The 140,413-nt window shown below is 42.8% G+C and overlaps 1 protein-coding gene, 1 long non-coding RNA gene and 1 other non-coding gene across 4 annotated transcripts; 2 read left to right on the forward strand and 1 right to left on the reverse strand.

Moving 5' to 3' along the window:
• The first annotated feature begins 4,948 nt into the window (after positions 1-4,948).
• SPPL3 (signal peptide peptidase like 3) lies at positions 4,949-101,590 on the forward strand. 2 transcript variants are annotated; one of them, XM_070386011.1, is made up of 12 exons: positions 4,951-5,503; positions 7,016-7,295; positions 70,747-70,824; positions 86,175-86,263; positions 88,306-88,425; positions 89,240-89,318; positions 90,207-90,319; positions 96,653-96,759; positions 97,240-97,403; positions 98,128-98,327; positions 99,557-99,666; positions 100,354-101,590. In XM_070386011.1, exons 4-12 carry the CDS (start codon positions 86,185-86,187, stop codon positions 100,423-100,425), a joined length of 1,044 nt encoding a protein of 347 aa, XP_070242112.1. In that variant the 5' UTR covers positions 4,951-5,503; positions 7,016-7,295; positions 70,747-70,824; positions 86,175-86,184; the 3' UTR covers positions 100,426-101,590. The 2 variants fall into 2 exon arrangements, with proteins under 2 accessions (XP_070242110.1, XP_070242112.1); XM_070386009.1 differs by lacking the exon at positions 7,016-7,295 and having other exon boundaries at positions 4,949-5,503.
• On the reverse strand, positions 60,295-68,156 carry LOC138991473 (uncharacterized). The gene is made up of 2 exons (XR_011467425.1): positions 67,965-68,156; positions 60,295-62,351 (listed from the first exon to the last, which is right to left on the reverse strand). It is a non-coding gene; the product is annotated as an uncharacterized lncRNA (long non-coding RNA).
• A 27,144-nt stretch (positions 101,591-128,734) lies between the features above and the next one.
• TRNAG-UCC (transfer RNA glycine (anticodon UCC)) lies at positions 128,735-128,806 on the forward strand. The gene has a single exon. It is a non-coding gene; the product is annotated as a tRNA-Gly (tRNA).
• Positions 128,807-140,413: the final 11,607 nt, after the last annotated feature.

A 140,413-nucleotide genomic window follows, 5' to 3' on the forward strand; every position in this document is an offset into this window, starting at 1 on the left:
GTGGAAAGAAAAAAAAAAGGCCCAACTGAAAAGTTTACATACTGTATGATTCCAACTATATGACATTCTAGAAAAGGCAAGTCTATGGAGACAATGAAAAGATTGGTGGTTGCCAAGGATTTAGTGAGTGGGGGGCGGGGGGAGTGGGAGGGTGGGAGAGAGGGAGAGAAGGATGAACACAAGGGAATTTTAGGGCAATGAAAGTATTCTCTATAATGGTGAATACATATTATACATTTGTCAAAACAGAATCTACAACACTGAGAGTGAACCCTAATGTAAACTATGGACTTTAGTTAATAAGGATGTACCGTTAGTGGTTCATCAACTGTACTGAATGTACCACGCTAATGCAAGATATAAATCATAAGGGAAAACTTGTTGGGGAAGAAGGGGTGTGTGGGAACTCTGAACTTTCCCATCAATTTTTCTGTAAACCTAAAATTGGTCTTAAAAAGTTAAAAAAAATTTTTTTAAAGGAACTCATGATCAAAGACTGAAAGTGACCTGACACCTAATAAGATCAGCATGATGTCCCTTCCCTCCAATCCTCTGTCTTACCCATGTCCCTAAGAGAGATTTCTCTTCCCTTAAGGCTTCTCTTTCTCAGTCAAAGAGGAGGTCGTGGGGAACAGGGAGGGATGCTGAATTCGAGATCATGGGAGTCATGGGACTATCAGGTAGGACCAGTTGTTTTGAAACCTGGTTTGCCTTTTCGCTCACTCAAGCATTCATTCCATGAACTTTGAGCTTCTTTGCGCTGAGTTCTGCACCGGGATCTGAAGGTGAAACTGGCCACAGTCCCTTCCCATAAGGCGTGCACAGCCCAAGGGAGAGGATGACAAGTCAACAGGCAGTGACAGTTCACTGTGCTAAGTTAAAGGACACGGGGGCAACTCAGGGGTCTGTGGGAAGGCGGGAGAGGAGTGTTTAACTCAGCCTGGATTTGCTCAAGTGAGACTTTCTGAAGGAGGGGACATAGAACTTAGTCATTTCTGACTCTTACAACCCCACGACTGCAGCTTCCAGGCTCCTTTGTCTGTAGGATTCTCCAGGCAAAAATACTGGAGTGGATTGCCATTTCCTCCTCCATGGGATCCAGGGATTGAACCTGTGTCTCCTGCATGCGCAGGCGGATTCGTTACCACTGAGCCACCAGGGAATCCCAGGGAGATAGAAACCAAACCTCAAGTTTACGAGCAGCTGTTAAGAAGCAGAAAGCACAGCCCATTGGAAGCTGCAAGCGGTTCACTCTGTGTGTGTGTGTGTGTGTGTGTGTGCGCGCGCGCGCGTCTGTGTGTGTGTGTATGTGTGTATTGGAAGGGAGTGTTGGAAAGAGGTGATAAGGTGATAAGTGGGCTGGAGAGGCAGGCAGGGACTGGTCAGACCTGAGCCCTTAACCCTCTCAGAAGCAGCGCCTACGCAGCCCAGTCAAACCTGGCAACGCCTGCTCCCTGGAGTCTGCACCTGAGGCGGGTGACGCGTCATGGGGAGACTCACCAAGTCTCTTTTGAACACACTGGGTAGGAGGAGCAACCCTATAATTACTGTGGTGATAATTAGAGGAACTTCCCTTGCCTCTTTCAACATAAATTTCACAAGCTGTGGCCCTCTCACCTGTGCAGCGGTGGAGGGTGGGGTGTGGGGAGCCGGGCACCCCTCCTGTGGGGAGCCAGTGCCTGCGTCTCCTGCCAGGCACACCTGACTCCCCGGCTGAGGCCCAGAGGTGCCACGGATACCACCTGGGACCGCTCCAGCTTGGAGCTGAGTGCTGCTGGCAGAAGGACTGAAAGTGACTCCCCAGGTGCCCCAGGCTGGGCAGCCTCCAGCTGATGCACAGACTTGAGATTTACTCTGGCCTGGCCTTCTCCGGGAGGCTTCAAGCCTGCAGCAGTCCTGACCGGCACCTGGAGGTGCCTTCTCCATCTGGGCAACCTTAGCCTGACATACTCCAGCTACCAGTTTTTGGGCGCACACTCTATCTGCCGGGACCACATACACAGGCTTCCATGGCCTGGGTGTCCTCTGGCCCTGCCCAGTGCTATTTGGCTTCCTATAATGGTTCGCGTTCACGTGTTTTCCCAAGAGACACTTGGAGGGGCCTCTAGTTTACATGGAAGAGAAGGAAACCTTTCTTCTCATTTCTCACCCCATACTTTCTCCCAGAACCCTTCTCGCCCCTTTCTTTCAGTGGAATCCAGGGCCCAAGATTCTCAGGGTCCAGAAGGGTCCCTTTGCTTCTGGGAAGGCCTTGACCTTCTTTCATCAGCACCTCCTGTTCCATTCCTCCAAAACTTGAGTTTTCTCTTGGCTTTGCGTCCTGTGACTCACCGGGAATGAAAGCCCAGGTGAACTGCCCAGGGGTGCAGTGTGTCTTTTTGTTTTGTTAGTGACATGTCTGATCTGTTTTGTTCTCAGTTCTCCAGGGAAGGAGCTTCCTCACCTCCCAAAGCCATTTGTGCCAGTAGCTTCTAGCCTTTTCCAGGGCCCCGATGTTTCACGTTTTGGAGACTCAGAATGACTACGTGTCACATTCAAGGGTACACTTGGCATTCTGTAAGAGCATCTGGAAAAGTAGTAAGGGCTAAATGAACATCAAAAATTTAGGCTCTTTGCTTTTCCATCTCCCCATTATATCCCCACATCCAGCGCCATTTAGAGCTGGGTAGGTATTTGCAGGGAGAAGGCAATGGCAACCCACTCCAGTACTCTTGCCTGGAAAATCCCATGGGCGGAGGAGCCTGGTGGGCCGCAGTCCATGGGGTCGCAAAGAGTCGGAGACAACTGAGCGACTTCACTTTCACTTTTCACTTTCATGCATTGGAGAAGGAAATGGCAACCCACTCCAGTGTTCTTGGCTGGAGAATCCCAGGGACGGGGGAGCCTGGTGGGCTGCCATCTATGGCGTTTCGCAGAGTCGGACATGACTGAAGCGACTTAGCAGCAGCAGCAGCAGGTATTTGCAGGTTGGTATCTTTCTGTGAAAGGTCAGAGGAAGGGCCCTTGGTGGTCTGGTATATTCTTGGGGTCCTGCCTCCAAATGTCTGGGGTGAACCTGATCTTATCATCTGGCCCTCTCCCAAGACTCACTAGTGGAGCTTCAGGAAACACATTGAACCCAACTGGTCCTGGTCGCCAGCAGTGGGGGAAGGAGGAAGGAGAGATTGCTTCTGAAGGAAAAGTACATTTGGCTTTCTCATGAAAGGGTTCCCCTTGGGGAACAGGCAAGCAGCAGATGTATGGGCAATGGCCAACTGATCCATTTGAAGATAGATTCAGGGCGTGGTGTTCCCCCGTAAGGCTGGGCAGGCCCTGGGAAACTGGAGCAGCGCTTGATCCCGGCCTGAAATTGGGCCAGCTACAGAGGATCTTGAGAATACTGGTTTTGGGTGTGCCAGCTCCGCTCCCTGTGGAGACTACGGGTCTGAGAAGTCTACTGTGTCTGTTGCCCAGGCATGCTTCTAAAGCCTGGAGCTGCACTGATCATTTTCATTCATGAACATAGTAAGTGGCCAGGAGGCTTAGCTAGGCCCTTCACAGTTTAGCCTCAGAGCAGTTTTTCAGTCTTTTCTCTGAACGCTCTGAAGCAGGAATCATCCATCTCACTCCTGGATCCAAGCTCACTCCAAGCCTTCACATCGTTGGGACTTGCCTCATGTCATTCTCTTTCTAAAGAGTGTCTTTTCTCCTAGTAACAGGCTCACTCTTTCAGACTGTTTCATCAACTCCTGGCAAAGCATTCCCCAGTGCCCCGGGGTTCAGTTCATCTCTCCCTTCTCTCTCCTCCTAAGCCCCAGATTCACTCTGTGAATCTGGTCTGCTGCTGCTGCTAAGTCGCTTCAGTCGTGTCCGACTCTGTGAGACCCCATAGACAGCAACCCACCAGGATCCCCCGTTCCTGGGATTCTCCAGGCAAGAACACTGGAGTGGGTTGCCATTTCCTTCTCCGATGTGCCAAAGTGAAAAGTGAAAGTGAAGTTGCTCAATCGTGTCCGACTGTTAAGCGACCTATGGACTGCAGCCTTCCAGGCTCCTCCGTCCATGGGATTTTCCAGGCACGAATACTGGAGTGGGTTGCCATTGCCTTCTCCGTGAATCTGGTCTAGCCCCATTAAATTTACTTCTATGTCTGCCTCCAGATGGACTGTTCCCTGAGCTTTGCTCTTGCGTGGTCAGCTCCTTCTCATCCTTCAGGTGTCGGCTGTCATCTTCTCTGCCAGGCCTTTCTTCACCATGGAAACTAGGCTGCACCTACTCACGCTGTGTCCCATTACTTTGTGTTATCATCTTCATAAAACTTAGCAGCATCTGCAAGCACCTTCACTTATTTGTCGGCTTGGGCTACCTGTAAGTCTTTTCCTCTAGAATGTAAGCGCTCAGAGGGCAGACCCAGCAGAATGAATTGATACATGGTTGGCACCCAATAAATATCTGTTGATGGATCACATGAAGGCCAGTACGGGGTATTCGACTTGGCCCCTCGAGGACTTGGCACAGAGCCTGGGCGCAATAAAAGCTGGCTGCGTGGAGTTATTTGCTAAACGAATGAACGAAACAACGAGCAGACCAACTAAGCGAAGCAGCGTCCCGCCTGCTGACTGACGGGTTGACTGACACTTGGGAGCCCGTGGCCAGAAGACTCTTGATGGATGGGTGACAGCTGAGCGGCAGTCAACAGACGCGCACGGGGTTCCTGACTGGCTGGCCGCAGCAGCCCTCGGAAAGGGTAAGGGAAGAGGGACCCCCCGAGGCGACCGCCCCGCGTGGGGAGGGGGCGGCACCAAGCGGCGGGAGGCGGTGCAACCGCCAGAAGCCGAGCAAGCAACAGACGCCTCGAACCGAGGAACCGACGTCTCCGCGCATGGGCCCGGCGCGAGGGGCGGGGCGCGCGCGTCACGTGAGCGTGTTTTGGGCACGTGACCCGCGCAGGGCCAAGGCTCGCCCCCCCGCCCCCTCCTCGCCTCCCCTTGGCGGCTGTGAGCCGAGCGGCCTCGCCTCACCGCCTAGCGCCCCCCTCAGTCGCCGCCGCCTCCGCCTCCGCCCGCCGGCCATGTCCCCGGGCCGCCGCCGCCGCCGCACGAGCGCGGCGCCCCTGCGGCCCAGCGCGCAGTGAGCGCGGGGCCCTCTTGCCGTTCGCCCGCCCCGGGGCCCCCTTGTTCTCAGTGCCGCCGCCGCCGCCGCCATGTTGGGTTTAGAGCCGCAGCGGAGCCGCCGCCGCCGCCGCCGGTGAGGGAGGCCGAGAGCGGAGCCCGCCCCGCCCCGGGGCCCAGGGAGCGGGTCCGCCTCGGAGCCGGCCTCTCCCCGCCAGTCACTTTCCCGGCCCGCCCGCCCGCGGTGTGAGCGAGCGAGCGAGCGAGCGAGCGCCGGGCCGCGGCCGCGCCTTCCGCTCCCGGCCCGAGCGAGCCCGCCGCGCGTTTGTTCCCCTGCCGCCGGGCCCGGCCCGGCCCGAGCCTGCAGCAGAGCCCTCGAGAGTCAGCGCCATGGCGGAGCAGACCTACTCCTGGTGAGTGCGGGGCTCGGGGAGGCCGGGGCGCGGCGAGGGTGGGGGTCGGGACGCCGGCGGGGCCGGCCGGGGAGGAAGAGGAGGAACAGGTGCGCTTCGGGGGTGGAGGGGGGCTGGGGACCGCGGCATAGGGGTGCACGCCCCCCTCGCCCCCTGCCGGAGGGGGCGGCTGGCGCTCGCGGAAGGCGGTGAGCGGCCGGGGGCCCGGCGTCCGAGGAGTGGCTTGGAGGAGGCGGCGGCCGCGGCGGATGTCATCTGGTCATGGGCGGAGCAGGTGATGGAGAAAGGGGAGCTTGACCCCGAGGTGGGAAGCCCACGCGAGGGAAATGGATTCCCACGAGCACTCCGGAACCGACCCGAGGCGGGAGGCTGCTGGAAAAGAGGAATGGACACGGTGGAGAGGGGCGGGTCGGGGCAAAGGCGGGGTCCACCGGGCCGAGAGGCATCTTCTGGGAACAGGTGATACGTGGTCGAACTTGGAAGTTGTCAGGGAGGAGGAGCCACCTCCACTGGGGCTGCCCCTTACCCCTGGGATGGGGAGTGAAGGGAAGAGTTGGTGCGGTGGGCAGAGGCCCAGACGTGAGCAGAGGAAAGCCGCGGAAGGGGAGAGTCCAAGGAACCCTGGAGGCTACCCCCTGCTGAAGAGGTTGGAAAGGGAGCCTGTTTGGATAACTAGATTTTGGAGAGGAAGTCGCTGATGACAGTGGGGCCTGGCAGAAATCTTTGTGAGGGTTGGTACCCTGTTCTGTAGAATAGGACGTAGCCTGGTGCCCGGGGGCAAGTATAGGGATGAAGGAGCTACAAGTCGTGTCCATTGTAAAGAGACTTTTTAAAAGTTGTAAAATAGCTTGCTAAGGGCTGAGAAGCGTACTGTGTAGTTCATGGAGTGAGAACTATACCTGTCCTGAGAAGGGAGGGCTGAGCTTTGGGGCGAGGGGGATGCACCTCCCTTTAGCAGGCTGAGGTGGAATATATGCTGGAGGGGGTTGAAGGAGTGACGATAATATCCATGAGGAGTGGAGTGAAGAGGAAGCGAGAAATGGGATGATGGTAGGTGCAGAGATGGGAAATCTGGTTGCAATCTAGAGTGATTGTTCGAAGATCGTTTTCTCTTGGAAGCAAATGTGGTTTTTGATAGAACTGTAGGCTTTCCCTTCTTAGAAAAGAGCATAATAGAGTGGGAAGAGCTTGGCGTTTAGAGTTGGTTTGGACGTCGGGTTCACCTCTTAACTTGCTTTATAACTCGACAAGATAGTTCTCCATTCTTTTCCTCTTACCTACAAAATAGAATTATCTTTCTCATAAGCTGTAAGGAGTAAATGAATTAAGTTTACAAACTACAGGGTAAACTGTAAGGTGCTATACCTCACTACATTATAATTATCTTAGGGGAACAGCAAAGAAATGAGTAATACCTGAAAAGAATGGCTTTGGATGAAGGCTTTAACCCAGGGGATGATTTGTGGTGGATGGGGTTATGATAAGTGAGGAACGCATTATGTCTTCTCATAGGGAAAGAGGATTGGTGATTGAAGAAGATAATTCAAAAGAGAACTTCAGTTACGTACATACAAAAAAGAAAAAAAAGAAGATAACTTAGAGAAAGCAATGCTAAAGGAAGAATGAAAATCCTAATGAACAGTTGTGACAACATATGTATTTTTTAAAAGCTGTTTAAACTTCCTTGATGATTTTGAGCAACGGTGAATTATTTTGAGCAACGGTCAACTGCCTCTCCATAGCACGTGATTCGGAACACCGGGATTAGAATTCGCACTTTCTCGTGGACAGAGTAAGAAAGCAAGTGCAGATGCCCTTGCATGCCTCATCTTGAGCTTCTTAACACGCTGGCCCCGCTCAGTGTCCTGATGGCCGCCCTGCTGTCTGTAGCGCGCTGTAGAGGGGCTGTGGATGGCTCAGAGAGTAAGCGCAGCGGCTGAGAAGTGGGGATAGTGGGAGTGTTTTACTAGGTAGGCCACACTCTTGTGTGATGTTGGACGGCTCTGCTGGGGGGAGGCGGGGAGTGTTGTAAGGCGGAGGTGTTTTGTGAAGTTTGATACTCTGTAAGATTTATCCTCCTGAATACTTGCTTCAAGCTCAGGTCCCTGAATTTGCTTTAAGGTGAAGAAAGAAGCTCCTTGAAATCAGAACGCTTAGCTCCTCATCTTTAGCACGTTTTGAGATGGAGAAAGTTTTTACATTATCTTGAGAGAGAGAGTTCGGAAACCAGGCATCATCCTGAGAAAGGGGAGAGAGGATTGGGAAACGAGGCAGCTTTCTTCCTGACTAGTTCTTCCCAAGTCAGTCGGGGGGTGATATAAAGAGCCAACCATGTGGCATTTAACATATACACTCAGTTGATTCTCACAAGTACCTGAGGCAGGTGATCTTTCTCTGTTTTATAGAGGAGGAAACTTAGGCTCAGGAGCCCGAATGATTTGTCCAAGATACTTCACCTGTGATGCTTTTTTTTTAGGACATGAATTCTCCATCATTTTATTCATGTTCATTGAACTATTAAGTTCAATGAGAACTTAATAGTCAATGAGAACTTAACTGTTGAACATATTAAGTATGGAAAAGGTAATCTCAAAGTACATGCAAACCTCTTTGGATTGTCTTGTCATATTGGAATAACTTTGTCACTGTTCCGTTGGTTTGTGTAGACAATCAAGAGTTGATTTTTTTGAAAATAGTCTTGCGGTTTATTTGTATGTGGCCTTTAGGAAAGTCAGCCTTGTGGAGACTACTGTGGTATGGATTTGTCTGAAGATGGAGTCAGTGAAAAATGTAGGAACATTCGAAAATAGGTTCCTTTAGGGTTTTTGTGAGGCAGACATGTAAATTATAAGAAAAAATTGACCTTGAGTTGATGATTGTTGAAGCTCAGTGGTGAGTGCATTTATCCTGTGTACATTTTACATGTTGAAATTTTTCATGATAGGTTTTTTTTTTTTTTTCATAAAGCCCCTACACATATGTTCATGCTGTTCTCTGGTTTCTTGTGCCTGCTTTTTTTCTAACAGATTTGGTCAGTTCTGTTACCCAGCTGTGATACTTTTCTGACCACCCCTACTGAAAGTGAGCTCTTTGTTTTTGACACTTGTTCTGTCTGCCTTACTTCTTCTTTTCACGTGTGAATACCTAGTCTCCTCACTGGATGGTAAGCTTTTTGATCAGCAAGGTGTTTTCACCTGCTCCATTTCCGACCTGGGCAGGTTCACCCCTCCTTAGGTAGCTTGGTGGTCCCCCACTCCTGAGAGGTCACCATATTGATGCCAAACTTAGTGCAGACACCTGATCAGCATAGTACATAACAGCCCAGAATTCCCGGGCTCAAGCCATTCTCCAGCCTCAGCCTCCGAGTAGCTGGGACTACAGGTGCACGCCACCGAGCCCAGCTAAGCTTTTTGAAGGTCTGTTGTTTAGTTGCTAAGTCTTGTCTGATTGTCTGCGACCCCTTGGACTGTAGTCCGCCAGGCTCCTCTGGCTGTGGGATTTCCCAGGCAAGGATACTGGAGTGCATTGCTATGCCCTCTTCCAGGGGATCTTCCAGATCCAGGGATCTCCATTGGCAGGCGGATTCTCTACCACTGAGCCACCAGGGAAACCCAAGCTTTTTGAGGGTTAGGATGCAATTGCACTAACTTTTGTCCTCCTCTAGCGCCCAGCACTTTGTCTTGCCTATAGCTCGTGCTTAGTAATTACTGAATGATTGAATATATAGGTTTTCAAAGGGTAGTTCATCCTTTGTTGAAAGGATAAGTGTCGGGGCAGATCCAGAACCTTTATACCAGGGTGTTTATAGGTGTTGTCCCTGAGAGAGCTTGAATTTGGATCTCAGTACTGCCACTTCCTTCCTGGGCTGAATGTCATAAAGTATCTACCTCGCTGCTCAGTTTTCCACCTTCCCTTTATCATGCAGCCAAGCCTCAGATCGTTTTTAAAATCAAAACCCAGAAAATAATCCTCTCCTGTGCACAGGTTTCCCGACTACATTCTAGAGAGAGTAGAATACATTTTCTTAATATCAGTTCAAGCCTAAACTTACATTAATCTAGCTTCCTCAACCAAAATACCAAACAGGTTATTTTGTTAATGTCACCAGTATCCTATTAACTGCCAACTTCAATAAAAATTTTTTCACACTGAAAAAAGAAAAAAATGTAAGGGGAAGCTGCAGACAGCTGAATGTTTGTGAACTTATAGTTGCAGAAGAAAGCTTCTGGTAACTTAGTTCCCTGGTGTTTCAGTGCTGTCAGAGTGAGGGTACCGTCCCTTAATAGTTTTAAATAAAAACGATTGACAGAAGTTAAAATAATTGGTAGTAACACCACAGTCTTTATCACGATCAACCGCAAGTTTCTCCTTGTCTCGTTTTTATTCATAAACACTGAGGAAATAAAATAATGCATGTGAAAACACACATTGAAGGTGCAAACTAGAGTTTCGTTAATTTGAGAAAAACACCTTGCTAATCTATATATATGAGCAGTTGTTTTAGCGTAAGGTGGGTGAGAAACATCCTTCTCTCTTGATGGAGTCACTGCAGTGCTTGTGTATAATTGCTCTTGGTAAAAATTACTTACGTTAGGGTTCATTTTGATGTAAGCAAGGGTTGGGGGGAGGAAGTGAGCCCATGTGAACCTCATTCAGATGAATTTGTTATTGAAGAATTGATAGTATATCATAATTTGTTGTGTTTTCTGTGTGCTGCGGCTTTAGAAGCATTGATCGATAAGGAAACCAAGGCTCAAGGGTATAAGTAACTTGCCCAAGTATATAAATGGAAAAATGGTTCTAAGTCTAGACTATTGGACACCAAAATTCTAACATTGACTGTGTGCTGCTTTGTCCGTAGTCACTACCCTCAGCCAACCCTCTTCTGCTTGAATCTCTTTTTAGTCTCCGCACTGGTTCCCTCCGTTCTCTGCACAATCACCATCCATTCTCCTGAGTGGTCTTCTGACAGCCTGATTCAGATCACCTCAGTCCTCTGTTCAAAACTCTTCAATGGCTTTTGGCCACATTAGAATAGAATCCAAATTCCTTAATGGGGCTCCTCACATTTTGTGTGTTTTTGAAGGATGTCAGTAAACCACAAGTTACACAGATGAAAGTCTTTCTCTTTTGGTGCTCTGTCCAGTGCCTGGCATACAATAGGTGGTTTGGCAAATATTAATATTTACCGAACCAATGAATGTGCATACCTCCCCCTGGGCTGCCTGTCTGAAGATCTGCTCTGAGGACTGCATTATATTGGGGTGATATGTTGTTGTGATAAAGGACATCGTTATGTCAGATGCTTATGAATAATGCTAAAACTGGAGAGTGAAAAACAAGGTGGATCTCTGGAGCAAATGGGAGTTACATCTGTTTTTGGATTTCTGTTATGTATCACTGTATCTGTTGTGATCATATCTGATTGTGCATTGTGATCATTGCATCTGCTGAAAGTTTTTCAGAGAGAAACTATTTACTTGAAGATGTGTGAGCAGCATTGTAGACTTTAGATTTGCTTTTATTTTTAAAACATATTTTGCCTATAGTTACAGTGCTGTAGTAGTAATGTTTTGGTGATACATGATTCAAGCTAAAATTAGCCGAAGCTAAGACTATGAATTTGTATTGAAATAATTTTCCTCAGTGTTTCTTATAAAGCCTTGGGGAGGGGGAGAGCTGAAGAGTTGGTAACCATGTCAGCCTGTAATTTATCAAGTAGTACTATGAATTAAAATGCCTATTGTTCAAGCATTTCTCAAAATACATTTCAGTAATCATTTATTTTAGAGATATAAATGCCACTGCATCGAGGTATTACGTAGTTCTCTATAATTGTATTTTACTTTAACATTAGTAACTTAGTTTTCATCATTCTTACCTGTTTCATTAAGCCATCCTGTGCAAAATCAAGGATGTCCTGAGAGCGTCTCATGAGGTACTGTTTTAGTTGGCTATGTTTAGCACCTGAAACTTTTATGTGATTGCTGTCCCTGACAGTAGAGCCATAAGTATAATTTGATTTTTCAGAATTCTGTATTTTCTGGAGTTTAACGATTCCTTCTTAGGATTTAAAGGAAAGTAGTGATTTTATTTGTTGTATGTATAAATCAAGAAACGTTAGCAACTTTGAGTTTCTATGGGTTATTTCCTAATCCTCACTTAAAGAATTAGAGGCAGAGTGCGCATCTTCTGGAATTTTTAACCCCTTGGGTATCTAGAGGAGCTCCAGGTGATCAAATTCAATTTTACAGGGAAAATCTACAGTTAGTTCCCATGATGCTCACAATGAATTACCTCTCAGATTTTGTTAATAGGTCTCATTAGAGCCGAAGCTTAAAATAAAGCAGATGCACTCATTTGCCATGATAAGACTAGATTGAGCTCCTCTGAAAAAGGTAGGTTTTTAAATACTTTTAAGGCATTAGTCTGATGAATATGCATTAGTCTAATAGAGACCTAATAGAAAATCCTATTTCTTGGTTTGTTCAGTTTACTCTATCTTGGAAAGAAAACTTGATAATCTCTGTTTTGGAGTTCCAGGTTTGGTATGATGAAGAACTGCTAAAGGATTTTTTTGAAAGGCACTAAAGTAGAGGTGTGTCTTGATTGTTTTTTACATGTTTGTAAATTATACTGAATATAAGTGATTACTCATTAAATTTTATTTGAAACCCTAAGATAGGGTCTAATTCTGTTCTGTTTTTTTTAAATTGATAAATCTTTAGTTGGAGGGTGATTTTCATCTCTGATTCAGTTCAGTTCAGTTGCTCAGTTATGTCTGACTCTTTGTGACCCCATGAACTGCAGCACACCAGGCCTCCCTGTCCATCACCAATTCCCAGAGTTAACTCAAACATGTCCATTGAGTCGGTGATGCCATCCAACCATCTCATCCTCTGTCATCCCTTTCTCCACCTGCCTTCAATCTTTCCTAGCATCAGGGTCTTTTCAAATGAGTCAGTTCTTAGCATCAGGTGGCCAAAGTATTGGGAGTTTCAGCTTCAACATCAGTCCTTCCAATGAACATTCAGGACTGATTTCCTTTAGGATGAACTGGTTGGATCTCCTTGCAGTCCGCGGGACTCTCAAGAGTCTTCCAACACCACAGTTCAAAAGCATCAATTCTTCTGTGCTCAGCTTTCTTTATAGTCCAACTCTCACATCCATACATGACTACTGGAGAAACCATAGCCTTGACTAGACGGACCTTTGTTGGCAAAGTAATGTCTCTGCTTCTTAATAAGCTGTCTAGGTTGGTCATTGGAGAAGGCAATGGCACCCCACTTCAGTACTCTTGCCTGGAAAATCCCATGGACGTGGGAGCCTGGTGGGCTGCCGTCTATCGCGTCACACGGAGTCGGACTCGACTGAGCACCTTCACTTTCATGCGTTGGAGAAGGAAATGGCAACCCACTCCAGTGTTCTTGCCTGGAGAATCCCAGGGACGGGGGAGCCTGGTGGGCTGTCGTCTATGGGGTCGCACAGAGTCGGACACGACTGAAGCGACTTAGCAGCAGCAGCAGGTTGGTCATAACTTCCCTTCCAAGAAGTCTTTTAATTTCATGGCTGCAGTCACCATCTGCAGTGATTTTGGAGCCCCCCAAAATAAAGTCTGCCACTGTTCCCATCTAGTTGCCGTGAAGTGATGGGACTGGATGCCGTGATCTTAGTTTTTTGAATGTTGAGCTTTAAGCCAACTTTTTCACTCTTCTCTTTCACTTTCATCTCTGATTAACTGGTTCAGTCCCTGGGTCAGGAAGATTCCTTGGAGGGAGGGCATGGCAACCCATTCTAGTATTCTTGCCTGGAGAATGTATGGACTGAGGAGCCAGGCAGGCTACAAATACAGTCCATAGGGTCGCATAGAGTCAGAGATGACTGAAGTGACTTGGATCAGCACACATGCACAGTCTTGTGTTAGTCCCAGGGTTGAATTTTGTACAGTGGTTATTAATGCCTGTCCTACTCCACAGGGTTATTGCCAGTATTCAGTGAGATAATACATGTGAAAAGGCTTTGAGAATTGCTGCATGCAATATAAAAGCAAGTTATTTGTTCTCTACGTTTATAGACCCAAATTGGCTCTAGGTAGAGTTCCTCACTGCAGAAAAGATTTTTTTTTTCTAAAAACCTTAAAAAAAACCAAAAAACCATGTTTTAAAATTGAAGTATAGTTGATTTACAACGTTATTGGTTTCAGCTGTACAACATAGTGATTTAATGATTTAATATTTGTATAGATTATACTCCATGTAAAGTTGTTATAAAATATTGGCTGTATTCCTTGTGCTGTACTATATATCCTTGTAGGTTATTTGTTTTATGCATTGGGCTTGTCCTTCTTCATCCCCTATCCCTTTCTTGTCCCTCCCCACAGGAAAAGATTTTTCTTGTTTCACAATTTAACCAACATTGAAACTTTGAGATGTTTATTCTGGTGAGAATTCTGTGGAGATGTTTGAATAATGCTGCATAAAAAGAACTAGAAATGTTAGTTTGTAAGTTGTCATTGATTTCAGTTGTTGCCTTTGAAATGTGTTATAAGTGAAACGCTAGCTCGTTAGTTTCTGACTCTTTGAGACACCATGGACCGTAACCCTGCCAGGCTCCTCTGTCCATGGAATTCTTCAGGCAAGAATACTGGAGTGGGTTGCCGTTTCCTTCTCCAAGGGATCTTCCCAACCCAGGGATTGAACCCAGATCTGCATTGCAGGCGGACTCTTTACCATCTAAGCCACAAGGGAGGTCTTGGTGTTACAAGGTCATCTTTTAGTAACAAGTTTCACAGTCCACTGCTACTTAACCAGAAAACAAGAAAAACTGTGACTTGAGTTTAAAGTTAAATTTTTTTGTAAGTTTAGTTTATTTTGATCTTTTTTTTTTTTTTTCAGTGTTACAGCTCTATTTTATTTAGAAGATAGCAGGAGAGAGAGAGAGACAGACAGACAGAGACAGACAGACAGACAGAGAGAGAGAGAGCCCACGCACGCGGGAGAGAGAGTCAGTCTATTTTGATCTTTTGAAGGTAGTTTTCTTCATAATCGTGGATAATCCTCTTCTTTGCCTATTTTTTTGTTTTTGTTTGAAGTGCACAGGAAATTTTTCTACCTTAAAGTGCCTGAGGAGGGTCTGTGAGTGGTGGGTTATCTGTTTTCCTCACTCTTCAAGTCTGCCAGGCACACCCACTTCCCTCTGAAGGCCTCAGGCTTCGGCTTCACTCTTGACCTAAATAGGACATGTGTAGCCAAGTTTTGTTAATTGTTTCTTCAACCTGGTTATACACATTTGACCTAAGTATAGTGCATGACTTTTTGTTTCCTTATCTTAATTTTTGCCCAGAATAGTCTGGCTTGGCTTTCCAAACTTGACTAAATCTTCAGGCCTTGCCTGACAGTCTTAACTTTTAAACCTTTGACTGTATGCTCTGGTTTTGTAAATGCCCAGAAATTTACATTCATTTCTCAGAAGTGCTTGCAAAAATACTCCTGTTAGAAGTAAAAGCTAGTTTTAGAGAATGAATTCTCTTACCTATGCCATTGAGTAGAACAAGCACTAATATCTTAAAAATATTAAGGTTTAATACCTTAAAAACATTTTCAAGTCTGACTTCATAGGGCTCAGTTGAGTCTTACTACAGGAATACTTCCTGGGACCACAGGTGGGAGAGCTGAAGGGAGAGTACAGAGAGGAAGAATGAAAGACTCGAGTTGAGCCCTGGGATACTCAGTTGAGAAATGGAGGAAAGAGGAGTAGCCAAGGGATGCTTCATCAGAGTTAGAATAATTAGCAAAGTGTGATGGTGACAAAAGAAAAGGCTCAGAGAACCTTTAGGGGCAGTAGTGTAAAAAGCTTCCAGGTGAGCAGTTTCAAATCCTGAAAGATGATGCTGTGAAAGTGCTGCACTCAATATGCCAGCAAATTTGGAAAACTCAGCAGTGGCCACAGGACTGGAAAAGGTCAGTTTTCATTCCAATCCCAAACAAAAGCAATGCCAAAGAATGCTCAAACTACCGCACAATTGCACTCATTTCACATGCTAGTAAAGTAATGCTTAAAATTCTCCAAGCCAGGCTTCAGCAATATGTGAACCGTGAACTTCCTGATGTTCAAGCTGGTTTTAGAAAAGGCAGAGGAACCAGAGATCAAATTGCCAACATCTGCTGAATCATGGAAAAAGCAAGAGAGTTCCAGAAAAACATCTATTTCTGCTTTATTGACTATGCCAAAGCCTTTGACTGTGTGGATCACAATAAACCGTGGAAAATTCTGAAAGAGATGGGAATACCAGACCACCTGATCTGCCTCTTGAGAAATTTGTATGCAGGTCAGGAAGCAACAGTTAGAACTGAACATGGAACAACAGACTGTTTCCAAATAGGAAAAGGAGTACATCAAGGCTGTATATTGTCACCCTGCTTATTTAACTTCTATGCAGAGTAAATCATGAGAAACGCTGGACTAGAAGAAACACAAACTGGAATCAAGGTTGCCGGGAGAAATATCAATAACCTCAGATATGCAGATGACACCACCCTTATGGCAGAAAGTGAAGAGGAACTATAAAAAGCCTCTTGATGAAGGTGAAAGTCAAGAGTGAAAAAGTTGGCTTAAAGCTCAACATTCAGAAAACGAAGATCATGGCATCCGGTCCCATCACTTCATGGGAAATAGATGGAGAAACGGTGGAAACAGTATCAGACTTTATTTTTCTGGGCTCCAAAATCACTGCAGATGGTGACTGCAGCCATGAAATTAAAAGACGCTCACTCCTTGGAAGGAAAGTTATGACCAACCTAGATAGCATATTCAAAAGCAGAGACATTACTTTGCCAACAAAGGTCTGTCTAGTCAAGGCTATGGTTTTTCCAGTGGTCACGTATGGATGTGAGAGTTGGACTGTGAAGAAGGCTGAGTGCCGAAGAATTGATGCCTTTGAACTGTGGTGTTGGAGAAGACTCTTGAGAGTCCCTTGGACTGCAAGGAGATCCAACCAGTCCATTCTGAAGGAGATCAGCCCTGGGATTTCTTTGGAAGGAATGATGCTGAAGCTGAAACTCCAGTACTTTGGCCACCTCATGTGAAGAGTTGACTCATTGGAAAAGACTGATGCTGGGAGGGATTGGGGGCAGGAGGAGAAGGGGACGACAGAGGATGAGATGGCTGGATGGCATCACTGACTCGATGGACATGGGTCTGAGTGAACTCCGGGAGTTGGTGATGGACAGGGAAGCCTGGCATGCTGCAGTTCATGGGGTTGCAAAGAGTCGGACACGACTGAGCGACTGATCTGATCTGAGTGTAAAAAGCTTCAGGATTCAAAGAGAATGAAGAAAAAACGGGCTATGGAATTTGCAAAGGACGTCATTCCTGAAAGTGCACTAATAAAGATCAGAGTAGAGGGAGTGAAAACCAAATTAGGGGTGGATAATGAAGAAATAAAGGCATCCTTTGGGTACTGGCCATTTGTTTGAGAGATGAGATGTGAAAGACACAAGGAAGGATGGTTGATAGAGACAGCAGAGTCATTAGGGTCTTTTGTTTTTATTTTATGTAAGGGAGAGAATTGTGTATTTGAAGCCAAGGAGGAGAAATTGATCTTGAAAAAATTTTTTTTTTTTTTTTTACTGTAGTTTAGAGTTTTTTTTTTAACTCATGGATTTCAGTTAGGAGTTGTGCAGAGGACTCAGTGGAGAATGAATGCTGTGTAATGTACATACAGTCTTTGTTTCTTTTGATCTTTACTTGTCAGTTGTTTGGACTGTATTGCATTTGAATTCTTAGGGTTTTTTTTAATTGCCTACAGAGTAAAATCCAGTCTTCGGTCTGATTGTCAAAATAACCTGGCTTTTTAACCCTACTGTCCTATATCTTCTTTAAAAATTTGTTGTTTCTGCCAGGCTGGATTACTCACTGTTCCCTTTTTCTTTAAGCTGGCTGGTATACCTGGTTAGCCTTTCTCTGTCTTTCAAGGTCCAGCTGAAATGCTGTCCTCTTTACAGCCTTCTGATTGGCCCAGGAGAAATATTTTTCTGATGCCTGTACTTCTTTATCTGATCTTGTCAGATGGCTTTTACGATTTTCTGACCTTGTATTGAATGTATTTATGTGGCTCTCTTCCCACCTTGGCAGTGAACTCTGGAAAGGTAGGATCAGAGTCATTAATTTCGCGGTTTAAGGATCTGTAATACATAATAGATGATCAGGTTTTTTTTATTTTCCTCCAAAGAATGATTCCTTTAGCGGTGAAGTTTGTCAGGTGCAGGATTTTAGAATAGAATGTGTCCTTAAAAATAAAATGACAGAGCACACAGAAGAGAGAAAGTGATACTTGCCTGATGTCTCATTACTCTGAAGAAAATACAAGAGTAGAATTGTTACTGTGAAGTTGGGTCACCTGTTGTGGCCAGATGTACCTGACTTCCTAATATCCATTCAGCACGTAGAGAATGAAAGTGGCTCAGCCTGGGAACTGAACTCCTAAGGGAGACATTTACAAAGGACCACAGGCCCTTTAGAGTAGTCATCTTCGTTTATCTCCAGTCCTCAACGCCTGCACACTGACTGCTAACTATTTGTTTATAATTCTCCCAAATCAGCACTTGTTAAATATGTGACATATAGGACATGTATGACACTTATACAAGTAGAGGAGCTCTGGTATTTTGTTTTTGCAGTTAGCGAAACAGTTTTGGGGAAATTTTTTTCAAATGAAGATAGTTTGCAGGAAACTTCCTTTGAGAGCTCAAAGCTATATGGAAACTACTTTCTGAACAATTTAACATTTTCTCTCTCGTTACTATTTCAGAAATTAATATTTTTTGTGTTTAAGCTTCTGTTTTAAAAGTTAATGTTTTTAAAAATAGAAACTTACATTTCATCTTTTTCCTATTTCTAAAAGACTATTAACTTTTTTTGTTGTTTAATAATTCTTCAGAATGGCAATTAGAGTTGTAATTTTAATTTTTAAAATTTATTGGAGTATTGTTGATTTAAAATTTTGTGTTTCTGCTGTACAGCAGAGTGAATCAGTTATACATATATCCACTCTTTTGGGGGATTCTTTTCCCATATAGGTCATTACAGAGTTTTGAGAAGTTCCCTGTGCTATACAGTAGATCCTTATTGGTTATCTATTTTATATAAAATAGTGTGTCAATCCCAGTCTCCTAATTTATCCCCTCCGCCCTGATAGCCGTAAGTTTTCTATTTCTGTGACTAATTTTGTTTTGTAAATAAGTTCATTTGTACCATTTTTTTAGATTCCTTATATAATCGATATCATATGATATTTGTCAGAAAGGGCAATTTTAAAAAATCTCCTGAATTGGTGTGTGCATGTTTTAAATTTCATAGATAACAGTAGTGAGTCAATCTTAGGTCAGAATTAATTAACCTAGTCGTATGGAATAGGCATAAACCTGAAGCTGGGGAACTAGGAGCTTGTTTTTGAACCTTTGCCTTCTGTGCAATGGTGAAAAATAACCTGCGGGCCTAAGGATGATGTATTAGCTTGGCTAGCAAGTTCTGGCTTTCGTGAATAGCAGAAGTTCTAAAAGCTGAACTACAGGTTATCACGAACTTAGAAAGGAATTACAGGTAGAGAAGTTCATAGCAGTGGACAGCAGTGAATAACAGACATGATTGGACAGTGGAAGCAAAGGCAAAGGCTAGAGACTCAGGAAGCTTCCAGTAGTGAGACCAGATGGTCCAGTGCCTGCTACTAGAGGATAGGAAACTAAACCAGAGTCATTGTATACAAAGGTACACAAGGCTTCATGGAGCTCTGGAAATTCAGCTCTGTGCCTCAGTTTAGCCTTAAGTTTATAATGAGTCCGCATCTTTCATCCTGTCCCATAGCTGTTGAAAGCATCTGGTTTGAGCGTCACAGCCAGAAACCTTGAAGACATTCTTGATTTTCATCAAGCATGTCAGTAAGTCCTGATGATGGAGACATCTTTGTGCATGCGTGCCAAGTTGCTTCAGTCATGTCTGACTCTTTGCGACTCCATGGACTGTATCCCACCAGACTCCTCTGTCCATGGGATTTTCCAGGCAAGAATACTGGAGTGAGTTGCGATGCCCTCCTCCAGGGGATCTTCCCAACCCAGGAATCAAACCCTCGTCTCTCAGGTCTCCTGCATTGGCAAGTGGGTTCTTTACCGATAGTGCCACCTGGGAAGCCCTTTATAATTATATATTACATGTATATAATTTTAAACATTTGCCTCCTCTTCATTATCTTTGCTCCTGGATGACCCTTCGTGCTCTCTTAGAACACTTCATTGCCTCTTTCAGCTGTTGTTTGTTTCCTTGTTTATATCCCTGTAAAGTTTTGAGGATGTGGGTTATACTTTGTTCATATGTTTATCCCTAGTGGTTTAGTACATAGTTTATTTAAATTAGTATTATTCCATCTTTCATTTTTTTAAAATAAAAATCCTAAAATAATAAAATTAGTAAGATGAAAGAGTGTATAATATCTTAAGTTCTCAACCTTTAGTTTAAGAGGTTAAAGGGACAAGCATTAAAATTTGAGATGCATAGATCCTTCTCTTAAGCTGAGTAAATTAAACTATTTTTATTCACGGTGTTAAGCTGGACCTACCTTGATAATCACTTTCTTTCATGGAACTTCTTCAAAATACAGTGGGAGAATTGGTTACTGTGTTAGTTTAATATCACCACCATAATACCGCATACCAAAGTGCCCCAGAACTCAGTGCTTAAAATAGCCATCGATCTGCACGTTGACTTGGGCAACTTTGCCCTTGGCTTCAGATCTGTCAGTCAGCCGGGTGACTCTGCTCCGTGTGTGTTCAGTTCGGAGCTCAGGCTGCATGGGCAGCAGCTGCCCAAGGGAAGTTCTCATGACGGTGGCAGAAGCTCAGCAGGGCACATGGAAACGTGCAAGACTTCTTGACGTTCAGGAGTGGCACACTGCCATCTGTCCTTCATTCTTTCAGCCAGAACAAGTCATGTGGTGGAACCCAGAGACAAGGAGCCACAAAACTCAATCTTGACTGTTTGGTGGGAGGAGCTGCAAAATCACAGGGCTGAGGAGTAGATTTGGGAAGGAGTGAGGCATTTGGGCCGGTAATGGCAGTCGGTCATAATTGAAATTTTCTCTTTCTTTTCGTATGGCTAGCTATCATTTGTTCTCTCTATTCTAAAATGAAGCATTTCATATAGGTCCCTTTCTGGAGCATTATGGTTTTCATTCTAATGTTTTATATTTTATAATGGGTTTATTGAGATAAAATTCACGTACTATTGTTGTTCAGTCAGTAAATCGTGCCTGCAGCACACCAGGCTTCCCTGTTCTTCACCATCTCCCGGAGCTTGCTCAAACTCATGTCCATTGAGTCGCTGATGCCATCCAACCATCTCATCCTCTGTCACCATCTTCTCCTCCTGCCCCCAATCTTTCCCAGCATCAGGGTCTTTTCCAAAGAGTCAGTTCTTCACATCAGGTGGCCAAAATATTGGAGCTTCAGTATCAGTTCTTCCAACGAATACTCAGGGTTGATTTCCTTTAGGATTGACTGGTTTACTCGTCTTGCTATCCAAGGGATTCTGAAGAGTCTTCTCCAGCGCCACAATCAAGAAGGCATCAGTTCTTCGGTGCTCAGCCTTCTTTATGGTCCAACTCTCTCATCCATAACATGACTACTGGAAAAACCATAGCTTTGACTATACAGACTTTTGCTTTCAAAGTGATGTCTCTACTTTTTAATACAGTGTCTAGGTTTGTCATAGCTTTTCTTCCAAGGAGCAGGTGTCTTTTAATTTCATGGCTGCAGTCACATACTATGCTATACAATTCATTAGTTTAACGTGTACAACCCAGTGGTTTTTCGTACATTCACAGAGTTGTGCAACCATGATTACAATCAATTTTAGAGCGTTTTTTTCACCCCCAAAGAGACTCTGTACCTGTTAGCAACTCCTTCCTTCCCTTTTCCCCAGCCCTGGCAGCCTCTGACATGCTTTTGGTTTCTGTGGACTTGTCTATTTCATATAATTATGGAATAATAAAATAATGTCTTCTGACTAATTTTGCTTAGCGTAATGTCTTCAGAGTCCATTATGTTGTAGCGTGTGTTAGTGCTTCATTCTTTTTTATTGCCAAATAGCATTCAGTTGTATGTATATGCCACATTCTGTTTATACACATTATAATTGTTTGGGTTGTTTTCACCTTTTGGCTATTATGTACAATAATGTTGTTGTGAAGACACATGTTTCCGTTTCTCTTGGGTAGAATCCTAGGAGTGGAATTGCTGGCTCTTAGGGTTTGGGGGTTTTAACGTTTTGAGGAACTGCTAAACAGTTTTCCAAAATGGCTGCACCATTTTTTATTCCCTTTGCAGTGTATGTGGGTTCTGATCTCCACAATCCTCACCAGTTCTTGTCATTGTCCGTCTTTTTTTTTTTTTCAGTATTTATTTATTTGGCTGCATCAGGTCTCAGCTGTGGCATGTGGAATGTTTGTTGCATCATGCAGGAACTTTTGTTGTGGCTCTTGGGCTTAGTTAGCCTGTGTCCTGTGGGATCTTAGTTCCCTGGCCAGAGGTGAACCTGAGTCTTCTGCATAACAAGGTGGATTCTTGAGCACTGGACCACCAGGGAGGTCCCTCACTGTCCATCTTTAATTACAGACATCCTAGTGGGTGTGAAGTGGTTTTGTGTAATTTATGTTTAAGGATTTATAGAAGAGGAAGGAAATGGTGGTTTTAGAATGTTACATCTGTTTGTTCTTAACAGTTTAGTACCAAAATTGAACCTTAGTTTTAGTCACCTAAAAATCTAGCATTGAGGGGAAAAAAAAACCATCTTTTGACTCACAGGTTTTTCTTCCCACTCCTTGTTTCTTTTACATGCTAGAATCATTTAGGAAGAAAGTAGCCTCAGGTGATTGTTAAACTAGTGACCTACCTCTGGGTTTGTGAGGGACCAGATTACTCTGGCAACCGGCTGCATTGTCAGTAGTCCTGGGACTGGTTTAATGACTGAAGTTGTTGTTGTTTGTATGGGTGGGGGTGAGGCTCCAGATCTCTTTTTGCCAGGAAAGTAATCATTGGAGGAGTTAGTTGTAAAATTCTAGGGCAGCACTGTCCAGTAGAAATATGAGGAACATATATGATTTAAACTTCAGTTGTAGCCACATTAAAAAGTAACAATCAATAGATGAAATTAACTTTAATAATATCATTTATTTATTTAATATTGTATATATCAATATATAGGACTTCCCAGGTGGCTTCAGTGTTAAAGAACCTGCCTGCCAATGAAGGAGAAGTAAGAGATGCAGGTTTGATCCCGGGGTCGAAAATTTGCTGTGGAGAAGGAAATGGCACTCCACTGCAGTATTTTTGCCTGAAAAATCCCATGGACTGAGGAGCCTGGTGGGCTACAGTCCATACATGGTTGCAGAGTCAGACATGACTAAAGCAATTTAGCACGCATAACAATATATGGTTCCTCCCTGTAGCTCAGATAATAAAGAATCTGCCTGCAATGTGGGAGACCTGAGTTCAGTCCCTGGGTTGGGAAGATCCCCTGGAGAAGGGAATGGCAACCCACTCCAGTATTCTTGCCTGGAGAATTCTATGGACAGAGGAGCCTGCTGGGCTACAGTCCATGGGATCATAGAGAGTCAGACAGGACTGAGCGACCAACACTTACTTACTTATAAATATATCAAAAGTATTTATCGAATCATTTATTGTATGTAACCAGTACAAAATTATTAGCAAGATACTTTATATTTTTAGTACAAGGTCTTTTCAATTCAGACTAGCCCCATTTCAAGAGCTCAGTAGCTACACGTGGTTAGCAGCTACCATACTGTACAACACAGTCCTGAAGGTCTAAGAGCTTTGATCTAGATTTTCTGCTCACGTGTATGATGATTGTGTATCTCTGGAGAAACAGATGAGTGCTGATCAGCCTGTATTTCTGGTTCTTAAATTTTAGTTGTTACATAAAATTTCTAACAACACATTTCAGTTTAAATTTATGTTATTTTATGCCTGACTTTTTTTGTTGTTCTATTTTAATGGGGAAGACAGTCTTTAAAGGGGTACAGAGAAGCAAACTCCTTACAGGTCAATTTTTTTATTGTGAGTAAAGATTAGCAAGAGGAAAAAACAGTTTGTCTCCTTCATTAAGGGTGTTTGAGTTTCCATTGTTCTTAGCAAATGAAAGAAATCTGTTAGATCTGCTATTGTTTGGTCCTGATTATAATTGTTCTGTATGTTTAGGGTCTGCTTTGGCCTGTTCTTTATCACTTACGCACTACTTGTACTGTTTGACCGAATAACTCACTTGGTTAGACATTAAAAGTTGTAGGTTTGATCTCTATAATTAATTAATGACTTTATGCCTGCTGGGACTCTCTCTCCTATGAGTTTGCAGTGTTGTTAGAGACTGTTTGGCATTTGCTGGGTCAAATGCCAGCAAATGTGATTAAGACAGCTTTGAGAGAAAGGAGGTGTCAAGAGTAGGTTGTGTGTCCCAATCACTTGATTACTAGGACTAAATTTGGTCAAGTGTCTTAATATTTGAGTGTCTTTACTCATAGTGTACATTTTCTGATTTGCCTCAGTCCCTAGCACTTTCTGTTCCTGTACACTGAGTCTCTACATCACTGGTTTGTGTTATTTATTTAGCCCTGAAGGCAGGTTGTGGCCTCCTGGTGTCTGATCAATTCATTGCCTCAAGGATGGGTTAAGGGGACTTCCCTGGTGGTCCGGTGGCTAAGACCCTATGCTCCCCTTGTAGGGGACCTAAGTTCAATCCCTGGTCAGAGAACTAGATCCCACATGTTGAAACGAAGATTGAAGATCTTGCATGTCACAGCTAAGACCCGGAGCAGCCAAATAAACAAAGATAAATAAAATAAATATTTTTTAAAAAAAGGATGGGGAGATAACAGATCAGTGCCCCAGTGACACTGGATATAGACACTTGCATATTGAAGGCACAAATCCTGTCACCAAATGTGACCACTGCATTCAGCATCACTCACTGACTCTTGGGTACCTTAATGTTCTAACAAATGTTCTATCAGCCGTTGTGATTTTCTGAGTGCTAAAATGCCGTTACTCTCAATGAGATTCACATGCCTTTGGACTGGGGTCCGTGAGTGGTGTCCTGACCGAGAAAACAAAGATCACGAGTTAATGCACACATGTACGTGGCACAGCCTACTGCACTCATCTTTGTGCTCTTGGCATTTTTGATAATGTGGCCCCAGGACCCGTTTTTGAGTTCATGGATTTGAAGGCCATGTGAAACCCTGTGTACTGCAGGTGCTTAGTGCACAGTTGTGGGATCAAGGAATACTATGAGTGGTACTGTGGGTTTTTTTTGGGGGGGGGTCAACAGTTTCTTTGGCTATGTTGTGTTTTTGGCACACGTTATGATTTTGATAATTTCCAAATAAAGTCTGACTCTTCGTTAACGTTTTGAAATGGGCTTGCAAGCATTCGCCTAACAGAAAAATAATGATGCTTTTTAGTGTTGAGTTTTAAATGCTTTGGTTTGTTGGTATGATGAAATATTAATTTAAGGGCTGTTTTATTAATGCCTGTTCTCAGCTGAGTGCACAGTCTGCAAGTGGCTAAGCTTAGAGTTGGTTGGGCCAGTGGAGCAGAATTGGAAGCCTTACTTCTTCTCTTGTCTTGTAAGCTAAATAATTCCATTCCTCTGGTAGTAAAATATAATTTAGAGCTCTTCTGTAGTAAAAACACAAGACTTGAACTGATGTGAAGTTAGTTATGTGACCTGTTTATTCCACTTAGTGTAACTCTTCACTTTGCTTGCAGGAATGTTTGTGGGGCTTTTTGTTTTGGTTTTTCTGCTGCAAAACTTGCAGGGTCTTAGCTCCCCAACCAGGGATTGAACCCAGGTCCCGGCAGTGAAAGTGCCAAGTCCTAACCACTGGACTGCCAGAGAATTCCCTAGAAGTTTGTTTTTAATTGCTCTGTGGATATATCTCAATATGTTTACCATTCACCAGTCAGTTGATGGACACTTTCTCCTATTTTTTTTGGTTATTATAAATAAAACTGCTATGAATATCTAAATACAAGTCTTTTTGTGGACACATGATTTTATTTCTCTTGCGTAAAACCCAAGAGCAGGAATGGGTCATGTTGTAAGTATATGTTGAATCTTAAAGAAACTGTCAAACTGTCAACTGACTGTCAGTTGAGTTAGTTGTTCTGTCTCAGTTGGTGAACTGTGAGACTGTTCTCACATAGTCTCCAAAAAGACTGTAGCATTTTGCATTCCCACCTGCAGAGTGTAAGGTCCAGTTTCTCCAGTCTCCTAGCAGACAGTTTTAGTTGCTTCATTCTGTAGCATTCTAGGTGTATAATGGCATCTCACTATTGGCTTAAATTTGTGTTTCCGTGGTGACTGATGATGTTGAGCATCTTTACACGTGTTTAGTCGAAACTAGTCTGTCTTCTTTGTTAATGTCTACTGAAATCTTTTACCCATTTTTTCCATTGGTTTTTTGTTTTATTGAGTCATAAGAATTCTAAGTATATTCTGGATACAAGTTCTTTGTCAGATATATTCTTTGCATGTTCTTAACTTGCCTTTTCATTTTCTGAACGGCATTTTTGAAGAACAGAGTTTTTTTAAATTTTGATGGTCTAATTTATCCCCCCCACTTCATTATGCATACTTTTCATGCACTAGGTGAGAAATCTTTGCCTAACCTAAGGTCATACTAGTTTTTCCCTGGGGTTTCTTCCAAAAAGTTCATGTCCTTTGTTCAGGTCTTTGATCCATTTTGTGTTAAATTTTGTGTATGGTGTGAGAGGTAAGATACTGCTTGTTTTTTATTCCCATTTCCATGTGAATATACAATTGATCCAGCACCATTTTTTAAAAACACTGTCCTTTTCACATTGAATTAGTTGCACCTTTGTCAAACAATTGACTATAAACACATGTATTTATTCGTGGTTTCTCTGTTCTGTGGATCTGTGCTTTTATCTTCACATCACTGTTACATTGTCTTAATGACTGTATCACTATAGCGGTATAGCAAGTCTTAAAATCAGAGAGCGAGGATCTTTCAGTTTTCTTCTGTTTTAAAATTGTTTGACCTATTCTGGGTCCTTCCTATTTTAGAGTCAACTTGTGGATTTCTAGTTTAAAAGTCAGATGGGATTTTGACTAGGATCCTGTTGAGTCTCAAGCTCAATTTGGGAGATTAACATCTTAAGGATATTGAGTCTTAACAGTATCTCTGCTTAGACTTTAAATTTGTCTTTAAATTTGTTACAGCAGTGCTTTGTAGTTTGCAGTACATAGTTCTTCCTCATACTTTGTTAAATGTATCTCTTTTCATATTTTTGATGCAATTGCAAATAGTGTTTGTGTTGAAATTTTAATTTTCAATTTTTCATTGATAGTATATAAAAATATAACTGTTCTAACTGCTCTTGTAGTTTGCAACCTTGCTAAATACACATTTTATAGTAATTTTTGGTGGGTTCCTTAGGATTTTGTACTTGCACAGTTATATCATTGCAAATAGAGGTACTTCTGTGTAATCCTTTTTAATTCAGATGCCTCTTCTTTTTCTTGCCTCATTGCACTGACTAGGACTTCCATCAGAATGTTGAGTTGAAATAACAAGAGTGGACATCTTGATCTTGTTGTTGATCTTAGGTAGAAAAGATTGAGCCTGTTACATTCTCTGTGATCTAGGTTTTTCTTAGATACCATTTATGTATTTGGCTGCACTGCTTGGCTTGTGGGCTTTTAGTTCCTAGACCAGGGATTGAAGCTGGACCCTTGCCACTTGAGAGCATGAAGTCCTAACCTCTGGACCATCAAGCAGTTCTTCTAGATGCCTTTTATAAGGATGAAGTTTCCTTTTATTCCAAGCTTGTCATGAGGTTTTATCAGAATGGATGTTGGATTTTGTCAGATGTTTTGTATGTGTCTGTTGAGATGATCTTATATATATATTTTTTTCTTGATATGGCAAATTACACTGATTTTAGAATGTTAAACCAATCATGCATTCCTGGGATTATGATGTATTTGTGGCAAGGTTTGGTTTGCTGAAGTTTTGTTATAGACTTTTGCATCTATATTCTTAAGATGTATTGATCTACTATTTTCTTGTAACATCTTTGGTTTTGGTAGTGCTGGCCTCATAAAATGAGTGAGAAAATGTTTCCTCCTCTTCTGCAAGAGGTTTGTGTAGACTTGGTATTATTATTGCTTCCTTTAAATGGTTGGTAGATCACCAGTGAAGCCAGCTGGGCCTGAAGTTTTCTTTATAGAAAGATTTTTTAACTATAAATTCAATTTTGTTACCAGAAACTAGGCTATTTAGGTTTTCTTACTTCTGGAGGTTGATTTAGGGTTTATGGTATATATCTTTATCGCTGTTAGTATTGCAATTGATAGTTTGTCTTCTCAGTTATTCCAGGTTATTCCAGGTTGTCTTAATTTGTTGGCATAAATTTATAATATTTTCTTAATTCTCATAATATTAGTTCTTATTTTCTCATTACCTTTTATTTTTGTGCTGTGTGTTACGATACCCCTTCTTTCATTTCTGGTATTGGTAATTTGTGTCTTCTTTTTCCTGATCAGTCTAGCTAGTTTACTAATTTTATCTTTTCAGAGTCGCTTTTGTTTTTTATTGCGGACTCTTCAGTGGGCTTTTTTAAATTTTACTTTAAATGTCTGGCCTTATGTTTATTATTTCCTTTCTTCTTATGTGGTATATTATTTGCTTTTCTTTTTCTGGTTTCTCAAGGTGAGAGCTTAGGTCATTGATTTGAAATCTTTCTTCTTTTTCAAAATAAGCATTTAAAGTGATAAATTTACCCCTCAGCACTTCTTTACCTCTAGTGCATAAACTTTAATCTGTTTTCTTTTCATTCAAATCAAAATATTTTCTATTTCTCTGACAGTCTCCTTGGACCCATGGCTTATATATTTAGAAGTATGTCTTTCTATTAATTTATAGTTTCTCTTCTAGTTAGAGAATGTGCTTTTTATTAGTTCAGTTGCTCAGTCGTGTCCGACTCTTTTCGACCCCATGGGCTGCAGCATGCCAGGCCTCCCTGTCCCTCACCAATTTTTGTTTTTCTGATTGCAAAATTTTAACTTTAAAATTCATTTATTTATTTTAAAATTTATTTTTAATTGCAGGAAGATTGCTTTACAGCGTTGTGTTGGTTTCTGAATCAGCCATAGGCATACACACGTCCCCTCCTTGACACCCTCCCGTCTCCCACGCCACCCATCTTGGCTGTCACAGGGCAGCAGGCTGAGCTCCCTGCCAGTACAGCAGCTTCCCGGTAGCTATCTGTTTGACACACGTAATGTACATATTTCACTGTTGCTCTCAGTTCCTCCCACCCTCTCCTTCCCCTGCTGTCCACAGGTCTGGTCTCTGTGTCTGAGTCTCTGTTCCTGCCCTGCAAATCGCTTCATCAGTACCATTTTTCCAGATTCCATATATATGGATTCAGTCAGTTCAGTCGCTCAGTCGTGTCCGACTCTTTGCGACCCCATGGATTGCAGCATGCTAGGCCTCCCCATCCATCACCAGCTCCTGGAGTTTACCCAAACTCATGTCCATTGAGTCAGTGATGCATCCAACCGTCTCATCCTCTGTCGTCCCCATATATGGATTAATATACAATATTTGTTTTTCTCGTTCTGACTTACTTCACTCTGTTTAACAGGCTTTAGGTCCATCTACCTCACTAGAACCTACTCAAATTCGTTCCTTTTTATGGCTGAATAATATTTCATTGTATATGTGTACTTTTTTTTTTTTTAGTGGTCCAAAATATGTTCATGTTTTAGGTAAGAACGTGATTTTGCTGTTTTTGGGTAAAACATATAAATATCTATTAGGTCAGGTTAATTGATAGTGTTCAAATCCTTGCTGATTTTTTAAAATTTTGTCAATTACTGAGAAAGATGTGTTGAAGTGTCCAATGTTAATTGCTTTGCCTGCTTCTTCTTTCAGTTCACTGAATGTTGAATTTCTGTTCAGGATGCGTGTTTAGGATTGGTATGTCCTTTTGATGATTAACCCTTCCTTTGTTATGTAATATCCCCTATTATTTCTTGTTCCACAGTCTATTTTGCTGATGTTTGTGCCACTCCAGATTAGTGCCTGCATAGTGTATATATATATTTCCATCCTTTTACGTTTAATCTAGTTGTGTCTTTGTTTTTACACTGGGTTAGTTAGCATAGGTTGGGTCTTGCTTTTCCAATCCAGTCCAATCTTTGGCTTTTAATTAGTTAATTTCATTCACATTTACTGTAAGTTGATATTCTTGTATTAAGATATTTTCTTTCTTGCTTTTTGCTTTCTATTTGTTCCATCTTTTCTTCCTCCTTTCTCATTTTTGCTGCCCCTTCTTAACATTAGCCGAGTATTTTTATGATTCCATTTTGGCTTTCTTGGCTTACTAACTTAACTTAATGTCTTTTGTTTTATAATTTTAGTGGTTGATACAAGATTTACAGTGTACATCTTTAATTTATCACCATTGCTCTTGAAATAATGTTATGCAGTTTCACCCAAAATTTAAGGAGTTTACAATGGTATACTTTACTTTTTCCTGTTTCAGTTACGTTCATGGAATAAGAAGCCACCAGTAACTTAGTACCTTAAAACTATGCTATTAGTTTTGCAAACCTTGAATGGGGCACAGTGTGGATGATTTGTGTCCGTTCTGTGATGTCTGTGGCCTCTCCTGAGGCAGCTCAGAGCTGGGGACTGAAGGTAAAATCTTATTTTTATACTCTTAGTAATACATACCACCAGCAGAGCTTTGTACTTCCTAGGCACAAAAACTATTTTATTTTATTTATTTATTTATTTTTTTACAAAAACTATTTTAAAACACGAATACTGAGGGACAGGACTAATCTGTTAGGAGATTGGATTGTTTTTTATATGTTATTTGAAGAATGTGATGTTTTAAAAATCTACCAGAGATTTGATTGTAAGTGTAATGTCAGACAGTGTTGTCCCCTGCCAGTTACACTACGATTCAGTCCTTTGCTAAAAAGTATATAAACAAGGATATTTTATCTGTGTAGTGTCATCTTAGGGCACTGAAGTTTGTTTATTATAACGAAGCAGAAGTCCACCACAGTCTGGTTCACGAATGACGAGAAACATGGCTGATGGATAGCTAAAGGAAATCTAGATCATGTGGGTAGCAGTCTCTTCAGGATTGGTTTCCAGAAATCATACTCTTTTCCAAAACCCTTCCCAAGGTTCTTTCCTTTCAGAATATTTTGTGCTTTGTCTCCTTCCTTAGCCTATTTTTCTTTAATGTTACGCTACGGGAGTCAGCAAACTATGACCTGCAAGCCGAATCTGACCCACCGCCTGTTTCTGTAGCTCAAGTCTTGTTGCAACACGACCAGACCTGTTTTGTTTGCCTGTCATCTGTGGCTTCTTTGATGCTGTAAGAGCAGAATTGAGTAGTTGCAGTAGAGACTGTATGGCTTGTAAAGCCTGAAATATTTACCATCTGGCCCTTTACTGAAGAAGTTTGCTGGCTTCTGCTTCTTAAACTATTTCTGATAAAATACCAGTTCCTCCTTCCTTCCTCCCCCCAGTTTGTCACAAACAGATTTTTGGATAAAATACACTAAACATAAATTACCAGATTAAAAAAAACCTTCCAAAATGCATGTCCCCAATTTTCATTCTCAGGGTCAACAGACATAAAATTACCAAATTGTGTAAATGCTTTTGCAACATTTATTCTTTGTTTTTAACCGTACTTTTAAATGGATCAGTAACGAATGGTTTGTGGACCAGTACCAGTGCCGAACCACACTTTGAATAGTCCTGCTCTAGTAGTCAGTGTTTGATGAGAAAACTTTGACGTTTATACAGTTTACTCATCCCTTTCTAGCCAGTATTTTGTAGACCAGGTATACTATACACTTGTGGTTAAGTGTGCCAGAAGAGGATGGAGCGCCATCCTGAAAGTGATGTGACTCTTCCGGTGGTGAGCCGCGCCCTTCCTGGATCACATGATCAGCAACTGAGGGGACTTCTGGACTCTATATATTTTCTATTGAAATTTAACAGAGCTTTCTTATTAATGGGGACAGTATGACTGTAGGCAGAAGTGTTCAAAAAATTCTTTTAAATCAGTAATTCTTTAAAAATTTCTGTTTCACGTACTGCAGTTGTTTTGGTAGGAGGGTGAAGTAACACACCACACTACTGTGTGTAGTCTGGGCACTGTACTGCCACAATTCTAACCTCAGTTACTGCTCGATAAAAGCATGCAGATTTGGCATTCTTTGTTTTATTTAGGAGGACATGTTAGCACTTAGCCTTATATTTTGTGTATAGCACACTATAAATTTACTGCATATATAAAATCTTCCTATTGGAAAATTGTTGTACTCTGCCTCCAAGAGACATAATGAGACAAAATTTAAAAAATGAAAATAAAACACTGTTCAGTTAGTAAGTAAAGGAAACACTAATAGTTTCTAAAAAGGAACTGGCTCTTAAAAAGTTAAGCAAATTTGCCATATGACTCTGCAGTTTCACTCCTCCTAGTTTGACTGCTTGTAAATTCTTGACTTATATTTGGTTTCCTCAGTGCCATGTAACATTGCTGTCAAAGACTAACAATATTCTGATAGTCTTAACATTGCAAGTGACTTTGACTTTTTGCCAGCATGCCAGGACTTCCACTTTATAAAAGATCCAGTAATTATACTATACTGTTTCTAGAGTTGGTCATTAGGGATTGGGTGATTCAATGTAGACTTTTTTGTGTGTGAAGTTTTTCTTACTTTTTTTTTTTTTTAAGTATTATGCTGCTTTGCTTTGATCTTTTCTCCCCCTTTGGGGCATTAGGACATTGTTACATCATTTTGTTAAATTTTTAAAGCTTGCTTTGAAATAGCGTTTTCATGTGCTTTTAAAGGATTGTTTTTCTAGTATGCTTTCATTGTTTTAGGTATGCTATCTGTACCTCCCCCCCATTTTTTTCTTTTCCATATAATATCTTTTAGGTATAACTACACTACTATTTCTTGCTCATTTTAAAGTGAGATTAATTTTTCTAAACTATCAGAAAAAGGTGAGTCTTGAAAACTTTTCTAGCTTCATGGTTCTAGAGCTCCCTCTTAATTTTCTCATTTTCTGGCCCTTTCTCCTCCCAGTTCCGTGTCTGGGCTGCAGTCTTCCTTTACTGTTCTTGTCTCTGTTCTGCTTAATATGGATTCTGTTCCATACTAGTTTCTCCTCAGTATAAGACTCTATTCTGAAAAGAACTTCAAATGGCTAACTTTTTTTAAAGATTATTTTTTGGCTGTGCTGAGGTGTGTGTGTCTAGGGCTTGAGGGGCTCAGTAGCATGGGGGGTGGTCAGTAGACCATTCCCGGACTCTAGAGCACAGGCTCAATCGATGTGGCTCATGGGCTTAGCTGCTCCACAGCATGTGGGATCTTTCTGGACCAGGGATCAAACCTTTCCCCCCTGCATTGGCAGGCAGACACTCAACCACTGGACCACCAGGGAAGTCCCAGATGGTTAACTTTGAGTTTATAGGGCCCAGAGTACTCCTCACCCATTCTACTTATGGGTGAGACGGACTGCCAGTCTCACCCATAAGTAGAAATGTACACAACTTTCCAACTACTCTCATTTTGGCCCGCTGCACTTTCCAGTGACTATCTCTTGTCTCTTTGGGGTTTTCTTAAATTCAGGTTCATCAAATACCCTGTTGCTTTTCTCACACAGATGGTAGTTCCACATTAGCCTTTAGCGGTCAGTAGTGCCTCCCCACCTATTTGTATTTGGGGCTTTGTGAGGATACCTTCTCACTTAGTACTGTTGTGAGTGCAGTCAGTTTTGCTCTGCAGATGCTCAGTGTTTTTTATGGGAGAATTTAGGAGGATTCAGAAAAAAACTGTGCCCTGGCTGCTGGCATCATTCTAGATGTCCTGTCCCATAATTAAGTGTCTTTAAAAAAATTTTTTAGCACAGAAGTGCCAAAAATTGTGAGCAATAGTGTTTTAGCTTTGTTTTTTAACTTCAAATGTGCATATGGCCTGTTTAACACAATAAAGTAGAAAAGTTCCAGTATGATCCACTTACTTGATCCAGACAGATTTGAATTATTTCACTTAGTCTGTGTTTATATGATTAGTAAAATTCATAATGTGTTATTGGACCATTATTTGGTTTCAGATCACTTAGACAATTAAATAATATGTATTTTGTAATTGTTTAATGTAAAACTGTACAGAGGGAGGTGAATGGAGGAGAAATTAAGTTAGAAAATTTTTCTGTTTGTACTTATACCTTACTAGTTATAACTTTAAATGAGTCCTTGCATGGTAGTATATAGGTGGTTAGTTTACTATTAATGATATGTATTTACTTATGTTCCTTTAGTAGTCTGGCCTTAATATTTGCTGATGTGATTTTTTTTAGCAAAGTACTTACGACCCATTATTTAGGATAAATTCTAGAGTTTCTTTCTTTCTTTGGAATTGACATCAATATCGATATTTAAATACCCCGGTTTACTTCACTACTGTTCCAAGGAAGAGAGTTTACTTCATCCACTTTTGGTTTGTTGCTTTTGTGAATTAGTATCTCTTCAGCTGCAGTTAACCAAAAAAATCCTAATTTTGCTGACTTAAACAGTAAGAATTTGTTTAATTCTTATGGACAGGGATTTTTATCCCTTATGATCAGTACTGTATCTGTAATCAGTGCTTAGGAAATATCTGAATACATGAAAATACGTAAATCTCTTACTAGATGAAAATGTTATCTTCTCAGGAGTGGTCAGGCAGCTCACTGATGTTAGCTTCACGGGGTCGTGTTCTCTCATTCTTCTGTTCTGCTCTCTCCACCATATTTGTGTCACTGTAGGTTTGCTGCCCCACTACTGGGAAGATCGCTGCAGCATTTCCTAGACTCCACATCCTCAAGACCATATCCAAAGGCAGAGAAAAAGAGAAAAGAATTTTCTCTGCCTTGTGTGTGTGTCTCCCCACCCCCCACCCCCGCCCCATCTCCCTGGTACAAGAGGAACTTTTTCCTCCTTTCTCATTGGTCAGAATTGTGTCATAAGCCCAAGCCAGATCACTGCCAGGGGGACTGGAATCTCCAGGATTGTCCTAAATCTCTCTTGTTCAGTAAGGTAGTCACTAGCCACATGTAGTTATTTAAATTTAAAATAAAATGACAGAATCAGGTCCTCAGTCACACTCGCCACTTTTCTAGTGCTGACTTTCTGGACAGTGCAGATATAGAATGTTTTCATCATCGCAGGAAGTTCTGTTGGACAGTGCTGGCTTAGGATTATCAGGAGTCACCCTTTGGGCCTTTTAGAATCCCACTGTTGAGACTGGAGTTCTCTCGGCTGCCCTCCAGAGGTGTCTGGGTGGGGAATGTGCGCAGAGTCTGGCAGTGACACCATCCTGGTGCGGCTCTCGAGCTTCAGGCGCACCTCTGCTCCTTACAGGAGTGGCTTAGTCCATCCACATGTGGACAAGAGCAAGGCTGTCGCACTGCCAGAAAGAAGACAGCACATTTCTGAAGCAACTTATTTTCCTTGAGACCAGTAACTTTTTTTGAAATTTAAGCTTTTAAGTCATAATGCTAATTAACAGGGACCTATGATTTATTTGACAAAAATTGGTTTATTTATGTTTGCCAGTTTCTAATTGGGTAGTTGAAAAATACCATTAATCTATGTTATTTCTGTTCATTTATTGAGCTCTCTGGAAGCTCTTCCGCTGGGAAAGTCTACTTCGTAAGTTATTAGAATCAGAAGTTGAAAAGTTGTGGAGTACCCAAAAGATGCTAAGTTGTTAGGTCATAAATGCTTATTAAGTTTGGGCTTCCCTGGTGGCTCAGCAGTAAAGAATCTGCCTGCTAAGGCAGGAGACATGGATTCAATCCCCGGGTTGGGAAGATCCCCTGAAGAAAATGGCACCCCACTCCAAAATTCTTACCTGGGAAATCCCATGAACAGAAGAGCCTGGTGGGCTACAGTCCATAGGGTTGCACAGAGTCAGACACAGCTTAGCAACTAAGCAGCAGCAGCTTGTGAAGTTTGGACCAAACAAACTGTTAGGCATTTCTTTTGCCCTTGGGCGTGCCAGGAGTAAACGACATTCTGAGGGAGCAGTGACCTGGGACAGCTTAGGAACCTCTGGTGTGGTCTGGATTTTTTTTGATACTTTGCAGTTTGGGCTTTCATTATGTTAAAAAAATTGTTGAAAACAAGAGGAGAAAGGCCAGGGAATTATAAATAGCATCGTAGAGGAGAAGGCAATATGTAGCTCTGGTTTTGAGTCCTGATTCTTTGGCTGATTTTATGATGCCAGAGAAATTAGCTTTCTAGACCCACTTGATCCTTAATTTAAAAAAAGTAATGAGGGACTTCCCTGGTGGTCCAGTGGTGAAGACTGCGCTTCCTTTGCAGGGGGTGTGGTTTCCATTCCTGGTTGGGGACGTTCTGCATGCCTTGAGACGCAGTCCCCCCACCCCGAAAAAATTAATGACACCTCATAAGGTTTGAGTGAGATATTGTTGATAAGTATACTTTATAGAATTTAAAATCTCTGTACAGGTGTGTGGCAGGCTGAATAATGGCCAGCAGAGATGTCCACATCCCAATTCCTTTTGTGTGTGAAATGGTGAAAGAGACTTTGCAGATGTCATTATTTTAAGGATCGTGGATGAGAAAATTAGCCTGGGTTATACTGGTGAGCCCAATATAATCACAGGGGTCCTTAGAAAGGGGAGGTTGGAGTGGTGTGTTCAAGGGCAGGCCTCTGGAAGCTGCAAGAGGCAAGGAAACTGATTCTCCCCTCAGAACCCCCAGAAGGAACCAGTGCTCCCAGCATCTTGATCGTTAGCCCCATAAGACTCCTTGCAGGTCTGTGACCTCCAGAAGTTCTATTGTTTTAAGTCAGTCTGTGATATTTGTTGCAGGAGTAATAGAAAACTAACAGGGTATTACTCAAGTTGAAAAGGGGAAATTTTAAGAAGTCATTAGTCCATTATTCAACATTCTTTTTCCTAGTGTGAAGTCTGGGATGGCAGCAGTCGGCTTTTCAGACTTCCACCCTGTGGTATAAGCTTCCGTGGTGTGGAGGATTGCCTTTGGCTCTAGAGACTGAGTTAAGTGATTAGATTGGAAAGGGGCAATGGGGAGGACTCCTAAACCTCTGGTGCGTCTGTGATAAGAGTGTCTCCAGAAGGCTTAATTTAGTGAAGAGGGTTCTAGAACTTTCTCCTGGAAGCTTCTGGAGCTGGGTTTTGTTTGTTTGTTTGTTTTTTACTGATCATCCATCCCATTTCCAGGTTTAGTTTGGTCCAGGAACTTTCTTTAGAACTGTTTCTCCAAGCTTAGTATATTTTACGTGTGTACACCAGAGGGTAGTATTTCAGAACCTCTGAAGTGCAAACTTGGGGTTTTCCACGGCCTGGCGATTCCACCAAGGGGAGCATCTGACCAGTGCCTGCCTGAATATGTCTGTTACACCGTTAGGAATGATTGTTTTTACTGACTCCTTGTCCACATTTTTTTCAGTCTTAAATTTTCCAATAAAAATTTTCGCTAAATAGCATTTGCCCAGTCCTCGAATGCCTCGGACAAAGCCAGATCGTTTCTTGGAGATTTTCTCAGATGCCATATGCAAAAATCATACACAGAATGTTGGTCTCTCTTTTTACAGCAGTTTTGATTTTCTAGGTAAAAGTCATGATTTTTTAAACAGTTGCTGTTGTAAACAGATCACCATTTCATCTGCTTTCGTGGTGACCCATTAATCTGTCAGTAGCTAGGTAAACAGTACCTTAGGAGATGTCCTGCAGGTTGGCCACAGCTTTGTAGAAGTTGGTATAAACTACATGAGTTTTCTACCTTTAGAAAACTGACTTAGGTGGTTTATATGTGTGGTGTGTGCTCAGTCCTTTTCAGTTTTGTCTGACTTTGTGACCCTATGGACCAAATGGTCTTTTCGACCCTATGGAATCCTTGCCACCCTGTGGAAGCCTGCCAGGCTCTTCTGTCCATGGGATTCTCCAGGCAAGAATACTGGAGTGAGTTGCCATGCCCTCCTCCAGGGGATCTTCCTGGCCCAGGGATCAAACCTGCATCTCCTGTATTGCAGGTGAATTCTTTACCCACTGAGCCACCTGGGAAGCCCAAGTGGTTTGATATATTGTGCCATAAAGCTACAAACTGTGGAAAATTCCTAAAGAGATGGGAATACCAGATCACCTGTCTCCTGAGAAACCTGTATGCAGGTCAAGAAGCAACAGTTAGAACAGGACATGGAACAACTGACTGGTTCAAAATTGGGAAAGGAGAACATCGAGTCACCCATAGTGACTTGGGTCGTCACACAGGGTATATTGTCATCCTGCTTCTGCTTATTTAAATTATATCCAGAGTACATCATGCAAAATGCTGAGTGGGATGAATCATAAGCTGAAATCAAGATTGCCGGGAGAAATGTCAACAACCTCAGATATGCAGATGATATCACTCTAATAGTAGAAAGTGAGGAGGAACTAAAGGGCCTCTTGATGAGGGTGAAAGAGGAGAGTGAAAAAGCTGGCTTAAAACTTGGCATTTAAAAAATGAAGATTGTGGCATCTAATCTCATCACTTCATGGCAAAGAGATGGGGGAAAAGTGGAAACAGTGACAGATTTTATATCCTTGGTCTCCAAAATCACTGTGGATGGTGACTGTAGCGATAAAATTAAAGGACACTTGCTCCTTGGAAGGAAAGCTATGACAAACCTAGAGAGCATATTAAAAAGCAGAGACATCACTTTGCCAACAAAGGTTTGTATGGTCAAAGCTATGGTTTTTCCAGTAGTCAGCTGAACATCAAAGAATTGATGCCTTCGAATTGTGGTGCTGGAGAAGACTCTAGAGAGTCCCTTGGACTGCAAGGGGATCAAACTAGTCCATCCTAGAGGAAGTCTACCCTGAATATTCATTGAAAAGACTGATGCTGAAGCTCCAATACTTTGGGTACCTGATGCAAAGAGTGGACTTGTTGGAAAAGACTCTGATACTGGGAAAGGTGGAAGGCAGAAGGAGAAGGGGGTGACAGAGAATGAGACGGTTGGATAGCATCACTGACTGAATGGATGTGTGTTTGCGCAAACCCTGGAAGATAGTGAAGGATGGAGAAGCCTAGGATGCTGCAGTCCATGGGGTCACAAATAATTGGACTCGACTTAGCCACTGAACAGCAATGATAAAGCTGTTTAGAGTTGATGATCCCATCTGTGGTAACTTTGTTAGGGGAAGAGTACTTGTGTGGGGGATGGGGGGTATGTGTAAGTTTAAAGTTAGTTTTACTTTCATTAATGTAAAAACATTTATATACCCTAATCAAGTTTGCATTACACCTTGGGTCCCAAAAGATGGTTAAAATAAATAACTGAATGTCTTTTGGATCATCTCTGGTGAGCTTATTTTTTGTCATTGGTGTTATAACAGAGGTGAGAAAGAATAGTTTATGCGGTTTTTTAAAATTCTTTTCCTTACTGTTCACTTCCTTCATCATTTCCTTATTCTTAGATGTAATAAGATATGCTGCAAGAGCAGTATTTTAAAATACTTGTGAAACGCCGGTCAGAATGGCTGCCATTAAAAAGTCTACAAACAATAAATGCTGGAGAGGGTGTGGAGAAAAGGGAACCCTCTTACAATGTTGGTGGGAATGCAAACTAGTGCAGCCATTATGGAGAACAGTGTGGAGATTCCTTAAAAAACTGGAAATAGAACTCCCATATGACCCAGCAATCCTACTGCTGGGCATACACACTGAGGAAACCAGAATTGAAAGAGACACATGTACCCCAGTATTCATCGCAGCACTGTTTACAGTAGCTGGGACATGGAAGCAACCTAGATGTCCATCAGCAGATGAATGGATAAGGAAGTCGGGGGACATGTATACAATGGAATATTACTCAGCTATAAAGAAGAACATTTTTGAGTCAGTTCTAATGAGGTGGATGAAACTGGACCCTATTATACAAAGCAAAGTAAGCCAGAAAGAGAAACACCAATTCAGTATATTAATGGATATGTATGGAATTTAGAAAGACGGTAACGACGACCTTTTATGCAAGACAGCAAAAGAGACACAGATGTAAAGAACAGACTTTTGAACTCTGTGGGAGAAAACGAGGGTGAGGTAATTTGAGAGAATAGCATTAAAACATGTATTTTACTATATATAAAATAGATGACCATTGCAAGTTTGATGCATGAAGCAGGGCACTCAAAGCCAGTGCTCTGGGAAAACTCAAAGGGATGGAGTAGGGAGGGAGGTTGGGGGGATGTTCAGGATGGGGGGACACATGTACACCACCACAATATTGTTAAGTAATTAGTCTCCAATTAAAGAAATTAATTTAAAAGAAAAAAATACCTGTGAAAAACCTAGCGTTTCTCTTTAGCCTAAGTTTGACTTTTGGAAATGAAACCATTAGGAAGTAGTTACAAAAATTATAGATTTGGCTTCCTTTAATCTTAAACATGTAGATTAATTTCACAGTTAATCTGTATGAGATAGGCAGATGATTAAAGTCATATAGCAATTCTAAATATGATTAAAGTAGTTTTAGTCCAGTTCAGTCACTCAGTCCTGTCTGACTCTTTGCGACCCCATGGACTGCAGTACGCCAGGCTTCCTTGTCCATCACCAACTCCCAGCGTTTATGAGTCGGTGATGCCATCCAACCATCTCATCCTCTGTCGTCCCCTTCTCCTACCTTCAATCATTCCCAGCATCAGGGTCTTTTCCAGTGAGTCAGTTCTTCACATCAGGTGGCCAAAGTATTGGAGTTTCAGCTTCAGCATCAGTCCTTCCAATGAATATTCAGGACTGATCTCCTTTAGGATGGACTGGTTGGATCTCCTTGCAGTCCAAGGGACTCTCAAGAGTCTTCTCCAACACCACAGTTCAAAAGCATCAGTTCTTCATTGTTCAGCCTTCTTTATGGTCCAACTCTCATATCTGTACGTGACTACTGGAAAAACCATAGCTTTGACTATATGGACTGTTTTTTGGTAAAGTAATATCTCTGCTTTTTAATATGCTCTTTAGGTTTATCATAGCTTTTCTTGCAAGAAGCAAGCGTCTTTTAATTTCATGGCTGCAGTCACCATCTGCAGTGATTTTGGAGCCCAAGAAAAGAAAGTCTGTCACTGTTTCTATTGTTTCCCCATCTATTTGCCATAAAGTGATGGGACTGGATGCCATGATCTTAGTTTCCTGAATGTTGAGCTTTAAGCCAACTTTTTCACTCTCCTCTTTCACTTTCATTAAGAGGATCTTTAGTTCCTCTTTTCTTTCTGCCATAAGGGTGGTGTCATCTGCATATCTGAGGTTATTGATGTTTCTCCTGGCAATCTTGATTCCAGCTTGTGATTCATCCCGCCTGGCATTTCACATGTTCATAGAAGTTAAATAAGCAGGGTGACAATATACAGCCTTGACATACTCCTTTCCCAATTTGGAACCAGTCTGTTGTTCCATGTTCAATTCTAACTGTTGCTTCTTGACCTGCATACAGGTTTTTCAGGAGGCAGGTAAGGTAGTCTGGTATTCCCATCTCTTTAAGAATTTTCCGGTTTGTCATGATCCACACAGTCAAAGGCTTTAGTATAGTCAATGAAGCAGAAGTAGATGTTTTTCTGGAATTCTCTTGCTTTTTCTATGATCCAGCGGATGTTGGCAATTTGATCTCTGGTTCCTCTGCCTTTTCTAAATCCAGCTTGAACATCTGAAAGTTCTCGGTTCATGTACTGTTGACTGGCTTGGAGAATTTTGAGCATTACTTTGCTAGCTTGTGAAATGACTGCCATTGTGTGGTAGTTTGAACTTTCTTTGGCATCGCCTTTCTTTGGGATTGGAATGAAAACTGACCTTTTCCAGTCCTGTGGCCACTGCTGAGTTTTCCAGATTTGCTGACATATTGAGTGCAGCACTTTCACAGCATCATCTTTCAGGATTTGGAATAGCTCAACTTGAATTCCATCACCTCCACTAGCTTTGTTCGTAGTGATGCTTCCTAAGGCCCACTTGACTTCACATTCCAGGATGTCTGGCTCTAGGTGAGTGATCACATCATGGTGGTTTTCTACATCATTAAGATCTTTTTTGTATAGTTTTTCTGTGTGTTCTTGCCACCTCTTCTTAGTATCTTCTGCTTCTGTTAGGTCCTTACCACTTCTGTCCTTTATGGTGCCGATCTTTGCATGAATCGTTCCTTTGTTATCTCTAATTTTCTTGAAAAGATCTCTTAATTTTTCCCACTCTATTGTTTTCCCTCTATTTGTTTGCAGTGATCACTTAGGAAGACTTTGTTATCTCTCCTTGCCATTCTTTGAAACTCTGCATTCAGATGAGTGTATCTTTCCTTTTCTCCTTTGCCTTTATCTTCTTTTCTCAGCTATTTGTAAGGCCTCCTCAGACAACCATTTTGCCTTTTTGCATTTCTTTTTTTTGGGGATGGTTTTGATCACTGCCCCCTATACAACGTCACGAACCTCCATCCGTAGTTCTTCAGGTACTCTGTCAGATCTAATCCCTTGAATCTATTTGTCACTTCCGCTATATAATTGTAAGGGATTTGATTTACGTTATACCTGAATGGTCTAGTGGTTTTCCCTACTTTCTTTCAGTCTGAATTTTGCAGTAAAGAGTTCATGATCTGAGCCACAGTCAGCTCCCGGTCTTGTTTTTGCTGACTGTATAGAGCTTCTCCATCTTTGACTGCAAAGAATATAATTAATCTGATTTTGGTATTGACTATCTGGTGATGTCCATGTGTAGAGTATTTTCTTGTGTTGTTGGAAGAGGGTGTTTGCTATGACCAGTGCATTCTGTTGGCAAAACTCTGTTAGCCTTTGCCCTGCTTCATTTTGTACTCCCAAGGCCAAACTTGATTGTTACTCTGGGTATCTTCTGGCCTCCTGCTTGTGCATTCCAGTCCCCTATGTTGAAAAGGATATCTTTTTGGTGTTGTTATTTCTAGAAGGTCTTGTAGGTCTTCATAGAACTGTTCACCTTCACCTTTTTCGGCATTAATGCTTAGGGCATAGACTTTGATCACTGTGATATTGAATGGTTTGTCTTGGAAAGGAACAGAGATCATTCTGTTGTTTTTGAGATTGCACCCAAGTACTGCATTTCAGCCTTTTTTTGACTATGAGGGGTACTCCGTTTCTTCTAAGGGGTTCTTGCCCACAGTAGTTGATATAATGGTCATCTGAATTGAATTCACCCATTCCGGTCCATACCTAGACAGTATATTAAAAAGCAGAGACATTACTTTGCCAATAAAGGTCCATCTAGTCAGAGCTGTGGTTTTTTCCAGTAGTCGTGTGTGGATGTGAGAGTTGGACTGTAAAGAAAGCTGAGCGCCAAAGAGTTGATGCTTTTGAACTGTGGTGTTGGAGAAGACTCTTGAGAGTCCCTTGGACTGCAAGGAGATCCAACCAGTCAATCCTAAAGGAAATCAGTCCTGAATATTCATTGGAAGGACTGATACTGAAGCTGAAACTCCAATACTTTGGCCACCTGATGTGAAGAACTGACTCATTGGAAAAGACCCTGATGCTGGGAAAGATTGAAGGCGGGAGGATAAGGGGACGACAGAGAATGAGATGGTTGGGTGGCTGCCGGGGTCCAGCCCCAGCTGATCCAGGGTATTCGAAGGAGAGACGGCCTAGGCGACTATTTATATGCTAATTAGAGATATAAAGAATAATAGAATGAGGATAGCTCAGTAGGAAAATTCAGTGGAGAAAAGAGGCTGAGTAGCTTGGTTTACGCGGGAGACCAATAAAACTTCAAGACAAGAAGTTTGCACCACTTAGGTAGGCCGCAGGCGCCCTCTCGAATAGCGGAAGGTGCCTCACCCTAGACATCTTCTCGAGTGGGTCTTAGAAGCCCAGGCATAATTAGTAAGCGTGGTGGGTTCTGCGCTCCAGAGGTGGCATCACGGACTCGATGGGCATGAGTTTGAGCAAGCTTCCAGGAGTTGGTAAAGGACAGGGAAGCCTGGTGTGCTGCAGTCCATGAGGTTGCAAAGAGTTGGACACGAGTGAGTGACTGAACTGAACCAAACTGATTCCCAAAATGTCATGTTTGCTCTTGCCATCTCCTGTTTCAGTTCAATTCAATCTCTCAGTCATGTCCGACTCTGCGACGCCATGCACTGCAGCACGCCAGGCTTCCATCTCCTTTACCAACTCCTGGAGCTTGCTCAAGCTCATGTCCATGTTGGACTGCTTCCAGTTTACCTTAATTCATGGCCTAACGTTCCAAGTTCCTATGCAGTATTGTTCTTTACAGCATTGGACTTACAGGTCAGAGTCCAGTCTTGTAAACACAGACCACCTCTCCATTCCACTCCAGTGCTGATGAACAAGACTAGTTTAGTTTTGTTGCAAAATGCCTTACTTCTTCTCTGTCATCAGACATTCAACTGCCTATAAAACTGACTCTACCAAATAGAGATTTTCCCATTTATCCGTAGTCAAGTTGCCTACAGGTTCACATTCACTCTGGCATTTAGAAAGTAAGGGTACACACCCAAACCGATTACGGCATGTAAGTACAGAAGAACAGGAAGACAGTGCTCTGCTGTGGAACACTAGTTATGAATATTGGCACTATTTTTTAATTAGATTAAAATTGGGTTCAAATGGCTACTTTAAAAATAAACCTAATCTGTATTTCCTGCCTTCCCAGAGGACTAACGAGATTAGGTGGGGTTTTTTTCCCCCGCTTTCTTGTTTTCTTTCTCTCAGGTTAGTGTTGAAATCAGTGTTAAGTCTTTTGTGTGTGCGTGTGAAGGGGTCTCCTTTGTTTGAATCTCCTTTTTCCTGATGCTTCGTCCTGTGCATAGTGAAGCTCCAGGCTGTTGGTTCGGGTGTTCAGTGACATAAAACTTCCATTTATTGATGTTTTTAAATCAGAATCCTGTCTCACTTCTTCCCGAGCCTGAGGGGAGATCTCAGAAAAGTCCATTGAGATTTAAGTTATAAACACACCACTTAATTAGTGCACAGGATTAACCACAGAATTTGCTGTCACAATATAAATACCCAGATGAAAGCTGGGGAGAAGCCTCCACACTCCACCACCATGAACTCTCTGGCTTTCCTGATCCTGCCCTCTGTCTTGCAAACAAAAATATGAAATCCGTTCCAAGAGGTTCTGTGAAACAGGTTTAAAAACCTTATAAATTACTCCACTGAGTGCTCAAAACTCTGCCTCTCTTCTGTTTTGCCAGCTTTTTCCAAGCCTTTTTTTTTTTTTTTTTTTAGTTTAAAAGAAATGGTTATTATTCTTGAAAACTTACTGTATTTCACCTACTTTGCTGCACGTTTTTTAAACTCCAGTTGTAAACCTCGTTTCTCTTTCAAGTCTTATGTAGCATAAAGTAAATAAGCAAAACATCCTTGGCCCACTAGTTTATTCTCCAAAGCCTTCATAGGATAAAACATTCTCAGGCTTTAGGATTCTCATACGACTATTTTAAAGTGAAATCACAGCTGTGGGAGTAAACCACAAACTAGTATGGTTCATGTTTCATCAATTTAAAACAGTCAAATAGTGCCTTTACAATTAAAAATCTTATTTGAAGAGCTCGACATACACCATTGATGAAATGGGGACACACTAAACAAATACGCCATGCCCTGCGTGCGTTTGAAATGGTTTTATGAAATTTGAAGGCTTTGTTTTCACTTCAGTATTTAAAAAATTTTTGTTAGAGTGTAGTTGATGTACAAAGCTTTTGTTAGAGTATTGCATAGGTTTCTGCTGTACAGCAAAGAGTATTGGTTACACAGACACCTATATCCACTCTTCTTTAGATTCCTTTCCCCTGTAGTCATTACAGAGTCTTGAGGAGAGTTCCCTGGGCTATGCAGTACATATTAGTTATCTTTTTTATATATAGTAGTGTATATAGGTCAGTCCCAGTCTCCCGATTTTATCCCCTCGCCCCTTTCGCTTTTCTTCCTGGTCACCATAAAAGTTTGTTTTCTACATCTGTGACTCCATTTCTGTTCTGAAAATAAGTTAATTTGTACCACTTTTTTTTGAGACTCCACATATAAGCAGTATATGATATTTGTCATTCTCTGACTTAATTCACTCAGTATGACAGTCTCTGGATTCATCGATGTTTCTGCAAATGGCATTATGAAATGAGAAAAGTATTGGATCAGTCCCTGTAGCATGTCCCTACTTTTCAGTTACGTAGAATGTTTTCAGAACTCTGGGTGTGTGCGAGGCGCTCCTGTAGGTGGTAGGGATGCAGCAGTGGTCACAGTGTCAAAGGCCCTGCTCCAGGGGAGCTTCCCTGCTCATGGGAAGCAGTGAACTAGTGTAAGAAAGGTACCAAGAAGGAATTCTAAGCAGAGAATGAATAAAGAACGCCATCTAGTGATGGGGATGGCCCCAAAATGGGGTGGGGAAGAAGTGCCTGGCTGAGAAGGTGACATTTAAGCTGATGTCTAACGAGCCAACCATGCCATGATCAGAGGCAGCATGTTCTAAGCAGAGGGCCTAGTATCTTCGGTGGGAATGAGTCAGATATTCAAAACAGAAAGGTGGGCAGTGAGGCTGATAGTGTTTGTGTTGGTATAGTATGGAGTGAGGGAGGGGATGTTTTAGGGAATAAGGGTAAGTTTGAGGTCAGGTAGGCAGACAGGAGTGAGGATTTTATTGAGACAGTGGCATGCCACGGGGGGATATTTAACAGAGGCATAAAGAATTGGTTGTGTGGGTTGGGAGAAGGAGAATGGAAGACAAACCAGTTTGGAGCTATTACAGTAGTTTAGGGTAGACATAGTGGGGACTTGAATTAGGATGCTTACACTGGAGATTAAAGTGGAAGGATTTGGGATAGGTCTTTGGAGGTATGGTTGATTCACTTGTGTTGCAGATTTTGATTTGAGTATCAGGGTGCCTGCTGCCCTTTACTTGATATGGTAAAACTGGGGGAAGAGCAGCTTTGGAGAAAAATCAAGTGTTTCTGTTTTGTCTGTTTTAAGCTCAAGATATCTGTTACTGGATAGTCAACTGGAGATCTCAAAATAGCAATTGGGTGTATGTCTCTGGAGTCCCCAGGAGAGGCCAGGTCTGTGAGTGCACATTTAGGACTAAGCATTAGAAAACAAGTGCTGTGTCAAAGTACTGGCCTTTATAGGGTCATTAGAGAAGTTGTAGATTGAGGAAGGAAGACCTAATACTGCTGACTGAAAACGCTGCCCAGTGTGAGCCTTAACAAATTAAATTTTATTGGGGCCAGATTGAGGACTGTAGCCTGGGAGACAGCATTTCAGATAGCTCTGAAAAACTGCTTGGAGGTAGGAGGGAAGGTCAGTATATATGTGATTTTGCTGAAGGGGGAGTACATGCAATCAGGTACATATTTTTGGAAAAAGTTTCTGCTGGTTACTAGGCTTGGACTTCACCAAGAAGGATTTTAGTGTTTTTCAAGATAGAAGGAGATGCAAGAATTGCACTCATAAATAAAGTCATCTCTTGAAAATGTCTATGTGAAGACCTTTTCTGCCAGTTTTTCCCAGAGTCCAGGGGGCCTCATTTCTGATCTCCACCCTGAGCTCATTTCAGGGGGTGTTGAGGGTCAGCAGCTGCAGTGGTTCATCATTTTATCCTTGTAGAGGTTAATTGTTATAGCTCAGTTGTGTCTGACTCTCTTGCGTCCTCATGGACTGTAGCCCGCCCGGCTCCTCTGTTGCCTGGCGTTTCCAGGCAAGAATACTGGAGTGGGTTACCATTTTCTTCTCCAGAGAATCTTCCCAACCCAGGGATCAAACCTGCATCTCCTGCATTGGCAGGTGGACTCTTTACCACCGAGCCACCAGGGAAGCCCTGTGGAGGTAAATGGCAAATGCCAGTTTGTAGGTGACAGAACCCTGAGGACTCCAAGAGAAAGAGCCAGCAAAGGTGACTGAAGAAGAATGACCATTGACGTGGGAGGAAGCCAGTGGATTGTGGCCTCAGAGAAACCAAAGTGGAAAGTTTCAAGAAGGAGGGGTAGAAATCAACATGCTGCTCACAGATCAAGTTAAATAAGGATGACATTGACACTGGTTTTGAGAGTCACACGTGATCTTGACGAGAGCATTCTCGGTGGTTAGGGATTAGAAGTGAGGAAGGAGACAGCGGTTATACAAACTCTTGAATCAAAAAGTGTTATATCAAGAATAGATAGAACAGGTAATTAATGCTTTCTGAGAGAGAACAGGTATACCAAACATACTTTGTTCCTAATACAAGTCAAGAAAAATGTCCCTATGTAATTTATATAATATATATATCTGCCACCTGGGGACCCAGACATATATTAGTAGAACTGTGAGCCCTCATGGTGTGAATGCTCTTGAATGGAGCACAGGCTCAGTGGTCCTTCATGTAGCTGCACTCCTGCCAATGGGCTCAGGAATTCACTCTACTAGTTTGAGGCTATAGTTTAATATATTTCAAGCTAGAAATAGTGCAAAATGTGTAGTTGTGTGTCTGTGTGTACTGCGTCTTGGAGCTTCCAGATCATTGATCAGCTCCTATTCTTTTGCATTAAAAAGAAAAAATGCCTTGGTGTTTTTTTCCATTAACTGAACGTTAGCACTCTGTCTTTAATACTGTATTTTTTTCCTTTTCTCTATTTTTGAAAAATAATCTGTTCGGAAACATTTTTCACAGGAACGTCTTCTAAGCTATTGGTGAGGTTCCGCCCGCCCTCTGTAATTTGGAGTGTAATATAATGTTTTGTCCTGTCGAGAAACAAAAGTTTTCTGATATTTGTTTGTATTGATAGATGTCCTTAACTTTGTGGTATGCGTTGGCATTGTTACTTTTATCAGTCAGATAGACCATCAGACAACCTTAATGACTATTTTCTCTTACTACTCTACCTAAGGATCAACTTCCTGTGTGTGCTTCTGACCCACTATCTCAAAAATCAAGTTGTACCCTTCTTTTTGCCACCACAGCTTAACGCTGCACTTTCTTTTCTCTCTGTACTGCTACATTCCAGTAGAAGAGATTCAAGACAGTCTCTGGTGGTGATCAAAATAAATCCAGGCTGCAGATCCTTAACTTTGCCATTCCAGATAGTAAGCTAGTACTGTGGTGTGGTAGAAGCTTAGGATGTCATAGTTACTGTGTCATGCTTTCCTTAAATGCCTAATAGTACTGGTGCATATTTAAATATGCAAGCCAGTAGTTCTGTGATTCAGGCTATTTATTGATAAGCAGTCAGAGGAGAAAGAGAACTTACATTGATGCTTATTTTGCTTTGAAGAAAGAAGTTGTAATTGTGAGGCAGTTAGATACTGAGACTGCAACCCAAGGAAAATTCAGTTATCACTCTGTGTCTGACCTTTCACTTTCCCAACTCAGAAACTGAATAGATTTAGATAACAAGGGGTAGTTGTTTTTAGATAACATTGGGCTAATTGTATAAAGCACAGACTGGGACTTGCCCAATTAACACATTTTGTTTCATATTCCAGAACTTCTGACTTGCACAGTCAAGTAATTTAACCTAATTCACATGAAGGAACAAATGAGGCAGTTTCTGTTTTCACTCTTTTATGGAAAATATGTAATGTGGCCTTTTATTTATCCTCTTGCAACAAGGTTTCAGGAATATATAATAATAAAAAACTGAGTTGCAGGAAGGAGACAGCCCAGATGTTTTCCATGTAAGTAATCTTTTTATTTAAAAGTGCATAGCCAAGAAAACCAGTGAATAATAAAGATATGAACAGTTCAAAGCTTTTATTGTTTTTTAAAATAACAGCTTTATTGAGATGTAATTAACATAAAATTCAGCCTTTCATCATGGATAGTGCTCTGGTTTTTAGTTATGCCACTATCATGATCTAATTTTTATTCCTCCCATAAGAACTCTCACATGTACAGTCACTCCATTCTCCTATCCCCCACCCTAGCCCTAAGAAGCCACTAATCTACTCTCAGTCTCTGTTGATTTGCCTCTTCTGACATGTCATATGATTGAAATTATGCAATATGTGGCCTTATGTACCTAACTTTTTTCACTTAGCGTAGTGTTTTCAGGATTCATCCAGGTAGTAGCATATGTCAGTACTTCATCCCTTTTTATGATTCATGTTAGCCCATAGCATGGATATACCACAATTTGTTTATCCATTCCTGAGTGGTTATGAATTATCTGTGTACATGTTCTTTCTGTGCGTGAACATGTTTTTTCAGTTTTCTTGAGTATATACCTGCAGATAGTGATTGCAGCCATGAAATTAAAAGACGCTTACTCCTTGGAAGGAAAGTTATGACCAACCTAGGTAGCATATTCAAAAGCAGAGACATTACTTTGCCAACAAAGGTCCGTCTAGTCAAGGCTATGGTTTTTCCAGTGGTCACATATGGATGTGAGAGTTGGACTGTGAAGAAGGCTGAGTGCCGAAGAATTGATGCCTTTGAACTGTGGTGTTGGAGAAGACTCTTGAGAGTCCCTTGGACTGCAAGGAGATCCAACCAGTCCATTCTGAAGGAGATCAGCCCTGGGATTTCTTTGGAAGGAATGATGCTGAAGCTGAAACTCCAGTACTTTGGCCACCTCACGCGAAGAGCTGACTCATTGAAAAAGACTCTGATGCTGGGAGGGATTGAGGGCAAGAGGAGAAGGGGACGACAGAGGATGAGATGGCTGGATGGCATCACCGACTCGATGGACGTGAGTCTGGGTGAACTCCGGGATTCGGTGATGGACAGGGAGGCCTGGCGTGCTGCGATTCATGGGGTCACGAAGAGTCGGACACGACTGAGCGACTGAACTGAGAAAGTAGTCATGGTGGTACCATGTTCAATTCCTCACCTCAGGGTCTGGAGACCTTTACTAAACTGCTTCTGTTGTTGTTTAGTCTCTCAGTTGTGTCTGGCTCTGCGACACCGTGGACTGTAGCCCTCCAGGCTCCTCTTGCCAAGGGATTTCCCAAGCAAGAATACTAGAGTGGGTTGCCATTTCTTTCTCTAGGAACTTCCCAACCCAGGGATCGAACCTGTGCCTCATGTGTTGATTGGCAGGCAGATTCTTTACTACTGAACCACCAGGGAAGCCCCAGTTTATATTAATACATCATTTGTTATAAGACTTTCGTAACTGCTAGAATATAGAATCAATGAAAAAATGGGGCATTTAAAATTATATTTAGAAACATCCAGGTCATCTAAGGAACATTTCAGAAATGTCATATGTTCCCATGGAGAGAATTATAAAATTGTTTTTGTCTTTTTTGAGAGTTTCCAATTCCAGTGCTGGCAGAGGAGTGACTTTTGTAGACTTGGAGAAATCTAGATTTTAATAGCTAGAACAGTATTTTCCCTCCTAACTGAACTATGGAACCCTTTTCCACAAGAAAGGGTTATTTTGAAAAACTATGATTCCAGGAGATACATTTTGGATTATACTGTTGTAGACCATATTTATGTAATATATGTTTACCTATATGTAAGAAGTATAAGTAATATGTAATAAGACCCCTGGTCTTCCCAGTGGTCATGTACATTTGTGAAAGCTGGACCGTAAAGAAGGCAGAACACCAAAGAATTTATGCCTTCCTCTTGTGGTGCTGGAGAAGACTCCTGAAAGTCCCTTGGACAGTGAGGAGATCAAACGAGTCAACCTTAAGGGAGATCAACCCTGAATGTTCACTGGAAGGACTGATGCTGTCTCATGCAAACAGACGACTCATTAGAAAAGTCCCTGATCCTGGGGAAGATCAAGGGCAGAAGGAGAAAGGGGTATCAGAGGATGAGATGGCTGGACAGCATCACTGATGCAATGAACATGAACTTGGGCAAACTCCAGGAAATGGTGAGGGACAGGGAGGCCTGATGTGCTGCAGTTGAGGGGGTTGCAAAGAGTCAGTCACAACTGGGCCACTGAACAACATATGTAATAAAAACTCAAGATAATAGTGACTTAGAAACAGGAAACAGCTATAAAAAACACAAATGTTTTGTGTTTAAAATGCAGCTAAATACATATTTGAACTTTAAAAAAGCTCATATTTTAATGTATTTCAGCTAACCTCAGACTGCTAATTTAAAATGACCCCATTATGTTTGTGCCACTAAAAACAGAAAAAAGGAGGAGGGGGGACTTCCCATGGTGATTCAGTGGTTAAGACTTTGAGCTCCCAACGCAGGGGGCCAAGTTTCGATCCTTGATAAGGGAACTACATCCCACATCCCCCAACTAAAGATCCCGCATGCCACGACTGAGACCTGGAGCAGCCAGATAAATAAATATTTTTAAAAACTGTCAATTTTTAAACACTTCAACTTCAGAGATGTTAAAATGTGGGGAAAGTGTGTTATTGACAGTATTCAACATTTTCATGTGTGACTTTTGTCTCTTCCCATGTCTCTTTAACCAGTTGGAGGGAACATTTCTGAGTGTAATTGAGAGCTGTTTGGGCAAAGGCAAATAAACTAATGCACTATACTGCTACTACTAATAGCACTTGGTAACGTTAGTTTTATATCCAATAAATCTCTTGGGGCTTCCCCGATGACATTGGTAAAGAATCCACCTGCCAGTGCAGGAGATGAGGGTTTGATCCCTGGGTTGACAAGATCCCATGGAGAAGGAAATGGCAAGAGGAGGAGCCTGGCAGGCTATAGTCCATAGGCTCACTAAGAGTTGAAAGTTGCAAAGAGTCAGACACAACTGAGCACACCCTTAAGTTTTCTCTTATAAAGCTGAGCTGTTAGTTATTTTAAAGTTTACTGCTCTGTGTCACTTATCTATTACTGTATAACCACTTCCAAATCTCATAGCTTAAAATAACTGTTTTTAATCGGCATTAAATTTGAGATAATTGTAGATTCACATACAGTTGTTAAAAAAAAATTTTTTTTTAAATAATGTAGAGAGATCCCATGTCTTCTTTTCCCAGTTTCTCCCATTGGTAAGTTTTGCAAAACTGTAGTGTAGTTTCACAGTCAGGATATTGGCATTGATACAATCCACTGATCTTACTCAGATGTTATCAATTTTATCTGCACAGGTATGTGTGCACATGTATATGTGTTAAGGTCTACACGGTTTTATCAGCTGTGTCTGTATAGCCACCACCAAGCCCAGGTTCTGAGCAGGACTGATACTAAAGAAGTACGCCTGGGGACGCCCCTGGTGTACCAGTGGCTAACACCATGAGCTCAGGGGTTTGACCCCTGGTTAGGGAACTATAGATCCCCCATGTAGCAACTGAAGATCTTGCATGCCGCAACTAAGATCTGAAGCAACCACATAAATAAATAAATATTTTTAAAATAGTTTATTTTTTTAAATAGTTTAAAAAATAAAAAAGCGCCCCTCATGTTGTCCTTTTATGAGCATACCCCACACCCACCTCCTCCTTGAGGCTGACCTGCTACCCTCGCTTCCATTCCTAACCACTGGCAACCACTGTCCACCGTTTCTAAATTCTGACCTTTCAGAAAGAGTATGTTTGCTCTGTGGATTTGCAGTTAGGGCTGGTCTCAGTTGAGTTGGTTTGTCTTTGCTCCGTGTGGTATCTGCTGGCCTCTGCCGACTGGAGAATCCAGAGTGGGCTTAGCCACATGCCTGGGGCCTCGGTGCTGGCTTTCCATTAAGGTGTCTAATGCTCCTCCCTACAGCCTCTCGTGTGGTCTGTTCTGCTACAGGGCCTCTCTCCACATGGCCTCTTGCTTCTAGCAGTAGAGCCTGGACTTCTTTACTTGCCAGCTTTGGGCTCCAAGAGAGCAGAAATGGAAGCTGCCAAGTCTGTTTTGAGCTAGGCCCCAAACTGGCACAGCCTTACTTCTGTAGCAGTCTGTCGGTGGAGCGATTACAGGGGTAAGCAGGACTCCAGGGCAGGGGAAATCTACTCTGCCTCTTAATGGGAGGAACTGCCAGCTTGTGCGGAGACGAGCAGCATTGCTGGTGGCCAGCTTTGCGTGCTCAAGACAAGACAGTTGCCTTATAGAAGTGATGGCACATGTGTCTGCTTGGGTCTGTTGTAAACGTTGTCTTCATTTTGAGTCGTGAATTAATTTTAATTGCATAAAAAGTGCAAAGAATATGATAAGGTTACATAATGCTCTTCCATTAATGCCTGTTTCAAATAGAACAGTTCCTTTGCAAGACAGGTTGCTAAGTTCAAGTTACCAACCAGATCTAAGAATTCCCAGGGGGCCTGTGGTATTTTCAGAACAAGTGGTTGCTTGAAGTGGCTGTTAAGATGTTAGGGATGGTTCACCTCTCTTTATTTTCCCAGGCTAGCTGTTTTCCTTTGATCTTACAATACCAGGGCCTTTTTGTATACATCGTTCCAGCTTTCTGTATTACTAACTTTAAGAGACCATACAGAATTTTGTTTTTTCATTAGGCTTTTTGGGTAGGATGTAAGGATATTGTTTGTATTTTTTCCAAGGTATTTCCAACTTAATATAAAAGATCTTTTAAGGGAGAATAGTACGCTTGCCTGGCAAATCCCATGGATGGAGGAGCCTGGTAGGCTGTCGTCCATGGGGTCCTAGGAGTCGGACATGACTGAGCGACTTCACTTTCACTTTTCACTTTCATGCGTTGGAGAAGGAAATGGCAACCCACTCCAGTGTTCTTGCCTGGAGAATCCCAGGGACGGCGGAGCCTGGTGGGCTGCCGTCTCTGGGGTCGCACAGAGTCGGACACGACTGAAGCGACTTAGCAGCAGCAGCAGTATTATATAGAAGGAAAGAGACCCTCGTTTCAGCAAAGGATTTGAAACCAGAAAAGCGTTTTCTCTGAAGATTTTTTTTTTGACTGTCAAATGTTACGCTTCCTTTTTTTGTTGTGAGAGTGGCAGCCGAGTAAGTTAAAGGTTAGAGATTCTGGACTTTGCTGGAAGAATTCTCGATCATCTATTCAACTGTAAGGAATAAGCTTTCATAGAATTTGTGAAATGAGAGATAACCAGAGCTACTGCTCAGTGAGGACTACATGGTTAGCCTTTGTGAATCAGGAGGATGGTTAAATACAGTGTGGTTGCCATTATAGAAAGGAGTTTTTCACTCTGAGCTTTAGAACAATATGTTATTTGGCTGAGAGTTTCCTTCCTTCCTTTCTTCCTGAGTGGTGACTGATTTCACACACATTTACTATGCACTCTGTACTTCCCTGGTGGCTCAGACGGTAAAGTGTCTGCCTATAATGTGGGAGACCTGGGTTTGATCCCTGGGTCAGGAAGATCCCCTGGAGAAGGAAATGGCAACCCACTCCAGTACTCTTGCCTGGAAAATCCCATGGATGGAGGAGCGTGGTAGGTTACAGTCCATGGGGTCGCAAAGAGTCGGACATGACTGAGCGACTTCACTTCCACTTTCTTTCTGTATGCATAGGACACTCTGTTGGATATCATTAAAAGGAAATTAGAACAGGGTCCCTATTTTCCAGGATATTGTGGTCCAACAGAACAGAAAAGATGTTCACTAATAGCTGGTATGTAACACCCCTATGGTGATAACGTTGAAGTTCAAAACCAGGAGAAAACATTAAAGCAACAAGCTAAGTAAGCTGTCTGAACTTTATTTTTCATGGCTATAAAATAATTGTAGACCAGTTCTCTTCCATCTCTAAAGTACTGTAATTCTGAAATGTATGTTTCAATTATTGGAGGCTTGTACTTTTTTTTAAAGACATATCAGATTCCATGTGATGACGTGGAAGATTTATTACCGTGTATTTTTGGCACGTTTTACTCAGTACACAGATGAATAGTTTTATTATTCATTAATGAAACACAGAATTATGGAAAGGGAGACCCAAAAGGGTGTTTTTATCTTTGGTTAAACCAGAGCAGTGTAAGACCATCATTTAGTGCTTTTCATACCATTCATGATGGTGAGAATAGTACAACTGATCCCTGTTCACTCTAGTAGGAAAGGAGAATTCTAAAATTGCAGAAGGCAGTGTCACATAGGCCCTTTGTTGTAGTAGGCTGCCAACTGCTCCGTCTGTGGCAACACCCGTGGTCCTCTTTGGCTGCCCGCCCCCTGAACGTTAGGTGTCCAGGTGGGTACTGTCGTGGCCCCGCCACGGATCTTTTCCACAGTGTCTTAAAGGTACTGCAGAGGGCGGCGTCCTGTCGCCCCCGCCGCTCACCACCGCTGTAGGAGGTCACCAAGCCGACTTCTGGACCGCTGAGCCCCTCTCACTACTGCGGCCCCCTTATTAACCATGGGTGGCACACTTGGCTTGAAATTGGGTAGCGCGTGTAACGGTACTAAAGAGATCAGCGAGCTTGGAGGAATAAAAATGAACTAAAAGATTCTCATATACTAGCTTGTGTGCCTGTTATGAACTGAACGCTTTTAAAACTCAGCCTGGTGAGGTTTGCTTTGTTTCTGCATTCCAGACTCGGGGAAACATAAGCGTTCTAACTGTGAACTCACAAGCTAGGAAGAATTGATAGGCCAAGTACTAAAATCTCAGGAGCTAGTGATAAGTAATCTTGTGAGATAAGTATCATCTCATTAGGATTAAAGAAGAATGCAAGTGAAAGTGTCTAATCCTTGACACACATTTATTCTGAGTCTACAAAGGTTGTTGTTGTTTTTAGTTGCTGAGTCACATCTGACTCTTTGCAACCCCAGGGACTGCAGCACTCCAGGCTTCGCTGTCCTCCACTGCATCCTGGAGTTGGCCCACATTCATGTCCATTGAGTCGGTGATGCTCTCTAACCATCACATCCTTCGTAGGTCAGGGCTCTGCAAATTTACAATCCCCTTTCATATGTGTATGTTAAGATGAATCTCAATTTTGAGCTCTAGCCCCACATTGGCAGCCCACTTGAGTTATATAAAACAAACAGAAGTGGATCTCTCCACTTCCATAGCTGTCACCTGAAGCTCAGTATATAAGGAAAAACTCTTTTCCCTGTCCTTCTCGCATGCATCTGTTTCTCCTCCTTTGCTTCATGCTTATCTTTGTTACTGTACTACCACCCTCTTACTTACCTGCTTTGCTCCTGTTTCTCTCTTACTGCACTGTATCAAGTCAGCTGCCAAGTGCTGGCCATTCTGCCTGTCTTCTACCTCTTAAAATGATTGAAATAGTCTTTCCTGTCTAGGTGGTCTCCTGGTCACTGCCCCTTTTTTCAGGCCTGTTGCCTGTCTGCCCACAGCCTACCCGGTCTTGTTTTCCTCTGTTTCGCCTCTGGTCCTTGTGCTCCGGTTACCTCCAAGTACTTAGCACACCCCACACTTCCTTGTCGTTTTGCCACATTCCTCTTGTAGCCTTTGCTTCTGAATGTTCTTCTGCCTCTTCACAAGAGGCTAAGTTAACTCTGGTCAGAAGCAGCCTCTTCCTCCTCTCCTGTCACTCGTGTGTTGCTCCTTTTACTGGACTTTAGCTCTCTTGCTGGGTCACTTAGAGTTGTTTGTGTGTGTTTTCTCTTCCCACCTAGATGGTAGTCTTGAGGTCACGAGCTGAGAGTTATCACCATATTGCCACAGGGCTGATGTAGTGCATGAAGTACCCCTTATACTTTGGAAGGGCTCAGTAAAATATCTGTCCCAAGCCCCTGTTTTTTGAAGAGTCTTCTTGCAGTCAGATCTCTTATATTAAGCAACAGTGTGCAAACAAGATGCCTGTACAGTATAGTGAGCCCTGAACTGCTGTGAGAGCAACTTGACATTTTCAAACAACCCGTTTTCTCTAAGAGGGGGCATACCTCTGTTTTTCTTTTTTCTTTCAAACATTAGAGCCAGGAAATAATAGTCTAAGGCAGTGTTAGATCTTTAATGATCCTTTGGGGATTAATTAAATGCCATACTCTACTCCTTAGTATATGGCCTAAATATTGGACATTCAAACCAAATTTTAAGTACTTGATGCTTATTTTATTTCTAAGGTTGACGTAATACCTCCTGTTTTTATGAATGTTACTGTGAATTGAAGGCTAATGTGGCACGTGTAAAATAGGATTAACAGTAATGATAACTTCGTCACAGAATTATTTTGAGTGTCATGTGGACTGATTTATTTAAAACACACAGCACAGCACCCTACACGTACTAAATGGTCAGTGACCCCAAGCAGCTGTAGTTACGATCAGCAGTTTACAGTCTGAGAGCTAAGATTGTTGACGGTATAAAGGCGAGTGTCCTGCTGGTTTTTATGGATTGAACTGTGCCAAGTAGTTTCCTAGGAATGAGATTAGCCTGGAAATGTTATGTCAGCTGAGGATTTTGGTTTCTGGGTGACAGTGCTACCATCAGAGACAGGACTGGCATCCCTTCAGAGGAGAAACCTTTCAGCAGGAATCTATAGTAGCTTTTTCTGTCTTTTCAACTCTCAGGTTAAAATGATAGTCAATGTAAAGGAGAAAATAGAGAGCCCCTGCAGAAAGGATTGGGAGCTACACAACTTCAGAGGAACTGCTAAGAGATAGCAGAAATGAGAAGCTGTTTTTGTTTCGATTAAGCATGCACTTTATTAGTGGAAATGAAAAACTGCATGATAGGAAGGAGAAGCTGTATGAGAATTATAAGTGATTCAGATATGAACTCCCGAAGGATACAACCTCTCCTCCACATAAACTGGTGGGGTAAACATTTAACATAAGGAGTGAAATACAGAAATAGGAACATGGAGGAATTTCTTGTACAGGGGTATGAGTGGAACCTGATTAAAGGGGCCAAAGGTCGTGAACCCATTTTGCCCTTTTGTAAGAGAAGCAGGCTTAACTTGGGGAGAGAATGGGTAAATTCTTCCAGCTGCAGTGAGCAGAACTGTGTGGTGGCTGGGCTTCCCTCTAGAGTCACAACAAAGTCTACATAGTAGGACTTCCGACTGAAATGGAGAGCGCAGTGGTGTTTACAGAAAAAAACAAACCATGAGTTTAATAATGGCATTATGTATTTTTATAGCAGACTAGAACTTAGAACTGAGTTCCTGACCCCGCTCCCAACCCCCTTGCCTACCTCCACGGACACACATTGTTCCATCTGTAGCCTTCCCATCTGCCTTAAAAAAACAAACCATGAGTTTAATAATGGCATTATGTATTTTTATAGCAGACTAGAACTTAGAACTGAGTTCCTGACCCCGCTCCCAACCCCCTTGCTTACCTCCACGGACACACATTGTTCCATCTGTAGCCTTCCCATCTGCCTTGATGGTGGCTCCATCTTTCCACTTGACCGGGCTGAAACCATAGTAATCAAATCCTTTGCTCCTCTTTCTCTCCTGGTCCATGCTCTCTCTTACCAGGAAATTCGGCAGAGCTTGTCTTCAATATAGAACCGGAATCAGATCACTTCTCATCACTACCATGACTTTCCCCTGTGCCAGCCACCTTCTGTCGCCTCGTGCCTGGATTACCACAGTAGCCCATTTTCTCTGCTTCTGCCTTACCCCACTAGAATCTGTTCCCCCAGTCTCCAGGTTAATATGTATTTTATTTTCGTATAGTTGATATACAAATTTATGTAAGTTTTAGGTGTACAACATAGTGATTCACAGTTCTGAAGGTTACATTCCACTTGTAATTACTGTAAATTGACTGTATTCCCTGGGTTGCACTGTGTAGCCTTGGAGCTTATTTACTTTACACATAGTAGTTTGTACCTCATAATCCTCTACCATCTTCTCCTTCCCCCGTCCCTCTCCCTCCTGTTAACCACTAGTTTGTTCTCTGTATCTGTGCTTCTTTTTTCTTATATTTTATTCACTAGCTGTATTTTTTTGATTCCACATATGCACTTACATATCATTACAGTATTTATCTTTCTCTGTCTGACTTACTGCACTTAGCATAATACAGGTCCATTCATGTTGTTCTTACAAATGACAAAATTTCATTCTGTGTTTGAGCAGTCATTTTGTTTATATTTTTTTATATAAAATATATATTTTCCACATTTTCTTTATCCATTCATCTGTTGACGAACCCTTAGATTTTTTCTGTAATCTATTCTTGATACATCGACCAGTCCCTTTTCCCCCTACTTTCCTTAAAGTCAGATTTCTTAAGGTACAATTTACAAACAGTAAAATTCACTTTTTTGTAGCTGTAGAGTTCTGTGGATTTTCACAACACACACTCTTGGCCCAACCATCATAGTCAAGAAATAGAATGTTTCCATTGCCCCCAAAAGTTCCCTTATGCCCTTGTAATCATCCCTTCCTCCCAGCCCCTGGAAGTTAGTCTCTTTTCTCCCATGAGATTTTTTTCTAGAATGTCATATAAATGGGGTATATTTGTACTTTGAGTCTGGATTCTTTCACTAAACACAATGCATTAGAGATTGATCCATAGTGGATCGCTCAAGAGTTGGTGGCTTTTCATTGCCGAGTACTTCTCCACTGTATAAAGTGGTTTCTGCTTTCACTAGTTGATGGTGTCTGGATTGTTTCCAGTTTTTGTCAGTTTTGGATAAAGCTGCTGTAAACATGCGCATATAATTCACTCTGCTGTGAAGAAATTTAAAAGATCAGCTTGGAAAACTGTTACAGGAAGAAGCATGCTGAAGACCAATATATCACATAATCCTCCTTTTGTTAAAAATGGGACTCAATATTTCACATTTCTTTATTATTTGAATTTTTAAAATAACACTAAGTTTTTTTTAAATTGTGTTTAAATTTTAAACATTGTGGTGTACATGTTAAGAAAAGGACAAAGAAGTTTTTGTCATTTCTTATTTGGCTATACTTTTTTATTTTTAACCAAATGCTAGAAGCTTATATTTTATGATTAAATATAACATTCCTGTATAGTAGAATTTTATTTCAAAGAGCCACAATTAAAGATGAAGTTTTTCTAAAACTAAGTATCAACAACATTGCAGTTACATATATATATTTTAAAATTTATTTAGTCACATCACATCAATTGAGAATCTTGATTCAGCACTAAACACTGTTGCAGGTAAATGCTGCTATTCTGGTTACTAATACTGCTTTTCACATAGGAAACAGCAGCTAACTTCCATACCTTAATTCATCTGAAAGGACAGCTAAAAAAATACAGATCATATTTGAATTCCAATCTCCCCAAACCCCATCCCACCCTCTTTTGGAAACTTTGCAAGTTTCTCTGTTAAATGTTACATTCTTCCACCTTGCCTTGTTCAGTGTCTCTTTACTAGATTGTAACTGTCTTAAATGACTTTCTTATTTTCTGTATCTTCAGTTCAGTTCAGTTGCATCCCACTGTTTGCGACCCCGTGCACTGCAGCATGCCGGGCTTCTCTCCAGAGTCCATCACTAACTCCCGGAGCTCACTCAGACTCATGTCCATCGAGTCAGCGATGCCAGCCATCCAACCATCTCATTCTCTGTCATCCCCTTCTCCTCCCGCCTTCAGTCTTTCCCAGCATCAGGGTCTTTTCCAGTGAGTCAGTTCTTCGCATCAGGTGGCCAAAGTATTGGAGTTTCAGCTTCAGCATCAGTCCTTCCAATGAATATTCAGGACTGATTTCCTTTAGGATTGACTGGTTTGATCTCCTTGCAGTCCAAGGGACTCTGAACTGTCTCCAACACTACTGTTCAAAAGCATCAATTCTTTGGTGCTCAGCTTTCTTTATAGTCCAAGTGTCACATCCATACACAACTACTGGAAAAACCATAGCCTTGACTAGATGGACCTTTGTTGGCAAATTAGTGTCTCTGCTTTTTAATATGCTGTCCAGGTTGGTCATAGCTTTTCTTCCAAGGAGCAAGCATCTTTTAATTTCATGGCTGCAGTCACCATCTGCAGTGATTTTGGAGCCCAAGAAAATAAAGTCTGTCACTGTTTCCATTATTTCCTCATCTGTTTGTCATGAAGTGATGGGACTGGATGCCATGATCTTAGTTTTCTGAATGTTGAATTTTAAGCCAACTTTTTTTACTCTCCTCTTTCACTTTCATCAAGAGGCTCTTTAGTTCCTCTTCACTTTCTGCCATAAGGATGGTGTCATCTGCATATCTGAGGTTATTGATATTTCTCCTGGCAGTCTTGATTCCATGATTGTGCTTCATCCAGCCCAGCATTTTGCATGATGTACTCTGCTTATGAGTTAAATAAGCAGGGTGACAATATCCAACCTTCACATATGACTTTCCCTCTTTGGAACCAGTTTGTTCCGTGTCCAGTTCTAACTGTTACTTCTTAACCTGCATACAGATTTCTCAGGAGGCAGGTAAGGTGCTCTCATATCCCCGTCTCTTTAAGAATTTTCCACAATTTGTTGTGATCCACACAGTCAAAGGCTTTGGCATAATCAATAAAGCAGAAGTAGATTTTTTGGAACTCTCTTGCTTTTTCGATGATCCAGTGGGTTGTTGGCAATTTAATCTCTGGTTCCTCTGCCTTTTCTAAATCCAGCTTGAACATCTGGAAGTTCTTGGTTCATGTACTGTTGAAGCCTGGCTTGGAGAATTTTGAGCATTACTTTGCTAGCGTGTGAGATGAGTGCAGTTATGCAGTAGTTTGAGCGTTCTTTGGCATTGCCTTTCTTTGGGATGAAAACTGACCTTTTCCAGTCCTGTGGCCACTGCTGAGTTTTCCAGATTTGGTGGCATGTTGAGTGCAGCACTTTCACAGCATCATCTTTTGGAATTTGCAATAGCTCAACTGGAATTCCATCACGTCCACTAGTTCTTTGTTTTGTGTCTTACACATGAAGATTTGTTAAATTTCATCTGATAAGATACTTATTCCATTACTATGTTTAGAATACATGCTTGGCTTTTTTTCCCCTGAAAATAAGAAAAAAATGTGAAAGACCATTCCTGTGACCATTGTGATAGACAATATTTTAGATAAAAATACAGATTTCTGTTTCAGTGTATTTCACCGATTAGGGAAAGATTGTACCATTTCTTAGGCCTGGAATGTAAGTCATATTTTGCATATTGTATTTGAAGTTGGGCGTTTTGCAGAAACAAATCATAGCTGCCCTGCTGCCTTGTGATCTGTTACAACCGCATGTGAGAAAAAGCAGTAGTTTATATAGCCAGCAGTTCTCAGATTGTGACCAGTGGGTCATGGGGGTTTACTCAGACCATATCAGGGAATCTACAGGGTTAGACTGTTTTCATAATGCTGTTTTTTTTTTAATTTGTCTTTTTCATTTTGACTTTTTTTTTTCTTACAGTGAAAAGCAGTGGTGGGTTAAAAAAGAAAAAAAGTCACTGCGATGCTGTAACACAAATGAAGCTGAACTAGTAATCATTGTATTCTTCACCACCATGCACATACTGCTTTAAAAAAAGAAAAGTTTCACTTACGGTGAAGCAGTGAAAATTGCTTTTATTAAATCTCAGCACTTGAGCACACTTGTTTTTCTCTAATAAAATGCAAAATTTCCCCTTATTAAAAAAAATGGGCAGAGGACCTTCTTTTCCAAAAAAGATATACAGATGGTCAACAGGCACATGAGAAGATGCCCATTGAGACTGATCATCAGGAAAATATAAATCAAACCACGATGAGATACCACTCAACCCTGTCAGCATCACTGTCGTCAGAAAGACAAGAAGTAACGAGAGTTGGCGAGGATGTAGAGAGAAAGGAACCCTCCAGCACTGTTGGTGGGAGTGTAGATCCATGCGGCCACCATGGAAAACAGTATGGAAGTTCCTCAAAAAATCAGAACTGCCATATGAACCAGCAGTTCCATTTCTGGCTCTTTATCCAAAGAAAACAAAAGAACTAATTTGAGAAAGTAATGCACCCTAATGCTCACAGCTCATAGCAGCCTTATTAACAACAGCCAAGATGTGGAAGTAACCTAAGTGCCCATTGATAGATGAATGGATAGAGGGGACCTGTGTGTACATACATACCCACACACTATGGGATATTACTAAACCATAAAAAGAATGGAATCTTGCCATTTGTGACAATAAGGATGGAGCTGCTAGAGGGTGTTTTGCTTAGTAAAATAAATCAGACAGAAAAAGATGAATACCATATGTGGAATATAAAGAACCAAACAAACAAATAGAACAAAACAGATACAGGAAACGAACTAGTGGTTAGCACAGGGAGAAAGAGGCAAAATCGGTGAAGGGAATTAAGAGGTACAAACCAGCAGTTAATAAGTCACAGAGCTGTAATATCCAGTGTAGGGAAGGTAGTCAGTATTTTATAACTTTGTATGATGTGTAATCTGTACAAACCTGAAACTAGTATATTGTAAGTCAACTACATACTTCAGTTTAAAGCAAAACAAACAAACAAAACCCCAAATGTTATTGTTAAGCACTTCAGCTATATAATAAAAGTACTATTAGTTCTCTTAAAAAAAAAAAAGACAAAAAAACTTGTGTGGTCATCTAAAATGCTAGCTGAACTAGCTTCTGTTTTCTTGGGACACCATTTTTACTTGAAGAATAAATAGTAGACAAACTATGGAGTTATTCACACTTTAGTGTGTGGCTGACAGTTTCTCACAAATGAATAAAGTGAGCCTGTCACTTCAAGGAGGGAAAAAGTTATTTTTGCCAGTGATAAAATTTGCATGGAAATAAGGCATTTTGGAAATTTTGCCCCCATTATCATTAGCCTCAAGAGTGAAATTAACAAATGAGGTTTTTCAGATATTTTGTAATGAAATGTGACAACATCTGGAGGAGCTGTGCGACTTAGTGACTAGTGTGTGATGTTACATCACCCATGGATAAAAGAACCATTTGATAGCATAGTCCATGAGATTTTAATGTAATAATTTTTTTTTTTTTAATTCACAGACAAGGTTTCAGATTTCACATTTCAGGTAACCTGTAAGAAATGACGACTTGTTGAATTTTAGGGTAGTATCAAAGAAGAGTATCCTTAGTTATCTGAAAAGATTATTCCAATGTTCTTCCCTTTTCTAGCTACCCATCTCTGTGAGGCCAGATTTTTCCCCCCATAAAGTTCAACTAAAGTAACATACAGCAACAGATTGAATGCAGAAGCAATTATGAGAATCTGGCTGACTTCTTAAGTCAGACGTTAAAGAGGTTTTTGAAAACTTAAAAGGATGCCCCTCATCTAAATTTTTTGTTTTGGAAAACTGTTATATTTCCTTTAGAAATGTAATTTATGTGCTCGTGTTGTAATGGTTTTATTATATTTAAATGAAATAGTAAATAAACATTTAAAACTTTTCTCACTTTTAATTTCTAGTGGCATAAATACCAGTAGATGTAACCTGTAGGAACAGAAGTTCTCAGGGTCCTTAATTTTACGAGTGTAGATGGTCTCAAGACCAAAAAATTTGCCAAGTGCTATTCTCAGTCATTGTGCAGGGTTGGAATAGTAGTGACTTGGTTTGTTGGGTGGACAAGAATGCTTTCATTGTATAGCTGCAGGGCTGACACAGGACACGCTATAGAACAGTACACTCTGTGTCTTGGTTTGGCATGATTTTTAGCAGGATATGTGTCTAAGCACTTGCTGGTAAAGCAGCTAGAAATAGATGCTTGACTGTAGAGCAGCTACTAAAATCCAGTATGGTTCTAAAAATCTTAGGGTGTGGAATATAACCTTACATATGCGAGAACTTTCTGGTAGTTCTTTGTCTTTGTGTATTAAGGCTTGGGGGAATGCAGTTAAAAAATTAATGGTTTTTGTAATAACCATATAAAATATTGCAGCTCAACAGCTGACCAATACTCCTACCTCATCTGGCCAGTCTTTGAGTCTGTTTTTAGTACATTTGGCTAACCTGATTGCAGTGTGTCTCAAATGCATGTATTTAGTTCCTGTTTGCATTTCTGTCGGAATTCCTTTTACTTCAGAGTGTAGAGTAATTCCTGTCTTTTTAAAGTGAGTCCAGAGTTGCTGCAAACAGACACCTTGTTGGAGGGCCCGAGAAATGATACACACCTGTTGGCGCTTTGTGGGGTCTGAAGCGTAGGATAGGCTGTAAAGTAAGGTGGACCACCGGGCTTTGATTTTAATTCATGTTCTCTATTTTATAATACGTTTTGTAAAACTGCCAGAGTGGTAGGTTGAGTTGAAAGTATATGAAATTTCAAATAACACTGTGGAATAAATCATAACTTCTAATTATGTGAAATTTGGTACAGTTTGCAAAGTTGTTAAAAGTTTTTTTAAAGTTTTATTATAAATTATGCCATGAACTATATTACGAGGCAGCTTTAACCGGATTTCCTTAGGACAGATTTATTTGGAAAATAAAATGGTCCAGTATAGAAGAAAGCATTAAATGAAACCATGCATTTAGCGCTCTGGCGGGTAGTGTGCAGGGCCAGGAGATGGAGATGAGAACTGGTAGTGCTCATCAGCCTCTTCATAAGAGATTTTGCACATGGCCAAGACTTCACCTTGAAAAGTAGATTGTGAAGAACATCAGTGACTCAGTATAGTTAGTCACGCAGAGCAGAGCACAGGGGATCTGTGGAGGAGGGAAGGCTGCTTTAACAAAACTTCAACCCAGACTTATAGAAGTCTTAAGTGATGTCTCTGGAGAGTCTGTGTTTATTTGACAGTTGTAGCAAGGAAACAATAGTATCAGACTTAAGACGAGGAGTTTGGCAAGTTTACCTTTTAGGGAATGACAGTATGCTTCAGAATGTGAAGGGTACGAAAAAGTCAAGTTTCAAGTAAAACACTAGCAAAAGAAAAGTCAAGTCCTTCTCCTACACACACACACACACTCATTTCACTCGCTCACACACACACACACGCTCATTTCATGCTTTATAGACCAGGCTTTTAATCATATGAAAAGCTACTCAATCTCACTTTAATTCACTTTGAAATTAATTACATCACAAAAGTAATTAACGCAAATGAAAACCATATTGAAATATGAATCTTCATCTGTTAGATTGGCTAAAAAAAATTCAAAAGTTGGACAACACTCACTGTTGATAAGACTTTGGAAAACAGAGACGCTGGTTTGTTATGGTCATAGTGCAAAATGATAAAACCTCTCTGGTGAGCAGCTTAACCACATTTATCATGCTGCATTTCCTCCACATTTATCATGCTGCATTTCCTCCTCCATCCCACAACCTTATTTTCAGGAACTTTATTCTCTGGAGATGTGTTATTTCTTGTGTGTGACTGTGAGTATAACTTACAAAGCTCTTTATAACAGAATTGTAGCAGAATTTTTAGAAACAAAAGGGATTTTTGCTTTTTGGGAAAAAAAAAAAATATGGTATGTCCACACAGTGGAATACTATGCAGATGTTTAAAGAAAATAAAAATAAAGATCTCTGTGTACTGATAGGGGACCATCTCTAGGCTATATGGTAAAGGGGAAGGTGGAGGAGTACAGAGCAGTGTATTTAACGGCCTGTCTTGTGTGTGAAGAAATGGTAAGTAGTATGTTTATATGTTTTAGAAGGCTACTGAAGAAACTCATAAAACTGGTCATGTAAAGAGGATATGGGGAGGAGGCTAGGTGGGAGTGAGACTTGTCAGTGTGTACTATACACAGTTTTGATTCCTGTTCCCCCCGAAGGTATTTTTTAACTTCTAGAAAACACTCCCTCTAAAGAGAGGTCATTTGTTTTGAGAATTTTGAAAGATGTGTGCAAAGATTATGGCAGAGCATGAGATAACTTTAGAGTAAAGGGAAATTGAAATCCGTTTTCCTAGTATAGGAAATGTCCTATTGCAGGTATCTCTTAGTGGGTAAGCTGATAGCTGGACAGAAGCTAGCGAAGGGGCTGGAGTGGCCGTCCACTGTCTCCTGCATCTGCATCCCCTTTGCTGACTGAAATTTTAGGAAATTGTGGGTGCCCACTGTGGGACAGAACTCACGACCCAGAAAATAAATGGCTGTATTCATTCACCTCTCATGCTTTTCATTGTCTCACCTTCTCAAAGACTGCTGTAAAAAAGAGAAATTTTCCTTTTGTGTGTGTGTGTGGAGGTTTTCAGAAAATATGCAAAAGCAGAAGAGTATAAGGAACCTCCATATACCTGTCAGTCTAGTTTCAATAATTAAAAACAATTTCACCTTAAAAAAAAAAAAATCCTTCCTACCTTTTCTTATTCCTGGAATATTTTAATGCAAGCCTTATATCATTTTACCCAGAGCTACTTCAGCATATATCTTTAATAACTAAAGATGAAAGATTTGACAGTACAGGCCACAGTGTCTTACTGTGAAATTTCATTTTATGTCCTGGGTTTTTTTAGAAAGGTTAAAGGAAACTTATCCTTCTCTGTGTTCATCCGTCTTTCCTCTTCACTGGTATAATTTCCAGTCAGCATACAAGAAAGGTTGAGTATCTCCTGTCTTTAAAAATAAATTAAGACTTCCCTTACCTTACATTCATTCCCCTCTAGCTGCTGTCTCCGTTGGAACTGTACTTTTCAAAAAGCTATCTCCGTTTCCTTACCTTAACTTCTCAGCCAGTTCCAGCCTGACTCCTGTCCCCACGGCTCACTCCATTAAAACTGTTCTTGCTAAAGTCATCAGTGACTCACACATTAAATAAACCCAGTGACTCTGCAGTTTTCATCTTACTTGACAACTCAGCCACCTTCAGCACTCATGACCTCTACCTCCTAATACAAGCAGTGAACATTGAGTAATTACTGGGTTCAGCTCTGTGTGTGAATTCTCATTTCATTCTTTTTTTAAGCAATTTGTTTTACTAATGTAGAGCTTTGTCTAAATCTTAATTCTGTAAAATTTTATTTATCTATTTATTTTGGGCTGCGCAGGGTCTTGGTTGCTGTGCGGGCTTCCTCTGGTTGTGGCATGCAGAGCCTGCTCTGGGTTGTGGTGGGCGGACTTCTCATTGCAGTGGCTTCTCGTTGCAGAGCTCAGGCTCTAGGGCGCAGGGCTTCATCAGCTGTGTCTTGCAGGATCTAGAGTGCAGGCTCAGTAGTTGTGGAGCAAGCTTAATTGCCACATAGCACGTGGGATCTTCCCGGACCAGGGATCGAACCCACATCTCCTGCATGGGCAGGCGGATTCTTTACCACTGAGCCACCAGGGAAAGCCTCATTTAATCCTTTGACAGCTCTTTGAGGGAGGTGTTGTCATTATCCTCATTTTACAGGTGGGAACTAGCTAAAGCTTAGAGAGGTTAAATAACTGGTCAGCTGCGGTCAGGGGTAGAACAGTTTTAGGTTCAGGCACCATCTCATCTGATCCTGCTGCCTCTTTGCAAACACTTCACCTTGCTATCCTGGGTCTTCTTCCTGATCTTTAGATTTCTGGCTTTTCGGGCTTTCATACTGGGTCCTCCTCTCATGCAACCCGTGGCTTCAGTTTCCATGTGGAGGGTCATGAGCTCCCGGTCTGTGTCCTTAGCGTAGAGCTGCTTCTGAACTCTGGACCCAGGGAGCCAGCTGCTCCTCGGCACATTGGGAACTTCGACTCTGCTCCTTCTGTTGTTGTTGCCTTTTTTGCCAGATGGTACGGCCATCTACCAGCTGCTTAGCAGAAACCTGGGGTCCTCTCTCCTGAACAGTCACCAAATCCTGTTTTATTGAGTCTTGTGTCTCTCTCATTCATCTACCACCCTAAGGAAGCCCCCCACCCCCAGTTCAGTAGGCTCCACCTGTTACACATCTCAGGGTATCCTGTACTTGTCTTCCTCCCCTTTATAACATTTTCAGCAGTTACATTCACTTGCTTATATTAGCTTTTCGTTTTCATTCCTTTAGCCCAAACTTTAATTTTTAAATTCCTTTAGGAAGACATTAAGAGACAGGACCAAGACAACCTCATTTTTTATTCCATCCCTGGGGGCTGGCAGAGTGCCAGGCACAGAATCATCATTAAATATTTGATGAATGAAAAGAGGAAAAATTTGTTCTGGGAAAATCCCTAAGGATTCACTCGGAAGGGTGAATTTCAGAAGACAGACTTGAAAACACTGGGACTTGCCTGGCAGTCCAGTGGTTAGGACCCCGAGCTTTTACTGCAGGGCGTCCAGCTTTGACTCCTGGTCAGGGAACTAAGATCCTGCATGCCACACGGTGTGCCCCCAAATTTTTTTTTTTACTTCTGATAGTCAAGCCATAGAAGGGAGCTAAGGAATTGGCAGTAAAGTTAAGAGAAATAGGCTTTTGGTTTTTGTTATTCACTTGCTAAGTTGTGTCCAACTCTTTGTGACACCATGGACTACAGCATGCCAGGCTTCCCTGTCCTTCATTGTCTCCTGGAGTTTGCTCAAATTAATGTCCTAGGCAATATTGTTCTTTGCAGCACTGGACTTTACTTTCACCACCAGACACATGCACAACTGAGCATCGTTTGCGTTTTGGCCCAGCTGCTTCATTCTTTCTGGAGCTATTAGTAATTACCTTCTGCTCTTCCCAGTAGTATATTGGACACCTTCCGACCTGGGGGGCTCATCTTCTGGTGTCATATCTTTTTGCCTTTTCATATAATTTTGGAGTTCTCTTGGCAAGAATACTGTGGAGTGGGTTGCCATTCCCTCCTCCAGTGGACCACGTTTTGTCGGTACTCTTTACTATGACCCGTCCATCTTGGGTGGCCCTGCATAGCATGGCTCTTAGCTTCACTGAGTTACACAAGCCCCTTCGTCACAAGGCTGTGATCCGTGAAGGGGAGGTTATTTGGGGAAGTGGAAGTTGTGGGACTTTCTGACTGTCATCATAATATGGAAAGGAAGGGAAGAGGGTGTCAAGAATGCCAAAGGAATCATGATATGCCCTGAGAGGGTCAGGTATGAAGGGAAGAGCAATGACTGTAGTTTTCAACCTGTTGACTTTCAAGAACCTTCTGTGGGATATCCACATGAAGAGAACCAATAGACAGTTAAAAAAAAAAAAATGAAACTAGAATCCAGGAGAGACATGGCTTTACTTTATTACTGAGTAAAATCACTAAGATACTACTGATAATTCACAAGTACAGAGTTGGCAGATATTTTGGTACTTGGGAGTGGAAGCACGTGTGTGTATTATTACTGAGACGGGTTTTGCATTGATACCATTGAACACCCAGTGGAGGCCAACTAATGAAAACTGTGAATCTGTACCAGATCTGTGTTTCAATTAATATTTGTTCATGCCAATTTATACTTTTTTTCCTTCTTAGATAAAAATAAAACTTAGTGGAGTTTATAGAACTCCATTAGACTGTAAACTCCATGAGTTTGCTGCCATGTGATTAAATTTTTTTCCCTCTTGTTTCTCTAGGGCCTATTCCCTGGTGGATTCCAGTCAAGTGTCTACTTTTCTGATTTCCATTCTACTTATAGTCTATGGTAGTTTCAGGTAAGATGCTCTCAAAATGGGATTGATTTCTGTTGGAGGTGGAAGACACATTGTTCTGGGTGTTGGGACCAGAATTTATTGCTTCTTTGAAGAGAAACATGACTTTGACAGGAATTGAGTTGAACAGGATACTTCTGATATTTATTCTTTGGTTGGCTGTTAAAAAACTTCTTGGTTTTGCTTATGTCTTTGGCATTTTAATGCAAATAAGTGAAAACTAATCGCTTAAATTCTGGTTCTGGGGGAAAAATGATTCACATTAAGTATACTTATTGAGAGAGTTAAGGAGAGAGTCCTTGACAGTGATTCTGCAGTGTCTCAAAGGGACAGAATGTTCTTCTTAATTAAAAAAAAAAATGCATTGACCTATGTTGACCATATATGATATTGCCAGTAGATAGTCAACTTTTTTGACATATGCATGTAATTTTATAAGGTTCAGGCTACTATTAGGAGAATTGTGCACAGTTGCATTGACCAAGTATTCTCTGTGCTAACCTTAGGAATGCTGAGACTGGATCTTCTTGAAGTTCCCATCCTAGCAGACAGCCATAGAAATACAAAGATAAGGAAGCTAGATACTCAACTCCCTTCTTTTCACTATTCTTACTTTAGAGAAATCTTAGTGGTTGTATAACTGATAGTTTTGTGGTGGATAAATTTAAAAATGAAAGCTGCCTGGAAAATTTTAAATTGAGAACTTGAAAGGGAGCAGCAGTGTTAAAGGAAATAATCAAGCTTAAGGATTTTGAATTACCCAGTACTATGTTTGGATTTTAATGAGTATTTGGTAAAATTACATACTTCCAGGCTTTATCTCAGCATTGAGTAGAACAAGTAAAATACTGTTGATAATTCCAGTATCAGTTGATAAAATGTTTTACTCATTGAGACTTCTGCTGAGAACCCTAGGTTCCTAGCCACCCTTAGGAAGCATCAGTCAAGCCAGAGCAGCTTAGAACCTCATCAGCATAATCCTATATTTTTTGTATAGACAAATTTTTGGTTTTTTCTTTTTGAGTATATAATAACATTTCAGAAGTTTTTACAATTAAAAAAAAAAAAACAAAACTTCAGACTCACAACTCTGAAACTCCTTTCGTTAGTTCAAATGACGTTTTATTTGGCATGTACTTACATACTGTGTACATTTTTATAGTTTAAATCCAGTGTCCCTAGCCTTTTTGGCACCAGGGGCCAGTTTCATAGAGGACAGTTTTCCCACAGACTTTGGCAGAGTGAGGGGGCTGAGGGTGGTTTCTGGATGATTCTCATAAGCGTGCAACCCAGATCATTCACACGCACGGTTCACAGCCCGTTTTGCACTCCGTGAGAAGCCAGTGCCGCCACTGACCTGGCAGGAGGCGGAGCTCGGGTGGTGATGGGGGTGATGACCCAGTGCAGCCAAGACAGTCCTTTTCACGGCAGCAGAAGCAAAACTGGCAGTGGCCAGTGAGTAAAGCTGCTAGAGTGACTTCCTGGGTTCTTGCCTTAATGTAAACAAGGCATAGCTGAATGAAGAACTGACCGATTACTTATTTGGACATGGATTGCTTGATGAAAATACAGGGAATTCATTAGGGCACAGCCAGCTGGTACCGTTGTTCAGTCAGTCAGTCAGTCATGTCCAACTCCGCAACCTCATGGACTTCACCATGCCAGGCTTCCCTGTCCTTCCCCATCTCCTGGAGCTTGCTTAAACTCATGTCTGTTGAGTCAGTGATGCCATCCAACCATCTCATCCTCTGTCTTCCCCTTGTCCTCCCGTCTTCGATCTTTCCCAGCATTAGGGTCTTTTCCAGTGAGTCAGTTCTTCACGTCAGGCGCCAAAGTACTGGAGCCTCAGTTTCAGCATCAGTCCTTCTAATGAATATTCAGGACTGATTTCTTTAAAATTGACTGGTTTGATCTCCTCGCAGTCCAAGGGACTCTCCAGATTCTTCTCCAACACCACAGTTCGAAAGCATCAGTTCTTCAGCAGTCAGCCTTTCTTATGGCCCAACTCTCATGTCCATACACGACTACTGGAAAAACCATAGTCTTGACTAGATGGACTGTTGTTGGCAAAGTAATACCTCTGCTTTTTAATATGCTGTCTAGGTTGGTCATAGCTTTTCTTCCAAGGAGCAAGCATCTTTTAATTTCATGGCTGCAGTCACCATGTGCAGTGATTTTGGAGCCCAAGAAAATAAAGTCTGTCACTGTTTCCATTATTTCCCCATCTATTTGCCACGAAGTGATGGAACTGGATGCCATGATCTTAGTTTTTTGAATGTTGAGCTTTAAGCCAACTTTTTCATTCTCTTTCACTTTCATCAAGAGGCTCTTTAGTTCTTCGCTTTCTGCCGCTAGGGTGGTGTCATCTGTATATCATATTCATATTTCTCCTGGCAATCTTGATTCCAGCTTGTGGAATCATCCAGCCCAGCATTTCGCATGATGTACTCTGTATATAAGTTATACAGGCAGGGTGACAGTATGTAGCCTTGATGTACTCCTTTCCCAATTTGGAGCCAGTCCATTGTTCATGTCCAGGTCTCACTGTTGCTTCTTGACCTGCATTATAGGTTTCTGAGGAGGCAGGTCAGGTGGTCTGGTATTCCCATCTCTCTAAGAATTTTCCACTGTTTGATGTGATCCACACAATCAAAGGCTTTAGAATACTCAGTGAAGCAGAAGTAGATGTTTTTCTGGAATTCTCTTGCTTTTTCTATGATCCAGTGGATCTATGGTTCCTCTACCTTTTCTAAATCCAGCTTGAACATCTGAAAGTTCTCAGTTCATGTACTGTTGAAGCCTAGCTTGGAGAATTTTGAGTGTTACTTTGCTAGCGTGTGAAATGAGTGCCATTGTGCGGTAGTTTGAACATTCTTGGCATTGCCTTTCTTTGGGATTGGAATGAAAATTGACCTTTTTCAGTCCTGTGGCCACTGCTGAGTTTTCCAAATTTGCTGGCATAGTGAGTAGCACTTTCACATCCTTTAGGATTTGAAATAACTCAGCTGGAATTCCATCACCTCCACTAACTTTGTTCATAGTGATGCTTCCTAAGGCCCGCTTGACTTCGGACTCCAGGGTGTCTGACTCTAGGTGAGTGATCGCACAGTCGTGGTTATCTGCGTCATGCAGATCTTTTTGTATAGTTCTTCTGGGTCCCCTGGGGTGCTAAATGGTGCTGACTAGTCTGTCTTGCTGTCTCGCTTCTGCTGTTGCTACCAGTTTAGATGCTTCTCAGACGTTGTGAGTGACTTCCATTTGTTACTCTGAGGGGGTTGTCTAGAGATGTATGATTGTCACTACTAGAATTTTTTTTGGTTAGATGTTGACTTTATTAAAGAAACCTGATGAAGAAAATAGCTAATGTTTTACTGAGCATTTATGTTCCACCTACAGTGGTAAATGCTTTACCTAAAGTCTCAATCTTTGTATCAATTCAACAGAATAGATACTGTTATTCCCATTTTATAAGTGAGGAAACTAGGGCCCAGAAATGTTACGTAGCTCCCCCAAGTAATAAGTGATGAAGCTGGGATTTAAACTCAGGCAGTACTCTACTGCTGCTGGCTATTGAGAACAATAACATTTCAATTGTGAAGCAAATAAATTGATCTGACAGTAAAGTCAGAAGAAATGAGAAGTTTCTTAAAAACCCCTTTTTGTGATTTTTTTGTTTTTCTTCCATAGGATTCTCCAACCATAAGAATCATCTGGGGAAGGCTGTTCGGTAGGCTTAGGATGGGAGCCCTGTACTCTAGCCTCATTGAGGTGACCTGCACACTGGATAAACTCTTTCCGTTATTGCACATTGTTGGCCCTTCATTGCTGGTGGCACTTTATGGACCCACTCATTGATATGTTTTTAACCTTTTACAATTCTATTGAAGCTCTCCTGAAGTTCTCAGAGTCTCCTTTTTTTTGCTAAGTCAAAAACATGTCTTCTCAGTCTTCATCCTTGCTGAGCCTTGGTGGTTTTATCACCACTACTTCCTGCAGATTTCTCCTCCCTTGGCCTCCGCTTTCATGTTGCCTTCCATATAGGACTTGCACGAGAAATGCCTCTTGAATTTGATTAGCCCTATCCCTATTGTCTCTCCCGATGCCCAGCCAAATGTTCTTACCTCCTCTGATTTAGGACCATAAAAAATACATTATTTGCTCATTTAAATAATACATTTTATTGAGAGAAGATCATAAAACGCAGGATGAAAGGTTTGTGCACTGTACTGGTTATTTTCCCCCAGGCTTTCACATTTCTAAGTACAGAGGGGAGAACTGTGGCAAATAAAACTAGATTTTAAAGCCCCAAACAAATCCTCAATCTAAGAGCCCTTACGTTTGCCATGCCTTGGCTGAGCTCTGCTTGCTGGATTTCCTGTGTTACTTAAAGATGACACCTGATCACCCTAATCTTTCCAGCTGCTCAGGGGGAGAAAATAGCATAATTACTCATGTAATAAGTATTTCCCCCCAGCCTTTGACAAACCAACAGGAAAACATTAATGGAGGGGCAGGGAAGGTGAAAGGGACCACTCAGATGGGCATAGGGACCCAGGAACACAGTGTGAGATGGTTTAGAATTTTTTAGGCAGCTTATTACTGTGAAGATACTTGAGTTCTGTCCCTACAGGAATCACAGACAAAAAAAAGAACAGCAGGTTTGAAGTAGGTCTAAAAGGAAATCAAAAGGAAGATATACTTTATAATTGATAAAAAGGTAATACATAAATATAATACAGATGTATCTCTTTATGTAAAGTTACTATATAAAGGAACAATGGAACTTTTATAGAGTAACTACTCTCTTTTTTTAAGGCAAGCACCTCCCTGTGCTTTCTTTAATTTTGAGGGTAGTTTATTTGCTTATACCCAAACCTACTCTAGGAAGACAGTGCAGAGATGATAAGGAATGTACTTTATATGATTCTTTTGACCTTTATACCAAATGCAGGTAACTGTAAAGTTAGACCAGGTTAACCAAAATAAGTCTTACTATGGTTCACAAACCAACTCACCCTGAGCTATGCTGTGTAGGGCCACCCAAGGTGGACAGGTCATGGTGGAGAGTTCTGACAAAACATGGTCCACTGGAGAGGGGAATGGCAAACCCCTTCAGTATTCTTGCCTTGAAAACCCCATGAACATTATGAAAAGGCAAAAAGATAGGACACTGAAAGATGAACTCCCCAGGTCATAGGTGCCCAATTATGCTACTGGAGATCAGTGGAGAAATAACTCCAGAAAGAATGAAGAGAGGGAGCCAAAGCAAAAACAACACCCAGCTGTGGATGTGACTGGTGATGGAAGTAAAGTCCGATGCTATAAAGAGCAATATTGCATAGGAACCTGGAATGTTAGGTCCATGAATCAAGGCAAATTGGAAGTGGTCAAACAGGAGATGGCAAGAGTGAACATCAACATTTGAGGAATCAACGAACTAAAATGGACTGGAATGGGTGAATTTAACTCAGATGACCATTATATCTACTACTGTGGGCAAGAATCCCTTAGAAGAAATGGAGTAGCCATCATAGTCAACAGAAGAGTCCAAAATGCAGTACTTGGGTACAATCTCAAAAATGACAGAATGATCTTTGTTCATTTCCAAGGCAAACCATTCAGTATCACAGTAATCCAAGACTATGCCCCAACCATTAATGCTGAAGAAGCTGAAGTTGAACGGTTCTATGAAGATTTACAAGACCTTCTGGAACTAACACCCAAAAAAGATATCCCTTTCATTATAGGGGACTGGAATGCAAAAGGAGGAAGTCAAGAGATACTTGGAGTAACAAGCAAGTTTGGCCTTGGGAGTACAAAATGAAGCAGGGCAAAGGCTAACAGAATTTTAGAACTCACTGGTCATAGCAAACACCCTCTTCCAACAACACAAGAGAAGACTCTACACATGGACATCACCAGATGGTCAACACCAAAATCAGATTGATTATATTCTTTGCAGCCAAAGATGGAGAAGCTCTATTCAGTCAACAAAAACAAGACTGGGAGCTGACTGTGGCTCAGATCATGAACTCCTTATTGCAGAATTCAGACTTAAATTGAAGAAAGTAGGGAAAACCACTAGACCATTCAGGTATGACCTAAATCAAATCCCTTACGATTATATAGTGGAAATGACAAACAGATTCAAGGGATTAGATGTGATAGAATGCCTGAAGAACTATAGACAGGGGTTCGTGACATTGTACAGGACGCAGGGGTCAAGACCATCCCCAGAAAAAGAAATGCAAAAAGGCAAAATGGTTGTCTGAGGAGGCCTTACAAATAGCTGAGAAGAGGAGAGAAGCAAAAGACAAAGGAAAGGAATGATATACCCATTTGAATGCAGAGATCCAAAGAATAGCAAGGAGAGATAAGAAAGCCTTCTTCAGTGGTCAGTGCAAAGAAATAGAGGAAAACAATAGAGTGGGAAAGACTAATGATCTCTTCAAGAAAATTAGAGATACCAAGGGAATATTTCATTCAAAGATGGGCACAATAAAGGACAGAAATATCATTTATTTCTAATATCCTTGATCTGCTATCAAGAAGAGGTGGTAAGAATACACAGAAGAGCTATACATAAAAAGATCTTAATGACCCAAATAATCTCGATGGTGTGATCACCCACCTAGACCCAGACATCCTGGAGTCCCAAAGTCAAGCAGGCCTTAGGAAGCATCGCTACGAACAAAGCTAGTGGAGGTGATAGAATTCCAGCTGAGCTATTTCGAATCCTAAAAGATGATACTGTGAAAGTCCTGCACTCAATATGCCAGCAAATTTGGGAAACTGAGCAGCAGCCACAGGACTGGAAAAGGTCAGTTTTCATTCCAATCCCAAAGAAAGACAATGCCAAAGAACGCTCAAACTACCACACAACTGCATTCATCTCACACGCTAGCAAAGTAATGCTCAAAATTCTCCAAGCCAGGCTTCAACAGTACGTGAACTGTTAACTTTCAGATGTTGAGGCTGGATTTAGAAAAGGCAGAGGAACCAGAGATCAAATTACCAACATCCATTGGATCACAGAAAAAGTGAGAGAATTCCAGAGAAACACCTGCTTTATTGACTGTCAAAGCATTTGACTGTGTGGATCACAACAAACTGGAAAATTCTTAAAGAGATGGGAATTCCAGACCACCTGACCTGCCTCCTGTGAAATCTGTATGCAGGTGAGAAGCAACAGTTAGAACTGGACATGGAACAACAGACTGGTTCCAAATAGGGAAAGTCGTAAGTCAAGGTTGGATATTGTCAGCCTGCTTATTTAACTCATAGGCAGAGTACATCATGCAAAATGCTGGGCTGGAAGAAGCACAAGCAGGAATCAAGATTGCTGGGAGAAATATCAATAAACCTCAGATATGCAGATGACACTACCCTTATGGCAGAAAGCGAAGAAGAACTAAAGAGCCTCTTGAGTGAAAGAGGAGAGTGAAAAAGTTGGCTTAAAGCTAAACATTCAGAAAACTAAGATCATGGCATCCAGTCTCATCACTTCATGGCAAATAGATGAGGAAACAGTGGAAACAGTGGCAGACTTTATTTTGGGGGGCTCCAAAATCACTGCAGATGGTGACTGCAGCCATGAAATTAAAAAATGCTTGCTCCTTAGAAGAAAAGTTATGATCATAGACAGCATATTAAAAAGCAGAGACATTACTTTGCCAACAAAGGTCCGTCTAGTCAAGGCTATGGTTTTTCCAGTAGTTGTGTATGGATGTGACACTTGGACTATAAAAAGAAAGCCAAGCGCCGAAGAATTGATGCTTTTGAACTGTGGTGTTAGAGAAGACTCTGGAGAGTCCCTTGGACTGCAAAGAGATCAAACCAGTCAATCCTAAAGGAAATCAGTCCTTAATATTCATTGGAAGGACTGATACTGAAGCTGCAGCTCTAATACATTGGCCACCTGATGCGAAGAACTGACTCATTTGAAAAGATCCTGATGCTGGGAAAGATTGAAGGTAGGAGAAGGGGATGACAGAGGATGAGATGGTTGGATGGCATCACCAACTCAATGGACATGAGTTTGAGTAAGCTCTGGGAATTAGTGATGGACAGGGTAGCCTGGCGTGCTGCAGTCCATGGGGTTGCAAAGAGTTGGACACGACTGAGTGACTAAACACATGTCATGATGTATTTATCACACACTAATGTGTGATGTGTTTATCTTTTGAATTGTTCTTTTGAGAGAGTCAGTTCCTAGGCAGGTTGATAGGGGGTCTAGGGGTCCCCAAGGAGAGAGGGGTCTGGAATTCTCAAGGAGGAAGAAAGGACAAACTTTTTTTCTTTCTCCACATTCCTTAGGATTATATAACAATAATGTATCCTGCCTGAGGACAGTCTCTGGATTAAGGACAGTCTTTGGATTAAACCTTCTGGCTAATTCTGTTATCTTAAAATGTAAATTATGGGAGTAGGTCTGATGAGGTCTTTACAACCTCCAGACATTCTTTGGATTCACTGGAGAGTATATAACTTCATTGTTAACACTAGCAAGCGGGTACTCTTTCTACCCCCTTCTGATACCTATGTCAGAAGCTTTCTCTGTCTCCTTTATACTTTAATAAAACTTTATTACACAAAAGCTCTGAGCGATCAAGCCTCGTCTCTGGCCCGGGATTGAATTCTTCTCCTCTGGGGGCCAAGAATCCCGGTGTATTCGTGTGATTCAACAACAACCTTTCACTTTCGCCATCTCATATCCTGTCCTATCTTAAGAAAACATTTATAGAAATCTGAATTCATCAGATAGTGTGGGGAACGGTTATGTACATTGTAATGCATATGGACAAGTTCCTTGATATATATGAGCCTCATCAGTTCCTTTTTCAAGGTTCCCTTTATAGAAACCACTGTATAATTTTTCTAGGAACACACATTTAGCTTATAGCAAAGTTCCACCATATAGTGTTTACCTTGACCAAGTGAATGCTCCCTTTCATGGTACTTCCTTCCAATATTAGAATGATCAAAAAACATGGTAGTCTTAAAATACTAAAATAAAAAATTCCATTTTGCTTTTCTTCTCCAGTATTCATAATTGTATTCCATTATCAGAATTCAAACAGGTGAACAAGTATAACTTTTCAGTAAATGTGTTTTCAGCTCCCTTTTGCTTCCTGCAATTGTCAATTGTTTATTTTCACTCTGCCCTGTTCAAAAGTATTTCAAACCATTAAGTTTTACAAGCTGTGATGAGATAAGGTAAATTAGAATGGGGCCAAAAAAAGGTATGGGTGGAGACAAAGTAGAGCCAAAAATAAGTCTAAAAATACGTACCATAGTGGCCAACACCCCTCCTGGTGGTCCACAGATACACAGTAAGCTTTCTAGCAGCCAACTTTCAGAAGAATGAAAGAAATTGAAAACTTTACAATGTCCTGAATAAAAAAAAAACAAATTGTGTAGGTGAATTGCAGTTACTCTTGCTTTTAAGATCAGACATAGGTTTATCCCAAAGACCCTCAGAAAGAGGATGCAATGTTGTATTGCATAGCATTTCATAACAGACATTGATTGTTGACTGAATTATAGTACTCTTCAATATAACCTGGTGGCGTTTCATGAAATTAGATTTCAGCAAAAGCAGTTTTGCCAAAATTGAGGAGACAAAACCAGTAGCAGAAAGTTGTGGTCTAGATTGCTAGCTTACTGTGATCTAACGTTACATTTTATAATATCTAGAGAAATCAATGCGTTATTAGTTCTTCAGCTGATTATTTCTGAATATTGATCTCTTGATAAACGTGGACAGTGGTCCAGACATGTACTGTATGGCTGGCTGAATATAGGCCTCTTTGTCTTAACAGTTCTCACGGCACATTTGCATTTTTATCACAACCTAGGAACCTAAAACAGCCTAACTATAAGCCCACATTTCCCCTTCTCCCGAGCAAGCAGTGGAAGTTCTTATGGGCCCAGGACTTTCCCAGAAAATGCCCTGTAATTCAGTCTGGTACCTACAGATACTAAAAGTTGACTTCCTTAAGTTCTATTCTTTATAGCTGAATCAGTTTTAGCCTGAAAAAACATTTAGAGCAAGTATCACTAGATCTCCACCTCCATCCCAATAAAACCTTAGTAAAGCACTCAGAGAATGTTAAACTACTTCCTGATGTAGTAATTGAATCAAACTATTGGGTTGGCAAAAAATTTGTTAGAGTTTTTCCATAAGATGTTATGGGAAAACCCAGATGAACTTTTTGGCTAACCCAATATATCAAAGTGACCCAAAAATGCACAGTGGGATTTGTACTTGTATATCAGCTTAAATTTGAAGAATGTTGATCAGTTGTCATTCTTTCTGACACTATTTTATCTGGCAGATTCAGTTGTTGGTTATACCCCACCCAGTTCAAGATCAAAACTGTATCATCCGCCTGTAAAAGGTTGCTTTTCTTACTGCTTGTCCCTAGTAAGGCAGGAATTGAGCCAAAAATGGTATCAGATCAAGTTAACTCAAGGAGAAATATTTTGGCTTTTTTAAATAGAATTATTTTTGCCTGTGCTGGGTCTTCATTGCTTTACAAGGGCTTTCTATCGTTGCAGCAAGCGGGGGCTACTGTTCATTGCTGTGCGCCGGCTTCTCGTTACAGTGGCTTTTCCTTGGCGCACAGGTTCTAGGGTGCATGGGCTCGGTAGTTGCAGCTCCTGGGCTCTAGAGCGCTGGCTCAGTAGTTGTGGCGCACGGGCTTAGTTGCTCCTTGGCATGTGGGACCTTCCCGGTCCAGGGATTGAATTCGTGTCTCCTGCATTGGCAGGTGGATTCTTATCCACTGTGCCACCAGGAAGTCCCTTTTTTTTTTTTTTTTTTAAGTAAAGGAGTTGTATGTATTGATGTGGAAATATATCCTTGGCGTACTATTGAATGAAGATTAATTTGTGAAATGACAGCTGTGCAGTGTGGGTAACCATTACTGGACCTCAGTCACAGTAGCCTGGGATCTGTTAAACCTAGGTCCATGGATCTTGTTTTAGAAAGCTGGAATACATGTATCTTCATGTTTGAGCAAATATATGGATCCTCACAGCCTCATTTAGCCAGACTTCTGTTTTGTGTGATAGTGACCAATGATAATGTTTGACAGGGCAAGGCCAAAAAAAAAAGAAAAATTGACTACAGTGATAAATACAAAAGATTTTTTTCCCTTATTTAAAATTGCTTATAAAAGATAATGGATTATATAAACAAAAGTAATAATATAACATGGAGTTCATAGTATGACATGTAAAAATAAAAGGCACGGTAATAATACTACAAGGGTTGAGAGGGAAATAAATGTAAACTGTTATCAGGTTTTATATAAGTGAACTGCTGCCGTATACCTTGTGTTGTTAAAGATGTACACTATAAACTTTACAACAGCCACTAAAATAAAAGAGCAAAGAGTTATAGCTAATAAGACAACAAAGGAAATAAAACAGAGTCATTAAAAATTACTGTGTTAATCCAAAAGAAGGCAGGTACAGGGGAGCAACAACAAAAAACATAGTCTCCAACCTAATCATAACAAAAATCACATTAAATGAAATTGGCCTAAAAACCCCAATTAGAAGACAAGTGTCAGTAGAGTGCATAAAAAAGTAAGATCCAATTACATGATACTTACAGAAAGTACACAATAAAGCCAGAAAAAGGATTTAGGGTAAAAGGTTGGGAAAAGATAAAACTTATACTCATCAAAAGAAAGCTGGAGTGGCTATACTGATGTCAGACAAAGCAACTTTGAGAGCAGGTAATATTACCACAGACAGAAACCCTTCTTTCATAATGATAAAAGGGGTCAGTTAAGCAACAAGACATAATAATCCCTAATGTTTATGCATCTAACAGGAGATTTTCAAAATACATGAAGCAAAAGCTGATACAACTTCAAGGAAGAATAAAACAAATGCACAGATGTAGATAAAGATTCCAGTACCTCTCTCTTAATAATCGAAAGAACAAAGCAGAAAATCAGTAAGGTTATAGTCGCTTAAGTAATGTTCTCAACCAGGTCAAGCTGGCATTTATTGAACACTTCAGCAGTGTAATAATACACGTTCCTCAAGTATATGTGAAATATGTACCAGGATAGGATGTATTTGGGGACATTAAAAAAAAGTCTCAGTAAAAGGATTCAAGGCATACAAAGTATGAACGCTGATCTCTGTTAGTCAGCTGGGGTTGCCATAACAAAATACCACAGACTGGGTAACTTAAACAACAGAAATTTTTCTCATAGTTCTGGAGGATGGAAATCCAAGGTCAAAAAAAAAAAAAAGGAAATCCAAGGTCAGAGTGCCACCACAGTTGGGTTCTGGTGAGCTATGTCTCCCTGGCTTGCAGATGGACACCTTCTTACAAGGCGCTCATGTGCATGGTCTTTCTTGGGCGTATGCTTGCTCTGGAAGGGAGAGAGGGAAACAAGGAGAGAAGGGGAGAGAGAGATCTGTTAGAAGGATACACTTCTATTGGGAGGGCCCCACCCTCAAGACCTTAGGAAAATTACCTCCCAAAGGCACCATCACCAAATACCATCCACCACATTGAGGGTTAGGGCTTCCACAAATGAATCTTGTCCGGGACCCAAACATTTGGTTCCTAACAAATCACAACTGGATTGAGCAGAGAAAGCTCTGGAGAATCCCCAGATGTTTGGAAACAAAAAGTAACACTCTTCCATGTATCAACCAAGACATCAAGAAGAAATTGGAAAATATTATGAATTAAAGTTGAAAACATACCAAATTTATGGACTGCTGCGAAAGCAAAGGGAATTGTAGCTCCACATACCTGGATTAGAATAAAGAAAAAGTTATCATTGATTTAAACCTTTTACCATTTCTGACTAAACCAGGAAAATGGAGCAAATGAAACTGTATTCAGTAGACAGAAGGAAAGAATAAAGATCAAAGCCAAAGTAAATCAAATAGATTTTCTCTGTGGAGAAAAACGGCTGAAACTAAAAGCTGATTAAAAAAAAAATCAATAAAGTTGGTACCCCTCTAGCCAGACTACCCTTGGGATAAAAAGAAGACACAGACTTCATATCAGGGACAAGAGGTGATACTACTAGAGTGCACAGATATTAAAAGGCTAATAAGGGATGACCGTAAACAACTTTATGCCAATAAATTTGATGACTTAGATGAAATGGGTAAATTTTTTGATGTATCTATAAATCACAATCCATGCCCAAGGTCACTCAAGAGAAACAGGTAGCCTGAGTGGCCTGCACTCACTAAAGAAACTGAAAACGCCCCAGGGTTTTCCGCAAAGGCTGCAGCAGTTGGCAGCCCCGCCTGCAGTGTGTGATGCCTCACAGGCTTGCTGACCCTTGGTGGTTATCCGACGCTTTGCTCACAGCCCTCCTAATTGGTATTAGTGGTACCTCATTGTGATTTGGACTTATATTTCCCTGATGACTAGTGTTGTTAAAGAACTTTTCATGTTCTCACTGGCCATTTGCTTATCTTCTTTGGTGAGAGATTATTCACTGCCCACTTTTTATTTGGGTTGTCTATTATTGAATTGGAGGAGTTCTTTCTATATTCTAAACGTTCTCAGATACATGAGAGCACATATTTTATCCCATCTTTTGCGGTTGTCTCTTTTTTTTTTGAAAGTGTTCCTTGGTGCTCACAAGGTTTTTAATTTTGTTGAAGTCCAATTTATCAATTATTTAGTTGTGTTTTTTGGTGTCATAGGTAAGAATCCACTGCCAAATTCAAGGTCACAAAGGTTTTGTCCCAAGTTTTCTCGTTTTAGCTCTCAAATTATTTAAATTTAGATTAATTAAAATGAAATGGAATGCAGAATTCAGTCCTTCAGTTGCACTCGCACGTTTCAAGTGTTAATGGGCTCATGTCTACCAAGTAGGTCAGTGCAGGCTACAGGGCATTTCCACCATCACAGGAAGTTGTTTTGGACACACAGACACTTTAAATGAAGGCGGCAGTAGAAAATGAGCTAAGGACTTGAACGGTTCAAAGAGAAAGAAATGGTCAAGGTCAGTACATAAAATTGTTTAGTGGTTAAAGGATTCCAAATTAGGACATGCACAGCATTTTTAGTCCCCCAGATTGAATGTGTCTACTTTCTTCAGGTCTTGACTCAGAAATAGTACCGATGAGCCCTGCATGCCCCATTTAAAGTTTCATATCTACCCTCTCCATTTCCTGCCTTTTTCCTTAGCTGTTACCATTAACATACCACATACAATATTTAATTTTTCTTGTTTATTGTCAGTCTCCCTGGTCCTCAAATATAAAATCCATGAGAGCCTTTTTTTCTCTCCACTTGTTTCTCTCCAGTATCTAAAACACTCTCGGATACAGCAGTAACTCAATACATGTTGCTGTTGAGGGAGAGCTGATTTGGTGAAGAGAAACAAGTGCTCTTGATAGCTGATGGTGTACGATGTTGAATTTGTGATCTCCAAAGAAGATTTAGCTTTGGGACCAGGGACTAGGCTTGATCATTCAAGACCTTTTGTGTAGCAGAGTTTTATTAAAGTGAAAAAGGGACAGAGAAATCTTCTGACACAGACCTCAGAAGGGGGACGGAGAGTGCCCTGTCCGTAGTCTTAGCAAGGCCTTACATACTTTCTACCAGACCTACTCCTACAACATACATCTTAAGTTAACAAGATTAGAACTGACAATAGAAAGGTCTTACCAAACCCACTCTCACAGTGTACAAGTTTTAAAATAACAAGATGAGTCAGAAGGTTCTTGTTAAGGAGAAACAAATTCTTGAGCAAGATATGTTGTTGTTATATAGTCATTGGTGCAGAATTTAAGGGAAAACATACATCCTTGAGCAAGATGAGTTGTTTTGTTGTGCAATCATCAGCTCTGGGCTTAAAGGAAAAAAAATGTTTGTCCTTTTCTCCTCCTTGAGAACTCCAGACCCCTGTCTCCTCCTCAAGAGCCTCAGACCCCTTTCTCCTCCTCGGGGACCCCAGACTTCTTATCCACCTGCCTAGGAATTGACTCTCACTCTCATGCAATGCTCTGAGAGTAAATTGGTCCACCCTTTTTGGAAGCAGTTGTGTGGTATGTAAAAGTTTCAAAATTGTGCTTGTCCTTTGACCCAGTATTTCTCCTTCTAGGTATTTCTCATACGGAAGTAATTAAAGATGTGCAGAGATATGGCTGGAATATCCAGCCACAGTGGAATGCTTTTTTCTGCTGTCAGGAAAACTCTTGAACTAGCATGGAGAACTTTGCAGAGCTGTTCAAAAGAAATCCTCCTTTCTTCCCTAGTGCTTTAACATTTAAAACTATGTCTCATTACTGACTTTGCTGATCTACTTCTTTCTTGAAACTAAAACTTACCTATACAATTTTCCCCACAGGTCCCTTAATATGGACTTTGAAAACCAAGATAAAGAGAAAGACAGTAACAGTTCTTCTGGGTCTTTCAATGGCAACAGCACCAATAATAGTAAGGCATTTTTTGACAATTAACTGTCTACATGTAGTGGTCTTAATTTGATTCTTTCTATAACCCCAATTGATAATTTACTAGGTTTAAGGATTACAGTTGGTATAATAATACAGTTGAATCTGTATGGTATAGTTTGTTAAAGTTTTATGTTCTGAATCTGAGCTACAGATTTCTTGTGAATTCCTTTTAACTGTGCCTCAAAGCTTGCAGCCAAGATTCTTTATATTCTTAAAGACAAGCAAGATAGATGGGTATCTGTCTGCTTGTAGCTTCATTTAGGTCCTTTGGTGAGATTGATAATTTTGTAGGTGTTGATCATAAATTCATTTAGTGACTCTTAAAGATAGCTACTTGTAGTACTTGTAGAACTGTTGTATCTCCTCTGGTACTTCAGATTTTAAAGGATGTTTGCTTTGAAGAAACATAAGTATGCTATATGGCAAGTGTTCAGCAGCATTATTCCTAATAGCCAAAAAGTAGAAGCAACTCAAAGATCAATAGACTAGTTAATGGGATAACAGCGTACAGTATGTCCACACGATGGAGTACTGTTCAGTATTAAAAAGAATGAATTACTGAAACACGCTCCAACATGGATGCACATCAAAACATTCTTAAGTACAAAAGGCCAGATAGAAAAACTACGTATTTTAAGAATCCAGTTATATGAAATTTCCAAAAAGACAAATAGAGACAGAAAATAGATTAGTGGTTTCCTGGGTCAAGAGATGGGAAGAATTAACAGTTAACTGGCATGAGGGATCTTCTTGAGATGAGGATATTCTAAAACTAGATTATAGTGAACCTTTCACAGTTGGTGCATGCTAAGTCACTTCAGTCATGTCCAACTCTTTGTGACCTTTTGGACTGTAGCCTGCCAGGCTCCTCCGTCAATGGGATTCTCCAGGCAAGAATACTGGAGTGGGTTTCTGTTTCCTCCTCCAGGGGATCTTCCGGACCCAGGAATCAAACCGCGGTCTCTTATGTCTCCTGCATTTGCAGGCGGATTCTTTATCACTAGTGCCACCTGGGTAGCTTCACACTTGATAAACTTAACAAAAAAATACTGAATTACTTAATACTGGTAAATTTCATGGTATGTGAATTGTACTAGAAAGTTGGTAATGCTTGTCATAGACAGTACTAATTTAGAAATAAGGAGACTTGATAATATTAAGAGATTGATATTGGGTACCTACCATTCACCAGGACTTCCCTGGTGGCTCAGATGGTAAAGTGTCTGTCTACAATGCGGGAGACCTGGGTTCAGTCCCTGGGTCTGGAAGATTCCCTGGAGAAAGAAATGGCAACCCACTCCAGTACTCTTGCCTAGAAAATCCCATGGCCAGAGGAGCCTGGTGCAGGCTACTGTCCATGGGGTGGCAAAGAGTTGGACATGACTGAGCGACTTCACTTTCACTTTTCTTTCACCATTCACTTGATATTTATTAGATATTTTGAAAGTTGCAAAAAGAGTTGGTACCCAAGCTGTCGCATAGGCAGTGTGGCCAGAATACCCACAAGGTGTTAATAAAGTGCTGAGACAGCAAATACCACTTTCCACCCTATACCTCGAGCAGGTGCTTTTTCCTATGGGCCTTTACCATAGCCTCAGAGTCCCTTCTGAACCAGCATCTGCTGGCAGTAGGTCAGAGTAAGCACCAGTGGTGAAGTCATTTTGACCTCCATGTACAAAGAGACTAGAGAGAAAGACGAGCCAAGATGGGCAACAGTGGGTCAAGTTAGTAACGGGTTCTCCTGGAGAAGGTGAATTTGAGATGAAACAGTGATATTGGACCACTGGAAGAGCATAGCATACGGGCGCAGAGCAGGAGACGAGCGCCTGCTATCGTGAAGGCGCTACGGGGACAGCAGGGAGTACATAGTCGCGTTTCCTGGGAGAGAATCCGAGGGCCTCGGTGTTCTGTATCGTGTGTACTAATCCCTAGAGCTGTCTGCATCTTGATGAGTTAATGTATTTCAGTCCATGGGCGCAGAGCCTGTTACGTAAGCTGTTACTATGCTCCTTTCTCTTTCAGGTATCCAGACCATTGACTCTACCCAGGCCCTGTTCCTTCCGATTGGAGCATCTGTCTCTCTCCTAGTAATGTTCTTCTTCTTTGACTCAGTTCAAGTAGTTTTTACAATATGTACAGCAGGTAAATGAGTTCTGCTATCTAGTCTTAAGCTTAAAAGGAAATTTTTTAACGTTTTTAAAAATCACCATTCAAAAATTAAGATTTATACACCACTCTTTTGCAAGTTTTTCTTCCTAAGTCTTCTTTGTCCCCAAGTCTGCCTTTCCGCCCTCCTCCCCACCCCTCCCTGAACCACTTGATAGCTCTGTCATCAGTTCTGACTTGCCAACTCAGTCTGGATGAAAGGCTAGGGTTTAAAAACTCAAGAACTTTGTGGCACCAGAGCAGAATTGCTTTGGCTTTGACTCCTTGTCTGATAAGTTACCAGAAGGTCCAGTTTGGTAGAGTCATTGTTGGCAACCCTTACCCATGTATGTTTCTGCAGATAGAAACACTGAGAGCTAATCACAGTAATTCGACTGTCAGCTAGCTGATCAGTTTTCAAGATGATTGATGGTGGACGTGTATCAATGTAAAACATTAAAATGCTAGCCTTCAATATTGTAATTAGCCTCCAATTAAAATAAATTAATTTTAAAAATGCCAGCCTTGTTAGATCATACTCTGGCCTGCCATTTATCGTTTGTTGTTGAGATAGACGAGAAAGAGAAAACCTGCCAGTGCTACCCCTACCTCAAACCAGGAGTGCAAAGCGGTTATCTGTGCGCAGCTAAAGACAGACACTGTTCTTTTCTCTAGTTAATTAATATTATTGTATGCACTTGTGGAGGAAGGTATTGTAGGCAATAATTATTTCTGTAAGTCATGCCATTTTTCTTATGATTAGTAAAACATTAAACAACAAAAAAATTAACCATACATTTTCTTTCTCTAGTTCTTGCAACGATAGCTTTTGCTTTTCTTCTTCTCCCGATGTGCCAGTATTTAACAAGGCCTTGTTCACCTCAGAACAAGTAAGGACTTGGGATATTCCTCTAAACTATAAGTGTATGTTTTTTTCTTCGTACTTGATAGCAATATTAAGAGTACATTTTCTGATATTGACTGAAGCACAAAAATGCCAGAAGACTAGAAAATGAGATGTTTGATTTTTTAAAACTGGAAAGTGATACTTCTTTTTGCACCTTCACATAGCAGGAAATCTAAACAAATCTTAGGAAGTCAGAGTCATTGCAGTATGCTTCCTTGCTTAGATTATTTAAAGATGAGCAGTTTTTTTATCCCTTTACTAGTTAATAGAATATGAAAATCGTGCTTGACTCAGACATTCTTTCCCTTTTGTCTCTGATGACCTAGATATATACTAGCTGCTTAGGTTTAATTCTAGTGTTCACACCTTAACTCCTAAAGCTGTTGCTTCATGGAAACAAAATGCTATGCTAATGGAGATGCTCTTAAGTTCTTAGGAAATCAGTCGCTTGGGGTGGCTGATTTTCCCAGGAATTAGTGATAACCAAATAGATGGACTATCTTAATTTTATTCACCTTTGGTTAATGAATTGAATTGTTGACTTTCCTCATTTTATTTTCCTCATAAGAATTAGAAATTTCTCTGTATTTAATTTTTCAAATATTGATATTATCACTTTAAACTTCTCAATATCCATGTTGGTATCTGGGATAAAAGGTACATTATCTAATGGGTGCAGAAATGTAATCCTTCTGAACTTTCTGTAGTTTCTTCCAAAGAAATTTGGGTATTTTGGATTTCTGGGTATCTCGGTATTGCCTCCTATTTCACTCTGGCCATCTCAGATTCTGAACATGAAGAACCAAAGGAGAGTTTGCTTGCTGAACGTGATTTACTGTCTGTTAGTCCAGTCAGTGTTGTCTGTTCCCAGGATTTCCTTTGGTTGCTGTGGACGTTTCACTGCTGCTGAGTTACTGTCGTTCTCTCTGTCTGTCATGCTCGTCCTCATCTGGGTTCTCACTGGCCATTGGCTTCTCATGGATGGTAAGTAACTACTGGGTGACAAGCGGAAATTGTAATATCAGTTATGGTTAAATTTGTCCTCTCTTCCTCTACTTTCTGTGTTTTAGTAGTATACTACTTCTGATTACCATGAATTTTTAGGTGTCCAGAGATGGTGTTTTGTATCAGTTTTTACCCACACTCTTAAGATACTTTCTAATAACAGCTTTTTTGAGATGTAATTCACATATCATACAATTGATATACTTGAAGTGTACAATTCAGTCGTTTTTAGTATGTTCAGAGTTGGGCAGCCACCACTTGAGAGCATTTTAACACCTACCCTCCAAAACCCACACCCATCAGCAGTCACTGCCCGTCCCCTCCCCAGCCCCAGATGTACCCTGGTCTACTTTGTGTTTCCGTGAACGTGTCTCTTACAGACATTTTGCAGAAATGACATCACATATGACCTTTTTTGTCTCTTCTTTCACTTGGCATGCTGTTTTCAAGGTTCATCCATGTTGTACCATACATCAGTACTCCTCTGTTCCTTTTTATGGCCAGATATTGTTTAATTTTATAGATGCATCAGTTTTATTTATCCATTCATTAGTTGTTTTCACTATTTTGACTGTTGTGAATAATGCTACTGTGAGAAATGGAGTACAAATTTTCTGTACTTTGTTAATATACATGGGATTATACTATAATATGAGGAATATATAATAGTGTATTGATATAAATACATGTCTATATCATTATATACAGGGTAATAATAGCTAACATTGAGCTGCTGAGTGTTTTACATGGATTTTTTCATGAAATCCTGAAAACAACTCTTTGAAGTAGGTACTGTTGTTGTTGTTCTTATTTTACAGAAGAGGAAGTAATTTCAGAGAAGTGACTTTTAGTCTCTTCTTGATTTAAGACCCTGTAACCATCTTCACCTCCTTTTTCATTCATTTCTTCTCTTGTCTTCACAGTTCACTTTACTAATCTCATAAGATTTTATCTAACTGCCTTGCCCCACGAAGTCTGTTCACCCTTTTCTTTCTTTTGATGTTTCAGAAGGGAAGGAAGTTGAAATACTACAGTCAGTTTTATGCTGTTTTAGCTCATCCATGTTGTAATGTGTATCAGCACTATCTAAGGAATTTTTTAAAGTGGGAAATTTGGAAAGCAGAGATATGGGTATGGGCGGCACTTCTTCCTCTAACCCATTCCAGCAACCACAAGGCTAATCCAGGCCTTAGGACAGAGCTTTTTGAAGGCACTGCCAGGTCTGAGGGCTCCTCTTCTTGCCAGGCTCCGTGTCCTGCAGCTTGGAGGATGGCACGCCTGCAGCGGAGCTGTCACTCGGTGCTGTCTCAGCACAGAGCAGGGTGTGACCGTGAAGGCACGGCACAGGGCTTCTGTGGGGCGACACACTGCTCTCTGCTGAGTGTGGGGGTCACTCTACACGTCTCTACACATGTTCACATCCACAGAACTGCATGTCTGAAGCCAGACTGCTGTTTCTGCCGGTGATAATCTGTGAAACGTTAAATATACGTACTTACGATTTTATATAATTTGTTTGTATACATTTGCGGCTGTCCAGGTGCGGGTCGGAAAAGAATTTCCAGACACAGAGCATCTCAGAAGGGAAGGAGTTTATTAAGACAAAGAGCAGAGATACTGTGGGCACTGTGAGCACAGTGGGCAGACCTCTGGACAGACCAGGGAGAGTTGACAGTATTTGTGAGTTAATAGCCAATTTTTATAGCCTGAAGACAAAGTACCTTCCCGCCAGAAGGTTGGCATTAGGTGTCAGGCTGGGGCGCCACAGGGTGTTTACCGGAGTGGGCATCTTTGCCTGATTGGGAGTCAGGAAGCCTGATAGTGATGGTCAGGGGCTTATGTCAACGGTTACAAAGGGGATCAATTAGCTTTGGAGGTGACCTTGGTTCTGGGCTCTGCTTCTGTGGCCGTGGTACAAGGCCTCACACCTGCGGCCTGGGTTATGACTCTGCATACTTGCTGTCATACTTGTTGAGTGCCTTTTTTTTTTAAGTGCCTACCATAGACCAAGTATGGGAACTCAAAAGCAGTTCCTTGAGGTTGCAGATCAAGTTACCGTTTAGACTTACACACAGACCTTTAAGTGACTCAGTAGGAGGTCAGGGTCTCAGTCATCAGGCCCAGTCTGTAGTGGCGGACTGAGCTCTTGACAGGCGTGGTCTCTTGTGGTAGTGCCATAGATTGCCTGATTAAAAAAAAAATTAACTATGATCATTTGCTTCAGTACTTGAATACCCACTGTGCATATAAATATGCATTCTGAAGTGCAGTGTTTAGAATTTTTAAGTGGTTTATCGAACTGCTAAATTTCCCAGATTCAAGTATCTGTGCTTTCAGTATCCTTGTGGATTGGTGGTTGATAACTTAAGTGCTTCTGAAGGTTGATAAAGAATAAGTTGAGAAGAAGAAATTCCATCCAAAGTCACAGCAGGGCTTGGCCAGATTATAGCAGAAGGGTAAGAACTGTTTTATAGATACTAGAAGTTAGTAGTCGTAATGTAGCCATTAACCTGCATTTGACTTTTCCTAACATTAACTCCTGATTCCTTCCAAGGGCTGATTTGTAAACCAAAAGCAGTATTGAAATTGAGCATGTAGGTGATTTTGAAAGACTTGAATAGAACCTAATTGCTCCTTAAAATATGTATTGTAGAAAATTAAGAAGTGTTGGTCCTGTTAATGATTAGAGTAGTGTCAGTCAGTCAGTCTCACAGCTGCTTTTGTGATTATAGCCCTTTAATCTCATCCAGTCCAGTGCTTCCTGATGAGGAAGCAGACAGACATTTCTCCTCTACTACTTCTGAACAAAAACTTGATATAAAGGTTGGTTAGTTGGTTAAAATCTAAACTGAATTATTTCAGTCCCATATAAATTGACAGTTTGGATGATTGTTAGCTACATATTAAGAGAAAATGTTCTATGATGTCCTTAAATGACAGAGCCCTTTCCCGTAAATGGCACCCCTAAGTTCATGTACACAGAGGAAAGCTCCAAGCACTACAGTTTCACCTAGACCTCTGGAAACCACAGTCACCTACCTGGGACTGGTTAGTCTCCATCCTGACACTCAGAGCTGACGTGGTGATGGTGATGCTTAAACAACCTTGGAGCTTCTAGCCCCTGGGTAGTCTGAGGCTCTCTGTAATCCCACTCCATACTGTCGGTGGCTCTGCTACAGGCTCTGTAATCCCACTCATACTGTCGGTGGAACTGGGGCTTCCCAGGTGGCTCAGTGGTAAAGAATCCACCTGCCAGCACAGGAGACGTGAGTTCAATCCCTGGGTTGGGAAGATCCCCTGGAGAAGGAAATGGCAGCCCACTCCTGTATTGTTGCCTAGGAAATCCCATGGACAGAGGAGCCTGGCAGGCTGCAGTCCATGGGGCCACAAAGGAGTCAGACACGACTGAGCAACTAAACAACAGCTGGACACACATAATGCTGTTTACAGGTTTTGCTAAGGATTTGAAGTTTACTAAGCTGCTGACCCAGTTTTTAAAAGATTAGGTTCCTCTCAAAACAGCAAGCAGTGTGTCCTTCATACTCCATTCTCTCCTCTCCTCGAGCATTACGTAGGACCAGAAAATACCAAAGTAGTGTGCCTCTAAAAAAGAAGAGGTTGGCATGAGGGAAGGTGACGTTCTTTTCCAGATAAATTGATTTGCATAGCCCTCTGAAGCTCAGTTTTGAGGGCAGTCAGCTGAATGGTCTTCACTGCACGGCTGCAGGTAGGGTGGGAAGAGCCCTGTTAGACTCTGTAGGGAAGCAGGGGCAGCAGCTCCCCACACGCTGTTGTACAGGGACGGGGCCATCTCGCCACGGGAGTCTTGCCTCTGGACTAGAGTCAGTACAAATGGGCCATAAAGGACAAGCTTTATTTTCCCAGAGACCAGGATCAGAAACAAATTTCCATTGTGAAAGGTACCTAATAGTTGAAATTTTTTTGAGTGTTCATCTAGGCTCCCCAAACCCTTAGTGGCCCTAACTTGTAAACTTACATCATTTTCTATCATTTTTGCTACTTCCCCAAATGATAAGGATCTCTTACTGGTTATACTGGTTAAATTGTCCTTGTGACCAAGTTTACAGTTTTCCCTAAAAAGAGAGAGAGCCTTTGAGCTTTTAGTTGTTTGTTTCTCATATATATCATTGTCTGATGTGTTTGTGACTTGTTTTCTGCTGTTACAGAAAAGCTAGCTTGCTAGCCACACATCTGTAACATTCTGAAATATGTTCTCCCCTGACATGCAAACTGTCTTTCCAGACTTCTGTGCAGAATCAGGTATCATTTTGTAGGTAATGATAATGTGGATTTCTTTTAAATGAGTGTTTTTTCAATTAAATCCTGTTCTTTGAAGTTAATTTACAGTGAAAACAGAATGATAAATATGGTTATTTTAAAGGGTGAGGCTTAAAGCTTGTTTTCAGAGTTATTCTGAGAAGCAGTAATATTAAGAAGGTACTTTATAGAGTTTTCTTGAACTAAATCTATAGCTTCTTTTTTACCTACTCAGTTTCCTACTCTTAACAAATTAACCTTTTAAATTTGGAAGGACTTGAAAGAATTTGACCAGTAAGTGGTGTGGTATGTTACAAAGGCTGATGAATCTTGTACACACATTCCTCATGTTCAAGGACCATTGAGCCACGTTCATACTCTACTTCCCCTGAGCAGTTCAGGGCCTAGAAGAGCCCTGACAGATAGATGTCTCATTTTATAGCTCTTGCTATTTGCCTAGGATTAGAAAATGGTCAATCCCAGAAATCTAGCAATTGATCTTTTTTTTTTTTGGTTTGGTTTGGTTTTAAAATGCTAGACCCTGGCGCTTGGTCCACAACCAGATTGGCTTTGCGGAAGCCTTTGTCTTAGATGTGAGCACTGCTTAAGGCCTTCCAGGTTACACGATCCTTTTAGAGAACATTGCATCTCGGCTTGGTGTCCTTTTCTTTGTTCCTGGCCCTCCTGGTTGAGAAGGAGAAAGTGATAGAGATTCTATCAATAGTATATTAAAAATAATTATAACTAAATGGCAGAGATTAATAATTTACCTCTCTAACATTTTTGATTAATTTACATTTAACCAGAAGTTAAGTCTGTTGGTAAATCTATTAGGGAAAGTCTTGGGTTTTCTCAGGCAGCATGCAGTGAGGGAAAGTTGTCACCTCTGTTCCTTAGAAGAACCCAGAAGAGGAGGTAAGATTTTTTAAGGATGACTTGAATGAAAGAATGAAGAAAAAGAAAGGCCAACTGGATGAATACTTGAGAGTGTGTTTTGGGGCTGTGACCGGCTGGTGGCGCTGTTTGGTTGGTGGGCATTGAACTTACTTGTCATTGAACTTACTTGTGCTGAGAACCTTCTCTGAAGTAGTCAGACGGGATGCACGCTGCCTTTTCAAACATGGAACTTGGGAGTCTGGTGGGGAGACTTGGTTGGCATGGTTGGAAAGAGGTTATTGCTCAACTCAGATGGAGAGGAGGAGTCAGTGGAGGAGTAGGAACACGAGAGGAAACTTGGGGCCAGGCCCCTGCGGCATTGCCTGTGTGTGAGTCGTGCCTCCTCAGTCAGAAGTAATCCATCACAGAGAAGGGGACCTCATGACTTGAGGCAGGGGATGATTTTTGACAAGGGCAGTGAAGAGTGTAAGCGGGGGAGAGAGAAAACAGGAAAGGATACACACAGCAAAGCAGGAAGTGTGGGGAATCCGGACCAAGATGTGCAGTGGTGGTAAAGAGGAGCACCCCAGATGGTAGCAGCAGCCTGTGCACGCATGAGGAAGGTTGTGTTAAGTTGAAAAGGAACGCAGGGTTTCTTGCTTTGAAGATGAGCAATAAGATGACACTGTGTGGAGTCATGAGAAACCCTGTCATTGAGCAGTTCTGTCTTGTCCCCTTTACTATAGACCCAGGTGGAGAGGATGAGCATAAAGGAGTGACTTGACTGGAACAGTGTCCTTAAGGAAGTGAAGAAGATGTGCTCTGGGGTGTGGCTTTAAAGGAGTAAGGGCAATGCAGTGAAGTAGTGGGGGAGGCAGGAGACAGAGCTGGGAGAGCTGGGCTTGGCCTCGAGCTTTATCATTCAAAACAGCCCAGGGGGTCTTAGTTGACCACCATCGCCAGCATGGGGCAAGGGGTTTTCCCAAATACCAGGAGGTCAGAATGGGCTGAGGTGGGCACATTGCACTCGTGGAGTGTAAGCACCTCACCTGGGGCGTAGGGCTGAGGGACCTACAAACTCTGTTAGGTTTCCAAGCTGAATAGCGTGTGGAGGGTGGCTGTGCGTGTGCTCCACTCTGACCTCTGTCTCCTCCCCAGCCCTGGCCATGGGTCTCTGTGTCGCCATGATCGCCTTCGTCCGCCTGCCCAGCCTCAAGGTCTCCTGCCTGCTTCTCTCAGGGCTTCTCATCTACGATGTCTTTTGGGTGAGTGTCCCCCCGGAGCTGCTGCTCTCCTTCGGGTCTGACTAGAACATTCACTCCTGAAAATGTACTCGGTACCCTAAGTCTGCTGGCCAGGGTACCTCCTGTCCAAGACCACTCCTTCGGGCCAGCACTACACCTGTTGGAAGATGAGCGGGCCTGTGTGCATGGAGACTTGTCAGAGTAGAGAGTCCGCGGGTGACTCTTGGGTGAGGAGGGAGCACAAGGCTCTCTGCCCTGGAGAGAAGCAAGGCTCTCAACCCTGGAGCATGGCCAGCTGTGCGCTTAGGGCTCCCTCTCTGGGTGTGGAGAGAACAAATCTGCAACACGTACAAGAGCAGAGCTCTTCTCGTTCCTCAAAGTGTGCAGTCTGAAAAGCCTGATGCTGCAGTCCTGAGACTCTGCTTTCAGAAACAAAGAGGGCTGGTGCTGAGGTCGGGGTGCCTCCAGCTCCCTCTGGTAAAGGTGACTCTCCCCTGGCAGGTGTTTTTCTCCGCCTACATCTTTAATAGCAACGTCATGGTGAAGGTGGCCACGCAGCCGGCTGACAATCCCCTTGACGTCCTATCCCGGAAACTCCACCTGGGGCCCAACGTTGGGCGCGATGTCCCGCGCCTATCTCTGCCTGGAAAACTGGTCTTCCCTAGGTAGGACTGGGCCTCGTCTCGGGAGGGTGAGGACCCCACCCTCCTTTGCCCCTTCGTCCCCGCTTGGTTGTCATTGTCATCAGCATTCTGATGGGGACCAGGAAAGGGTTGTGAATCGTCTCCATCTTACAGATGACAGGACAGGAGTACTGACAACTTCCAGAGATGGGTCATCAAGTGATACGGATGCAGCTTTTTAATAATTGATTAATGTTATCAAACAGCCATACATTACTGCTGTGCTGCAAGTTGGCTAGAGGGAATTAACAGGAGCATCTGGGTCTTTTTTTTTACTTTTCAGACATTTGTAAAAATGTGCTAATGCTAAAATTAGAGTCCCTGGAACTATAATCTTGGAAAAATTAAGGTGCTGCTTTCATCTCCCATGTCTGGTAGTAGTCGGGGGCTTACTGGACATCTCAGCAGTGAGTGTGTGACACGTGGTGAGTTGACAGCTCTAGAGGCGGCGGCACTAGGCGGGAGCTGCCGCAGCCGCTTGGGTGGCGCTGCCCCACAGCGCTGGCCGCTGCAGGCCCTTCTTCCAGCGCTCTGGTGGCGTCAGTCTCCACGCTCCTCTAACAGCTCGTGCTGTTAGACCAGTAGCGGTTGCCATCAGCCATCAGATAAATTCTTTTTGGCTTCTTAAAAAGCGAACAGACCTCGAGCAGGAGGAGGAGTGGGGTTGTAGAGGGTGAAACCCCTGACGTGTGACACTGCATTCCAGCTCCACGGGCAGCCACTTCTCTATGTTGGGCATCGGAGACATCGTGATGCCTGGACTCCTGTTGTGCTTTGTCCTGCGTTATGACAACTACAAGAAGCAAGCCAGCGGTGACTCCTGCGGTGCCTCCGGACCCGCCAACATCTCCGGGCGCATGCAGAAGGTTTCCTACTTTCATTGCACCCTCATTGGATACTTTGTAGGTAAGAGGACCTGGGAGGCTGCATGCGATCCCCTCCCTGACTATCTTCCAAGCCCTGGAGTTAACCCAGATCTTGCAGCTACAGATGCTGGAGGAAGAAGAGCAGTCACTCTAGTCGTTGCTATAAACAACCACAAAGGGGAAGGAAACTCCTGACCCTGAGATGAGGCCAGCAGCCTCGTTCCCTATCCAATAATAGTGTGTTTGAAGGACATTGTAGGAAAAGTGTGGTCGGGCCTCAGAGCTGAGAACACCTACCCCACGGTGATGGAGCAGTGTGTGTGCTTAATTACATCTTCAGCGTGAGTTTAATGGATGTCATGTTTATTTCCTCTGCTGTTTGACAGATATTTCCCTTCATCTGCTCTAACATTTCCATCACCTCTGACCTGGACTCTCCTTGGCTAGTGTTTCTCTAGCCAGCTCTGTTTTGGCTGGACAGGGAGAGACGGTTGTATATCTGCCCTGCGTGAGCTGTGACAGCGAGGGGAGAGGAGCACCTTGCTCACCTCAGTGCCTCCTGCTGAGGGAGCCCTGCACAGTTCCATGGCGCTGTCCTAGGCCTGCGCTCATTTCCACTCCAGCAGCTCCCAGTGGGCAAGGCCACTGCCCTGCGGCTTGAGATGTGCAAGGCCACATGGCTGTCATAAGCAGCAGGGCTAGAACTTGAACCCAGGTCTTTTGCTTCCAAGTCTGTCCTCATCCAGCTTCCCAGTGGCACTAGTGGTAAAGAGCCCACCTCCTGCCAATTCAGGAGACACTAGAGATGCGGGTTCCACCCTGGGTCGGGAAGCTCCCCTGGAGGAGGGCATGGCAGCCCACTCCAGTATTCTCACCTGGAGAATCCCATGGACAGAGGAGCCTGGCGGGCTACAGTCCATGGGGTCACAAAGAGTCGGACACGGCTGATGCAGCTTAGCACGTCCACACGCCTGTCATCATCATATATATAGGAGACGGGGAGACCAGGCACATTTGGGGCCAAAATGAGGTCTGGAACCAGGGCCTTGGGCCACTTACAGGCCCTTGGAATTCTGAGTTTTGAAAAAGCTGTGCTGCTCCCTGTTTCTTTCCCTGCTCAAGCTAGGCATGTCACTCCCTACCTCTGGAGGGGGTGTCACGTTAGAGCTGCACAGTCTCAGGGCCATGCTGCGAAGCCGTCAGGTGACAGAGGTCTCCTCCCTCGGGCTGGCTGCTTGGAGTTACTCACCAGCGTTTCTCTCCCTGCAGGTCTGCTCACTGCGACTGTGGCGTCTCGAATTCACCGAGCAGCCCAGCCTGCCCTTCTCTATTTGGTGCCATTTACCTTATTGCCACTCCTCACGATGGCCTATTTAAAGGTGAGAAAGGCAGGTATAAGCCAGTGGAAACGATAAAATGACATTGACCCTGGACTTGGCTAGGTATTCCCCTTGCTTGAGGTATTCCCCTAAGCTCTTCATCTTGGGATCTCTGTGTGTGTTTGTGTGTTTTTGCTAACCTGCTACTAGCAACCTCTTCCAGATTTTTAACAGCCATTGGCTGAAAATACTAATGAGTTAGACCCCTCACCACCTAGTCATGGATTAGTTAACTGAAATCCCTAAAACCCTGCTGCAGAGACTTCCTGTTTCTCTTAAAAGCAGCATGCTATTACCACCTAATAGCTCTTTTAGTACTCTGCATTAAAGATTGGAAATAAGAAATGTAAAACCTGAGGGCCCTGATTCACAAGGTTTATACTGTCACTCACATTTTACAGACTAGGAAGCAGACACAGAGGTTAAGTATGAGCCTGGATCATTTGACTCACAAGTGGTTGAACTGCCCCCAGGACCGAGTCAGAGCCCTTTCCTGCTCGGGGTGCCAGGAGCCCTTCTAGCAAGTTCTTCAAAGAACTGGGAGGTTACTTTTCAATGAGTAAAATGTGAATGTTCTTTGATTCTGCACAGAATCAATCTGCTCTGAGGTCAGGAGTCAGGAAGGGCTTGTACATAGATAGGTGTGCCTCGATCTGAAACATGTGGCTGAAGTCGTGTCTTTCCCAGGGTGACCTACGGCGAATGTGGTCTGAGCCATTCCACTCCAAGTCCAGCAGCTCCAGATTCCTGGAAGTATGATGGATCACAGCGGGCGACCAGAATGGCCTCTCAGTCCTTCTCTGTCAACGTGTGGCTTGTTTCCTCTTAGAGCTGGCCTGGTACTCGGAGATGCACCTGTGTAAGGACTGCCGTGTGCCCAGATTTTGCATTTTCGGGAGCGAGGTGCTGGAGCCTGCGTGGTTCCTTCTCTTCCTGCCGCCGGAGAGGTGGAGCCCCTCCTGGAGTGACAGGTCCTCCCCCACCCCCCAGCGCGCCTCCCTCCCCCGTTTTTATGGATCTGCACCAGACTGTTACCTGCGGGGGACGGAGATGCGACTGTTGACACTGACAACGGCAAGGAGTCGTTCTGTACCTTTGAACACTAAAAGGATGGAAACCTTAGCAAACTGGTTTCTTCAGTGAACCCTCAAGAACTTTGGGACCAGTTTCCTATGGGGGACTCAGTTTCAGAGAACTGAGACAGAAGCTCTTCTGTCGTTATATTCTTCTTTCCTTTTTTTGGATTTATTAAATATTTTCTGTGGTGTGAAGTGACTTATTAAATCCACAGACATTGAGTGACTTCTTACAACATACACATAAGAATTTGTTGTAATGAGTTCATGTCCACCCAGACGTTGTGTTGGCAGTGAACGAGGGCACGGTTTTTATACGTACATACACACCCACATGCACATAGATATATATGAATAAACAGAAATTAAAACCCGCTAAGCTCATGCTGTGTAGCGGACAGGGGCTTGCTGTAATTTCTAGCATGTAGAGCAGTTCACGCTGGCTTCCTTGTATACAGACAAGCTGCTGTCTCTCCCTCCACGACTGAACGTGCAGTTAAAAACCAGTATAGTATTTGTACTGATAGACTCATGGACTGTAGGGGACCCTCATTTGGTTTTGATCAGTGTAGCAAATTAGGGATGAAAAGTTAAACCTTTCTGGCCCGTTTTTTTGTTTTGTTTTGACAGGCTTCTTCCCTGCAGGGTTTTCAGTAGTTTCTTGAACCAATGCATGTATTATGGCAGCAGGTGTCTGTGCTTCTGATCATAGTAATGTACTACTTGTAAATACATTTTTCTATTTTCTATTTTTTTTGTATTTTTTTTTTTTTGGCCTTTTGTTTCATTGGTGTGCTGTATTTTCCATGCCCTCACTCCTTTAAGAAAAAAAAAGGAAAAAAGCAACACGAGCCTGTCCTTGCTGTTGTGATTGCAGTCTTGGTTTCCCTGTGGTGACAGCTGGGCACTGGGGACAAATGTCAAACACCCCCCAAAGACGGGCCCTCCGTTGCAGGAGTCGCAGCTCGAGCTTGCAGCTACAGCCTCGACTGGGGGCCAGCGTCCAGGCGGTGGCTAATGTGAGTGGCAACTGGGGGGCCAGCGTCCAGGCAGTGACTAATGTGAGTGGCAACTGGGGGGCCAGCGTCCAGGCGGTGGCTAATGTGAGTGCCAACTGGGGGCCAGCGTCCAGGCGGTGGGTAATGTGAGTGGCAACTGGGGGCCAGCGTCCAGGCGGTGGCTAATGTGAGTGGCAACTGAGGGCCAGCGTCCAGGCAGTGGCTAATGTGAGTGGCAACTGGGGGCCAGCGTCCAGGCGGTGGCTAATGTGAGTGGCATCTGTGGACTGACGGGGGAGTCGCCTGTCGTCTGGATCAAGAGAAGCCGGGGATGGGCCTGTACACCTGGGAGCACAGGCTGCAGAGGGGCCTGCTGTCCTGGACTCTCCCTGAGACAGGTGACCTGTGTAGAAACCGGGGGCACTGGGGGCCCTGTGGCTGGAGGTCGCGGTGTGCGGCATTCACAGGCGGGCGGTGCACGTGGCCGTCAGCGTACTGCATTCCTCCATGTCTTCAGGTCCCACTGAAGGCTGTTTGGTTGTTTTGTTGGTTTTTGTTTACTGTTTTTAATAAGTGCCTCCTTTCTAGCCTTTGTTACCTCACCTTCACTTTTGGGTGTTGGTACCAAGTGGAGCTCCCGTCACCACCTACCTGCTCAGCCTGTCCAGGAGACCAGCGGCATCCCCTGCAGCTGTGGTTCATGCTGCACACGTCCCAGGACGGAGGCTTCCGCTGTCCACACAGCTCCCAGCAGTCTCTGGGTTCAGCGGAGACGGGGAGTACACGGTGCGACCCCTGCTGAGGAGCCAGCCCTCTTAAGCCCTCAAGGATGCCGATGGCTAACTAAGGGGCGGGGCGAGAGGTGGGGGGACTCTTCCACAATGACCCTGATTAAGGGCAAGTGCCGACCATAGTCAAAAATAACCTCTTGGCAGTTAGTCATTTTCATTTTTCTGACTTTTCATTATAAAACAATTCCAGACAGAAGGTAAATTTCTGTCATCACTCCTATGCAGGTTTAGTAGGGGGAATACCCATACAGGACTCCTGAATGTAATCGGGATTCCAGCTGTAGTCTGCAGGGCACTTGAAACTTTGGCAGAGTGACCACAGATGTTCCTTTTGTTTTAAATTAAGCCCAGGAGCTGCGCCAGAACGTGCCCGGTTCTGGAGGTGGTGTGGTCTTCTGACAGGGAAGGGTGGGGTGCAGTTACACTGCGTGCTTGCTTCCAGTTTCTCCTTCCAGCCTCTCAGCCTTGCTTGATACACTTAGGTCCTGGTCTGTCTTTTACTGGTTTCTCAGATATTCTTTGAATTTTGGGGTTTTCTAAGAAGTCTCTTGCATTAATTAGGCAAGGGATGTTGGCAACGTTCCATCATGGACTGCCCCCCACACCCCCAGTCTGGGGATCTTTTTCGTGCAACAAGTCTGCATGTTGGAACTCCCACTAACTTGCAGTCACTTTCTTCTAATTTGAACGAATGGAGACACGACAGCAGTTTATGCAAAGCCTAGCACGTCACATTACTATTATCACCACTTAGCCTTTCTGAATAAGACAGCTGCACAGTTCCCTGTGTAGGAGCAGTTCAGACTGGGGCACTGCAGGGCTGCGGCAGGCTGCTGTGTGAACGGCCTTTGTAGCATGCCAGCACAGGCCTTGGCGAAGCAGGTAAGTTACGTTAGCCGCAAGAAAGGGAAAAGGGCTAGTTCTCTGTGAGGGTGGAGGGAAGGGAGCTCTGTTTCGCCAATAAAGTGTTAAAAATAGAATCTGCCATGCCTGCATAGCAGTGCTCACAGTACCACCAGCTCCAGCGTTGTTCGCAGATGTGTGTTTTGTAACGTCTGACGTGTGTCACAGCCTCAGAATGTAGCAGTCTGGTACATACGTGAGTGTCCACTGTGGAGCTCTCCTCCTCCACAGAGGCCAGCCTGACAGGCTGAGAAGGAGACCAGCCCGCTCGGCTCCTGGTCCTCCAGTGCGTAGGGGCCTGGACAGCCTCCCGCCTTCACTCAGTCCCATTGCTTTGGCAGTTGCCAGTGATGGAATCACTTCAGGAACCAGGGCTCCTAACACCAGTGTCAACCTTGCCACGGAAGTTTGTACTGAAGAGCTGTGACTTAGAATCAGAACCCAGGCCCTCCGCTCTTCTTGGAGGTATAAGCCAGGTAAGAGACTTTTGTTTGTTTTTTAATCCAGAAATTCTGTTCCCACGCAGTTTACACACTGCTTTCCACTTGTGAGGTCTTCTCCAGGTTTGGAATCCAGCTTCTGGTGTATGGAGCTCTCCCAGGACTGTGTCAGCTATGACTTGTTTCCTCCCCAACCTTTTCCTTGGAATTCAAAGCCCTTTGCCTCCGTTTGAAGTATTTCAGTTATGTTTCAGTTTAAGCTGTGTCAGTCACTAAGTGCTCCTTGAACAGAACCAGACACCCTGATCCCACCCTCGTGGTCTAACGCCAGCCTTGCTTCAGCTCACCTGGTGTGTGAGGCAGGTGGGGTGCCGGGCATCCCCCTGTGAGGCGGGTGTGCAGCAGTAGCTCTCAGTGCACGACTGGGGGCCTAGCCGGGAATGCTGACCCACAGGGCTGTGTGTGCTGGCCAGGAGGAGGTTGGGAGCAGGGTGGGGAGTGCTCCTCTGTCCCGATGGACAGAGGCCAGCACTGGGCCAAGGGTCTCTGCCCGCTGAATGCAGCACCAAGCCCAGTTTGGATGTCTTACCGCTCAGAGCCGGCGGTCAGCAGGGGTCTCACCTCAGTGCCTCGTGGCCCGCTGTGGAAATCTCACTCAGTGCAGTGCTCTTCAGTGGTGACCCTTGGCTGTGCAGTGGTGCTCTTAGATACCCGAGTTAGTGGAGATGGACCTGGAGGACTCCAGCTGAGAGATGGATTCTGCCTGGTCAGTTTCTTAAGATCCAGGAAGTCCACCCCCTGTTGCGTAGAACCTGTGAAGCCTGCCGCTGGTTCCCAGATGAACAGAGGCTCTGAGGGTCCTGAGATAGGGGGGCGGGGTGCCCGGGCTTCCTCCAGTGCCCATTGGAGCCCAGGAAGACAGAGGAATGGGGAGGCTGAGGGGAGCGAAGAGGTCTGCCAGGCAATGGGCACAGACTTCTGTCTTGTGAGGAATGAGAGGCAGGAAGTGAGTGTCCAGGAGACAAAGGCAGAAGGCAGCAGGGGGCAGGGGGCCCCCCTAGCCAGCATTCCAGCCCCGGGGTTCTGGGGTCCTCGCCCCGGGCAGGTTACGCGTCAGCCTTCCAAGGAGAGTTCACTGGATCCTCCTGGGCCTGGCGAGCTCATGCGCTGACTTGTGGCGGTCGCTCCTTTTCTGTCGGAGGCAGTGGATTTCTCACACTTTGGGTCAGCACTGTGGCTTGTTTTCAGTTCCCCCGCCCCGCCCCGAGTGTAGGGTAGCTGTGCCCAGCTGTGCAGGCTCACAGGGGAGGGCAGAAACCTGGCGTCAGTAGAGGAGATGGAGGACTCAGTCATATGGGAGGAGCGGCCCTGGCCTCTGAGCTGATGGCGCGGCGAGTCACGGCCTCGCCAGCTGCGCGACGGCGGGAACAGTGTTGCCTCCCCAGCGCCGTCCACGGGGGCCGCGGCCCCGCCACCCTGGCCACCGGTGCGTTCGTGTCTGCATCGTTCAGTGTCACCTGCTGGGTCTCCCTGCCTCTCTCTGTCCTTCACTGAGCTCTTCTGCTAATAGGCCTTCCCGTGAGAGCTGACCTGGGCTCTTGGAGTGGGAAGGACAGACAGAACTTGGTGCAACGGTGGATGCAGAGGGTGGGGGCTAGATGACGACTCTGGCTTCTGATCTGAAAACAATTAATTGCCAAATCTAAGATAAGGAAAAGATAGGGAGTCCTGGTCTAGTTAGTAGAGTAACTAAAGCTCAAAGATTGGGATGAAAGCATGTTGTTGTTCAGTCACTCAGTTGTATCCAACTCTGTGACCCCGTGAACTGAAGCCCACCAGGCTTCCCTGTCCCTCATCACCTCCCGGAGGTTCCTCAAACTCATGTCCATTGAGTTGGTGATGCATCCTCTGCCACCCTCTTCTCCTGTTGCCTTCGCTCTTTCCCAGTGTCAGGATGAAAGCTTAGAAGTGGTATTCAAAGCCTTGGGGGATATATTTATACAAGCTGTACTCAACAGTGACAGGTCAGAGAATCGCTCCCACAAGGTTCTGTGTGTCAAGGTACCTGGAAGCACGTGGCCCTCACGGCCACACAGGACCTTCCTCGATGACAGAGCTCTTCGGAGCCTTAGTTTCTCAGTCTGGAGTGGGAATAGAGGGGCCTTATTTGAAGTATCGCAAGAATACTAGGCACCATTCAGGTTTATTGAGTTTTTCGTGTACTCCACAGACAATTTGCCAGTCTTCACAGAGTTAAAATACACTTAAAAAAATCAGATTTAAACAGACACACTTCCATTATCCAGATGACCACAGCTTTGGTAATACAGCTCGTCACTGAGGAGGCTTCCCCTGTTGAGGGGTGAAAGCCCCGCCTTCCTCGTCTCAGCTTTCGGATCTCGGCAGTGGCTGGGTTGCAGCAGGGCCGCTGCCGTTAGCCCAGGCCAGTCCAGGGTCTGGACACGCTGGAGGACTTGGTGCAGGGAGGGGCTGAGTCAGCCTGAGTACAGGTGCCGCACACCCATATGTCCTGGGGTGCCTGCGCGCGTGTCCGCTGCCACAGCTTCTCTGGGAAAGGGCCCAGGGGCCACCTGGGCAGGTTTGAGGCGCACCCCTGAGGGCTTCCTAGAGCCTTTCCTTAAGAGGCCACCTCAGGCCTTAATCATCTCGCAGCCATGTGTGAGCAGATTGCTCACAGCAGAAGCAGGAAGTGTCCTCACGACAGGACCCGGGGGGCCTGTGAGGGGTCCTGGACTTGCCCTGACAGGAGCTCACCTGGGGGCTGGTCTGCCGAATGGATCCTTCACATTGTGGGGCTTAAAGCCAAGCATTTCGGCCTCTGACCAGGTTCTGCAAACAAACCAATATTGACATATTTTTGCCCAATGTTGACATTTTTATTTTTCTATCCTTTTGATTAGCTTTTTCATAATAAATGCTATCTATGCCCTCTTTGTTGTACTTTAGAAATCTGCCTATTTTGAGGGAAAAGGTAATTGTTCCACTGTAAAGCTCCCTGTCCATCATCATGGGCCTTAAATCTGAAAGCTTTTCTTAAACACCCTTTGTAACAGAAGACTCAATGGACCAAACTCCCAGCCTGTTTGCAAATAAAGAGCAGTGTCATCATAAGCCTCTTGTCTCAAGTCAGTCCACAGATGGGGAAAAAACAGAGACCAGGCTAGGTGGAGGTTGCAGTCTACTGTCTTTTAATAATAACTTTTGTTGGAGTGCAGTTGCTTTACAGTGCCATCAGTTTCTGCTGTATGGCAAACTGAATCAGTTACACGTGTGTATATACGTGTATCCGCTCTTCCTTGGCTTTCCTTCCGGTTTAGGTCACTACAGAGCATTGAGTAGAGGTCCCTGTGCTGTACAGTCTGTTCTGGTTAGTTGTCTGTTTTATACAGAGTAGTGTAAGTAGGTCAGTCGTAATCGACCAGCTCGTCCGCCTCTCCTTCCCCCTTGATAACTTCAGTTTGTTCTCTACACCTGTGACTCTGCTTCGCCAATAAGTTCATTTGTACCATTCTTCTAGATTCCACATACAAGCAGTATCACACCTTACCCTTCTGACTTCCTTCAGTCTGTATGACTCTCTAGGTCCATCCATAGCGCTGCGGATGGCGTTATTTCGTTCCTTTTTATGGCTGAGTGATGCTCTGTTGTATAGCTGTAGCACATCTTTATCCATTCATCTGTCAGTGGCCACCTGGGTGGCTTCCATGTCTTGGCTATTGTAAATAGCGCTGTAATGTACATTGAGGTACGTGCATCCATTGAGATTATGGTTTTCTCCAGAGAATACCCCAGGAGCGTGCTTACTGGGTCACACAGTGGCTCTGCTTTTAGTGTCCTGAGGAACCTCCAGTTCCCCGTAGTGCCTGTACCAATTTACTTTTCCCACCAGTAGTGTGGGAGGCTTCCCTTTTCTCCTCACCCTCTCCAGCATTGTATTGTTTGTAGACTTTTGATGATGGCCATTCTGACTGGTGTGAGGTGATAACCTTGTTATAGTTTTGATTTGCATTTCTGTAAGAATCAGTGACATTGAGCATCTTTTTGTGTCTTTTGGCCCATCGAAATGTCTTCTTTGGAGAAATGTCTATTTAGATCTGCCCATTTTTGAATTTTTTTTTTTTTTTTTATATTGAGCTGCACAAGCTGTTTGTATATTTTGGAATTACACCCTTGTCGGTTGCTTTGTTTGTAAATAATTTTCTCCTATTTGAGGGCTGTTTTTGTTTTGTTTAGGATTTTAGTTGCTGTGCAAAAGCTTTTAAGTTTAGTTAGGTCCTTTTTAATTTTGTTTTTATTTTCATTGCTTTTGGCAGTAGATCGAAAAAGATCTTGGCTGTAATTTATGTCACAGAGTATGTTTTCCTCTAACGATTTTATAGTATCTGACCTTACATTTAGGTCTTTAATCCATTTGGAGTTTGTTTTTGGGTCTGGTGTTAGGAAGTGTTCTGATTTCATTCTTCCACTCGTAGCTGCCCAGTTTTCCCAGCACCTCTATTGAATAAGGCTGTCTTTTCTCAAGAAGTCCACTCTTAATAAAAGATGTCAACAAAGCATTTGCAAGAGTCTCTATCCTCTAGGTTAAGGTGGGGAAGTAGGGGCATCCAGAGTATCATTGACGAAGCAGATTAAATAACTAGTTGAATGGTCCTGTTATCCCAAAGGTTCTCGCCTTTGTCCCCAGCCCTGCCCACACGTCTCTTGAGAATGTGGCTGCAGACACAGCTTAGCAAATTTGGGTCAGATCAGACACAGGGGAGTCTGGTGTTGAGCGCCACACTCTGAGGCGGCGACAGCGCCCAGGGCCCCTGCGGCGGGCGCTGCTGTCACCAGCGCACAGAGGACTCCTGCGGCCAGCGCCTGCGAAGTGGCAGCGGGAACACAGGCCTGGGGCCTTGCCCACTGTCCTTCCTCCCCCCGCGGAATCCCTCACAGCCCCCACCCTCAGGAAATACAGAGAAGTCAGTACACACTCGGCTGGCTCAGTGGCCTACTCCCTGCTCGCAAACGTTTTCAGTCCAACCACTGCCCGTAGGAATCAAGGACTGTCACAGCCACCTCTGTCCTCATCTTCCCAAATCCAAATCCAGTGTGTATTCCACACCGTGGGCCAGAGTGGTGGTCAGACATCTCAGACTTGTAGTAAAATCTCATGATACAGTGTAGGCAGGGCAAATTTTGTTACCCACGTTATAACAGACGAGGAGGTTCATGGTCAGCTAATTTGCCCCAGATCTTCCTGCCTCCAGAGCCTGAGCTCATTATCAGAAGACAGTCACACCCACGTTTTGTTTGGCTTAAAGTTTCTGTCAACAGGGAAGGACCGTGCCAACAACTTCCTACTAGAAGTGGGGGAACCACTGACCATCTTAGGCGAGGAGGAGCTGGGGTCTGGTTGCCTGAGCGTTGAGCTGACGCAGCTGCTGCCCACAGGGTGCGCAGGCCTGCCTCCCTCCCCGGAAGGCTGTAGCAAGGTGAGTGCTAAGTGACTGCTAAGCTAGGGCACTCACGGCCTCACACAGGGACCAGCACACATGCCTCCTGGCAAGCCACATCCGGACCTTAGTGTCCCTCGTCGCTGTCATTAAAACAGCAAACCATAAAAATAAACGAAAACAACTGTCAGCTGCTGTTCCAATCGCCAGTAATGGTGGGCTGTAATTCAGACCAACCCTCCTGCTAAAAATAAGATGAAATACCGAAAATATCTTTTGAAAAGCAATGGAGAAGCTTCTGCTTCTGCTAATGATGGGAGAAGAACTCCTGTTTCATCCAACCCTGCCACAAATGACAGCTATACATTCTCAACAAAATACAGAAGCAACCTTAAGGCCACATAGGACAACCAAACTCAGGAGAAACTGGAGGGGAGCTGACAGTTGGAAGGGAGTGGCACCAAGTTAGTGCCCACTTTTATGGCTTTTTGCCTGAAGACAGGCCCCAAGGGGCACTGTGTGGGGTAGTTAAAACTCTGGCCCCACAGCCTGTGTACAAACTCCGCCCGACGCTATGGCTTGTAAATACACACCCACAGAGCAGACTCCAAGCAGCGGCTAAAAGAACTAAAGGGAAGTTCTCAGCGGCTGCCCGCCGCAGAAGAGCCAGAGTTTGAAGTATGAGTTCAGCCCAGTTGACTGCCTACTTTAAAAGTGTTCTTCAGGGGAGGCGGGTAGGAGCGGGAGGTTCAGGAGGGAGGGGACATACATATACACACCTATGGCTGATTCGTGTTGAAAAAATACATGGAAATAGAGTTTCTACAGTGTATTATTAACAATAGCCAGGCTGTAATTCAGAATCACTGTACATATGAAAAGACAAGAGAAAGATCCATACTCCAGGGAAAAGGCTATTAGTGGAAACTGAGATGACCCAGATGTTAACATTAACACTCAGAGTTTTAAATCAACTATTACCATTCATTTGCAGCAACATGGACGGACCTAGAGGTTATCATACTGAGTAAAGCAAGCCAGAGAAGGATAAATATCATATGTCACTGATAGGGGGAATCTTAACAAAGGGTACAAATGAACTTACTTACAAAACAGAAATAGTCGCAGATATAGAAAACTTATGGTGCCAGGGTTGGGGGAGGGTAAAATTGGGAGATTGGGATTGATGTATACACACTGCTGCTGCTAAGTCGCTTCAGTGTTGTCTGACTGTGCGACTGCATAGACAGCAGCCCACCAGGCTCCTCTGTCCACAGGATTCTCCAGGCAAAAATACTGGAGTGGGTTGCCATTTCCTTCTCCCCATATACACACTATTGGATATGAAATAGATAATAAGGACCTACTGTTACAGCACAGGGAACTCAGTACTCTGTGGTGACCTATAGGGGAAGGAAATCTTTTTAAAAAGTGGACATAATGTATAAGTGATTCACTTTGCTGTACAGCAGAAAGTAATACAACATGGTAAAACAACGACAATTTTAAAAAAATTAATGAGAGAAAAAGATTGTAAACATTGATCTAACATAAACATCTAACATCAGTCTAAAGTGAGAGTGTTATTTGCTCATATGTGTCCAACTCTTTGCTACCCTTTGGACTGTAGCCTGCCAGGCAAGAATACTGGAGTGGGTTGCCATTCCCTTCTCCAGGGGATCTTCCCGACCTAAGCATCGAACCCGCGTTTCCTGCGTTGTAGGCAGATTCTTTACCAACTGAGCCACCAGGGAAGCCCAACATCAGCCCTAACATAGACATAATTGCAGTCCCAGCATGAGAAGAGAATTGGGGCATTTTTTTTCAAAGATGAATGGCTGAATTTTCCCAAATTGGGGGATAGTTCAGGAATCACAGCAAACCACAGGTAGGATAAATATAAAGAAACCCATTCCCAGAGACTTCTTAATTAAACTTAATGATTATAGAATCTAAAAACTGAAAAATCTTGAAAGCCAACAAGATAGAAATGGCATATTATATGAGGAAACAAGGTTTCAATTATAAGAAATATCCCACAACTATACTACAAAAAAACAACATTGAATTGTATACTTTTAAAGGGTGAATTATATGAGAATTATATATAAACTTACCCTAAAAGGACCCCTCTGTCTTACTCTTCTGGGTCACTCATACTGGGGAGGAGCTGTATCAAAGGGCTGTGATGTGAAATCTTGGAGCGGATCCTCCAACCCAAGTCAGACCTTCAAACGACTCAGCCCTGGCCAGTATTTTCACTGTAATCTCACACGAAACCACAAGCCAATTCTGGATTCCTGACTCATGGAAACTGTGGAAGACAAGCATTTACTGCGTTAAGTCACTAAGCTGTGGGGTAGTTATGGAGCAATACAAAATAAAACTGGCGATAGTAAATGTGTGGATTAAATATTAAAAAGGCTTGTCTCCATTTCTTTAATGCATATAACAGCAAACATTTCTGACATCGTCTGGTAGACACTGTATGTGTTGTATGCTGTATAAAGATGAAATACCTATGACTTGGCATAAAATGTGTGCCCTCCCCCATACAGGACCCTATGCATCTGTCTCTCTGGCTGTTCCTGAGTTAATCTGCCTGTCACAACCTGTGTCCATTGATGGTGAAAGAATTTTAAAATATGATACACAGTGGAATACTACTCAGCTATAAAGAAGAGAAGTGATATTCTGCCATCTGTGACAGATGAATGGGCCTTGAAGGGAACACACGGTTGAGATTTATTAGTGCCAGCAGATCTTGACTCTTCAGGCAGATGGATAATGTGCGGGCTGAGGAATAGCATCTTGAGTTCACAGGTTCAGGAAAACTTGTCTGATTATCATGTAAGTCTGGGGGTGAGCTTTTCCTCCCAATGCTAATTCATCACACTGATCTTATCAAGTATACTACTAAATGAGATGCTAAAGAAATTAGCCTCTAACAATCTTGAGATGCTCCCCTTTGTTATCTTCCAACTGTTTTATTTCCCTCTGTCTTAACTACTTAAGTATAAATAATTATTTTTATGGAAGATAGAATAATAGCTTCAAGCAAAAGAAGATGTGAGGTTCATAATATTAAAGAAATGTATGGCAGCTATCACACAAGGTTGGAAGAGAGGAACATCAACATTCTTTATTACATATGAGGTAATATATTGTTTGAAAATAAACTGTGATAAAGAAGCATACTGTAAATCCTAGAGAAACACAAAGTCAGCCAGTGAAGGAGACAAAATGGAATCATAAAAATAATCCAAAAGAAGAAATGAGGCAAATAGGAAACACAATGCAGGAGGGTGGATATATAACGAAACATAAATATTCACATTAGACTACTTATATTTTAACACCCCAATTAAAAGGCAGAAGTTCTCAGATGGGATTTTAAAAGCAGGGTTCAATTATATGCTACTTTTGAGAAACCAACTTTAAGCATAAAGACATAAAGATTAAAAGAGTGGAAAAACATTTTCTTGCTAACACCAATCATTAGAAAGATGGAGTGGCTATACTAATACGAAAATAGATTTCAGGACAAGGAATATTATTGAGACTAAAGCAGATCCCTCCATAATAATAAATTGGTTCATTTATCTGAAGTACATAATAATCCTAAATGTTTATGTAGCTAATAGTAAAACTTCAAAATATTTGAAGCAGAAACTGATATAAATAAGAAAAATAGTCCAACCCACAAGTATGGTTGAAATTTCAATACCCCTCTCTCACTAATCCATAAACGAAGTAGATAGAAAATGAGGAAGGACATAGAATTAACGCAGTCAAACTCCTTGACCTAATTAACATTTATAGAACATTCCAACCAGCAATAGCAGAATACATATTCCTTCCAAGTGCATGAAGAACATTTACCAGGATACACCATAGTCTGAGCAGTAAGATAATGAGAAAGTACTGAAACAATACGAAGTATGTCCTCTACAACAAAACTAAAAATAGAGAAAATCCTCAAATATTTGTAAGCTAAATAATGCACTTCTAATTCCCAGGTGGCACTAGTGGTAAAGAACCCACCTGCCAGTGCAGCAGACATAAGAGATGGGGGTTCGATCCCTGGGTCAGGAAGATCCCTTGGAAGAGGCCATGGCAACCCACTCCAGTATTCTTGCCTGGAGAATCCATGGACAGAGGGCCTTGGTGGGCCCCAGTCCATAGGATCACAAAGAGTTGGACGTGACAGAAGCAACTTGGCACAAATAACTCACGGCTCAAAACAGAATCACAGGAGAAGCTAGAAAAAAATACTTTGAATGGAAAGAAAAACATGACATGTCAAGCTTGTGGGATACTGCAAAAGCAGTGCTTACAGAGAATTCACATATGTGTGTGTCTGTGTGTATGTATATTGTACAGATTTTTTTCTTTTGGCCACCCAGCTTGTGGGAGTCTTAGTTCCCCAACCAGGGATCAAACCCCAGCCACAGCAGTGAACGTGCCAAGTCTTAATCAGAAGACTACCAGGGAAATCCCTGAAATGGACAAATTTCTTGAAAGATTAAAACTACCAAAGCTCAGTGAAGTGGAAATAGATAACCTGAAAAGCCCTAGATCTATTAAACTAAATTTCTAATTAAAAACCTTCCTACAAAAAAACTCCAGGTTCAGATATCATCAATTGTGAATTCTAACAAATATTTAAGAGAAATATTATCAATTCCGCCCATGGGGTTGGAAAGAGTTGGACACGACTGAGCAACTAAACTGATTATCAATTCTAAACAAATTCTTCCAGAAAATTAAACAAGGAAATACTTCCTCTATTAGGGAAGCATTTCCCTGGTAACAAAACCAGACAGATGGCTGCAACATCAGAAAACTACAGATCAGTATCCTTTATGAACCTGGACATACAAATCCTTAAACTTTTGGCAAACTGAATCCAGCAACATATAAAAAGGATAATGTATCACGACCAAGTGGAGTTTATTCAACAAATGCAGGTTTGGCTTAACATTCAATTATTCAGGGCTTTCCTGGTGGTCCAGTGGTTAAGAATCTGCCTTGCAAAACAGAGGACACAGGTTCAAGCCCTGGTCCGGGAAGATCACACATGGTGTGGAGCAACTAAGATGGTTCGCCACGACTAATGAGCCTGTGGTCTTGATCCAGCATACCACACGCTGCAACAATGACCCCGAGTGCCCTGGAGCCCGTGTTGTGAGCCCACACTCCATAACGGGAAAACCAGCACACCATATACTTTTTAAAAAACATTCATATCAACAGACTAAAGAAAAATTGCCGACACCCAAAAGGCATTTAACGAAATCCAACATCCATTCATTTTCAACGGTTTTGGCAAACTAGCAACAGAAAGGAACGTCCTTGTTTGCTAACAGCACCTACAAAAAATGAGTTATGCTTCATATCTATAGTACTGATACTATGTATAAAATAGATAATTAATGAGAACCTACTGGGAAGTCTATTCAGTACTCTGCACTGATCTAAAGGGAAGAAATCCAGAAGGAGAATATACGTGTACATACAGCTGATTCATTTGCTGTACAGTAGAAACTAACAACACTGTAAGGCAACAATGCTCCAATAAAAATTAATTTGAAATACAAGAGTCATACTAAATGTTGAAGGAAATCAACAGAAAATAGGAATCTGAGAAAATGTTATCCTGGAATTCATGTTTCTGGATGTGCACAAATAAGTGTTTCTCATGGTTTCCATCAGCATTGCCTTAAATCAGTCAACTATATAACTGTTACCATCAGATGTTTTATCTTATACATAGTTGTACTTGTGTTCTGGGAAAAACTTAGGCAGCATTAATCAGGGGGTAGTGTGAAAAATAGGAAAGTGAAGGTCAAGTGACTGGCAGTAATCCAGGAGGGAAAAAGTCATTTACTAGAAGAGAAAGTTCATATTCGACCAAAAAGATAAATCCAAACGCTTGTAAGTGACTCAATTCCAAAGTAAAAGAGAAAAGATACAGCAAGCACACACACGTGAGAAGGAAGGCCGTGACAGTCACACTCAGAAGAGCTGGAATTCAGTAACAAGCATGAAGCACAACAAAAGTTTCACAGTGTGAGGACCATACTCCACTCAGTATTTCATCATTCAGCTCAAGCTGTGAACCGGCACGATTTTCAGAAAGGGGAATGGGGCTGGGGGGGTGGCACAAATATGGACTGCCCATAATTTCAAATATTTGGTAACAGTCTCAGGCATTACTACAAGAATTAAATATAGAAATCTTAAGATCTGACATCGTTATGAACCTTAACTGTCAACATATCAAACTCTAAGAAGAAAATGCAAGACAAGAAACTGATAGAAATTAAAACGTGGTTGAAGAATTACATAATCTCAGTCCTGGACAAGTCAAGTAGGGATTGAGGAATAAAAGGAGTGTGCAAAAAAAAAAAAAAAAAGTGTGCATAGAAAGGAAAAGCTCATCATGTCTGAGCCAGGTCAGTGCTCTCCCCAGCTCCACCTCTGACAGCTATGTCCCTCTACACAGCCGGACGAGCCCCGCTACCCCCATGACTAACCAATCCATCACTGAGTCCTGTCCACTTAACCTCCTGAATGCCCTTGGAATCTGTCCATTTCTCTCCATCACCTCTGTCTCCACTCTGATACCAGACACTAGGGTCTTGCCCCTAGATTATGACAGGAGCCTCCTAACTCACTCTGACAAACCTCCCCTTCCACCTCCCATCACCTGCTCTGCACCCCACAGCCAGAGCCATCTTTACAAAATGGAAACCTTTTACCACTCTGCTGGGTCCACGAGCCAAGGACTTGCCCTTGCTCTCAGGGTATGGCAGAAATCCATCCTGCAACCCTCAGGGCCGTGTCCACCATGGCCCTCCCTGCCTCTCCAGCTCCTCTCACACCAAGTATCACTACTCCGTCCTCTGGACATCCTTCCACTCCTTCAAGACCAGGCTCCTCTCCCACCTCTGGGCATTCATCTGCACCAGCCATATCCTGGACCTGGACTGCTTACCTCCGGCTCTGTCTCACTAAGGCCAAGTCATGCTTCAGATCTCAGCTCACCTGTCACCTTGCCAGGAAAGCCTTCTGTGACCTTCCATTCCAGCTCAGATGCCTCTGTGTTATGCCCCCAGAGAGCACACGGCTCCTTTCCCGTGCAGGACTTCTCCCATTGAGGCTATTATCTGGTTAATGTCTGCCCCCACCACGACCTCCACCACCAGCCTATGAGAGTTCTGAGTAAAGGAATCCTGCTTTTGCTCACCTACCATTTCCCCCAGTGGCCTGCACAGTATCTCAAATATAGTAGGTGCTGCAATAAACATGGGAGCCGTAAATGAACCTGAATCAAAGTATCAATACTTATTAGATTGATCTGATTCAACTCATTTACTGTCACAGAAAACATAGCCTTCTTAGTTTCCCATGGAATAGCAATGGAAACTGATCATAAGTTAGACCCTCACAAAATCACATATTCTGTAATGTGCAAACAACTGATTGCTTTCTCTCCAAAGCACTAGAATATGCTAGCATAATTGCTTTGGAATATCACTAGAAACACATAGGAAAATTAGAAACAGCAAGGGCATAGACTTATTCACTGCTGTATCGCCGGCACTTAAAATAAGTGTTGATACATATTTGCAAATGAACACAAAAAAACATGGACATGAAATTGACAACCCCCCAAAGAGTAGGATGGAGAGACAAGAAGGAAGATAGGAGAGAAAATCAGAGGTTCAATCAAGAAGGAATAATCAGGAATTTTAGAAAGAAAACAGAATAAAATGATCAAAGAAATAATGTAATTTTCTAAGAAGTTGAGAACATGGATCTCCAGATTGAGAAAGCCCACAAGCACCCAACTAAATGGATAAAAAAAAAAAAATGTGACATACACATACACACAATTGAATACGGCTCAGCCATAAAAAGGAATGAGATAATGCTATCTGCAGCAACAATGCTGGATCTAGAGACCATCATACTAAGACGGAAAAAAACATACATATGCTATCACAGGCAGATCTAAAATATGACTGATGAACTTGTTTATAAAACAGAAACAGACTCACAGACATAGAAAACAAACTGCTGGTTACCAAAGGGGAAGAGGGGCAGACAATTCAGGAGTTTGGGATTCACAGATACACTCTACTATATATAAAACAGAAAAAGAACAAGGACCTGCTGTACAGCACAGGGAACTATGTTCAATATTATGTAATAACCTAAAATCAAAAATAACCTGAAAAAATGTATATTCACACATATATGTATGACTGAATCACTTTGTTGTACACCACAAACTAACAACATTGTAAATCAAATATAGGTCAACTTAAAAAAAGGAAAATCACCCACACCCAAAATGACCACACATCGCCTTAACATTGCAGACACTGGAAACAGAAATGCTACAAGCTTTCCTAGAGAAAATAAAGGTCACCTACAAACATTGGAGAATCAAAAGGACTCTGCATTTCTAAGTCGTGTTCAACTCTGCAACCCTATGGACCCTAGCCTGCCAGGCTCCTCTGTCCGTGGGATTCTCCAGGTAAGAACATGGAGTGGGTTGCCATGCCCTCCTCCAGGGGATCTTCCTGACTCAGGGATCAAACCCACATCTCCTATGCCTCCTATATTGGAAAGCAGGTTCTTTACCATTAGCGCTGCCTGAGAAGCCTAAATGGTAAAGCCTAAATGGTAAGCCTAAATGGAAGCTACGAGACAATGGATACCTTTAAAATTCTGAAGAAATATAGAAAACTAGAGTTCTACACCCAGCCAAACATACAAGGGGTTAATAAAGGACAGAATAAACACTGATACACAGGAGTTGCTTTTGCTTTTTTGGCCACACCATGCAGCTTGTGGGATCTTGTTCCCTGACCAGGGATTCAACCTGGGCCCCAGCAGTGAAAAGTTCCTAGTCCTAACCACTGGACTGTCGGAGATTTCCTGAGAATTTATCTTTTAAATGCTTATAATTAAATGAAGAAAAGTCTCAAATTACCTAAGCTTCTGTCTTAAGAAAGTAGAATACAAAGACCACAGTCAGCACAAGAGGAAATAACACAGATAAAGGCACACAAATCAATGAAATCAAGTACAGAAAAACAATAGAGACAGGGGTTAAACCAAAAGCCAATTATTTGAGAAGATCAAATTAAAATTCATAAACATCTAGGGCTTCCCTGGTGGCTCAGTGGTAAAGAATCCACTGGCCAATTCAGGAGACATGGGTTTGATTCCTGGTCCCGGAAGATTGCACATGCCACAGAGCAGCTGAGCCACAGCGCTACAGCTCCTGAGCCTGTGCTCTTGAGCCTGAGCCCCGTGACAGGAGAAGCCACCACAATGAGCAGCCCACACGCTGCAATGAAGAGCGGTCCCTGTTTGCCGCAACTAGAGAAAACTTCCTCACAGCAACAGAGACCTAACACAGCCAAAAATAAATAAATGTTAAAACTTATTTAAAAAAATTAATCTTCAAAATACACAGCTTATGCAGCTCAATACCCACCCCCCAAAAAAAACACAACCCCATCAAAAAATAGGCAAAAGACCTATTTTTTGCCTTAAAAAAAGTCATTTTTCCAAAGAGGAGATACAGATGGCCTTTTGAGGCGCATGAAAATATGCTCAACATCGCTAATTATCAGTAGAATGCAAATCAGAACTACAGTGGGGTACTACCTCATGCCAGTCAGAACAGCCATCACCAAGAAAATCTAAAAACACTTAATCTAAAAATCTAAATGCCGGAGAGGCTATGGAGAAAAGGGAACCCTCCTGCACTATTGGTGGGAATAAAATGGATCCAGGCACTATGGAGAACAGTACGGTGATTCTGGCTCCGGCGGGTAAGGGGCCCAGAGCCCGGCACAGCACATGGCCGTGAAGGAGCCACCTCGTGGGATGGCGTTCAGATTGGACACTGCCCAGAGGCAGCCGGGGGGGAGACACTGGAATAGCCTAAAGGCACAGCTGAAAGGCCAGCTGAGGAAGTGCTCTCATAGGATGAGTGCTGTCCATCCGGATGGGACTGTTTTATTAAATCAGAGGTTTCTACTAGTTCCTTCCCCCAAAGGAAGGACACAAGGCTCTTGGCTGAAACAGAGAAGGGCAACAGTGGCCCCACTCCCATTTCGCCACAACTCTGGGCTCTGCAGGGCTGGACGGCCCTGGGACCAACAGCCCGGATCCTATCGTGCTGCAAGCTGCAACTCCCGCCAGGACACGGTGGCTCCTGCTGCCTGAGGACGGGCGGGAGCAGAGAGGAACTGCCACGTGGGTGGGGGTGACCCTCAGCAGGCGGGGGGACGGGAGACGACGTGGGTGGACCTCAGGTGATCCAACTGGACGCGGCTGGTCTCCCCTCACCCCACCACAATGGCCAACAGACATGCAGAACCCCCGCCGGAGACGCACGGTAAGTGTTCAGAGGCTTCAGAAAGGAAGGTCTGGGCTGCTCGTCCAGGCAGGCCCCCAGCGCCTGCTCGGGTGATGGCCGGGGGGTGAGAGGAGTTTGAAACGGACAGTGGGGAAGGGTGAGGATGAGCACACTTCAGGGTGTCCCCTGAGGAAAGAGGACCCACGGAAACCACGGGGTTGCAGCTCCCCAAACCTGTGGAGAAACGGAACTGAACACATGCCTCAAAGCCCTCCGATTTCAAGGAGGATCCTTGACCAAGAGCCCCAGCCACTGCGGAGCTTTGAAACCCACCCTTCAGTCTGTGTCGAGGCCATGCCTCCCACGGGCCTCCCCCCTGCTGAGAGCACAGGACATCAGGGATGCTGAGGCAGGCTGGTTGCTGGGGGACCCAGGACGCCTCTGAGCCAAATTTGGTTTGAGAACTCCCTGGCAGCTTTGCGGAAGCTTCCTGGGAGTGCACGGCCGTCTCGGGAGCTTCTGTCCACCCTTCTCTGCTGCTCATCTTCCCTGGAGTCCTTGCAGCCTTGACCAGCTCTTTCCTTGTCTCTCTGGGTATTTCCCCAGATAACCCACCCCCACCAACCCGGCACATTTAGTCTCACCCTGGTGTCCCTTCTTGAAGGTCCTGGACCAACACAGGAGGCCTTCTGAAGGGAAGGTACCAAGAAAAACTCAGAACCTATAGGACAAGTGATGTGTGTGAATATGCAGAAAATAGAATCAGAAGAGCTGTTTCCTTCTGATGCAGAGATGGGAAAACTTAGTGACAGATACACAGAGCTAATGAATGGGAAAATGAGGCAATTACTAACTCCAGGAAAAAAGAGCATTGTTTTAAAAAAAAAAAAAAAAGGAAATCACAACTTGGTTCAGTGTGACAAAGGTTGACATTGAGTACTAGCTAAGCCAGGAGTGGAGTCGGGAGCTAGACAGAGAATGTGAGGGAGAGGGTTGGGAGGATGTTTTGGGAAAGAGTGCTACAATTTCAACCTTTACAACTGGGACACGAATAAGGAAATTCAAAAATTATAAATCGAGAAACGGACTAGGAGACTTCTCTGGTGGTCCAGCGGCTAGGACTATGTGCTCCCAAGGCAGGGGGCCTGGTTCGATCCCTGGTCAGGGAACTAGATTCCACATGCTGCAACAAAAGACCCCACGTGCCACAGCTGCTGATGAGGGTAAAAGAAGAGCGGCAAAGCTGGCGTGAAATGCAATATCGGAAAAACCAAGATCGCAGCATCCAGTCCCATCACTGCATGGTAAACACAAGGGGGAAGTGGAAGCATTGACAGATGTTATTTTCTTGGGCTCCAAAATCACTGCAGCTGGTGACTGCAGCCATGAAATTGAAAGGCACTTGCTCCTCGGAAGGAAAGCTATGACCAACCTAGACAGCATATTAAAAAGCAGCAGAGACATCACTTAGCTGACAAAGGTCCATACAGTCAAAGCTATGTATGTATGTACAAAGTAGTCATGTATGAGGAGAGTTAGACTATAAAGAAGGCTGAGCACTGAAGAATTGATGCTTTTGAACTGTGGTGCTGGAGAAGACTCTTGAAAGTTCCTTGGACTGCAAGGAGATCAAACCAGTCAATCCTAAGGGAAATCAACCCTGAATATTCATTGGAAGGACTGATGCTGAAGCTGAAACTCCAATATGTTGGCCACCTGATGCAAAGAGCTGACTCCTTGGAAAAGCCCCTGATGCTGGGAAAGACTGAGGCAAAAGGAGAAGGGGGTGGCACAAGATGAGATAGTTTGGTAGCATCACTGACTCAACGGACATGAATTTGAGCAAACTCCAGGAGATAGTGAGGACAGGGAAGCCTGAAGTGCTGTGTCCGTGGGATTGCAGAGTCAGACCCGACTTAGCGACAGACAACAACAACAAATGCCACAACTAAGACCAGATGCAACCAAATAAATAAATATTAAAAAAACAGCCTAAATGGAATAAATATGTAAACATCAGCATTCACTTATTTTTAAAACGCATATGTATATCAGTACGGAGCCAATCTGGGAAAGTGAGAAGGTGAGACAGGACACCGAGGGTTTTGTTTTGTTAGAAGACTTGCAATATGATTTAATCTTTGCATATTGTATTTTGGGAAAAAATTACTATAAAATGAAAAAGTATATGTCAAAACCTGTAAGTTACACCTGTGAAATTTTAAATCTACATAAATGGTCTGTTTTCTGGGGAAACAGAAATTAACAGAATTTATCCTAGAAGAAGCAGGGGGGCAGAAAAAAGGACTAGACCAGTTAGTCTAGAACAAATTGAAAAAACAGTTAAGAACCTGCCCTCTGAGGGAAAAGACCATATGATACTATAAAGGAGGGTCCATGTCATTATACACTTGTCCAAACTACGTAACACCAAGGGTGAACCTTGATATAAACTCTGGACTCTGGGTAAGTGTGTGTCACCCTAGGGCCGTGACTAGTGACAAAGTCCCCATCTCGTGGGCACGGTGACGATGGTGGAGGCTGCGAGTGTCGCGTCGGGGGGAGGGAAATGGGAAATCTCACTACTTTCCTCCCCATTTGACTGGGAACCTAAAACTGCTCTCAAATAAAGTCTTAGGTTCAGTTGTGCTTGCGGTTTGTTTGTTTGTTCATTTTTTACCACTAACTGCCTGTTCTCCTTTGCATGGCCCTGCAATAAATCTTTCTCTGCTCCAAATAAGAATAATGATAATAGGACTTCCCTGCCCTGATGGTTCATGGGTTAAGACTCCATGCTTCCAATGCAGGGAGGGCAGGTTCGATCCCTGGTCAGGAAACTAGATCCCACATGCCATGCCGTGAGGCCATAATAATAATAAAGTCTTAAAACTGAATTTTAAAAAAAGACCTGCCCCTTGCCCTGAAAAAGGCATCTCAAAACAAGGGTCAGCTGAGACATGGAGCCGCTGGAATTGTCCCTCTTGTGAGCAGGGGAGTAAATAGGTAGAACTGCTGTGGAGAAACAGTGCCCAGTAACCCCTAAACATATCCGTGCCCCGTGACTGGCAATTCCACCCCACCGGGCGTACATCCAACACAACTGAGAGCTGTGTCTCAAAAGACACAGGCAAAAAAATGCTCATATCTGCATGACCTACATGAAAAACTAGGAACCACCTAAAAACCCATCAACGGTAGAATGCATAAACAGCTCATGGCATATTCACGCAGTAAATACACAGCTTGGAAAAAAGAATAAACTGCTCACCATACTTTGACATCACAGATGAATCTCACAGACAGTGCTGAGTGAAAAAAGACTCCAAAGAGTCCACATTGTACCGTAATTTCATGAAGTTCAAATGCAGGCAGAGGTCATCTGTGGTATAGAAATTAGGTTTTGGTGGTGGTGGTGGTGTTCAGATGAAGTGGTTTTCACTTTTAAACCAACCGAACACATTTAATATAAAAACCTGAGGAGGGAAAGGCTACCCACTCCAGTATTCTGGCCTGGAGAATTTCATGGACTTTATAGTCCATGGGGTGGCAAGGAGTCGGACAGGACTGAGCGACTTTCACTTTGGTGGCCCAGGGGTAAAGAGTCTGCCTTGCGATGCAGCAGGCATTGATATCTGGTCAGAGAACAAAGATCCCACGTGCCTTGGAGAAACTAAGTCGACTCACGACAGCTACTGAAGCCTGAGCAGTCTCGGGATCTTTGCTTAAAGATCCTGCCTGACATGACCAAGATCCTGAGAGCCACAGCTAAGACCTGACACAGCCAAATAAATAGTCATTTTTAAAAATCCACAATTATCTCAAATGCTATTAAAACATCCCTCCTTGGACTTCCCTAGTGGTCCAGTGGTTAAGAATCCACTTGCCAGAAGACCTAAACAGACATTTCTCCAAAGAAGACGTACAGATGGTTAATAAGCACGTGAAAAAATTGCTCAACATCACTTATCATTAGGGAAATGCAAACCAAAGTGAAAATGGGGTATCATCTCATACCAGTCAGAACGGCCATCATCAGAAACTTGGCAAACAACAAATGCTGGAGAGGATGTAGAGACAAGGGAACCCTCTTGTACTGCTGATGAGAATGTACATTGATACAGCCACTATGGAGAAGAGTATGGAGATTTCTTTAAAAACTAGGAATAAAACTACCATGCTGCTAAGTCACTTTAGTCGTGTGACTCTGTGCGACCCCATAGATGGCAGCCCACCAGGCTCCCCAGTCCCTGGGATTCTCCAGGCAAGAACACTGGAGTGGGTTGCCATTTCCTTCTCCAATGCATGAAAGTGAAAAGTGAAAGTGAAGTCGCTCAGTCGTGTCCGACTCTTAGCAACCCCATGGACTGCAGCCTACCAGGCTCCTCTGCCCATGGGATTTTCCAGGCAAGAGTACTGGAGTGGGGTGCCATTGCCTTCTCCATAAAACTACCATATGACCCAACAATCCCACCACTGGGTATATACCCTGAGAAAACCACAATTCTAAAAGACACATGTACCCCAATGTTCATTACAGCACTGTTTACAATAGCCAGGACATGGAAGCAACCTAGATGTCCATTAACAGATGAATGGATAAAGAAGTTGCGGGCGGGGGGAGGTGTGTGTGTGTGTGTGTGTCTGTGCGCGCGCAATGGAATATTACTCGGCCATGAAAAGGAATGAATTTGAATCGGTTCGAGTGACGAACCTAGAGCCTGTTATACAGAGTGAAGTAGGTCAGAAAAACAAATATCACCGAAAAATACACATTACCATATGTAAAACAGATAGCCATTGGGAATTTGCTGTGTGACTCAACGAACTCAACCTGGTTCTGTAATAACTTAGAGGGGTGGAAAGGAGGTTCAAGAGGGAGGGGACATATGTATACCTATGTTGATGTATTACAGAAACCAACACAACCTTGTAAAGCAATTATCCTCTGGTTAAAAATAACTTTTTTTTAAAAAAAGAACCAAGTTCAGTTCAGTTGCTCAGTCGTGTCTGACTCTTTGCAACCCCATGAACCACAGCATGCCAGGCCTCCCTGTCCATCACCAACTCCCAGAGTTCACCCAAACTCATGTCCGAGTCGGTGATGCCATCCAGCCATCTCATCCTCTGTTGTCCCCTTCTCCTCCTGCCCTCAATCTTGCCCAGCATCAAGGTCTTTTCAAATAAGTCAGCTCTTTGCATGAGGTGGCCAAAGTATTGGAGTTTCAGCTTCAACGTCAGTCCTTCCAATGAACACCCAGGACTGATCTCCTTTAGGATGGACTGTTTGGATCTCCTTGCAGTCCAAGGGACTCTCAAGAGTCTTCTCCAACACCACAGTTCAAAAGCATCAATTCTTCAGCGCTCAGCTTTCTTTATAGTCCAACTCTCACATCCATACATGACTACTGGAAAGACCATAGCCTTGACTGGACAGACCTTTGTTGACAAAGTAATGTCTCTGCTTTTTAATATGCTATCTAGGTTGGTCATAATTTTCCTTCCAAGAAGTAAGTGTCTTTAAATTTCATGGCTGCAATCACCATCTGCAGTGATTTTGGAACCCAAAATAATAAAGTCAGCCACTGTTTCCACTGTGTCCCCATCTATTTTCCATGAAGTGATGGGATCAGATGCCATGATCTTTGTTTTCTGAATGTTGAGCTTTAAGCCAACTTTTTCACTCTCCTCTTTCACTTTCATCAAGAGGCCCTTTAGTTCTTCACTTTCTGCCATAAGGGTGGTGTCATCTGCATTATCTGAGATTATTGATATTTCTCCCGGCAATCTTGATTCCATCTTCTTCCAGCCCAGCGTTTCTCATGATGTACTCTGCATATAAGTTAAATAAGCAGGGTGACAATATACAGCCTTGATGTACTCCTTTTCCAAAGGGGGGGAGAAAAAGAGTCCACCTGCCAATGCAGGAGACACAGGTCTGATCCCTGGGCCAAGAAGATTCCACATGTTGCAGGGCAACTAAGCCCGTCACCACAACTACTGAAGCCCCTGCCCTAGAGCCCGCACTCTGCAACAAGAGAAAGCACTGCCATGAAGAGGAAGGTAAACTTCCAAACTCATTCTATGAGGCCACCATCACCCTAATACCAAAACCTGACAAAGATGCCATAAAAAAGAAAACTACAGGCCAATATCACTGATGAACATAGATGCAAAAATCCTTAACAAACTTTTAGCAATCAGAATCCAACAACACATTAAAAAGATCATACACCATGACCAAGTGGGTTTTATCCCAGGAATGCAAGGATTCTTCAATATCCGCAAACCAATCAATGTAATACACCACATTAACAAATTGAAAAATAAAAACCATATGATTATCTCAATAGATGCAGAGAAAGCCTTTGACAAAATTCAACATCCATTTACGATAAAAACTCTCCAGAAAGCAGGAATAGAAGGAACATACCTCAACATAATAAAAGCTATATATGACAAACCCACAGCAAACATTATCCTCAATGGTGAAAAATTGAAAGCATTTCCTCTAAAGTCAGGAATAAGACAAGGGTGCCCACTTTCACCATTACTATTCAACATAGTTTTGGAAGTTTTGGCCACAGCAATCAGAGCAGAAAAAGAAATAAAAGGAATCCAAATTGGAAAAGAAGAAGTAAAACTCTCACTGTTTGCAGATGACATGATCCTCTATATAGAAAACCCTAAAGACTCCACCAGAAAATTACTAGAACTAATCGATGAATATAGTAAAGTTGCAGGATATAAAATCAACACACAGAAATCCCTGGCATTCCTATACACTAATAATGAGAAAATAGAGAAATTAAGGAAACAATTCCATTCACCATTGCAATGAAAAGAATAAAATACCTAGGAATATATCTACCTAAAGAAACTAAAGACCTATATATAAAAAACTATAAAACACTGGTGAAAGAAATCAAAAAGGACACTAATAGATGGAGAAATATACCATGTTCATGGATTGGAAGAATCAATATAGTGAAAATGAGTATACTACCCAAAGCAAGTTATAAATTCAATGCAATCCCTAGCAAGCTACCAACGGTATTCTTAACAGAGCTAGAACAAATAATTTCACAGTTTGTATGGAAATACAAAAAACCTTGAATAGCCAAAGCAATCTTGAGAAAGAAAAATGGAACTGGAGGAATCAACCTGCCTGACTTCAGGCTCTACTACAAAGCCACAGTCATCAAGACAGTATGGTACTGGCACAAAGACAGAAATATAGATCAATGGAACAAAATGGAAAGCCCAGAGATAAATCCATGCACATATGGACACCTTATCTTTGACAAAGGAGGCAGGAATATACAATGGATTAAAGACAATCTCTTTAACAAGTGGTGCTGGGAAAACTGGTCAACCACTTGTAAAAGAATGAAACTAGAACACTTTCTAACACCATACACAAAAATAAACTCAAAATGGATTAAAGATCTAAACGTAAGACCAGAAACTATAAAACTCCTAGAGGAGAACATAGGCAAAGCGCTCTCTGACATACATCACAGCAGGATCCTCTATGACCCACCTCCCAGAATATTGGAAATAAAACAAAAATAGACAAATGGGACCTAATTAAAGTTAAAAGCTTCTGTGCAACAAAGGAAACTATAAGCAAGGTGAAAAGACAGACTTCAGAATAGGAGAAAATAATAGCAAATGAAGCAACTGACAAACAACTAATCTCAAAAATATACAAGCAACACCTACAGCTCAATTCCAGAAAAATAAATGACCCAATCAAAAAATGGGCCAAAGAACTAAATAGACATTTCTCCAAAGAAGACATACAGATGGCTAATAAACACATGAAAAGATGCTCAACATCACTTATTATCAGAGAAATGCAAATCAAAACCACAATGAGGTACCATTTCACACCAGTCAGAATGGCTGCGATTCAAAAGTCTGCAAGCAATAAATGCTGGAGAGGGTGTGGAGAAAAGGGAACCCTCTTACACTGTTGGTGGGAATGCAAACTAGTACAGCCACTATGGAGAACAGTGTGGAGATTCCTTAAAAAACTGGCAATAGAACTGCCTTATGATCCAGCAATCCCACTGCTGGGCATACACACTGAGGAAACCAGAATTGAAAGATGTACCCCAATGTTCATCTCAGCACTGTTTATAATAGCCAGGACATGGAAGCAACCTAGATGTCCATCATCAGATGAATGGATAAGAAAGCTGTGGTACATATACACAGTGGAGTATTACTCAGCCATTAAAAAGAATGCATTTGAGTCAGTTCTAATGAGGTGGATGAAACTGGAGCCTATTATACAGAGTGAAGTAAACCAGAAAGAAAAACACCAATACAGTATACTAACGCATATATATGGAATTTAGAAAGATGGTAACAATAACCCTGTATACGAGACAGCAAAAGAGACACTGATGTATAGAACAGTCTTTTGGACTCTGTGGGAGAGGGTGGGAAGATTTGGGAGAATGGCATTGAAACATGTATAATATCATGTATGAAATGAGTCGCCAGTCCAGATGCGATGCATGATACTGGATGCTTGGGGCTGGTGCACTGGGATGACCCAGAGGGATGGTACGGGGAGGGATGAGGGAGGAGGGTTCAGGATGGGGAACACATGTATACCTGTGGCGGATTCATTTTGATATATGGCAAAACCAATACAATATTGTAAAGTTTAAAAATTAAATTAAATTAAATTAAATTTTTAAAAAAAGCACTGCAATGAGAAGCCGCAACCAGAGAGCAGTCCCTGGCTCGCCGCAACTAGAGAAAAGCCCACGCAGCAGTGAAGACCCAGCACGGCCAAAATAAATAAATAACAATGCCCCTCCCTTAAAAAAAAACCCTTCAATACACAAATGGCAATCATAACAGCATCCCCATGGCAGCCAGGAGCATGGCGAGGGGAGGGGAGGTTTTTAACTCTCTCCTGCTCCCCTTGCCCACGCTCTGTGACCTGTGCGAGCACGAGGTCTTAGCGGAGGGCAGATCAAAGCCAGAAGAAGCATGGGAATTCCCTGGCGGTCCAATGGTTAGGACTCGGCATTTCCACTGCCATGGCCCAGGTTCAATCCCTGGTCGGGGAACTAAGATCCCTCAAGCGCTGGGGCATAGCCAAAAAAAAAGGGGGTCAGCCAGAAGTAGGAGGGGTGGTTCCTGAAACTGATGTTGAGACAGACCAAGCACAGCATGTCCCTCCAAAATGCCATGTCCCCACGTGGCAGCCTCCAGGGAAAGCCAGATCCAGAGGTAGCGGAAGGTGGCTGTGATGGACAGGAGACTCAACCACCATTCCTCAGCATCCCGCTGGCCACATCTTTGGGGAACAGCGCTTTCCGAGGGCCTTCTGAGATTAGTTCCCTCTGTCAACCACAGACATGTGAGCTATCTGCCCGAGGAAAGCCACTTAGGTCTTGGAACAGAGCTCTTATAAGAAGACAGGTCACACACAGGACTTCCCTGGTGGTCCAGCAATTAAAACTCCGTGCTCCCAGTGCAGGGGGCACAGGTTCGATCCCTGGTCAGGAAACTAGATCTTGTATGCTGCAACTAAGACCCGGAGTGACCAAATAAATAATTTAAACTTCTTTTTTTAAAAGAGTCAAGCTTACCAAAAAAAAAAAAAAAAAGACTCACAAGATGGTCACACACACATGTTCCTGCTACATGACCAGCGTGATAACTAAAATGCAGGGCTCCAGAGCAGACATCAGGTGCACATCCTAAGTTTTAATGTTTACATGAAACATTCTGATATCTGATAATCTGCTCCATTGTACCCCTAATGCCCTAAGCCTACACAGTAACATCATTAATCAGGAGGATCCCTTAGACTGCAAGATGAAACCAGTCAATCCTAAAGGAAATCAATCCTGAATATTCATTGCAACGACTAACGCTGAAGCTGAAGCTCCAATACTTTGGCTACCTGATGCGAAGAGCCGGCTCACTGGAAAAGACCCTGATGCTGGGAGGGACTGGTGGCAGGAGGAGAAGGGGACGACAGAGGATGAGATGGTTGGATGGCATCTCCGACTCAATGGACATGTGTTTGAGAAAGCTCCGGGAGTTGGTGATGGACAGGGAGGCCTGGAGTGCTGCGGTCCATGGGGTCACAAAGACTTGGACACGACTGAGCGACTGAACAACAATAACAACAACAATGAACATTCCTTGAGCTTAGTCTCAGAGCTTGTCCGGGTTAGGACCAGGGCTCCAGGTGCCACTGGAGAACAGCAAAGACAGTGAAGCAGGCGGACTGCATGAACTCTCCGCCTGCAGCAGACACGCAGACTGTGGGAAAGCCCTGGGCTCTGCACTGCTCCGTCTGCCTCTGCAGACGCCGCTCCACCCCTGAAGGACAGAGAATCATCCGAGGGAGCCCAGCCCCAAGCCAACACTGCGAAGGGACGACTGTGTAAAGAGTAGACAAGAACAGGTGTAGGAGGACGGTGCTGAGGCCATTCGATGGGGGGAAGGCAGTCTTTTCAACGATGGTGCTGGGAAAATTTAATATCCACAGGTGAAAGAAAGTAGCAGGACCCTTACCTTACACTAGACACAAAAATTAACCCCAAAATAGATCAAAGTTCTAAGTATGAGAGTCCACACTACAAAACTCTAAAAGCTTCATGACACTGGATTTGGCAACAACTTCATGGATATGACACCAAAAGCACAGGCAACGGAAGACAAAAACAGGTAAGTGGGACTTCATCAAAATGAAAATTTTTGTACATCAAAGGACACCATCAACAGAGTAAGAGGACCCTCCCTGGTGGTACGTGGCTAAGACTCCATGCTCCCAGTGCAAGGGTCCCCAGTTTGAGCCCTAGTCAGGAAACTAGACCCCACACGCTGCAACTAAAAATCCTACATGCCACAGTGAGGATGGACGATCACACAGGCTGCAACCAACCCAGGGCAGCCAAATAAAGAAATAAATACAGACAACAACAATGCAAAAGTAAGAAGGCAGTCCACAAAAAGGGAGAAAATATTTGCAAATTACATATCTGATAAGAGATTAATACAAAGAACTCCTACAATTCAGTGACAAATGATCCAGCTGAAAAATAGGCAAAGGTACTGAAATACACATTTCTCTGAAGAAGGTACACAAATGAGTAAGCACACGAAAGGTTGATCAACGTCCAGTGATGAAGGAAATAAAAATCAAAACCACAGTGAGAGACCACTTCAGTCTATTAGGATGGTTATTATCAAACGAACAGCAACAACAACAAAACAAAACAGAAAATACCAAGTGTTGACGAGAACGTAGAGAAATTGAAACACTGGTGCATTGCTGGTAAAAATGGGAAATGGTGTAGTCACTATGCAAAACAGTATTCCTCAGAAAAAGTAAACATAGAATTACTATGAAAGTGAAAGTGAAGTCGCTCAGTTGACCCCATGGACTGTAGCACCCAGGTCTCTGGCATTGCGGGCAGATGCTTTACCATCTGAGCCACCAGGGAATGACTCAGCAATTTCACTTCTGGGTATACAAACAAAAGGACTGAAAGCAGGGAATCAAACAGATATTTATACAATCCACATTCACAGCAGTATTCTTCAGAATAGCTAAAAGGTAGAAACAATCCAAAGTCCATCAATAAATGAATGAACAACATGTGGTCTATTAGGAATTCTCTGGCAGTCCAGTGGTTAGGACTCTCACTGCCAAGGGCCCAGGTTCAATCCCTGGTTGGGGAGCTAAGATCCTGCAAACTGCTCAGTGTGGGGGGAAAAAAACGTCTATCCAAACAAAGGAATATTCAGTTCAGTTCAGTTCAGTCACTCAGTCGTGTCCGACTCTTTGCGACCCCATGAATTGCAGCACGCCAGGCCTCCCTGTCCATCACCAACTCCCAGAGTTCATTCAGACGCACATCCATCAAGTTGGTGATGCCATCCAGCCATCTCCTCCTCTGTCGTCCTCTTCTCCTCCTGTCCCCAATCCCTCCCAGCATCAGAGTCCTTTCCAATGAGTCAACTCTTCACATGAGGTGGCCAAAGTACTGGAGTTTCAGCTTTAGCATCATTCCTTCCAAACAAATCCCAGGGCTGATCTCCTTCAGAATTGACTGGTTGGATCTCCTTGCAGTCCAAGGAACTCTCAAGAGTCTTCTCCAACACCACAGTTCAAAAGCATCAATTCTTCAGTGCTCAGCCTTCTTCACAGTCCAACTCTCACATCCATACATGACCACAGGAAAAACCATAGCCTTGACTAGACGGACCTTTGTTGGCAAAGTAATGTCTCTGCTTTTGAATATGCTATCTAGGTTGGTCATAACTTTTCTTCCAAGGAGTAAGCGCCTTTTAATTTCATGGCTGCAATCACCATCTGCAGTGATTTTGGAGCCCCCAAAAATAAAGTCTGATACTGTTTCCACATCTATTTCCCATGCAGTGATGGGACCAGCTGCCATAATCTTCATTTTCTGAATGTTGAGCTTTAAGCCAACTTTTTCACTCTCCTTTTTCACTTTCATCAAGAGGCTTTTTAGTTCCTCTTCACTTTCTGCCATAAGGGTGGTGTCATCTGCATAACTGAGGTTATTGATATTTCTCCCGGCAATCTTGATTCCAGCTTGTGCTGGAATATTATTTAACCCTAAAAAAGAAGGCAATTCTGATACTCACTACAACACGAGTGAATCTTGAGGACATTATGCTAAGTGGAACAAGCCAGTCACAAAAGGCTAAGTACTGTATGATCATATTACATTAGGTTCCCAAAGGAGTCAAATCCATAGAGACAGAGAGTAGAAAGGTGGTTGTTAGGGGCTAAGAAAGGTAGGGAATGGGGAGGGATTGTTAAATGTACAAAGTTTCAGTTCGAGGAGAGAAGGTTCTGGAGATGGGCAGTGGTGATGGTTGCCCAAAAATGTGAATATGAAACTGCACAGCTCAGGTAGGACTCGAACTCTGGCCAAAACCCACACTGGGACTTGAACCCAAGGGCTGGGATTCAAATCCACTGTCTTTAAATAAGATCACAAACCTGATCTCGGGACTTAACAAAGTTCAGGTTCTTTATGTCTCAGTGTAGAAGGAAACCAGTGAGGCAAAGTGATAAGAAGTGATGAAAGGTACGCAGTTCAGTATTTGCAAATGAAACAACTGACAAAGGATGAATCTCCAGAACATAGAAGCGGTTCATGCAGCTCAAGATCAAAGAAACAAACAACCCAGAACTTCCCTGGTGGTAACAGTGGTTAAGAATCTGCCTTGCAATGCAGGGGATGTGGGTCTGATCCCTGATCAGGAAACTAAGATCCCACATGCAGCAGAGGAACTAAGCCCACCTGCCACAGCCAGAATGTTTGTGCACCTCAATGAAAGAGCCTACAGGCCGCAACCAAGACCCCATACAGCCAAATAAATATTCTTTTAAAAATTTAAAAATGGGCGGGAGAATTAAATAGACATTTCTCCAAAGAAGACATACAGATGGCCATCAAACACATGAAAAGATGCTCAACATCACTAATTGTTAGAGAAATGCAAATCAAAACCACAAGGAGGTACCCCCTCACACTGGTCAGAAAGGCCATTATCAAAAAATTAGCAAACAATAAATTCTGGAGAGGGTGTGAGAAAAGGGAACCCTCTTACACTATTGGTGGGAATGTAAATTGATGTAGCCATTATGGAGAACAGTACAGAGGTTCCTTAAAAAAAAAACTAAAAATAGAACTACCATATGACCCAGCAATTCTACTACTGAGCATATACCCTGAGAAAAGTGTAATTTGAAAATATCCATGCACCCCAGTGTTCATGGCAGGCTTCCTTTTGTGGCTCAGTGGTAAAGAATCTACCTGCCAATGCAGGAGGCTTGGGTTCAATCCCTGGGTCAGGAAGGTCCCTTGGAGAAGGAAATGGCAACCCACTCCAGTATTCTTGCCTGGGAAATCCCATGGGCAGTCTGGTGGGCTACAGTCCACAGGGTCGTAAAAGAATCAGACATGACTTTGTGACTAAACAACAAATGTTTGTTGCAGTGCTATTTACAACAGCCAAGACATGGAAGCAACTTAAATGTCCATCAACAGAGAAATGGATAAAGAAGATGTAATACAGGTATACAGTGGAATATTATGCAAACATTAAAACGGAATGAAATTGGGTCACTTGTTGAGTCTGTCATATAGAGTGAAGTCAGGAAGAGAAAAACATCATATATTAACCCATATATATAGAATCTAGAAAGATGGTACCGATGAACCATCAGCTTGGCAGGGATACATGTGCAGACGTATGGACCCAGAGACTCGTGGACACAGAGGGGGAAGTGGATGGTGGGGCAGATTGAGAGAGTAGCCTTGACATATACACAGGACCATGTGTAAGACAGCCAGCCAGTGGGAAGCTACCGCATAGCACAGGGAGCTCAGCTCAGTGCCCTGTGATGACTTAGAGGGGTGGGGTGGGAGGCGGGGTGGGCAGGAAGTATGTAGACATACAGCGGATTCACTTTGTTGTACAGCAGAAACTAACACAACATAGTAAAGCAGTTATACTTTAATTTAAAACAGAGAGAGACACACATTTCATAGACAGAATTCAAAAGGCAAGAGTGTCCCTGGGAGAAACAAACTTTGCAGATAGGGTGTGGGCCATCTCAGAAGGCAAGAGGCCCTGAAATAGAGGATGGTTAGTTTTTATGGGCTGGCTAATTTCATAGGCTAATCAATATGTGAACCGTGAACTTCCAGATGTTCAAGCTGGTTTTAGAAAAGGCAGAGGAACCAGAGATCAAATTGCCAACATCCGCTGGATCATGGAAAAAGCAAGAGAGTTCCAGAAAAACATCTATTTCTGCTTTATTGACTATGCCAAAGCCTTTCACTGTGTGGATCACAATAAACTGTGGAAAATTCTTCAAGAGATGGGAATACCAGACCACCTGACCTGCCTCTTGAGAAATTTGTATGCAGGTCAGGAAGCAACAGTTAGAACTGGACATGGAACAACAGACTGGTTCCAAATAGGAAAAGGAGTGCGTCAAGACTGTATATTGTCACCCTGCTTATTTAACTTCTATGCAGAGTACATCATGAGAAACACTGGGCTGGAATCAAGATTGCCAGGAGAAATATCAATCACCTCAGATATGCAGATGACACCACCCTTATGGCAGAAAGTGAAGAGGAACTAAAAAGCTTCTTGATGAAAGTGAAAAAGGAGAGTGAAAAAGTTGGCTTAAAGCTCAACATTCAGAAAACGAAGATTATGGCAGCCGGTCCCATCACTGCATGGGAAATAGATGTGGAAACAGTATCAGACTTTATTTTTGGGGGCTCCAAAATCACTGCAGATGGTGATTGCAGCCATGAAATTAAAAGGCGCTTACTCCTTGGAAGAAAAGTTATGACCAACCTAGATAGCATATTCAAAAGCAGAGACATTACTTTGCCAACAAAGGTCCGTCTAGTCAAGGCTATGGTTTTTCCTGTGGTCATGTATGGATGTGAGAGTTGGACTGTGAAGAAGGCTGAGCACTGAAGAATTGATGCTTTTGAACTGTGGTGTTGGAGAAGACTCTTGAGAGACCCTTGGACTGCAACCAGTCCATTCTGAAGGAGATCAGCCCTGGGATTTGTTTGGAAGGAATGATGCTAAAGCTGAAACTCCAGTACTTTGGCCACCTCATGTGAAGAGTTGACTCATTGGAAAGGACTCTGATGCTGGGAGGGATTGGGGGAAGGAGGAGAAGGGGACGACTGCCGGGGTCCAGCCCCGGCTGATCCAGGGTATTCGAAGCGGGGACGGCGTTGGCGAGGATCAGGATAAAATAGCTTCAATTAGATATTAATTAGAGATGTAAAGAGTAATAGAATGAGGATAGCTCAGTAGGAAAATTCAGTGGAGAAAAGAGGCTGAGTAGCTTGGTTTATGCGGGAGACCAATAAAACTTCAAGACAAGAAGCTTGCACCACTTACATAGGCCGCAGGCATCCTTCCGTTCTCCTGAAGGAGAGGAGACACTGAGGCCTCCCCGGTCGGATCTTAGAAGCCCAGGCATAATTAGTAAGCATGGTGGGTTCCGCGCTCCAGATGGAGACTCAGCCAGAGTGAGAGACAGAGCGACATGGGGAGACCAGTATTTTGAGAAACTGATCCCAATTCTTTATTTTCCATGGTCTACTTTTATACACTGAGATGTTATGCAAAAGTCACGTGGGGTCAGCAGTCCTGACTTTTATCAAAGTCAGGTGCTTCATACAAATGTATACAGAGGTCTTAGGGGTGTTACATCATCTTCTGGCCAGGGGGCCTGCTGACAATTTATGACCCTCTCCTTGTGACAGCGGTCAGTCAACCAGGACACTTATTTCTCCAGGGGTGATTATTCTTAAAACAGACGCCACCCAAATAAAGTTACATTCCTATAGGGTGAGGGTGTAGTGGGTTTTAGTTAAGGCAAGAATTTATTTAGCCTAAGGTCTAACGTGATTAATATCAAAGGTTAATACTTATTTCTTCTATATATTCATTAATGTGTGTAAGGGCAGGGGATATGGAGACTTAGCAACAAACATTGGCTCAACAAATGAAAAACCCTTCACCAATACAATTTCTAATCAGCCCATTATACTTATACTAATAGTTTTCTAACTTTTCTAAGGAACCTGTTTTTAGAAGGTTTAAAGCATCTCGTGCCTCTCACGGTTGGGAGGCTGTGAGCAATCACATGTGGCCGGACAAGCCTGTCAGGCAGGCTAGAGAACCTTCAGAGGAGTTTGTAAGTTAAAACACTCTTGTCATGCCCAGGAGTTTTTACTAACTGGAGCTCTAAATTAACTCCTTCTCTGAAAGAGGTGGTGGGGGACAGCCGCCCGTAAAGTCAGAGGTGTAGGTGGGAGCACAAAGTAGTAAAGTAGGCAGGCTCTGGTTGGGGGTAGATGCTCGAGAATTTCCAGGGGACTCTGAGGCATGGACGATCACACAGGCTGCAACCAACCCAGGGCAGCCAAATAAAGAAATAAATACAGACAACAACAATGCAAAAGTAAGAAGGCAGTCCACAAAAAGGAGAAAATATTTGCAAATTACATATCTGATAAGAGATTAATACAAAGAACTCCTACAATTCAGTGACAAATGATCCAGCTGAAAAATAGGCAAAGGTACTGAAATACACATTTCTCTGAAGAAGGTACACAAATGAGTAAGCACACGAAAGGTTGATCAACGTCCAGTGATGAAGGAAATAAAAATCAAAACCACAGTGAGAGACCACTTCAGTCTATTAGGATGGTTATTATCAAACGAACAGCAACAACAACAAAACAAAACAGAAAATACCAAGTGTTGTGAGAACGAGAGAAATTGAAACACTGGTGCATTGCTGGTAAAATGGGAAATGGTGTAGTCACTATGCAAAACAGTATTCCTCAGAAAAAGTAAACATAGAATTACTATGAAAGTGAAAGTGAAGTCGCTCAGTTGACCCCATGGACTGTAGCACCCAGGTCTCTGGCATTGCGGGCAGATGCTTTACCATCTGAGCCACCAGGGAATGACTCAGCAATTTCACTTCTGGGTATACAAACAAAAGGACTGAAAGCAGGGAATCAAACAGATATTTATACAATCCACATTCACAGCAGTATTCTTCAGAATAGCTAAAAGGTAGAAACAATCCAAAGTCCATCAATAAATGAATGAACAACATGTGGTCTATTAGGAATTCTCTGGCAGTCCAGTGGTTAGGACTCTCACTGCCAAGGGCCCAGGTTCAATCCCTGGTTGGGAGCTAAGATCCTGCAAACTGCTCAGTGTGGGGAAAAAAACGTCTATCCAAACAAAGGAATATTCAGTTCAGTTCAGTTCAGTCACTCCAGTCGTGTCCGACTCTTTGCGACCCCATGAATTGCAGCACGCCAGGCCTCCCTGTCCATCACCAACTCCCAGAGTTCATTCAGACGCACATCCATCAAGTTGGTGATGCCATCCAGCCATCTCCTCCTCTGTCGCCCCTCTTCTCCTCCTGCCCCCAATCCCTCCCAGCATCAGAGTCCTTTCCAATGAGTCAACTCTTCATGAGGTGGCCAAAGTACTGGAGTTTCAGCTTTAGCATCATTCCTTCCAAACAAACCCAGGGCTGATCTCCTTCAGAATTGACTGGTTGGATCTCCTTGCAGTCCAAGGAACTCTCAAGAGTCTTCTCCAACACCACAGTTCAAAAGCATCAATTCTTCAGTGCTCAGCCTTCTTCACAGTCCAACTCTCACATCCATACATGACCACAGGAAAAAACCATAGCCTTGACTAGACGGACCTTTGTTGGCAAAAGTAATGTCTCTGCTTTTGAATATGCTATCTAGGTTGGTCATAACTTTTCTTCCAAGGAGTAAGCGCCTTTTAATTTCATGGCTGCAATCACCATCTGCAGTGATTTTGGAGCCCCAAAAATAAAGTCTGATACTGTTTCACATCTATTTCCCATGCAGTGATGGGACCAGCTGCCATAATCTTCATTTTCTGAATGTTGAGCTTTAAGCCAACTTTTTCACTCTCCTTTTTCACTTTCATCAAGAGGCTTTTTAGTTCCTCTTCACTTTCTGCCATAAGGGTGGTGTCATCTGCATAACTGAGGTTATTGATATTTCTCCGGCAATCTTGATTCCAGCTTGTGCTGGAATATTATTTAACCCTAAAAAAGAAGGCAATTCTGATACTCACTACAACACGAGTGAATCTTGAGGACATTATGCTAAGTGGAACAAGCCAGTCACAAAAGGCTAAGTACTGTATGATCATATTACATTAGGTTCCCAAAGGAGTCAAATCCATAGAGACAGAGAGTAGAAAGGTGGTTGTTAGGGGCTAGAAAGGTAGGGAATGGGGAGGGATTGTTAAATGTACAAAGTTTCAGTTCGAGGAGAGAAGGTTCTGGAGATGGGCAGTGGTGATGGTTGCCCAAAAATGTGAATATGAAACTGCACAGCTCAGGTAGGACTCGAACTCTGGCAAAAAACCCACACTGGGACTTGAACCCAAGGGCTGGGATTCACATCCACTGTCTTTAAATAAGATCACAAACCTGATCTCGGGACTTAACAAAGTTCAGGTTCTTTATGTCTCAGTGTAGAAGGAAACCAGTGAGGCAAAGTGATAAGAAGTGATGAAAGGTACGCAGTTCAGTATTTGCAAATGAAACAACTGACAAAGGATGAATCTCCAGAACATAGAAGCGGTTCATGCAGCTCAAGATCAAAGAAACAAACAACCCAGAACTTCCCTGGTGGTAACAGTGGTTAAGAATCTGCCTTGCAATGCAGGGGATGTGGGTCTGATCCCTGATCAGGAAACTAAGATCCCACATGCAGCAGAGGAACTAAGCCCACCTGCCACAGCCAGAATGTTTGTGCACCTCAATGAAAGAGCCTACAGGCCGCAACCAAGACCCCATACAGCCAAATAAATATTCTTTTTAAAAATTTAAAATGGGGGAGAATTAAATAGACATTTCTCCAAAGAAGACATACAGATGGCCATCAAACACATGAAAAGATGCTCAACATCACTAATTGTTAGAGAAATGCAAATCAAAACCACAAGGAGGTACCCCCTCACACTGGTCAGAAAGGCCATTATCAAAAAATTAGCAAACAATAAATTCTGGAGAGGGTGTGAGAAAAGGGAACCCTCTTACACTATTGGTGGGAATGTAAATTGATGTAGCCATTATGGAGAACAGTACAGAGGTTCCTTAAAAAAAAAACTAAAAATAGAACTACCATATGACCCAGCAATTCTACTACTGAGCATATACCCTGAGAAAAGTGTAATTTGAAAATATCCATGCACCCCAGTGTTCATGGCAGGCTTCCTTTTGTGGCTCAGTGGTAAAGAATCTACCTGCCAATGCAGGAGGCTTGGGTTCAATCCCTGGGTCAGGAAGGTCCCTTGGAGAAGGAAATGGCAACCCACTCCAGTATTCTTGCCTGGGAAATCCCATGGGCAGTCTGGTGGGCTACAGTCCACAGGGTCGTAAAAGAATCAGACATGACTTTGTGACTAAACAACAAATGTTTGTTGCAGTGCTATTTTACAACAGCCAAGACATGGAAGCAAACTTAAATGTCCATCAACAGAGAAATGGATAAAGAAGATGTAATACAGGTATACAGTGGAATATTATGCAAACATTAAAACGGAATGAAATTGGGTCACTTGTTGAGTCTGTCATATAGAGTGAAGTCAGGAAGAGAAAAACATCATATATTAACCCATATATATAGAATCTAGAAAGATGGTACCGATGAACCATCAGCTTGGCAGGGATACATGTGCAGGCGTATGGACCCAGAGACTGTGGACACAGAGGGGAAGTGGATGGTGGGGCAGATTGAGAGAGTAGCCTTGACATATACACAGGACCATGTGTAAGACAGCCAGCCAGTGGGAAAGACGATAGCACAGGGAGCTCAGCTCAGTGCCCTGTGATGACTTAGAGGGTGGGGTGGGAGGCGGGGTGGGCAGGAAGTATGTAGACATACAGCGGATTCACTTTGTTGTACAGCAGAAACTAACACAACATAGTAAAGCAGTTATACTTTAATTTAAAACAGAGAGAGACACACATTTCATAGACAGAATTCAAAAAGGCAAGAGTGTCCCTGGGAGAAACAAACTTTGCAGACAGGGTGTGGGCCATCTCAGAAGGCAAG

Source organism: Bos mutus, chromosome 17 (assembly GCF_027580195.1).
Source record: "Bos mutus isolate GX-2022 chromosome 17, NWIPB_WYAK_1.1, whole genome shotgun sequence".
NCBI lineage: Eukaryota > Metazoa > Chordata > Mammalia > Artiodactyla > Bovidae > Bos > Bos mutus.

Coding starts and splice junctions, on each gene's coding strand:
- SPPL3 (XM_070386009.1), top strand. CDS start 5,481: ATGGCGGAGCAGACCTACTCCTG. Junction 88,426..89,239: donor TTTTACAATATGTACAGCAG/GTAAATGAGTTC, acceptor TTCTTTCTCTAG/TTCTTGCAACGATAGCTTTT. Junction 98,328..99,556: donor CCTCATTGGATACTTTGTAG/GTAAGAGGACCT, acceptor CTCTCCCTGCAG/GTCTGCTCACTGCGACTGTG.